Below are 144,179 nucleotides of genomic sequence, written 5' to 3'. Positions count from 1 at the left end.
TCCATGTTCCGAGTAAAATCTGAAGTCCTTTTCATGAGCTATTAGACTTTACATGATCTAGTCACCAACCATTTCTTTGCCTCATTTCATACATTCTCACTTGTTACTTAGTTTGCTCTAGCCTTGCTGTTCCTTGAATACCAAGAGCAAGGAAGTTTCATGGAAACAGGAACCTGTTTATAGTCCTTCTCCCCTCACCCACTTACTAGAATGTAAGCTGCATGAGTTTGCATCCTTAAGACCTAGAACAGTGCTTAGTATACAATAGGACCTCAAAAAATATTACTTTAATGAATGAATAAATAAATTATTGAACACTTGATAGTTTTTTCAGGGCTGTACAACCATAGCCCTGGGAAGACAGAGACAACAAAAAAAGGAGGTCAATGAAAGAAAAAGGTAAGAGCAGGAAAAGATGAGTCACAGAATAAATGTTGATCAAGACTTAAGTTAGGCATAGAATTCAAAGATGCTTTGATAAATTTGAATTAGGAATAATAAATAAATAATGAAGTTCAATGCCTTAATTTTACAATATTAATTCAATAATAAGCACTACATGCTGTAAGATAGCAAGAAATAATACCAATGATAATAATAGCAGTACTAGTAGCAGCCGGCATTCACTTATTTTGCCTGATACTGTGCTGAACATTTTATGTATGTTATATCATTTTATTCACTTTACATTATTTTTTCCTCAGAAAAGTACTATAGGAAGATATTATTATTCCCATTTTACACATGAGGAAACTGAAGCTTAGAGAGGTTAATAATTTGCTCAAGGCCATACAGCTAAGAAAGGCTAAGAATAACACCAAGCTCTGTCAGCCTTCAGAGTTCAGGTGTTTAAGCCTTGCACAATATTCTTTTACAGCCCTGGAAGAACTGGAAATCTAATCACGAGAGAAAGAAAAAATGAGAGAACATGGAATAATCAATGAACAATACCCCGACACATAAAACAGTAGCATGGTGATAACCAGCCTATCTAGACCACAATCCAGACAATCAATTTTTTAAAATTATACATATTCAGGAAGTTGAGCACACCTAATGACACTTTTAAGAGAAGAAACTTGCTTGTAACCTCAAAAGGCAGGGGTTTGTCCTGTAACTGAATAGAATGAAAGTTACCAAGAGATTAATCATTAATTTTAAAAGCTATTCGTGAGTTTTCTCCTTATATCCATTGATTCTTATTCTCTATCTCCCCCGGGGGATATTCTTCTTCCTCTTTGCCTCTCCTGTCAAGATACCACCTGTCATTCAGAGCTTAGCACTTGATGCCTCTCAATTTTTCAGAGAGCTCATTCATTCAGCTCTCATTACTAGGCAGATAGATCTCATGCTTGACTCAATGTGACTGTCTTCAAGAGAGAATAGAGGAGAAACTAAGATGGTGGCTAGGTGAGACAGGGCAAAAAACACCTCCGTGAAAAACACTAGATAAAAACCAGAAAGTGACCCAGAATACTGGTTACAGAGATGTGCCAGCTGGAAGAGGTCTCCTAGTTCCACAGGAGCCATATACTTGGTGAAACCGGGAGTCTGCATTCTGAAATGAGTGAGTAAGCTGGCTGGAAGACCCACAGCCACATGGCGGTCTGAGGAAGCCAGGGTTTGGCGTTTGGAGACTGACGGGCTCTTTTAAAAAAAAAAAAAAAAAAAAAGGGGAAAAACCCAGGAGCGGCTGCAGCTGCAATAGTGGGAACCACGCAGTAAAACACAGCAAGAGGGGGCTGGGCCTGCCTCTCGGTGTCTGACCTGGAAGACAGCCTGCTGCAGATACCCTTGGGGCCGGGGGAATGGAGGGGAGAGCCGGAAGCAGGAAGAAACCCCGCGGCTAGTAGCTGGCTCCCTGGAGGGCAGGATAAACTCCTGCTCAGGGCTGTGCCCACAACCCAGAGCCCCACCAGTTGTCCTGGAGCTGGGAAGGAGGAACTGTGCATTCGGCCATCTTTGCATCAGGCTGAAAGAGCCCCAGCATGGCCCGGCGGCTGGGGGCTTCCCTTGAGGGACGGCGTGCACTGGTGACATAGCATGGCATTCCCTTGGCAGAGGTCCTGGAGGATCATGGCTGGGCAGGGGGACCCGCTCGGAGAACCCAGGGACACTACGCCAAGTCCGGTGGTTTGTGGGACAGTGAGAGAGAGGGTCTGGGGCTGAAATGAAATGAAGGCTTAGATGCTTGTGGCGGCCTTGAATCTCTGGGAACATGGGGGACTTGAATATTAAAGCTGTCCTTTCTCCCTGGCCACCGGTACACATGCCCCACATTCAGGGCAGACAGCTCCAGCAACACACCCAAACTGAGTTCCCCAACTGAACCACACAAGAATCATTTCCCCACACACTGTGGGGACAAGGTGGAGAATTGACTTGAGGGGTATAGGTGACTCACAGACGCCATCTGCTAGTTAGTTAGAGAAAGTGTATGCCACTAAACTGTGTTTCTGAAAAATTAGATAGGTATTTTTTTTTTTTTTTAACACTTGAAACAACCCTATCAAGCAAAGCAAATGCCAAGAGGCCAAAAACAACAGAAAATCTTACTGCATATGATAAAACCAGACGATATGGAGAATCCAACTCCAAACACACAAATCAAGATATTGGAAGAGACACGGTACCTTGCACAATTAATCAAAGAACTACAATCGAGGAACAAAAACATGGCAAAGGATTTCAAGGACATCAAGAAGACCATGGCCTAGGATATAAGCGACATAAAGAAGACCCTAGAAGAGCATAAAGAAGAAATTGCAAGAGTAAATAAAAAAATAGAAGATCTTATGGAAATAAAAGAAACTGTTGGCCAAATTAAAAAGACTCTGGATATTCACAATATAAGACTAGAGGAAGCTGAACAATGTCTCAGTGTCCTAGAAGCCCACAGAACAGAAAATGAAAGAACAAAAGAAAGAATGGAGAAAAAAATAAAAAAAATCGAAATGGATCTCAGGGATACAACAGATAAAATAAAATGTCCAAACTTAAGACTCATTGGTGTCCCAGAAGGGGAAGAGAAGGGTAAAGGTCTAGAAAGAGTATTCAAAGAAATTCTTGGGGAAAACTTCCCAAACCTTCTACACAATTTAAATACACAAAGCATAAATGCCCAGCGAACTCCAAATAGAATAAATCCAAATAAACCCACTCTGAGACATATTCTGATCAGACTCTCAAATACCGAAGAGAAGGAGCAAGTTCTGAAAGCAGCAAGAGAAAAGCAATTCACCACATACAAAGGAAACAACATAAGACTAAGTTGTGACTACTCAGTGGCCACTATGGAGGTGAGAAGGCAGTGGCATGACATATTTAAAATTCTGAGAGAGAAAAATTTCCAACCAAGAATACTTTATCCAGCAAAACTCTCCTTCAAATTTGAGGGAGAGCTTAAATTTTTCACAGACAAACAAGTGCCGAGAGAGTTTGCCAATAAAAGACCTGCCCTACTTCAGATACTAAAGGGAGCCCTACCAACAGAGACACAAAGAAAGGAGGAAGAGATAAAGAGAATTTTAACAGACATACACAGTACCTTACATCCCAAATCACCAGGACACTCATTTTTCTCCAGTGATCACGGATCTTTCTCCAGAAAGGAACATAAGCTTGGACATAAAACTAGCCTCAAGAAATTAAAAAAAAAAAACAAAAAAAAAAAAACTTGAATATACTCAAAGCACATTCTCCCACCACAATGGAATACAAATAGATGTCAATAATTTTTGAACTGTAACTCCACTATTTACTTCCTACATGATATAAAATACACAAACTCTAATGAAAAATCAGTGGTTTTGAACTCAATGTAAAATATGCAATTTTAGACAACTATATAAAGGTAGGGGAATGGAGGAGTATAGGAAAATAGTTTATGTGTCCTATTGAAGTGAAGGTGGTATCAAAGAAAAACAAGACTGATATGGATTTAAGAGGTTAATTTTAAGCCCCACAGTAAACACAAAGAAATTATCAGAGAATATAACCATAGAGATGAAAAGTAGAGTTTGGGTTAAGAGAAATGGGGGAAGGGCCAACGGGGAGTTAAGAAATGAGTGTAGGGTTGCTGTTTGAGGTGAAGGGAAATTTCTAGTAATGGATGGTGGGAAAGAGCATTACAACATTCTAAATGTGATTAATCCCACTAATGGAAGGCTAGGGAGGGGATGGAATGGGAAGATTTAGGCTGTATATATGTTTCCACAATTGAAAAAACAAAAAAGACAGTCTAAATAGATGACAATTAAATGCCAAGGATGAACTTGAATGGGATTGGAGGGTAGAGGACAGGTGGCTCAAAGGGACACAGTTGAGACATAAGGAAAAGGAAACATAGAACGTAAACTTCGTATCATTGTTGAATCTCTTGTACTTCTTAGCTGCGCTTAATGGGATTGAACTAAAGAATGTTCTTGTTCATGGGAAGTGTATACGTGAATTATAGTGTATCTTCAAGAATGTGTGCAGCTAGCTCTCATATTTTCAGAAGACAGAGCAATAGATGATGGATGATAGATACGGAGGGAGGGGAAGAAATAGTGATGTGACAGCATGTTAAAGTTGGTGGATTGAGCTATTGGGGGAGGGGGGTCAGGGTATGATGGAATTCTGTGTATGGGGCTAGTATTATTTTTGCAACTGCTTCTATAACTTTGAATTTATTACAAAATAAAAAAAAAGAGAGAATAAGATTTTTTTTTCTTGAACATGACATTGTAGTTACTATCGTCTTCCTATATTTCTTAATTTTTCCTCTTTCCCCTTTATTTTTCATCCTAACTAACCCCTGATAACCTCTGTCTCACTGAACTTTGCTATTCTTTACTCCAGAGACTGCTTATCTGGAGAAAACATGGGCGAATACAAGAGTCCTTTCACTTATGCTTTCATATACCATGTAGTCCAGTTTCCTTGATTCCATTCAGCCAGACTCTGAACTTAGTTTGGAATGATTTTCCTTGACCATTGTTCTAGTTTGCTAATGCTGCCGGAATGCAAAATACCAGAGATGGATCAGCTTGTAAAAAAGGGGGTTTATTTGGTTACACAATTACAGTCTTAAGGCCATAAAGTGTCCAAGGTAACACATCAGCAATCGGGTACCTTCACTGGAGGATGGCCAATGGTGTCCGGAAAATCTCTGTCAGCTGGGAAGGCACGTGGCTGGTGTCTGCTCCAAAGTTCTAGTTTCAAAATGGCTTTCTCCCAGGATGTTCCTCTCTAGGCTTCAGCTTCTCTCCAAAATGTCACTCTCAGTTGCTCTTGGGGCGTTCGTCCTCTCTTAGCTTCTCCAGAGCAAAAGTCTGCTTTCAAAGGCCGTCTCCAAAATGCCTCTGTAAGCTGAAGCTCCTCTCTCAGTTCCAGTGCATTCTTCAAAGTGTCCCTCTTGGCCGTAGCTCCTCTTCAAAACATCACTCACAGCTGCACTGAGTTCCTTCTGTTATGTCAGCTCATTTATATGACTCCACTGATCAACTTAGACCCACCCTGAATGGGCAGAGCAACACCTCCATGGAAATTATCCAATCAGAGTCATCACCCACAGCTGGGTGGGGTGCATTCCAAAGAAACACTCAAAGAATTACAATCTAATCAACACTGATAATGTCTGCCCACACAAGATTACATCAAAGATAACGGCGTTTGGGGGACACAATATATTCAAACTGGCACAACCATTCTTCCATCTTCCATCTGCAACTGCTAAAAGACCATGTGCTCTCTGTCATCTATCTTCACCAGAGTTTATCAGCTTAGTTTTCCTGTGCACTCTTGTATTTTGTCTAACAACACTTCAAGTCAGTTGAAAAAGAACATATTCCATTTTACTCTGCTCTTATCCTTGCTCTGTGTTGAAGATTGCTGCACCCGGATTCTGGCTAATGGAACTCTCGGGGGAAACTGCAATCTTAAGAGAACTAGTTCTTCTAAATTTAATTACTGGTACTAAATATTGATTTTATTGTTTTGTATAGTTTTAACCACTGGAAGGAAAAGGATGGAGATGTTTCTAAGCAACAGTCTCATTTTTACATAGTAAATTATTTATGCATTTTGTGGGTGGAAAAGTTACTTAAAGCTAAGAATTGAAGACTGGGCACAGTATCTTGCTTCTCTTTTACTTTCAGCAAATACCCAAATTTCTGGTTTTCATCCACTAATATCACAGCTGTGGAGTAAGTATTCATTATGCACACTGAACATGAAGTAGTGGCACATGATTAAAACAGGCTTTTAAACTTCAAATTGCAAACTTTTCAGCAAAAACAATGGGAAAGGAAACATGTATAGGTATCAGCATCAGGCTTTGCTACTTGAAGTACTTATCTACTAAAAGCTACTATTCTAAGAATGACTAAAATGGATACAATCAAAAGTGAAAAGATAGTAGCACCTCTCCTTGAAGTGAAAAAAAAAGTCCCTTGGTCCAACTAAGGAGCGCTGACTTGGAAAAAGTGGTAGCTTGACACTGTGGAAGAAATAAAATTGTCATGAACAAAGGTGAAGATGGATTATATTTGTCAAGATGAGACTCCTGGATGAACTGTCTGAGGGCTGTGGCATGTCACATCTTGTCTTGGAGAGTTAATGACTGGTAATGTTGGAGGAATAGGTCTTTTGTCAGACCATTACAGCAGTCCTAGTTACAACTGCCTCAAGATGTAATGATGGGTGCAGATAAGGGGCCAAAATCCTTCTTGTGAAAAAAGATTCAATCCAATCATCCTTTTCCCCTCACCCCAATTAGGAGAAAGAAGACAAGGAAGTTTTACCTATAAAGTACTGAGGGTGAGTCTTAGGGCAAGAACACAGAGCTGCTTTTTGTTCTCAGGAAATCAGGGCTGAAGAGTTTGCTTGGAGTAGATTATACTTTGCTCAGCCCTGCTCTACCATGAACATAGTTGATTTTGAATTTATTCTTCTTATTTAGGCATCCTAGAAGAATGGGGGGAAAATATAAACTGGTGAACTGAATGAGGCTACATGGACATTTTTATTGCTCCTGAACTACAATGAAATCTTTTGTGATCCTTGGAATAAAAGATGAGGTCTTACACAGTTTAGGTACCTCAAAAATGTTAAACAGACAATAAGAACATCACCTCTTTCAAAGAGTGCCAGAGGTCAAATTTAATGCCCGGGTACACTGAAGGAGCATTTGTTTTTTTCACCTAGTACTGCATCCCAGTTATTAAAGTGTGTCTAGTGCTCACTAATTTTAATCTGGGGAGGACACAGAAAGGCTCCTGCTGAAATAAAAAAACAAAAAAACAAAAAATCAACAAACCAAGGGGCATCATTAGATGGAAAATAAACATTCTTTAAAACTGTATTTTTTAACAGTTAGTTTTAAAAATATTTTTCACCGATTTAAAATACCTCATAAAAGTTTAAAATGTGAAAGTGCCTAACTCACTACCCACTACCCCTTGAAAGGAAGTGACATATTTTATTTCAATTATAAAGCAAGTTTATTATAGCAATTTTGGAAAATTGTAAAAAGTATGAAGAAGAAAATGAATCATGTTATGAGTCAACTATCAAAGATAAACACTTAATATCTTGCATATTTATTATCTTAACAATATTCCAAATACTGCAAAAATCATCAAGCAAATTTCTCTTTATTCCATCAATAATAGATTTTAGAACTAGCAATGATTCAGTAAAGAAATATGTATCTACTAGTAAATTATTTTAGAAAGTTATATGTGCAAACTGGTGGAAGTCACTTTAACACCTAGATTCATCAGATACTATGTAAGCGGGGGCATTCTAGTAGAGAGGTTATAAGCATGATCTTTAAACATCCACTTCTGGTAATAAGAGAGCAGCTCCTATTGAGCAAACCCTTCCACGGATAACAATGATGATAAAATACAGCCAAAATATCAAAAACAACTATCTGAAGGCATGGGAGTATAACCAAAAGCAAGCAAAAACTGGAGGGGCATGAATACTTAGATGAAATTAATGACACTGTGTGAGCTTCCAGTTTTTTAAGTTTTAGTTTTTTTGCCAGCTGGTACCTTGTTGGGTGACTAAAAACTTGATGAAAACCTACAGTCTTACTGGCTTAACAAACTAGAGGACAGTTTGGGGCAACCACAGATGCTATGGTGTGTGTGTGTGTGTGTGTGTGTGTGTGTGTGTGTGTGAGAGAGAGAGAGAGAGAGAGAGAGAGAGAGAGAGAGAGAGAGAGAGAGAGAGAGAGACAATGAATCCTGAAGAGAAGACAGCTAGAGAGGAAAAGTCTAAAATTGTACATATTAACTCTTCCAATATTTTGGTTGACTCCTGAACTACAAACATGCAGGCCAGACTTTAAGAGGCCCAGATAAATGTAAAAGAATACAAAAAAGTTTCAGTCACTGTCCAGGGCAGGAAAGACAAAGTTTTGAGTTTGAGCCTAGTTAATTGCCTACTAAAACAAACAATCAAACAAATAGACAAACACACTGACAGACAAACAAACAAAACACAGTCATTAGAAGAACAAAATACAGTCTCTGGAGCATATATCACAATGTATAGGATACAATCCAAAATTACTAGACTTATCAAAAACAAAAACAAAAACTCTATATCCAAGAGAAAATACAACAAATGGAGATCATTACTAAGATGACCCTGATGCTGGAATTAGTAAACAAAGATTTAAGTGCAACTATTATATGTATGATCAAGAGAAAAAAAGAAAATATGATCATAATGGATAAACAAATAAGAAATCTTAGCAGAGAAACAAATTATAAAAGGGAAAAAAATGGAAATTTTAGAACTGAAAGATATAATAGTAAAGTTAAAATTCATTAGGTTGCTTAGTTAGTAGACTGTAAATAATGGAAATCACAGTGAAATTGAAGATAGATCAATAGAAATTGCATAACATGAAGAAAATGAAAATAAAAGGTATTTTAAAAATTAAAGTGTTGGTGATCTGTAGGACAACATCAAAATATTTAATGTGTTAGAATCCCAGATAAAAGGAGAGGTAAAATTGACCATAAAAATACTTGAATAAATAATGGCTGAAAATTTCCTAAATTTCGTGAAAAACATAAATGTATAGATATCAGAAGCTCAATGAACCACAAACATAATAAATATTAAAAAAGGCACACCTAGGTACAACGTGGTCAAACTGCTTCAAACCAAAGAAGAAAAATCGTAAAAAAAACAGTCAGAGACAAAATGAAACCTTACAGATAGGGGAGTCAACAATAAAAATTAAAGCTGACTTCTTTTCAGAAACAATGGAATTCAGAAAATAGAATAAAATCTTTAAAATAATGAAAGAAAAATACCTGTCAAACCATATATAGTTGTATGGTTCCTTAAACGAAGTGGCACATGTTAATTCTAAGTAGAATATAAAAGGTCAATGATGCATATTACAATGCCTAAAGCAGTCATTAACAACAATGCAAAAAGGTATAACTAAATCCAATAGATAAATCAAAATGAAATTCTAACAAATATTAACCTAACAATTGCAGATAAGTAGAAACAGAGAAACACAAATCCAATGGGACAAATAGAAAATAAATAACTTCGTAGAATTAAAAACAATCAGAAAACAGTTTCATCAAATGTAAATTGGTTAAACACTCCAGTTAAAAGGCAGAAAATTTCAGAATGGATAAAAAAGCAAAACATAACTACATGCTGTCTAAAAGAGATTCACTTTAAATATAAAGATATAGATAGATTAAAAGTAAAAAGATGGAAACTGATATAAAATATGCAAATAGTAATCAAAAGAAGGCTGGAGAGGCGGGGCAAGACGGCAGACTGATGAGCTGTAAGTTTTAGTTACTCCTCCAGGAAAGTAGGTAGAAAGCCAGGAACTGCGTGGACTGAACACCACAGAGCAATCTGTCTTTGGGCATACTTCATACAACACTCATGAAAATGTCGAACTGCTGAGATCAGCGAAATCTGTAAGTTTTTGCGGCCAGGGGACCCGCGCCCCTCCCTGCCAGGCTCAGTCCCCTGGGAGGAGGGGCTGCCAGCTCCGGGAAGGAGAAGGGAGAACTGCAGTGGCAGCCCTTATCGGAAACTCATTTTACTGATCCATACTCCAACCATAGATAGACTGAGACCAGACACCAGAGAATCTGAGAGCTGCCAGCCCAGCAGAGAGGAGACAGGCATAGAAAAAAAAAAACAACACGAAAAACTCCAAAATAAAAGCAGAGGATTTTTGGAGTTCTGGTGAACACAGAAAGGGGAAGGGTAGAGCTCAGGCCTTGAGGCGCATATGCAAATCCCGAAGAAAAGCTGATCTCTCTGCCCTGTGTACCTTTCCTTAATGGCCCTGGTTGCTTTGTCTATTAGCATTTCAGTAACCCATTAGATCTCTGAGGAGGGCCCTTTTTTTTTAATCCTTTTTTCTTTTTCTAAAACAATTACTCTAAGAAGCCCAATACAGAAAGCTTCAAAGAATTGCAATTTGGGCACGTCAAGTCAAGAGCAGAACTAAGAGAGCTCTGAGACAAAAGGCAATAATCCAATGCTTGAGAAAATTCACTAAACACCACAACTTCCCAAGAAAAGGGGGGTGTCAGCTCACAGCCACCATCCTGGTGGACAGGAAACACTCCTACCCATCGCCAGCCCCATAGCCCACAGCTGCCCCAGACAACCCAGTGTGACGGAAGTGCTTCAAATAACAGGCACACACCACAAAACTGGGTGTGGACATTAGCCTTCCCTGCAACCTCAGCTGATTGTCCCAGAGTTGGGAAGGTAGAGCAGTGTGAATTAACAAAGCCCCATTCAGCCATCATTTGAGCAGACTGGGAGCCTCCCTACACAGCCCAGCAGCCCAGAACTGCCCTGGGGGGACGGCACTCACCTGTGACATAGCACAGTCATCCCTCAACAGAGGACCCAGGGTGCACAGCCTGGAAGAGGGGCCCACTTGCAAGTCTCAGGAGCCATACGCCAATACCAAGGACTTGTGGGTCAGTGGCAGAGACAAACTGTGGCAGGACTGAACTGAAGGATTAGACTATTGCAGCAGCTTTAAAACTCTAGGATCATCAGGGAGATTTGATTGTTAGGGCCACCCCCGCCTCCCCGACTGCCCAGAAACACGCCCCACATACAGGGCAGGCAACACCAACTACACACTCAAGCTTGGTACGCCAATTGGGCCCTACAAGACTCACTCCCCCACTCACCAAAAAGGCTAAGCAGGGGAGAACTGGCTTGTGGAGAACAGGTGGCTCGTGGACGCCACCTGCTGGTTAGTTAGAGAAAGTGTACTCCACGAAGCTGTAGATCTGATAAATTAGAGATAAGGACTTCAATAGGTCTACAAACCCTAAAAGAACCCTATCAAGTTCAGCAAATGCCACGAGGCCAAAAACAACAGAAAATTATAAAGCATATGAAAAAACCAGACGATATGGATAACCCAAGCCCAAGCACCGAAATCAAAAGACCAGAAGAGACACAGCACCTAGAGCAGCTACTCAAAGAACTAAAGATGAACAATGAGACCATAGTACGGGATATAAAGGAAATCAAGAAGACTCTAGAAGAGCATAAAGAAGACGTTGCAACACTAAATAAAAAAATGGATGGTCTTATGGAAATTAAAGAAACTGTTGACCAAATTAAAAAGACTCTGGACACTCATAGTACAAGACTAGAGGAAGGTGAACAACGAATCAGTGACCTCGAAGATGACAGAATGGAAAATGAAAGCATAAAAGAAAGAATGGGGAAAAAAATTGAAAAAATCGAAATGGACCTCAGGGATATGATAGATAATATGAAACGTCCAAATATAAGACTCATTGGTGTCCCACAAGGGGAAGAAAAGGGTAAAGGTCTAGGAAGAGTATTCAAAGAAATTGTTGGGGAAAACTTCCCAAATCTTCTAAACAACATAAATACACAAATCATAAATGCTCAGCGAACTCCAAATAGAATAAATCCAAATAAACCCACTCCGAGACATATACTGATCACACTGTCAAACACAGAAGAGAAGGAGCAAGTTCTGAAAGCAGCAAGAGAAAAGCAATTCACCACATACAAAGGAAACAGCATAAGACTAAGTAGTGACTACTCAGCAGCCACCATGGAGGCAAGAAGGCAGTGACACGATATATTTAAAATTCTGAGTGAGAAAAATTTCCAGCCAAGAATACTTTATCCAGCAAAGCTCTCCTTCAAATTTGAGGGAGAGCTTAAATTTTTCACAGACAAACAAATGCTGAGAGAATTTGCTAACAAGAGACCTGCCCTACTGGAGATACTAAAGGGAGCCCTACAGACAGAGAAACAAAGACAGGACAGAGAGACTTGGAGAAAGGTTCAGTACTAAAGAGATTCAGTATGGGTACAATAAAGGATATTAATAGAGAGAGGGAAAAATATGGCAAACATAAACCAAAGGATAAGATGGCCGATTCAAGAAATGCCTTCACGGTTATAACGTTGAATGTAAATGGATTAAACTCCCCAATTAAAAGATATAGATTCGCAGAATGGATCAAAAAAAATGAACCATCAATATGTTGCATACAAGAGACTCATCTTAGACACAGGGACACAAAGAAACTGAAAGTGAAAGGATGGAAAAAAATATTTCATGCAAGCTACAGCCAAAAGAAAGCAGGTGTAGCAATATTAATCTCAGGTAAAATAGACTTCAAATGCAGGGTTGTTTTGAGAGACAAAGAAGGCCACTACATACTAATAAAAGGGGCAATTCAGCAAGAAGAAATAACATTCGTAAATGTCTATGCACCCAATCAAGGTGCCACAAAATACATGAGAGAAACACTGGCAAACCTAAAGGAAGCAATTGATGTTTCCACAATAATTGTGGGAGACTTCAACACATCACTCTCTCCTATAGATAGATCAACCAGACAGAAGACCAATAAGGAAATTGAAAACCTAAACAATCTGATAAATGAATTAGATTTAACAGACATATACAGGACATTACATCCCAAATCACCAGGATACACATACTTTTCTAGTGCTCATGGAACTTTCTCCAGAATAGATCATATGCTGGGACATAAAACAAGCCTCAATAAATTTAAAAAGATTGAAATTATTCAAAGCACATTCTCTGACCACAATGGAATACAATTAGAAGTCAATAACCATCAGAGACTTAGAGAATTCACAAATACCTGGAGGTTAAACAACACACTCCTAAACAATCAGTGGGTTAAAGAAGAAATAGCAAGAGAAATTGCTAAATATATAGAGACAAATGAAAATGAGAACACAACATACCAAAACCTATGGGATGCAGCAAAAGCAGTGCTAAGGGGGAAATTTATAGCACTAAACGCATATATTAAAAAGGAAGAAAGAGCCAAAATCAAAGAACTAATGGATCAACTGAAGAAGCTAGAAAATGAACAGCAAACCAATCCTAAACCAAGTAGAAGAAAAGAAATAACAAGGATTAAAGCAGAAATAAATGACATAGAGAACAAAAAAACAATAGAGAGGATAAATATCACCAAAAGTTGGTTCTTTGAGAAGATCAACAAGATTGACAAGCCCCTAGCTAGACTGACAAAATCAAAAAGAAAGAAGACCCATATAAACAAAATAATGAATGAAAAAGGTGACATAACTGCAGATCCTGAAGAAATTAAAAAATTATAAGAGGATATTATGAACAACTGTATGGCAAGAAACTGGATAATGTAGAAGAAATGGACAATTTCCTGGAAACATATGAACAACCTAGGCTGACCAGAGAAGAAATAGAAGACCTCAACCAACCCATCACAAGCAAAGAGATCCAATCAGTCATCAAAAATCTTCCCACAAATAAATGCCCAGGGCCAGATGGCTTCACAGGGGAATTCTACCAAACTTTCCAGAAAGAACTGACACCAATCTTACTCAAACTCTTTCAAAACATTGAAAAAAATGGAACACTACCTAACTCATTTTATGAAGCTAACATCAACCTAATACCAAAACCAGGCAAAGATGCTACAAAAAAGGAAAACTACCAGCCAATCTCCCTAATGAATATAGATGCAAAAATCCTCAACAAAATACTTGCAAATCGAATCCAAAGACACATTAAAAAAATCATACACCATGACCAAGTGGGGTTCATTCCAGGCATGCAAGGATGGTTCAATATAAGAAAAACAATCAATGTATTACAACACATTAAAAACTCGAAAGGGAAAAATCAATTGATCATCTCAATAGATGCTGAAAAAGCATTTAACAAAATCCAACATCCGTTTTTGATAAAAACACTTCAAAAGGTAGGAATTGAAGGAAACTTCCTCAACATGATAAAGAGCATATATGAAAAACCCACAGCCAGCATAGTACTCAATGGTGAGAGACTGAAAGCCTTCCCTCTAAGATCAGGAACAAGACAAGGATGCCCGCTTTCACCACTGTTATTCAACATTGTGCTGGAAGTGCTAGCCAGGGCAATCCGGCAAGACAAAGAAATAAAAGGCATCCAAATTGGAAAAGAAGAAGTAAAACTGTCATTGTTTGCAGATGATATGATCTTATATCTAGAAAACCCTGAGAAATCCACTATACAGCTACTAGAGCTAATAAACAAATTTAGCAAAGTAGCGGGATACAAGATTAATGCACATAAGTCAGTAATGTTTCTATATGCTAGAAATGAACAAACTGAAGAGACACTCAAGAAAAAGATACCATTTTCAATAGCAACTAAGAAAATCAAGTACCTAGGAATAAACTTAACCAAAGATGTAAAAGACCTATACAAAGAAAACTACATAACTCTACTAAAAGAAATAGAAGGGGACCTTAAAAGATGGAAAAATATTCCAAGTTCATGGATAGGAAGGCTAAATGTCATTAAGATGTCAATTCTACCCAAACTCATCTACAGATTCAATGCAATCCCAATCAAAATTCCAACAACCTACTTTGCAGACTTGGAAAAGCTAGTTATCAAATTTACAAATTTATCTGGAAAGGGAAGATGCCTCGAATTGCTAAAGACACTCTAAAAAAGAAAAACGAAGTGGGAGGACTTACACTCCCTGACTTTGAAGCTTATTATAAAGCCACAGTTGCCAAAACAGCATGGTACTGGCACAAAGATAGACATATAGATCAATGGAATCGAATTGAGAATTCAGAGATAGACCCTCAGATCTATGGCCGACTGATCTTTGATAAGGCCCCCAAAGTCACTGAACTGAGTCACAATGGTCTTTTCAACAAATGGGGCTGGGAGAGTTGGATATCCATATCCAAAAGAATGAAACAGGACCCCTACCTCACCCCCTACACAAAAATTAACTCAAAATGGACCAAAGATCTCAATATAAAAGAAAGTACCATAAAACTCCTAGAAGATAATGTAGGAAAACATCTTCAAGACCTTGTATTAGGCGGCCACTTCCTAGACTTTACACCCAAAGCACAAGCAACAAAAGAGAAAATAGATAAATGGGAACTCCTCAAGCTTAGAAGTTTCTGCACCTCAAAGGAATTTCTCAAAAAGGTAAAGAGGCAGCCAACTCAATGGGAAAAAATTTTTGGAAACCATGTATCTGACAAAAGACTGATATCTTGCATATATAAAGAAATCCTACAACTCAATGACAATAGTACAGACAGCCCAATTATAAAATGGGCAAAAGATATGAAAAGACAGTTCTCTGAAGAGGAAATACAAATGGCCAAGAAACACATGAAAAAATGTTCAGCTTCACTAGCTATTAAAGAGATGCAAATTAAGACCACAATGAGATACCATCTAACACCGGTTAGAATGGCTGCCATTAAACAAACAGGAAACTACAAATGCTGGAGGGGATGTGGAGAAATTGGAACTCTTATTCATTGTTGGTGGGACTGTATAATGGTTTAGCCACTCTGGAAGTCAGTCTGGCAGTTCCTTAGAAAACTAGATATAGAGCTACCATTCGATCCAGCGATTGCACTTCTCGGTATATACCCGGAAGATCAGAAAGCAGTGACACGAACAGATATCTGCACGCCAATGTTCACAGCAGCATTATTCACAATTGCCAAGAGATGGAAACAACCCAAATGTCCTTCAACAGATGAGTGGATAAATAAAATGTGGTATATACACACGATGGAATACTACGCGGCAGTAAGAAGGAACGATCTCGTGAAACATATGACAACATGGATGAACCTTGAAGACATAATGCTGAGCGAAATAAGCCAGGCACAAAAAGAGAAATATTATATGCTACCACTAATGTGAACTTTGAAAAATGTAAAACAAATGGTTTATAATGTAGAATGTAGGGGAACTAGCAGTAGAGAGCAATTAAGGAAGGGGGAACAATAATCCAAGAAGAACAGATATGCTATTTAACGTTCTGGGGATGCCCAGAAATGACTATGGTCTGTTAATTTCTGATGGATATAGTAGGAACAAGTTCACAGAAATGTTGCTATATTATGTAACTTTCTTGGGGTAAAGTAGGAACATGTTGGAAGTTAAGCAGTTATCTTAGGTTAGTTGTCTTTTTCTTACTCCCTTGTTATGGTCTCTTTGAAATGTTCTTTTATTCTATGTTTGTTTTCTTTTTAACTTTTTTTTTCATACAGTTGATTTAAAAAAGAAGGGAAAGTTAAAAAAAAAAAGAAAAGAAAAACAAGGAAAAAAAAAAGATGTAGTGCCCCGTTGAGGAGCCTGTGGAGAATGCAGGGGTATTCGCCTACCCCACCTCCATGGTTGCTAACATGACCACAGACATAGGGGACTGGTGGTTTGATGGGTTGAGCCCTCTACCATAAGTTTTACCCTTGGGAAGACGGTTGCTGCGGAGGAGAGGCTAGGCCTCCCTATGTGTGTGCCTAAGAGTCTCCTCCTGAATGCCTCTTTGTTGCTCAGATGTGGCCCTCTCTCTCTGGCTAAGCCAACTTGAAAGGTGAAATCACTGCCCTCCCCCCTATGTGGGATCAGACACCCAGGGGAGTGAATCTCCCTGGCAACGTGGAATATGACTCCCGGGGAGGAATGTAGACCCGGCATCGTGGGACGGAGAACATCTTCTTGACCAAAAGGGGGATGTGAAAGGAAATGAAATAAGCTTCAGTGGCAGAGAGATTCCAAAACGAGCCGAGAGGTCACTCTGGTGGGCACTGTTACGCACACTTTAGACAACCCTTTTTAGGTTCTAAAAAATTGGTGTAGCTGGTGGTGGATACCTAAAACTATCAAACTACAACCCAGAACCCATGAATCTCGAAGACAGTTGTATAAGAATGTAGCTTATGAGGGGTGACAATGGGATTGGGAAAGCCATAAGGACCACACTCCACTTTGTCTAGTTTATGGATGGATGTGTAGAAAAATAGGGGAAGGAAAGAAACAGACAAAGGTACCCAGTGTTCTTTTTTACTTCAATTGCTCTTTTTCACTCTAATTATTATTCTTGTTATTTTTGTGTGTGTGCTAATGACGGTGTCAGGGATTGATTTAGGTGATGAAGGTACAACTATGTAACGGTACTGTAAACAATCGAAAATACGATTTGTTTTGTATGACTGCGTGTATGTGAATATATCTCAATAAAATGATGATTTAAAAAAAAAAAAAAAAAAAAGAAGGCTGGAGTGGTTATATTAATATCAGATGAGAGAACCTAAGATGGCAGCTAGGAGAAACAGGGCAAAAAGAACACCTCCGTGAAAAATACTAGATAAAAGCCAGAAAAATGACCCCGAACACCAGCTCCAGTGATGCACCAGCTGGACAAGTACTGCTAAATCCACAGGGACTGTGCAATTGGTGAAACCAGTAGTCTGCATTCTGAAATGAGTGAGTAAGCTGGCTGCGGTGAGGGGAAACTGTGGGTTGGCATTTGGAGGCAGACTAGTTCTTTTTTAAAAAACCCAAAAGCAGCTGCAGATACGGCAGTGAGAACCGCACAGTGAAGTGTGGCAGGAATGGGCTGTGTGAACGCCTCAATATCTGGTGTGGAAGATAGCCTTTTGCACACCTGCTGCTAATTGTCTCAGAGTGAGGCAGGCAGAGGTGAGCCAAAAGGGAAAACAACCATGCCCCTTGCAGCCATCTGCCCGGCGGGCTGGGAATGCTCCTGCCCAGTGCCGGAGCCACAGCCCAGAGCTGGCCAAAAAAACCCAGTGCGATGGGAAGTGATTCCAGCATCACATGCACATGCCACAATATCAGGCGTGGACATTAGCCTTTTTGTCCTGGAGCTGGGAAGGTGGAGCTGTGTGAAAACGGAGAGATTAATGTGCCCCATACAGCCATCCTTACAGCAGGCTGGGAACACACCTACATGGCCCGGTGGCCCAGAACTTCCCTTGAGGGATGGTGAGCACTTTTGATGTAGCACAACATTCCCTCAGCAGAGGCCTTGGGAGGGCACAGCCTGGAAGAGGGACCCACGTGGAAATCCCAGAGACCATACACCAATACCAAGGACTTGTGGGTTAGTGGCAGATATGATCTGTGGCGAAACTGAAATGAAGGGTTAGACTCTTGCAATAGCCTTAAATCTCCAGGAACACCTGGGAGGCTTGATTATTAAAGCTTCCCTCCCTCCCTAACTGCTCAGACACACACCCCACATTCAGGACGGACAGCACCAACAACACACCCAAACTTGGTGCACCAATTGGACCCCACAAGAATCAGACCCCCACACACCACAAAGACAAAGTTGGGGAGAACTGACTTGAGGAGAATAGGTGACTCAAGAACGCCATCTGCTGGTTAGTTAGAAAAAGTGTACGCCACCAAGTTGCAGATCTGACAAATTAGATTAGGCTTTGAATAATCCTACATATCCTAAAAGAACCCTATCAAGTAAAGCAAATTCCAAGGGGCCAAAAACAACAGAAAATTTTAAGCATATGAAAAAACCAGACAATATGGATAACCCAAACCCAAACACCCAAATCAAAAGATCAGAGGAGACACAGTACTTGGAGCAATTAATCAAAGAACTAAAGACAAACAATGAGAGCATGGCACAGGATATAAAGGACATGAAGAAGAGCATGGCACAGGATATAAATCATGTAAAGAAGGCTCTAGAAGAGCATAAAGAAGAAATTGCAAGAGTAAATTAAAAAATAGATGATCTTATGGAAATAAAAGAAATTGTTGACCAAATTAAAAAGATTCTGGATACTCATAGTACAAGACTAGAGGAAGCTGAACAATGAATCAGTGACCTCAAGGGCCACAGAACTGAAAATGAAAGAACAAAAGGAAGAATGGGGAAAAAATCGAAAAAATCGAAATGGACCTCATGGATATGATAGATAAAATAAAACGTCCAAATATAAGACTCATTGGTGTCCCAGAAGGGGAAGAGAAGGGTAAAGGTCTAGAAAGAGTATTCAGAGAAATTGTTGGGGAAAACTTCCCAAACCTTCTACACAATATAAATATACAAAGCATAAATGCCCAGCAAACTCCAAATAGAGTAAATCCAAATAAACCCACTCCAAGACATGTTCTGATCAGACTGTCAAATACTGAGGAGAAGTAGCAAGTTCTGAAAGCAGCAAAAGAAAAGCAATTCACCACATAAAAAGGAAACAACATAAGACTAAGTAGTGACTACTCAGCAGCCACCATGGAGGTGAGAAGGCAGTGGCATGACACACTTAAAATTCTCAGAGAGAAAAATTTCCAACCAAGAATACTTTATCCAGCAAAGCTCTCCTTCAAATTTGAGGGAGAGCTTAAATTTTTCACAGACAAACAAATGCTGAGAGAGTTTGCCAATAAAAGACCTGCCCTACTTCAGATACTAAAGGGAGCCCTACTGACAGAGAAACAAAGAAAGGAGAGAGAGATATGGAGAAAGGTTCAGTACTAAAGAGATTCAATATTGGTTCATTAAAGGACATTAAGAGAGAGAGGGAGAAAATATATCTGACAAACATAAACCAAAGGATAGGATGGCTAATTCAAGAAATGCCTTCACGGTTATAACATTGGCTGTAAATGGATTAAACTCCCCAATTAAAAGATACAGATTCGCAGAATGGATTAAAAAATATGAAACATCAATATGTTGCATACAAGAGACTCATCTTAGATGCAGCAACAGAAAGAAATTGAAAGTGAGAAGATGGAAAAAAATACTTTATGCAAGCTAAAGTCAAAAGAAAGCAGGTGTAGCAATATTAATCTCAGATAAAATAGACTTTAAATACAAGGATGTTATGAGAGACAAAGAAGGCCACCACATACTAATAAAAGGGGCAATTCAACAAGAAGAAATAATAGTCATCAATGTTTATGCACCCAATCATGGTGCCACAAAATACATGAGACAAACACTGGCAAAACTAAAAGAAGCAATGATGTTTCCACAATAATTGTGGGAGACTTCAACACATCACTCTCTCCTACAGATAGATCAACCAGACAGAAGACCAATAAGGAAATTGAAAACTTGAACAATCGGATAAATGAATTTGATTTAACAGACATATATAGAACATTACATCCCAAATCACCAGGATACACATTCTTCTCTAATGATCACGGAACTTTCTCCAGAATAGACCATATGCTGGGACATAAAACAAGCCTCAATAAATTTTAAAAAGATTGAAATTATTCAAAGCACATTCTCTGACCACAATGGAATACAATTAGAAGTCAATAACCACCAGAGACTTAGAAAATTCAGAAATATCTGGAGGTTAAACAACACACTCCTAAAATAAATGATTTATAGTGTAGAATGTAGAACTAGCGATAAAGAGCAATTGGTACAGGAGGAACGATAACCCAATAAGAACAGATAAGCTATCATGAGTGAGCTTAATGTTCTGGGAATGCCCAGGAATGACTATGGCTTGTTAATTTCTGGTGGGTACAGTGGGAACAAGTTCACAGAAATGTTGCTATATTGGGTTATTTTCTTGGGTTAGAGTAGAAACATGTTGGACTCCCTTGTTATGGTTTGTTTGAAATGTTTTTTTTATTGTATTTTTTTTTTAATATATAGTTGATTTTAAAAAAAAAGAGTTAATTGAAAAAATAAGAAAACAATGAAAAAAATATGCAGAGCCCCCTTGAGAAGCTGGTGGAGAACGCAGGGGTGTTGGGCTCCCCCACCTCGATGGTCGCTAATGTGCTCACAGACATAAGGGATAAGGGACTGGTGGTTTGATGGGTTGAGCCCTCTACTACAGGACTTACCCTTGGGAAGACTGTTGATGCAAAGAGAAGCTAGGCCTCCCTAAAATTGTGCCTAGGAGCCTCCTTCTGAATGCCTCTTTGTTGCTCAGATGTGGCCCTCTCTCTAGCTAAGCCAACTTGGCAGGTGAAATCACTGCCCTCCCCCCTACATGGGATCTGACACCCAGGGGAGTGAATCCCCCTGGAAATGTGGAATATGACTCCCGGAGAGGAATCAAGACCTGGCATCATGGGATGGAGAGTAACTTCTTGAACAAAAGGGGGATGTGAAAGGAAATGAAATAAGCTTCAGTGGCAGAGAGATTCCAAAAGGAGCTGAGAGATCACTCTGGTGGACAGTCTTACGCACAATATAGACAACATTTTTTTAGGTTCTAATGAATTGGAATGGCTAGCAGTAAATACCTGAAACTATCAAACTACAACCCAGAACTCATGAATCTTGAAGATGATTGTATAAAAATGTAGCTTATGAGGGGTGACAATGTGATTGAAAGGACCACACTCCCCTTTGTCTCGTTTATGGATGGATGAGTAGAAAAATGGGGGAAGAAAAAAAAAAAAGGAGAAAAAGGCACCGTGTTCTTTTTTACTTTAATTGTTCTTTTTCACTTTAATTTTTACTCTTACTATTTTTGCATGTGTGGTAATGAAAATTTCAAAAATTAATTTTGGTGATGAATGCACAACTATATAATGGTACAGTAAACAATTGAATGTATGCTTTGTTTTGTATGACTGCATGGTATGTGACTATATCTCAATAAATATGAATAAAAAGTATATATATCAGATGAAACAGACTTCAAGACAACATAAATTAACAGAGATAGTGAGAGATAATTCATGATAATAAAAGGGTCAATTCATCAAGAAGACATAATAATAGGTATGTATACACCTAGTAATAAACATTCAAAACACATGAAATAAAACTTGACAATTATATGCAGAAACAGACAAATCTACAATCATCCTGTCTTAGTTTTCCAGGCTGCTATGATTAATACCATACAAGGAGTTGGCTTAACAATAACAATCTACTGGCTCACAGTTTTAGAGGCCAAAAGTCCCAAATCAATACATATGTAGGGCCATGCTTTCTTCCAGAATCAATAGCATTCTGGTGATGACTTGCTGTGATCCTTGGGGTTCCTTGGCTTGCATCTCTGCCTCCCGCCACATGGTGATCTCTCTCTCCTTGTGTCTACTCTTCTGATTTTCATTGACTTTGGGCTTTTTCTTAATTGGATGTCTCTGACTTACTGTGTCTTAATGTCTTCTGCTAATAAAGGACTTCAGTAATGAGGATTAGGGCCCACCCTGACTTAACCGGGCCACCTCCTAATCAAAAATAACATCTTCAACAGGTCCTAGTTACATATGAGTTCACACCCACAGGAATGTTTACTAAAAACACGTCTTTCTCTGGAGTACATAATTTGACCTACCACAATCCCTTTCTCAGCAACTGATAGAACTAAAAAAAAAAATTAGTAAGGTAGAAGATCTGAACAACATTATCAACTGCTTGACCTAACTGACATTTATAGAACACTACACAGCAATACAGGAATTTTTCTTTTCATGTATACCTGGTATGCTACTGTGAGACATTTTAGGCTAAGCCATAAAACAAGACTTAACACATTTAAAAAGACTGAAGTCTTGCAAAGTATGTTCTCTGATCACAGTGACATTAAATTAAAAATCAATAATAATATCTTTCAAAAAACTCAAATATTTGAAATTAACATTATACTCAAAAAAGGAATCATGATGGAAATTAGAAAATATCTCAAGATGAATGAAAATGAAAATACATGTAAAAATTTATGGGATGCAGCTAATGGAGCACTTAAAGGAAAATTTATAGCCTTAAATGCTTTTATTAGAAAACAAGAAAGTTATAAAAATAATTATCTGTTTCCAAGTTAAGAAGCTAGAAAAAGAGCAAAGTAAACCCAAAATAAGTAGAAAGAAGGAAATGAGAAAGATAAGAGTAGAGAGCAATAAAGTGGAGAACAGAGAAAATTAATGCCAAAAGTTGGTTCTTTGCAAGGATAAATAAAAGTGAGAAAGTCATAGACTGATCAAGAAAAAAAAGAGACACCACAATTGATCAATGTCAGTAAAAAAAAGGGTATCACTACAGATTCTAAAGACATTAAATAGATAATAAGGAAAGATTATGAACATTTTTATAAATTCAACAACTTGGATGACATGGACAAATTCTTTGAAAAATAAAACTTACCATATTGACACAAAATGGAAACAGAAAATCTAAATTGCGAAAGAAGGGAGCTTGCTCCGTCTCTGTGTTCCTGCAAAAGAAAGTTTTATTCTACTAATTTCTACAGGTTTTTATAGCATACAAGGTAGTCCTCTACGTGACTGTTTTCAGGTATTTTAGGGAGGATACATTTTTTCTAAAGCCATAAGGTGTGTTTACATGTCTTTAATCTCAAGGGACAATTTCTTTGGGTCTAGAAGGGAAACAGCAGGAGCAGGAGACAGGAGCACAGAAGGAGCCCAGCAAGCAGCCCAGTGACTATTCCCTTATCTAAATCACTGCCTGCCTTCAGGCACGCAATGCTTTGGCCTTTTCCCAGCCTGGTGCCCGCCTTCAGGTTTCCAGAGTTTGGGAAGTGGCCCCACTGTATAGTCTATCTAGCCAGGGAAACTTCTGTGTCTCCACACTAAATAGCCTAATCTATTAAAGAAATCAAATGTTTGATGAAAAACCTGTCCACAAGGAAAACTCTTGGCCCAGATTGTTTCATTGATGAATTCTATCAAATAAAGAAGAAATAACCCTTATTGTACACAGTCTGTCAGGAAATACAGGAGGAGGGAATACTTCTCAATAAATAAAATACAAGGTAGCTATTTTAAAATCAGTACAATATAATTCTAAACTGAGAAAACAATAGAGTCTGTAACAAAGCAGATAGCATTGGGGTGGCCATGGACATTTTGGGGACCTGGCAGTTGAGTTGAGGAATTCCTTAAGTTTGGGTTTACGGGTATATATTTAGATAGTTCAAATGTAATGATTTTTAGGCTACTAAACTTTAAGCAATAGGTAGATGCGCTGGTTTGAATGTATTATGTCCCCCAGAAAAAGCCATATTCTTTAATGCAATCTTATGGGGCAGACATATTAGTGGGGATTAAGTTGGAACCTTTGGATTAGGTTGTTTGCATGGAAATGCGCCCCATCCAACTGTAGGTGATAACTCAGATGAGATAATTTTCATGGAGGCGTGGCCCCAACCATTCAGGGTGGGCCTTGATCAGTGGAGCCATATAAATGAGCTGACAAACAGAAGGAACTCAGTGCAGCAGAGAGTGACATTTGAAGAGGAGCTACAGCCAAAAGGAACACTTTGAAGAAAGCACAGGAGCTGCAGATGAGAGACATTTCAAAGATGGCCTCTGAAAGCAGACTTGCTCCGGAGAAGCTAAGAGAGTGACACTTTTGAGGAACTGCAACCTAGAGAGGAACATCCTGGGAGAAAGCCATTTTGAAACCAAAACTCTGGGGCAGATGACAGCCACATGTCTTCCCAGTTAACAGAGGTTTTCCAGACACCATTAGCCATCCTCCAGTGAAGGTACCCGATTGCTGACGTGGTACCTTGTGCACTTTATTGGCCTTAAGATTGTAACTGTGTAACCAAATAAACCCCATTTTATAAAAGCCAGTCCATCTCTGGTGTTTTGCATTCCAGCAGCATTAGAAACTAGAACAGTAGATTACTGGAACAGACCATAAACAAACAATGTTAATAAGATATATCAATTGCTACCATCTTCTTCTGGGTCAATCCTTACCAATAATATTGCTTCCCAGACCCAGTTTGCCATTTCCAAGCTTTCTCTCCATCTATCCTGACAACTGCTGAGTTTCTTGCATGCCTCACAGGTGAGCCTGCACAAGATTTTGCTGTAGCAAATAATTTGTATTAAACTAGAGATGAATTTTTGGGGGACATTTTTTTATTAAAACAAATAAATACATAACTGATGTAATTATGCACATTGGTTTTGGTTGATTTTTAATGCAAATTTTATTGAGATATATTCACAAATGAACAGGTAAGCAATTTGTTCATTAATTAATGAATTTTGGGAAGACAGGACACATATTTTACCAGATGTAAGCTCCCCAATGACAGAAAACTTAAATTTTTGTACTACCCTCAAATGGTTCTGCATATACTAATCATGAATATGGTCAGAAAAAAAAAAAAAACAACAACTAATGGCCAGGATATTTAAGAAAGGGAAGTTGCTATTACATATTAGGCATGACAAGGGAATGAACCTTCTCTTTTGTCTGAGTGCTGCTGTTATTCTATGTCAGCATGTTAACATACCTTTTTCTTCTTCTATTATGGATGACCAGAGCAGCAGATGAAAATATTCCACTTCTTTCTCTTTCTCCTCATAGTCATCAAACATTGAAATAACTATTTCCTATGGCCAGAGATTTTCATCTAGCCTCTCCACAAATGCAGTCTGTGCTCTTCCAAACTTTTCTCTTCACAGCATCCCCACAATCAAATCAGAGCTTCCAGGAGCTAGTGACACATCTTGGTCTCAGTTGTTTTTGAAATTCACTTTCAGGAAAAGGATTTGATAGAGAATTCACTTTTTCCACAGTAACTGCTTTAAGGAATTATCTTTTAAAATGCAAACAAGTAAATTTCTGGTGATGGAATTTTAAAGTCCAACAAATTGGTATAGGGGAGGAGGTAGGAATTTTAGTCTGGTAGCATTCTCTCTAACTTTTCCTCTGCTCCTATAACTATAACACCTGATCTACTTTCCAGTAAATCTAGTTGTATCTCCAACAGACCACAAAGTACAGCTATCTGATCTGCCCTTAGTCCCATGTAACTTTGATCTATTTTCTTTCAGGGTATCTCGTTTTTAAAAAGCCAGAAAGAACTGGAAGAGTTGAAAAGAGTTCTCTCTCCCTCTTTTTTTTTTTTTTTTACCCCCTCAGACTGAAATGACCTAAGTTGCAAGGACCAGGAGATCTCAATTTCTCTGGGAAGTACAGAGTTGTTCACAATTGGTAATAAACAAAGAACAGAACGGATCATTGGCGACACTTAACCAAAAAATAACCCTTCAGTTTAAGACTTAAAGCTCAAATTAATGGCAGCTTACAGGGTTCCTGTCTATAGGTGGGGAGCCTGAATATAATAAAATACCAGCAGTCACAGCTTCTGTAAAAAGTATTAGCAGCAAAACAAGGTCCTACCCTTGCTGCCTTTGCACTAAGCGTGAGCAACACTTCCACTATCTGTTGAATAAGAGGTAACACCTTTTCAAAAGTTTATAATATATGGTGCTTAAAAATTACAAATCTGCAGCTTTAACATTTTAAAGTCAGTGCCTCAGAGTGTGGAAGTCCAATAGCCCAAAGAGGTCAATAACATTATATAATGTTAATATGTTGTCATTATTTGAAGCTCAAATCAAGATTAATGAGGGAGACTTAAAAGTAATTAATGCAGAAAACTGATGAGAAATGATGAGTTCCACTTTTTTTGGTGCCTAAGCTGTGCTCTAGTGAAATGTTGGTATAGAAATATTTGAGGTTATTTAGACATAACTTAATACAAATTCTAATCCTTTGGTTTCTTTGTATAAATAGTAAATTACCAAATAATTACCAGTGATATGGGGTTAACATTAGTATCCCTATGCTAAGTCAAAATTGGAAAGCACAAAGACATAAAAACTCTCTCCCTCAATTTGTGTCTTTGAAAAAGCCTCTTGTTTTTTACACAGACAGTTGAAATTCAGTATCTATTCCAGTTTTCTAATGCTGCCGTTTTGCAAAATACCAGAAATGGACTGGCTTTTCTAAAGGGGGTTTATTTGGTTACAAAGTTACAGTCTTAAGGCCATAAAGTGTCCAAGGTAAGGGCATCAACAAGAGGGTACCTTCACTGAAGGATGGTCATTGATGTCCAGAAAACCTCCATTAGCTTGGAAGGCACATGGCTGGCATCTGCTTGCTCTCAGGTTGTATTTCAAAATGGCATACTCCAAAATGTTGCTCCTGGGGTGTTTTGTCCTCTCTTAGCTGCAGCTTCAAAATGTCACTCTCAGTTGCTCTGAGTTTCTTCTGTCTGTCAGCTCTTTATATGGCTCCAGTGATTTAATTCAGACCCACCCTGAATTGGTGGGGTAACACCAAGATGGAAATTATCCAATCAAAGTCATCACCCACAGTTGGGTAGGTCATATCTCCCTGGTAACATCCACTCAGAAGGTCACACCCTAATCAATCTGCCCCCACAAGACTGCATCAAAGAACATGGCTTTTTTCTGGGGGACATAATATATACAAAGTGGCACAGTACCTATGAGGAAAGAATGAACTTATCCAAGGTATTGTGGCCATGGCCCAATGAATTAGCATGACAAAATAACTAATAATAATCATATAGTATCTGGCATATATAATACTATGTGTCAGGAATTGCTCTATGCCCTTACTGGATATTAACTCACTTAATTCTTGCAAAACCCTATAACATAAGTATCATTCCCAATTTACAGAAGACAAATCTGAGAAACAAGGTAAAGCCATTCCTAACACTGCACAGTTAGGAAATGCCAGAGTTTGAACCTAGACAATCTAGCACTCAATCAATAGTCAAAACCATTGAGATCATTCAGTTAGGCAATCAGTTATTCATTCTTTCACTAAATATTTATCAAATATGTATACTATGTTCTCAGCAATATGGTAGGCTCCAGGTCATACACAGATGTGTTAAAACAGACATGGCACCTGCTCTCGTAGAATGTAGGTTCTAGCAGTAAACAGAAACATTAATCAAATAATCACACAAATAAATGCAAACTTGCAATGTGACAGCTGCACAGAGGAGGAAGGTATGATGCTATGAAAGCCAATTATTGAGACTGGGGAAAAAACATATATATATATATACATATACATATATATATATACATATATATATATACTAGGTATGAAGGATGGGTTGCCTTAAACTAGACAAAGAGAAAAAGGAAGAAATTTCAAGGCAGAGGAAAAACCACACACAAATCTTCTGTGGTCACTGGGAACACAAAGGGGTACTGGCAATTGAAGGAAGCCAATGAGGTGGGATCAAAGACAGTGAGAGGCGGTGATGAAGAGAAGTGGACAGGACCGAGCTATATTAGGCAGAAAAATCAATCTGACTCTTTCACAAATTGGTTTAAGCCAATTTGGTAAGGCCAATTTGTTCTTTTGGGCAGATTAAAGTAGCCACACATTGTTAAAAATCAGTGGAGGGGATGGTTACTTAACTACAGTTTTGCCATGAGGTTACAATGAAAGCAAGTTTCAAACCAAATCCTATCATACAGACAGACTTCTTTTTTTAATGAACAGTTACTGGCAAGGAGGTATAAAACCATTCATACAGTCTCTTCTGTAAGCTCAGTTAAGTTCCAACTCTCTGTCCTTTTCTGCATAACAAATTACCCCAGAACTTAATGGTTTAAAACAATCACAACATATATTTACCTCACAGCTTCTATGGGTCAGGGATTAAGGAGCATCTTGGCTGGGTGGTAATCATTCAGGGTTTCTCATGAGTCAAGGTGTTAGTTGGGGTTGTTGTCAACTGAAGGCTTGACGAGAGTTGGAGGACCTGCTTCTAAGACAGCTCACTCATATGAGCTGGAAAGTTAGTATTGACTATTGGCAGGAGACCTCAGTTTCTCCCTATGTGGATCTCTCCATAAGACTGCTTGAGTAGCCTCACATGACAGTGGGTCTTCCTCCAGAACTGGTAGTCCAAGAGAGAACAAATTGAAGTCTGCAATGTCTTTTATGACTTAGCCTCAGAGGTGACATATCTTCATTTCCAGAACAGCTTAGAGGTTACACAGATCAGCACTACTTTATGTTGGGCATGGGGGCTACACAAGGGAATGAATAAGAACCATCCTTGGTATTGAGGATCACTGAGGGTTGACTTGAAGTCTCCTTAACAACATATGACTACATTTCACTTAAGGCAGGATTTAGAGGCAGATTTCAGGTGAGCAGAATCCACTGAATCAATAGCTAGATACAAGATGTTTTAGGAATCAGACCTTGGGTTTCATTCCTATGGATACAAATTATGATGCTTGCTAGATTTTATACCCTATTCTGCAAAGGTGGCATGTTTGAAATATATTAGCCAATCTACCTTTTTTTAAACACTACTAACTTCACCCATGAAAACATATTCCTTATATTCATTATGATAACTAGAAGAGTTCTGGTATTTGTTCAAGTATGGCTATAGCCCTTACCATAGCTGCCTCTTGAGTGTGTGGCCTTTTGATTAAATAATAGCTGACTATACCTGGGAGTGTGACTCCCTAATTATAGCAAGCAATAGCACTTAAGATGCAGCCTAAGTTAATACAATATGCATCCATATGTAATATTACATTATCTATGCTCAATTATTTTAAAGAAAATTACAAACATCATAATGCCATCCATGATTTAGAAGGTGCAAACCATAAAAAAAAAACTATTCTGGCCAATGACTGTCACCAAATGGGGATGCTCAAACACACAACAGAAATTACTGAATGGTTCTTAGCAAAGCATTTTTGCAATTGGGGTGTGTTGCAGAAAGCACTTCTACTGATTTTAATGTTTGAGGACAAAGCAGTTACAATTACATTATAGGGCATTTTGAGAATTAAATGACTTAATACCTCCCATGCCCTTCAAGACTGAAGGACTCCTTCCCCCAGCTGCTGAGAATGTTGTTGGCTGACAAGATGTCAGCTTCAACCAGGAATTGACTTCAGCCTTACAAAAGGTCACATCTACTTCCCGAGGGCAGCTTCCACCCAGAGTGGTCTCTGATGGGTGGGTATACAAAGGCCTGGCCCCCTTGCCTCAACTTGGGACACCTCTGAAGGGTCACCCCAGCTTCAGAGCCACCTACAGGGTAGGCTTAAGTTCTGTTGTGACTATACCAGGGTCCCACTTTCTTCTTCTATCCAAGCCTGTCTTTCACTATGTGTTAATTCCCGGAGCACTCTCTAATAAATTTTCCTGCATTCAAAACTCAATGATCTCAGAGTCTGCTTCCCAGGGAACATGACTTGAAACAATATTGTTTAGTAAAATAGAAAACTGCATAAATAAATGTATCCTTTTTTATTGACTGGTAACAACACAAAGTTTGAGTTAAAGGTATATATAATTAAAAATATCCCAGCTCATTTAAATTTGAAATTTGAGATCCTGAGTTGGTGTTATCGACTAATAGAGCAAATTCTTAATTCAAATGTTTATCATATTAAATACTTTCTTATTGGAAAAAACCTGGCAATGTAAGTAAATGTAACTGCTCATCTGATGTACGGAAAGCACAAAAGGTCATGAAAACTTTTAACATTCACAATGTTAATAAGCAAATTCTGTCAGAATAGGCTAAGGAATGCTGTGGTAGTAAAATCTCAGAGATTTATCACACAGAAGTTTTCTTTCTTAGGTTTTAAGCTTTAGCCAAATCTGCTGAGGGTCCAGGAGGTTCTCCAGGGTTAACACTTCATATAGCAGTTCAACATTCCAGATTGTTTTCTTCCTCTGTTATCATTATTTCCATCTCAATGTTGATGCCTAAGGTTCTTTGTGCGAGGAAAAAGAGAATGGTGAATTAGGCACTGACGCTTAAATGCTTTGGCCTGGAAATGACATATCACTGATCATTGCCCATTAGCAGAGCTAGTCACTTGGTCCTGCTCAATTTGCAAACCTAGGAAACAGCTTTTATCATATCTAGAAAGGGGAGGAGAAATGAAAATATTGGTGAACACTGGCAATGTCCGCCATAGGGATAGTCTTACACTGTCCAAGGAAGGCTAATATTTTAGCATCCATAGGATCATTTTATAAGAGTTTCATCTTTGAGACAAACCCTCTGAATAAATCTTATCTTAGGAAAGGAATTAATTTTAAGCTCTTGTGTTTATTATGTAATCTGAGTGAAAGTAAATTTAATTAAATATGAACAAAGAGAATCAGCAACTAAAAGAGAACCTGGCAGAGCATGTAGTTTCTTCAATCATAAGATAAATAGGAAAAAATGGACCAGATTTGAATGAGTTGTGAAAATGTATGTAAAAATCTTTTTCCAGAGGTTTCCTTGAAAAGATGATTATGAAATTTAAAAACAAGAATAAAATATTTAAAAGGTGACCTTTGCCTTAATTTTTCACATTTTATAATTTACTCCTTTAAAGAGAAGTAAAATTATCTTATCATGTAATTACTCTATTCATCCTTATTTCTACGGCATTCTTCAACAAGACAAGTGTTTCATATGAAAAATATTCAATATTCTTATTTACAAGGCAATTCATAGCTAAGCATTAAAAGAGACAATGAAAAAAAGAAGTGAATGAAGATATAAATTTCCTTGCTTTCCATAGTGTTGAAAACATATATATATTTGATATACAGTTCTATGAAATTTTACCATATATATAGATTCATGTGTAACCATCACCACAATCAGGGCACAGAACTATTCAATCACCCCCAAAAAACTCCTTCATGCTACCCTTTTATAGTCAGAACCCCCGGTACCACTGATCTGTTCTCCATCACTATAATTTCGTCATTTTTAGAATGCTATATAAATGGAATCATACAATATATAACCCTTTGAGGTGGATTTTTATTATTCAACATAATGACCCTGCAATCCATGCAAGTTGATACCTGTATCAATAGTATGTCCCTTTTATACTGCTGAGTAGTATTACAGGATAGGGATGTACCAGTTTGTTTATTCATTCACCCAAAGAAGGACATCTGGGTTGTTTCCAGTGTTTGGCTACTACAAATAAAGCTGATATGAACATTTAAGTACAGGTTTTTGTGTGGACATAAGTTTTAATTTCTCTAGAGCAAATATCCAGGAATTGGATTACTGGGTCATACAGTAAGTATATGTTTAACTTAGAAGAAACTGTCAAACTGTTTTCTAGAGTGGCTGCACCATTTAACATTTCCATCAACAAAGTATGGGAGATCCAGTTGCTCTGCATTTTTGTCAGCACTTGGTATCATCAGTATTTTTAAATTTTATTCATTCTAACAGGTGTGTAGTGGTATCTCATCATGGTGCTGACTTGCATTTCCCTAATGGTCAATGATGCGAAACTATAATGATGTTTAACAATTTCATAGTGTTTTGCAATTTCATAAAGAATTTTTTAAACAGCTCAGTTAATTCTCAGAGGTGAAATCTGATGTATTTCAAGTGATGAAGAAACAATGTCATATAAATCTGGAAAACACAGCCCAGTGGAATTATACCAATGCAGGTAAAAAACTTTAAAGCTCAAAAGAAAAATGGAGAACATTTTGTCAGACTTCTCCATTTCATAGAAGCTGAGTCCCAGTGAAGTTAAATGACTTCTCACACAGCTGGAATTGTACCCCAAATCACACGTTTGATGCTTGGAATCTCTTCTATAATGTCCCATCAAGCAAGTGCTTGAATCTTTCAGGTGACTTGGAATCCCCTTATTTTTTGCACTGTTCTGTTAGGAAGTATTTCCTGACATTGAGCTAAAATGGCCTATATCCAAATTTAAGTGCTTTGACATTGAGATGAAATGGCTTACAGTAGCTTCTGCCAATGGGTCTAGTTTCATCCTCTGAGAGCTTCTAGAGGAAGCAGACTTCCATGGGGCTGTACTTCAGATTCCCCTTGTAAATGAGAATACATCAGATACTTGAAGATAGCCATCATGCTCTCACACATCCAATCTAGTCTAAATATTCCCACTTTCCTTCAAATGTTCTTCCTATGATGATGTTCTTCAACATGTTTGCTTTTATGTGAACCAGACTAGATTTCCTAGGGTATATAATACTGAACAAAAAATTTATACTAATACTACCAGAGTTGATACATTTTCTAATGATACATATTTAGTGTGTTAAATAATGAAAAGCAAAAAGAAAAATGTCAATAATGCATAATCCCACTTACCAGAGAAAACATTTTTATGCTTATTTTTTAGTCAAGATTATACTGCATGAGCAATTTTTATCTTGAGTTTCATGAAATACATTATGAATATTTTCTCACATCATTAAAAATATTTATAAATGCATTTTTTAGATTTTAAGCTGAATATTTTATATTTATATTTTGGATGTGTAACATATACATGTAGAAATTCAAAAAATGCAAGAGGATTTACAGTGAAATGTTATGATCCTCAAACTTCTAGTTGTCCTTTACATAGAAACCACAATTATGTTTCCATTTGTTTTCCCAGAGATTGTCTATGAATACAAAATAACATATTTCAGACACATCATTTTTTCAGACACATCATTTTATTTATGAAATTCTATCACATGGTTGTACCACATCTTTTTTAAAAAAATAGCTTATTTTGAAATAATTTCAAATGTATAAGACAGTTACAAAAATAATACAAATCCCATATGCATATCCCTACCCACCTCAGATACCCAGATCTGTCGATTTTAACATTTTGCCACATTTGCCGTATCATTTTGTCGATCAATCTCCCTGTTTATTTATCAATCCATTTTCTGAACACTTTAGTGTAGGTTGTATATTCATGCTTCTTAAACACTCATTATGTACACTATCTAACGAGGATATTCACTTATGTAGTCGCCTTAAGTGCAGTTATCAAGTTCAAGAAATTTAACATTGATAAGAAACTTACAGTCTATACTCCATTTTTTCATATGTCCCAGTAATGTCTATTTTAGTTTCCCAGTTGATAAAACAAATAACACGCAATAAGATGGCTTAACAACAGGAATTTATTGGTTCATAGTTTCAGAGGGTACATGGCTTGCTTCCTCCTGGGATCAGTATCTTCTGGGTAGCTGGTAACCTTTGGGGTTCCTTGGCTTTTCCATCACATGGCAATGCACATGGCAGCATCTTCTCCTTTCTCTTCAGAGTTCCTTTGACTTGCATCATCTTCCTTCCTGTGGCTTTCCCCTCACTCTCCGTTCAATTTCTTTGCATATAAGAACTTCAGCTATATTGGATTAAGGCCCACCCTCATTCAGTTCAGGCACACCTAACTAATGCCATCTTCAAAGGTCCATTTGGAAATACAAATGGGTTCATAGTCACATGCTCAGGGGTTGGGATCCGAACAAGCCTTTCAAGGGGGATGGGGGTTGGGGGCAAGATCAATTCCCAACAGTCCACCCTCTGGACCCCAAAAAAGACATGTTCTTCTGCAAAAAACAAAAACAAAAAAGAAGGAAAAAACAAAAACACCTTTCTCAGTATTTGCAGACAGACCTATGCAAATGCTCTCTTTAAAGCCTTATCCATACAATGACTTTAAGGAATAGCTCTAGTCCAAAGCGTAGAGGCCTCCCCGATCCTATCTCCATATGCATCTTGTCTTGGACATTCACATGTGGCCCTGGAAAAGCCGCAATTAGGGTTCCAAATGTCCAATCTTCTCTAGGAAACAGTTCCATGCACTACACTATATGTTCTAAAGTAAGCAACCCCTTGCCCCAGGTAGCACTAATGTACAGTGGCGAAGCAGAAGGGAGTGGAGTTCACCAAGCATTGCACGGGTCACTGGAAACTGACTCTCAGAGACCAAAACATAAAGGATGTTACAGGCTAACAAATAAATGCAGAGATTCAAGGCTGTGGATCTTCGGGAAATACCCATCTGAATAAGAGGAAACAAAGTGAGCTCCCGTTGCAAAGAGCGGAACATTGTAGTGTCACTACAGGAAAGAACATGTGATCTCTTTCTCCGTGGAACCTAATAAAACTCTTGTATATTAACTAATAAGTTGACAAAATGTGATGTATAAAATCTTGAATTCTAATTTGTAAAACAGTAAATGGAATTGCATAACAAACAAACAAAAAAACTCAACACAGCTCAAACTTAGTGTTCTGTAGGAGAGCTTGGTGAGCCACCTTGTACACACAGGACAAGTTCTGTGACAGCAAGTCCCTCAGGACACCACCAGACAAACTGGGCCAGACATACATACTCCAGTATGTGCACAAGGGTTACGCTGCTCCCTCTGAAATCAGGACCAGGGATCCACACTGGGACCATCTTGCTGGTTCAAAGATTCTGTGGGGGACTCGAGCTCTGAAGCATCTCACTCTGCCCTCTTGTTCAAGTAGGGCACTTGTACCCTTTTTAATTATTCATCTTAAATTGTTTTGTTTTTTTTTTCCTATTCTAAATAATGCTGTTATGAATTTCCTTATACATAATATAAATTTTCTGCATATATTTCATTATTTCTTAAAGTTGAATCCTAGAAGAAAATTGCTGCATCAAGTAGTATGATTTGTACATAATTTTCCACAAAATGATCATTTTGTGTTTATACCAGCAGTATGTAAATGTCCTTCTTATCACATCATTGCAAACATAGACTATTTATTGAATCTTTTCAATTTATCTTGATTTGTACTTCTTTGCTTATTCATTGGCTATTTAAATTCTCATTTGGGTGCTTAAGTCCTTGTCAGTTAAAAAAATCAACTTGTTTGAGCTATTTTAAAATAAAAATATTAAATTATTGCCATGTTTGTGGCAAATATTATTTTTCCAGCTTATTAAACATCTAAAGTTGTTTCACCCATGCTAGTGCCATTGCATCCCATACAATTAACTGCAGTTAATCATTTTTAAATGTTTACTAAATGTAAGACCTTAAAATTTACATTTATGCTGCAATATATTTAAACCCTTGCAAGTCTGCTTCATTCACCAGACTGTAAACTACAGCAGTCCAAGGACCATGCCTTAATCATCTTTCTAAAGCTCAACATAGACATTGACATTCTGACATTTAAATGAGTGAATAAATTTAAAAATCCCTATTTTGTTGTACTCTGCTTATGTGGTTACAAGGGCTCAAAATTTTATTAATTCTATTTATGACCATTTAGAATCTGCCCAGAGTCAACATCAAGCTATTATAAAATTTTGTAAAACATCCTACCCTTCCCAACTTTGAATTAGGTGAAAATTATAATTATGGGTACTATGTCTTCATTCAGGTCAAGGAAACACAGTGTTGACCCAGATGGGGACTGTGGATCTACTCTAGAAACCTCTGGAGAGGCTGACTGCAATCCAGGAGTTAGCACCCTTTGGGTGTTTAAGTCACTCAATCATTTGCCAGGAATGAGTTCCACAAAGACACTATCATTTAGCCCTTTTCCCCCCAAACTTATTCACAAATATATGATGAGAAATGTCAATAAATGTATTGATAGCCCAGATAAATATTGTCTACTGTAATTTATTGATGTATTAGTCAAGAACCCTATTATTAGGAAGGAAATAAAATTAGATTTAAATAAATTTCTTGTTGATAAAGCCATACTATATTTGAATGACTACAGCTTTCTTCCAGCACATTCTTTTAATAATTTCTTTTAGATTCTTTCCTAGGATCAATGTAGTTTAGGGGGTAGAGGTGGTTAGAGGTGTTGGAGAAACTCAACTAGATTTAAAAAAAAAAAAAAGAAGTCCCAATCAAGTAATGGTTGTTGGGAACAAAGATTCCCATTCCATATCACTGTAACCTTTTTAGTTGCCTATAACCTTATCTCTATTTCTCAGGGTATGTGACTGGCCAGGAATATTGAAAAAATACTTTTACCCATGTGTAGTTTGAAAAGTATTGAATAAAGTAGATACAGAGAGCTGTTACTCCTGCTATAGATTGAGGCAGTGGGGGTGGGAAGCATTTGTCAATCAATGGTGTTTCTCTCTGATCACATAGAGTACTCTTTGGGTATTGGCTTGGCTGCTACATGGCTTCCTAGCTTTGGTAATGCATGTAACTCTGTCGGGTCTCTTTCAAACCCTGACCATCGCTGTTAAAGCAGAGACCATAGAGTCTATATAATTTGCTAATTCCACTTTGGTTCACATAGTCCCTCCAAGGAGTTCATAGAATTTTCTTACCCTCCACCATTCACCATCATCCCCTATTCCCTCCAAACCAGGAAAACCTAATCTCCTAGAGATCTTCATGGACTCTCTTTAAATTCCTATTTCTGTAGGCCTGCTGTAACAAATTACCACAAACTGTGTGGCTTAAAACACAACCCAAATTTATTTTCTCACAGTTCTGAAGCCAGAAGTCTGAAATTAAGGTGTCAGCAGGGCTGTTCTTCCTCTGGAGGGTCTAGCAGAGAATACATTCTTGGCTCTTCCAGCTTCTGGTGGTTGTTGGCATTCCTTGATTTGTGACCATATTACTCCAAACTCTGCCTCTATAGTCCCATTGCCTCCTCTACATCTCTGTTTTACAAGAATAATTGTCATTGGATAATCCAGAATGATCTTATCCCAAATTTCTTAATAAAGTAACACTCACAGATTTCAGGGTATGGTATTAGAATGTGGCATATTTTAGGAAAGACACCAATTCAATCTACTACATCTTGCTTAAGGATATACTTTTTTCCTTTTTTCAAGTTTTGGCTTCTGAAACTTTGAAGAAATTCAAGAAACTTGTTTTTTCTTCGTCATCTGAGGTTTCAAGACTTGTGTCTCCTACCTTCTTTGGAAAAACTCATAACATTGTTTCAGTTGCTTTTTTTGGGATTCTCTCTTCCCTGGGGCAAATGAATGGGGAGGAAAGCCACTGAAACAAAAAGGAAATAATTTAGGATTTAGTATCTCCACTTTTCACCTTGCATGTAGACATTTGCCCCAGTTTAGTGTTCTAGCACCTCTTCTGTTCCCTACAATTCCTCAATTAGAGGACAGTTGTTCTCAGATCTCATTTGTACACTTTTCACCCAAAGTCTGTACTGTAAACTATTCATATCAGACAATACAATCTAAATTAGAACTATTATGTACTCAACTTAGAATTTCTTCCTTCTATTGGGAATAGTGTTACTTCCTGTCAATATTTATACTAATTAATAATTTGACATTTATTAAGTCACTACCATGAGTCTGGCTCATTTGCTTTGGATATGTTTCTTCCATTACTCAGAACAACCTCTATGAGAAAAATACAGATGAGGCCCAGAGCAATACAGCGAATTAAAACCAGGTCTGCCTTACTCCCAAACCCATGTTTCTTCTACTACATCAAACTACTTCTCATGTTTCCTTTGTAGAGAATGAAGCAAAATAGTAGATGGGAAGTTCTGTTTTCTCTGTCAGCTCTAACCTTATGCCAGAAGCTGCAAAAGGGACTTTCCCTTTCTATCACCTCGGGCTCTGAAAAGAATTTAAAAGTTCGATTCTTTGTCTTCTCTTAGCTTTTTTTTTTTTTTTTAGCAAGTGTCACTTCATTTCGGAGTTTTGGGTTCCTTGACACTATCCTTTAGACATGTTACCTTCTTATAATTATCCTTGGTATGTGGTTTCTTTCTCCCAAGGCTTCTGCCACTTCCAATTAGTCAAGCAATTCCTCCTTGTTGGTAGGAATTAGGTTCCCCCAGTTGTTCCTGCTACCCGCTGGGACATTAAATCACGAAAAAGGCAAATCAAAAACTTGTCAGATGTTTTCCTTTAAACCCAATGAAACTTTCAGGAAGTGTTCAGCTATTCGAATTTTGTTTTCCTTTTTTGACTGCTGTCTTGCTATAGGTACTGACAAACAGTATACTGTAGGGCACTGCGGTATGAATAATGAATTCTTTTATGAGGAATTGCATGTGGCAGTATGTGTCTGGACCCAGTTTTAAACCCCTCACATAAAGCCTTCTGAAGCAGTTTTGAGCTTTACACTGGATATATGTGTACCTGATCATTCTAACACATTCTCCTTCCTTGTCCCACATGCACATGCAAGTCCACTTCATAGAGAAGTATCCAGAACTAATTAATCTGTGAATCTCATTTTTAACTGTAATCCTAAACTAGAAAGTGGAGGTTGGGAGGAGTCATGACCTCTCTCCAGTAAAACACACATTACAAATTCTATGAATTAAGGTCATAGAGCAGGGGTTCTGTGCATGTGGATGCAAAAGAGATTACATCTTATTTTTTACTAACTTCTAAGTGAAATTTAGCATTTCCTTCAATTGTGAGTATATGCAATAAGTCATATTGTTATTAGCAGTACTGGTGACTCTTCAGGAATAAAAATCACAAATATTTTCTTATCACATTACTATAGTTACAGATATATCAAAATGAAATTTATGTTTACTACATAAGAGTCCATCAATAAAGAAGTATACATGTATGGCTCACATTTGTTAAATATTTTGATTACTGCATTTTAGTACAACTGTTTTATTTATAATCTTATGCATTTTATTTTATGCATTATAAACACTACCCTGAAGAAGTTCACCAGCCTGTTAAAGGAAACTGTGGCACAAAAAAATGATTATGAATGTCAACTATGGACTTGAGCATTGTGTTTAAGAGCGTATAGCTCTGTTGTCACACTGCATGCATTTAAATTCTGCTCTGGCACTTATGGTATATCTCTGATTAAGTTAGGACTTTTGGTACAGATTCTTCATCTGTAAAATGGACATAATAATACTTATCTAAAAGTCTGGCTATGAAGATGAAGTAAAATAATATTTGTAAAGAGCTTAGCACAATGCCTGGCACATGGTATGTTATTTATCTCCACATCCACCCAGATGATAAGGGCTTCATTTAGATCTTATTTACATTTATCCTATATACAGGATTTTTTTTTTTTTACTGTGTTGTCACAGTATTCATTTAAAAATTGTATTATTAAATATTGACTACATTTCAAATGAATATTTATAAAATTCATGTGTGGTATAAAGAAAATGATACAATGAAGACCCTTATATCCTCATTCCAGTTTAAGGGGAAAAAAAGTTACTTTAAAAAGAATGAACATATAATTTATTATTGAAACCAAAACACTTTTGAGAGTGAAAGAGGGTGTTATTAATCATTACACCAGGAAAATACACAAACTAAGACTGCCCCAGTCAAACCAACATGTATAATCACCATATTTTTAAGTCTCCTGTGCCCCTTATTTCATTCTCTTCCCTTTGTAGCTATAGAAAATTACTATCTTGAATTCTGTGGTTATCATTATTTGCTTTTACTCATATAGATTTACTTCTTACATTTGTATCCTTAAACAAGATATTGTTTACTCTAGCTGGTTCTTTAATTTCTAGAAATGGAATCCTACCATAATATTCTTGTTTGAATCACTTTTTTTGCTGAACATTTTGTTTATGAGATTCATCCATGTCCATGGACATGTAATTAACTTTTCCCCACTGCTGTATTCTACTATATGAGTATGCACAATGTATTTATGCACTTTACTACTGATGGACAGCCAGGTTGTTTCCAATTTTTACTGCTACAAATAACACTGCTAAGAACCTTCCTTATTCATGTCTCCTAGGGCACACTTCTCCTGGGTCATCGAAGATGCACATCTTCATTTACTAGATAACGCCAAATTGTTTTTCAGATTGATTACTGATAATGAATTTGGAATTGTAGCTCCAGCCAGCAACTGTGTAAGTGTTCTGGTGATACTGTCAAACTTTTAAATGTTTGCTTATCCGGTGAGTGTGAAATATTTCCTTGTGGTTGAACCTTCAAGTTTCTTCGGATTTCCTCCTTTATGAATTGCCTGTTTGGGATGGGGTTTGGGAGCACAAATCTTTATTTTTATTGCACTGTGGTAGTTCTTTACACAGCCTGAATACTAATTCTTTGCTAGCACTATGTGTAGTAAAGATCTTCTCCCAGTTTGTGACCTGTCTTCTTTTTTACTTTTTATTACGGAAAATGTGAAAACAATTAGGAAGGTATGCAGAATAGAATAATGAGCTTCCATTTACCTATTACCAGCTTTAAGAACTACCAACTTATAACCAATCTTGTTTGATTTATACTACCACCCACTTTCCCCATCTTTTTATTATTTCGAAGTATATCCCAGATATTATATGATTCATTTCTAAATATTTAGTATGTATCTCTACAAGAAATCTTAAGAAAAATAGAATAATTTACAATTCTGTTATCAAACATTCAGTAAGCAAATTTCCAATTATCATAAATGTGACTTTTTTTCATAGTATTTCTGAATCATGATCCAGCTAAAATCCTGTGGTAGCCAGCCTTAAGATGGCATCAAATGACCCCTACCTCCTGGTATTCACACATTTGTGTAATCCCCTCCCATAAAAGACATGGTGCTTTATGCCTATCTTTGTCTTTCTCTCTCTTCTTCTTCTTAATTAGAGAAGTTGTGAGTTTACAAAGCAATAGTGCATAAAATACAGGATTTCCATATACCACCATACCACCACCACCTTGCACTGGTGTGGAACATTTGTTACAACTGATGACAGCACTTTTTTTCTTTTTTAATAATTATACTCTTTTTTTCAAACAGTAGTTACCCTTGTCACAATTGATGAAAGATTAAAATAGCTCTATCATCCATTATTTACATTAGGTGTATTTGTCCCCATATACCACCCTATTATTACCACCTTGCATCAGTATTGCATATTTGTTATAATTCATGAAAGAAAATTCTTATACTTGTACTATTAACTATAGTCCGTCATCTAAAATAGGGTTCACTGTGTTGTAGTCTCATGTTTAACCTCTAATTTTTATTCTAGCAATATATCCATTCTATAGTTTTCTCTTTTAACCACTTTCACCTACATAGTTCAGTGCTGTTGATTACTCTCACAATAATGTGCTATCACCACCATGCATTTCTAAACCATTAGCCTAAATAGAGATTCTGTACAAGTTAAGCGTCAACTCCCCATTTTCTAACCCTAAACTGTCTCCTGGTAACTTATACTCTAGATTTTAACTCCATGAGTTTTTTCATTATAATCAGTTCATATTAGTGCAACCACACAATATTTGACATTTTGTATCTGGTTTATTTCACTCAACATAATGTCCTCAAGGCTCAACCATGCTGTTGCATGCATCAGGACTCATTCCTTTTTTATGACTAAATAATATTCCATTACATGTATATACCACATTTTGTTTATCCATTCATTGGTTGATGAGGCACTTGAGTTGCTTCCATCTTTTAACAATTGTGAATAATGCTGCTATGAACATCAGTATGCAAATATCTGTTCGAGTCACTGCTTTCAGTTCTTCTAGGTATATACCTAGTATCAGGATTGCTGGATCATATGGTAATCCTATACTTAACTTCTTAAGGAACTGCCAAACTGTCTTCCACAATGGCTGCACCATTTCACATTCCCACTAGTAATGAAAGAATGTTCCTATGTCTCCACAATCTCAACACTGGTAGATTTGTTTTTAAATAGTGGCCACTCTAGTAGGTGTGAAATGTTATTTCATTGTGGTTTTGATTACCATTTCCCTAATAGCTAGTGATGATGAGCATCTTTTCATGTGCTTTTTAGCCATTTGTATTTCCTCTGCAGAAATGTCTATTGAAGTCTTTTGCCCAGTATTGAATTGAGTTGTCTTTTTATTGTTGAGTTGTAAGATTTCTTTATCAATTTTGGCTATTAAGTCCTTATTGGATATGTGGTTTCCAGGAAAACATGAAGTTGAGAGTGTAGTTGCAGTCTTTTGCTAAGACCCTAGAAAAATCCATGATTATGCCTCAAAGTATTTTCACTTAGCCATAGAAGGTATGCCTCTTAGAACTTCTCAAATCACAGAGCTTTTAAGAAGTTTAAAGATGTTGCACATTAGCAGAAGCCCAACATACAGAAGGATTTATATTGAAGAGATTTATGGTGTTGCTCTTGTCTAAAGGAGTGAACTCCTAATAAGATTCACTGGAGACACATACAATTTTAAAAGAATTGTATCAGTAGGAACATTGCCAGTGTGTCCCGAAAGGGACAGAGAATATCAGATGAAAAGAAGCACTCAGTCAACCAAGTTTCTATAAGCAGAAAGCAGAAAGAGAAAACTAAACAGATATAAAGATGGAAAATGAAGGATGACTCAGGGTTGGATCCAGAAGGCAGTGCTGATTTATGGAGAATTATATACAGGAATTTCCAACCTGTGCCTGGCTGGAGTTCAGCATTTCTGTGATAACTCTGTGCCTCTAGTTTCCCCCCACCCCCTTTTTAATACAAATATATATAGTGTTTTTTCCTATTCATTTTCTATTGGGTGTGGGGCATATAGAAAATATATAGCTTTAGTTTACAGGTCTTCAGATTAAAAGAAACTACATTTGAGGAGACATATTTAAGGAACTACATCTGAGGAGCCTCAGTCACACTTGGACTTGATTTAGGTGATGAAATTCTAGACTTTGAGTTAATGCTGTAATGGGATGGGATTTTTGGTAGCTTTGGGAGGGGATGAGTGTATTTTGAATAGGGAAGGAACGTGAATCATTAACTTGTTAGCCAGCCTCCCAAAATAGCTCCTAATGATTCCTACTGTTAGGTATTCATGCTCTGTGCTGTCGCCTTCCACATGTATCTGTGAGATTAATAGAAAACAGCAGAAATGATGGTATGTCACTTTGAGTGGCTTCTGCCTCTCCCATGGATCACTTGCTTGGGAGAAGCCAGCTGCTGCGTTGGGAGGATACTTGGGCAGCACTCTGGGGAGGACATTGTGGCAAGGAACTGAGGACTATGCCAATAGCCATCTTAGTGAGCCATTTTGGAAGTGGATCCTCTAGCACTGTCAAGCCTTCAGAAGACTGCAGTTCAGCCAACAGCTTGACTGCCAACTCATGAGAAAACCTGAGCCAGGACTACCTAGTTAATTCACTCCTGGATTCCTGACCCTCAGAAACTGTGTGAGATAAACATTTTTAGTTTTAAGCTGTTGAGCATTGGGATAAGCTGTTACATAGCCATAGACAACTAATACAAGTTCATATATCACAACTGTTTAATATGTCTTTTAAATGTCTCCTTTAATTTACAGTTTCCTCCTCTAATATCTCTTTCTCTCTCTACCTCTTACATATTTGTTGAAATTAATTTGTCTCACAGTTTTCCATACATTGGATTTTGCTGATTGCAGAGCTGTGGTGTTTAACATGTTTTCTATATTTCCTGTAAATTGATACACGGATTTAAAGCCTCTATGAGTAACAGGTTCAAATTTTCTTGGCAAGACTTTTTAACAGGTGGTGGTATGTTTCTCCGTTAAGACGCATCTAATGGTTCCTTCTGTCATGTTAGAAGCTATTGATGTACAATGACTAAATTCACTTATTCATTAGGAATTTCAAAATGACTATTATCTAATTCTATCATTCATTCTTCATTAGCTGGAAAATATGTATAAAAAGAATCTCTTCCTCATCCTCTATTTGGTTATCCAGTGGGGATCATGAAGGAAAGGCAGGATAAAAGTTTGATTACTTACCTTTTTTCCATTTTTACTGGCTTTTAAAATAATGGATTCCATAGCATCTTCCAATGTTGGTCAACTAGATGTTTTTGTTTGTTTTACTATCATTATTAACTCACAAATTTCAAGACTTTTGATAGGTTTCAATTCATGGCAGTTACTGTCTTTAGTCATACTCAAATTGTCCCATTTTTCTTGCCAGAGGGAGGCTTTACAGTTGTCTCCTGAGTCTATTTGACAAGAACCTAATAGTCTATAATAGCTTCCTTGCTATCTTCTACAAAAAAATGTTCCAGGATTATCTTGTACATTTCCTGTGTCTGGCTGAAACCAGTCAATACTCAAAGGATTTATGGTATCTTTTGATGAACAGAGGTTTTAAAACTTAATGTCTTTGACTATATAAATGTTTATAAAGTTCTCATTTCCCTACCACATGGTCATAAAGATATTTTACTATGTTATCTTCTAAAAGTTTAATAGGTTTTCCTTTAGTGTTTAAATCATTAATTCACCTGGAACTGATTTTTCAGAAAGGTTTGTTAAGTAGGGAGGTGCAATTTCATTTTTTTCCATATGAATATCCAGCATCATCTACTGAAATGCTCTAGCTTTTCTTACTGTCTGCAATGCCATTTCTGTCTTAAATCAAGATTTCTTATAAGAGTTGTCTATTTTTAGGCTTGCTATTCCAGCACAAATTTTTCCATCCCTAAATAAGCCAATACCGTATTATCCTAATTACCACAGCTTTTAAAAAGTTTTATTGAGATGTAATTCACATGCCATAAAATCCACCTTTCTACAGTTACAATTCAATGGTCTTTAGTATATTAGATATGTTCATCCATATCATAGTCAATATGAGAACATTTCATCACCTCAAAAAGAAACCCTGAATTCTATTGTCCCACCCACATCCCTCCACCATCACTAAGCAACTACTAATCTACTCTCTACTTGTAGATTTCCCTATTCTGCATATGAATGAAATTATATGGTCTTTTGTGACAAGCTTCTTTCACTTAGCAGAAGAATGCTTTCAAGAGTTATCCATGTTGCATGCTATCATTCTTTTTTTATGGTTGATTAATATTGTATTGTACGGCTATACCATATTTTGTTTATCCATTTGTCGGTTGCACATTGGGTTGTTTCCACACTTGGCTATTATGAATATGTAATAGCTATAGTTTTATAATAATTCTTAATATCTAAAAAGTCAATTCTCTCCATCTTCTACCTTCTGCTTCCGAAGTATCTTGAATTTTCTTGACCCATTGCTCTTTCACATAGACTTCAGAATCAGTTTATCAAATTCTTTGAAAAACTCCTGTGGGATTTTTATTGCAATCACTTTCATTGCTAAGTGAAATGAAAGAAGGCAATTCTTAGCTCTAGAGTCTTTTTATATTTGAACATGATATATTTCTTTTTATTAGATATTAACAATTTTAATAAAGTTTTATGATTTTTTCCATAAAGATCTTCTGTATCTTTTGTTAACTTACTCCTAGATAGTTACATTTTTAAAATGATAAAGTAAACGGTACTTTTAACAAAAGCATTTTCTAACAGTCAATTTCTGCTGCAGAGAAATGCAATTCATATTTGTATGATGATATACCTAGAAACCCTTCAAAACTCTTCATTTTAATAATATATCTGTAGATTCTTAAGTTATGGCTCTTCATTTCCAGTCTTTATATTTTTTATTTCTTTTTCTTGCCTTATGATGTTGGCTAGTATTCCCAATATAGCATTTGTTCCCAATTTTAAGAAACTGCTTCAAACATTTCACCTTTAAGTATATTTGCTTTACGCTTATTTCTAAAGGAAGTTCTGCACAATTCTAATTTACCAGAAGACTATATCCATGTCTATGTTGATTTTTCAAAGGCTATTCTTTTTTCCTTTTTTTCTCTATTGGGATAACCATGTAACTAGAAACTATAAAACAGAACCAAGGAATAATGCTTGAACTAACAACCAAAAAGAAAATACCAAATAATGCTTCAACAGATATGTTTAACAAGATAATAGAGATCATCAAAAAGAAAACAGTGAACTGAAAGATAGCTGAGAACTACTATCCAGAATGAAGCACAGGGAGATAAATGGATAGAAACATAAGAGACACAGTGAAAAGATCTAACACATATGTAAGTGGTGTCCCAGAAGGAAAGGAAAGGTGCGAGACTGGGGTAGAAGCAAAAGCTGATGAGATAACAGCTGAGAATTTTCCAAAACAGACTAAGGATATGAGATCCTAGATTCAAGAAGCATTACAAGCCTCAAAAAGAAAGCACATCACCATAAACTGCTTCAAACTGAAGAAAAAAAAAAGTCTTAAAAGCAGTCAAATTAAAAAGAGAGACTTGCAAAGGAGCAAAAATAAAACGGACATTATTTCCCTGAAGAAATAACAGAAGCCAGAAGCAATGGAATATATCTTCAAAATGATTAAAGAAAACAGCTGCCAATTTAGCAAACATGTCCCTTGAAAATGAAGGTGAAATGAAGACAGTTCCAGGACACAAAAACTGACAGAATTTGTCACCAGAAGACATTCACAAAAAGGACCTACTAAATTATCTCCTTCAGGAAAAAGAAATATAACCCCAGATGGAAGCTTAGAGATTCATGGAGTTATGAAGAGCAACAGAAAAAGTAAATGTTTGGGTGTATGTAAATGCACACTAACTGTATAAAAATAACGTCTTGATTTAAAATATATATATATATATACACACACATACACACACACACACACACAGAGTATACAATGTCTATAACATGGGGTCGCACAGTAAATGAAGTTGATGTGAGGGCCCAGGGCCCAGGGCCCTGCCCCGTCCTCCATTATGAGATACAGGCAGTTGCCTACACAATCAGACAACAGGTCCCTCCCCTCCCAAGGGGGTAAAGGATTAAAACTTCCCTCCCCTAACCACTGTTAGTAAACAAATCTCGGGAAATCTTGTAACCAAATCTCATGAGAAACTCCACTGTCACATACCTGTATAAGCCACCCCCTTGGCACTCCCCTTTCTCTGAATGAAACAGCAGAATGCTAACTTCACTTTCCCAACTTACCACCACTGGAAAAAATCATCTCCTGTTTTGTAAGTCCCTAATTAAACTCATAGGTAACTCTGTGCCAGGCATGTTCTTTGCTCTTGGGGCTAATCTGGGTTGGAACATTTGTGTCTTTTTGTCCAGGAAGAGGTACAATACCAAAATATTTTAGAATTATATAAACCAAGGTTCCATGTTGTAATACCTGAGGTAAACACTAAAAACAATACTAAAAGGATATATAGTCACGCTTCTTAGGTGGAAGATATAGAGCAATTAAAAACAATCAATCTAAAAGGCAAGAAAGAAGAAAAAGTGAACATAGCAGTGGTGGGATAAATAAAAAGCAAACCATATGAAAGATTTAAATGCAAATATTTGAGTAATTATGTTACATGTAAGTACACTAAATCTTTAATTTAAAAAACAGTATCAGTCTGGGCTTTAAAAATACATTATTTCTTACCACTCCTCAAGTTAAAATGTTCTATTTTTTTTTTTTTCCTTGTGCTTAGAATAAAATCCAAACCATTTCCCTGGTTTTCAAAGCCAACGTGATGTAGCCCTTTCCTACCTATCTGTGCCAGTTTGGATATATTATGTCCCCCAAAACACCATGTTCTTTCATTCAATCTTGTGGAGTCAGACGTATTAGTGTTGATTAGATTGGAATTGTTTGATTGAGTGTTCTATGGAGATGTAACTCAATCAACTGTGAGTGAAAGGTTTGACTGGATAATTTCCATGGAGGTGTTACCCCACCCATTTGGGTGTTAACTGGATCACTGGAGTCATATAAAGGAGTTCATAGACTCAAGGACCTCAGAGTAACTGAGAGTGACATTTTGAAGAGGAGCTGCAGCTAAGACAGACATTTTGGAAGATGGCCATCGAAAGCTGACATTTTGGAGAGCAACTGAGAGAGACATTTTGGAGACGGCCATTGAAAGCAGACTTATGCTAGCCCAGAGTTTGCTCCAGAGAAGCTAAGACGGGACAAAATGCCCCAAGAGTAACATTTTGAAGAATGCACAGGAACTGAGAGAAGAGCTGGAACATAACCCAGGATCAGCAGACACCAGTCACAAGCCTTCCCAGATAACAGAGGTTTTCCGGGTGCCATTGGCCTTCCTTCAGTGAAGGTATACTGTGTTGATACCTTAATTTGGACATTTTCATGGACTTCAGACTACAGCTTTGTAACCAAATAAACCCCCTTTATAAAAGCCAATCTATTTCTGGTATTTTGCATTCTAGCAGCATTAGCAAACCGGAACATTGTCCAAACTTATTCTTCTCTTAATCACTATGTTCCAACTATTCAGGCCCTCTTTTGATACCTGAAATACTCCAAGTTAGTTCATGCCTTACTGTTTTGCACTACTGCCCCCCCTGCATGTAACTGTTTCCCCAATTTTTACAAAGCTGGATTCTTTTGTCATTCAAATAGCAGTTTAAATGACACCTTCATAGAGGCTTCCCTGTACCACCTAATCTCAAAGTCATCTATTTTAATTTCCTGCATAGCACTTCACACTATCTTGTATTGTCTCATCTATCTATCTATCTATCTATCTATCTATCTATCTATCTATCTATCTATCTATATTACCACCAAAATGTAAATTCCCTGATAATAGGGATCATGTCTACTTTATTTACCACTGTTTCTCCAGAATCTAGCAGAGTGACTGATACATAATAGATATTAAATCTCAACAAACATCGAATTAACAAATGAAACTAATTTAGATTTTAAATAGATCATTCCAGCTGTGGTACCGAAATCAAACTGAAAGGTGAAGCTATTAAACATGAAGCTTTTACCTTAAACTCCTAAACCTAATGGGATTACAAGAGAATCTGGCAGTTTGGTAGTCTTATTCAAATCCTCCCATCTTTTTAGGTTCAATTTACCTAAGATTAACACCGAATCTGCTGGAATCACCATATAGATTTTCAAAACTTGTTGGTAGCTACTTTCTGTAGAAAAATGCAAAACACAAAGGAAAGCAAAGTCAAGTTGGCTAAAAGTGAAAAATTAATTCTAGTTCCTTCCCTTTTCTTTCTTCATGGGCCTAACATACATGATTGAAGAAGTTTCTTTACTATAATTGTATAGAGATGTTAAATTCATAATTAGGGTCCTTTCAGTGTTTTGCTTTAGGGCCCAAATTTCTAATTCATAAAATTTTAGCTTAGGTTTGTGTGATAAGAAAATTGAACACAAATCTAGTTACTAAAAAATGCAATGAAACTAAGTACAATTTCTTTTACCATAATTATTTAGTAATTCTTGAGAATAGAAGACATGGATAGAATTTTGTTAAATAGTTTTCTATTCCTCACTGTCAAATTTTACCCCTGAGAATAACAAAAATTGTAGTTAAAGAAATACAAAAAAAAAAAAAAAAAAAAAAAAAAAAAACACAACTAGTACATTGTCAAACAGACTTTCAGTACAATTAAAATATTTGAAACCTTAAACCACATGTGCCAGCTTTCAAAAGTTCAGGTGCTTATAGCTTTGGTTATCTCAGAAGGAGGAGTCAACTTTTTTGTGGTTGCTTCCTGAGGCAACCACACTTAAGAATAACTGGTTAAATAAATGTTGATAGCAGCAAGTAAGATTTCTGTTCCATTATTAGCTAGTTATTTATCAAGTCTTATATTGCTACCAATAATATAAACTAGAAAGCCAAACACTCTCTTTCTAAAAAGCTTTGTGGTTAAACCCTTGTAAGAAAATTTTATAGAAGACTATAAACTTTCAGTAACATTCTTGAAGTAGTTTTCCAGGATATGATCTGGGCTTGAATGATCACTCAGATACTCAGTTTGCATGACAAAAAGCAGCAAAATGACATAGGCATTATCATATAATAAAGCTGAATTTCTCACTCTCTTGCAACAAAGGGGCAACTCAAAAAGGCAAGCAATCACTAGCATATTAACTGTTTGCTTTCCAATTATATATAGTACAATAATAAAACAAACCTGAATCATTTCCAGTACTCAAGTCATCTTAAAGCAACATTCTGTTCAAGAAAGGAAAATACTAAGGAATTCAAAGTGTAAAAAAAAAAAAAGTATATGCATATTATATGTATGATATACATATATAATAGAAACCTAACAATAAACAATTCTATGAAAAGACAGGCTTTAGCAAAGAGGAAAGAAAACAGAAATACATTATGATTCATTTATTTTAAGGCTTTTACTTGAGCAAGCAAACCTAGTCAAATGGGAGAATTGTAATATAAGATTAAAATGGGTGAATTAGCATTTGCAATATCAGTTAAGAAATATTTTACTATTGTCACACACTAAGTTGGATGGAAAAAAAGTTTCAATTGAAACCATCACAAAACTAGTTCCAAACATAAAGAAGTGATTCTGAGGGAGGGGAAAAAGAAACCAATGTTATGAATGAAAGGCTTGGCCTTTTCAATGACCAGAGGAACTTGTAAATCATAATGGGACTATCACAAAGTACATCAAGTCTTTGAGAAACAGTGTTCTAACTCTATAGGTGAGGGCAGGGAGGCATCCGACAGGTTTAGTTTCGTAACAGTTTTGTTTACTGCTCTTGGTGGTAATGGTGGCTTAAAGGTTTTCCTGATATCAAAATGTGAAATAAAGTTATATCAAGATCCGATTATGTATGTTAACGGTTCTTGAAAATATGTATTGTACAATATGTGTAAAATGTGCACAGGTTATTTCACCATATAATCAGGTGTGGTGTAGTCCTACATACAAATATAGTAAGCAATATGTAAATAAAGGAAAAGGTCCAGAAGCGGGCTACTGAATTATTAAAGGATTGCAATAGCATCTGAAGAACATGTTTTTCTTCAAATTAGAAAAGAGAGTAATATAAGTGGATGTTAAAAAGCCTAATTTTGAAAAAAGCTCCTGCCATGCATCCTTTACCTAAGCAAAAGAAAATAAATTTAAAAAATAAATCCCCCCTTTAGAGGAAAAGCTGGGAAATATTATATATAGAATTACTATTCTTGGCATCGCCGATCTTTTACATTTTTGTTACTTCCCTTTTAATCTTTGTTCTATGCTTAGGATTCTTCTTTTTATGTCAAAGTGATAGTACTGGACATGATTTTGCATCCTGCTCTTTAAACTTAGAAAAAGGAACATTTCCATTAAAAGAACTAGCCTAATGACTTTTAAATATAGCTAGGTAATACTCCACTAAGTATATATGGCAGAATTTGACCATTCTTTCATTTTTGTACATAAGAATGTTCCTAATTTTTCACTATTACAATATTGCTACAACTAACATCTTTGTCCATAAAGCATCTCAAGGGTAACTGAAGCGATCTTCTCCACAACATTTACTTAAACGGTACTTCTGGAGCAGGGGTGGGGGTGGGGATGGAGGGAGGCAACACAAAAATAAGGTCCCAGCTATCCTGGCATTCATAGTCAAATTTTGAAAACAATATATACAAGAAAAAACAATTACAAAAACACTATAATATAAGAAAGCATATAATCATACACATTAAAGGTTAAAAAAAAGTACTGGAAACTTCTTAGAGAAGGAGCTAATCAGAAAAACATTTTGTAAAAAATACAGAGCCGTTTTTTATTCTTATTTTTATTCTTTCTGGTGTAAGGAAAATGTTCAAAAATTGATTGGGGTGATCAATGCACAACTATATGATGATACTGTGAACAGTTGATTGTACTCCATTGATGATTGTATGGTATATGAATATATCTCAAAAAAACTGAATTTAAAAAAAAGCCAACAACAAAAAAAAAAGGAGCTGGACTTTTGAAAAAGTGATAAGTCTTAATGGTCAGAAGTTTTCCAGACCAGCATGGGTGCTGATGAGGTAACATTCTGTTGGCGTTTGTATTTGAGTATAATTCTCATTCAACTCATTCCAAAGTCCTCATGTTAAACAACCAGGACTTTTTGCAAAGATTAGATTCCTTTGTCAAAACTACTGAATTCCTTTTTCATCTCCATCCCTTTTGCAATTCTCCTGTCTTCTCTCTCAACTATCAAAATGTGCCATTGCCAAAGACCTCCATCTATTATAAATAATTGAATAGGCAAATCCCTCTACTGGCATGCAACTAATACAAAACCTTATAATTATTCTATGGAATTAAAAGAGACTGAGAGACACTGCCTTAAAACATATACTGTATGCATTTTAATTTTTTAAAAACATAACTTGTACAGCAGATTTTTCACACTGTAACAGAGAGAACTGTGTGAAATAGGAACATTAAAGCTTATTAACCAAGCGGTTATTTATCAATTTGCCATGCACCAAATTAGTAACAGTCATAATCTATTAAAACTGATAAGCAGATAAGGAATATTGACTATAGTTTCCTCTACTCTGCCAGGAATTCTACCCTGTTAATTCCAACCTTACTGTCACACAGGAGACACTTTAGGAACCTCAATGAGGCTGCGAGTTTAGGACAGATTTAAGAATCACAGTGTTAAAAATGGAAAAGTAAGATATTACAGGACACATTTTTACTGACAGACTGATAGTCATTTTCCATCTACTTTTCTTCCTGAAGAATAGCAGATGCATCCCACAGATAACCAGCAGACAACCACAATCCCTGGCTCCCACATTTACCATATGCACAAGTCCAAGGGGTTGTCTATTTACAACCTTGTCCAACAGAGCAAAAGAGGAACTCACAGGGAAGTTGTAGACTCATCCTTAACAGGATCTGGTTCACAACTTATTCCCCAGCCCCACCCCACCTGTTTCTTATCTCAGTTCTTATGATTCCTATTTCTTCTCTTAGAGCCACACTATTCATCCTTCCACAAATATTTCAAGTAAAAACAACATAACTCATAAAGCCAGTTTCTAGCCCCCTTTCCAATACAGAGTAACTGCCCTAAGCATGCTTCTTTTGGGTGTCTCAGAAATCTGATTCCCCAGTCTTTGGGCCATTTAGAGCTTGGCTGTCAGGCTCTGCAGTTACTTTGATAAGGATGGTGAGACGTAATACTGTTGTTACATCTGCCTCCCCAATCTTCCTTAATTACTTTTGAAGCTTCCTAGCGTCCCTCCCCAATTCCAGCTTTATGTCAAAACTAGACACTATGGCAAAAGAGATCTCATGGTTGAAACTGCTGACACTGCAAAGACTTAAGCAAGGATTCTCAAACTGTGAGATTTCTGGGTTGAAGATGCCCTGTAAACCCACTGTAAGCCTGCCTTCAGTACTCATTTGGGCAAATAAAAAGGCAAAAAGAATTGACGCGCAGATTTCGGAAAAAACAACACAGATTAAGACGTATATGGATGTTTCGCTTCTTCCCATCCGGTGCTGTCTTTTTTTTTTTTTTTTTTTTTTTTAAAACCGTCCATCCTGGAATGTATTAAATGGGCAGAAGTCTCTTCCTGGTTTCTCCACTCTTGGTAGATATCATTCTAGCTTCAGTTGGTTATCTGTGAATAGTGAAGAAACTTCTCACATCAGATTCCACTGCTCTGGGGGAGGGTAGAGCAGGAGGACCCACTAAGGAGGGAGCAGACACGTCAGAGGGGCAGATCGGAGGAGATGAGGAAGGACTCAAAAGATCCGAGTCAAGAAAACAGGGTAAAAAGAAGGGCATGGCTGAAATGAAGCAAATACAGTGTTGTCTCAAGCACGAATACGGTCTTCGCGTTTCCTGAATCCGCTGGGTCTGGGGTTTGCTGCCACCCTAGTCAGCAACCTATACCTCCATCGCCTCCCACAGAGAAGATGCAATCCTGTCGAAACCACCCAACCTACCTCTGAATTCTCGTAGGAGCTGCGAAAGCACGCCCGCCCACCCACCTACCTGTGCTGCGCCTGCGCCTCTCCTGCGCACTCTCAAGGTCAGCACCGCCCCCAGCCCTGACCAAGCGCCCACGGAACTCGCTTTAGAGGACGTCCTACGTCTTCTCACCTCTGCGTGGCGTGGGGTCGTCAGCGTTCGAGAAGGAGGAGGGACTTCCTGTCCCGCGCGGACAGAATTTCCGGCAGAGCCGGAAGATCTTTTCCTTCGCGGCTGCTGGCTGCCTCGCTGGGAGGGGAGTTACGGGACGGTACCAGTGATTCCAGGGCGTTTGGTCCACCACCTGTCCTTGAAGCTATGGTGAGTCCTCCTGTAAGGGCTGGGATAACAACAGTGGGAAGGAAGGGGCTAGGAGGTCAGTCTTGTGAAGGGAGCTGGGCGGGCGGGAGCGCTGCGATGAGTCGCAGGGCAGGACACACTACCTGCCCCGGAGTACTCGGGTCCTTGAGGAAACAGCATCTGTACCGTCTTACTGTGGAACACCGGTGGGTCCGGTATTACGGGGAACTTGTCTGGGAGTACCGAGTAGATAGTGGGGTGTTTATTGACCGTTCACTGTGTGTGGCCTGTGGCGCAAGGTGGTCCGAGAGTTGACCTTCCCTGGCTGATGACCTCCTCTTCCTCTTCCCCACTACCTTTCGCAGCCTTAGGCCAGTAGCCAGGAACTCCACATCTTAGAAACGCCTTTAATCTCTCTAAGTGGGCACAATGGGTCCTCTTCTTGTAGAGGATCGACATCTGTCCTTAAAGGAACGGCAGAGTGAGCTCACCTTGCAAACCCAGCCACTTGGTCACTGGAAAGGTTATGTCAAGTAAAAAACAAATCCCGACTTAATAAGGAGAGACTTCATCGAAAGGATTGTTGCAAGAATGGGGAGGACTACTGCAATAGGGAGACTCTGACAATAAGATTTGTTCGCCTCAAAGTTTACTAAAAGGGTTTTTTCTTTTATAGGGAGGAATAATCAAGGCTAGAAGAAACCACCTGTGGGGAAGTGGGATGAAAAAGTGGTTGATATTACAGTAGAGGCAGCCTTTTCTCTAAAGGGGCTGTTAAGGAGGGCTTGTATGCTGGCTCTGGCTGAGGGTGGACCTGGGTGGAGAGAGTCTTAACCAAAATTTATTTAGAAGCATTTTGTTCTATTGATCTGTGGGGACATACAGTTCAACTGATCATTTATGAGGCAAAGAATGGGAAATTGGAGGATTTGTGTCTGGGCTTGTCATGGGTAAACATGGGGTGGGGGTGTCTTTTGTGAGTCCTATGTAAGTAACATGGGGAAAGATGGTATTTTGCAGTAAGCCTTTTCCTGGAATACAGAAGGGCAGGAGGATTCCCAGGATCACAGGGCTGGGTATTCAACATTGTCACTTGAGGTTTCAAGTCTTCAACTGCAGGGTCTTCCCTCTTGGAATTTAGCTTCAGTTTGCTATACTTTTTCAGGGTCATGTTACAAGTGTTCAGTTATTGTGTGACTTTTAAATAACTTTTTGAGGCTTAACTGTGCGAAACCAAAGAACTTCAAAGTAACATGGTATATGGTTCCTGGTGCATTCTACCAGATAACCTACTTCTCTTTGAACTTAATGATTGTTTGAACCTCAGTAAATAATATGGTTTATGTTCTTTAAGGGTTGTTTTTTTTTTTTTTTCTTTTTTGTCAATGGAATTAAACACAGATAGGAAACAGTAGAAGTGGAATGAACCAAAGATAATTAGCTTCGTCCTTCCTTGCCCCTCAACACACCCCCACCCCCCCACCCCCCAGTTTTACATGAGGAAGACTATGAGGTCTGGAAATAGGCAGTGATTTACCTAAAGTATCACTTGTTTGGCACAGCCTGTATTAAAACTTAGATCTTCAGTTCTTAAATTTAAGCTCAATTTTTTACTTCTTGGTCTGAAAATTTGGAAATAGAGTGTAATTTATATCCTTAAATTCGTAACAGTCACAGAGGAGCTGAATGTGAGCTTGTTCCTAGTATTCTGGAATACTAGAAGTATAACCCTTCTTCCCCTATCAGCTCAAAAGAGGTAGTTATGTTTTAACATAATGTGAAGTTATGCTGTTTCTCAGAATGTCACTTAAGTACTACCTGGGACCAGATAGTTGATTCTGTTCACTGTGGCATTTCTCATATTTCTGGATTAGTTACTTAACTCAGCTATATCTTTCCAGATATGAAACTAATAATATCTTTTTGTTTGTGTATGCAAGTATGGTCAGTGCTTTGAATCCTTCAAAAGAAAGCGTAACCATTAAATGAAGTGAGCCTAGGCTGAATTTGCTAAGGGATTCAGCTTGATGGAATTGAGAACTACTTTTGCACTGCATGGACCTCATGATATAATGAAAAGAACTTGAACTCAGAAGGCTCAAATTCTGACTATTATTAGTTATATGAATTTGCCAAAGTCACAAAGCAGTGTCTTTCCTCCTAGATAAGAGAAGTGGGACTTGATGGAGATCAGTCTTTTACATTTATGATTCTTTGACTTCATTCAGGACTTTTTTCAGAATAGGTTCATATTTCTGATTAAATAAAAGTTATCCTGATTTCCACAGTTTTTCCTTGCCTTTTTTATTTCTCAAAGTTCACTTCTTTTATCATTTCCTTTTTCATTTTTTATATAACATGTACTTGGAACTATTACCCATATGTTTAGCCAAGTATTACACTGTTTTCTTAAATATTACTCCAGGTTGGAAAGCAACTCTTGGGACTCTTGATTTTTATTTACATTTTAATCAGTTGTAAACTCATTCTGCTCTCTCATTCTCTGACACATTATGTAGACCCAAACTCAATAGTTACCTGTACATGTAATAGGCAGAATTGTGACCTGGACTAAAATTATGAATATTCACTAGTTTTTCTGATTTCAGCTTGTGAAAATGGATAGTCTGTAGAAAATTTACCAAAGGAACAAAACTGTTTCTTCTAGTGTATTTTTCTTTTCAAAAATTATAGAACAACTTTAATCAAATAGAAATCTTTCCACCATTCAGGGTGACTTGTGGGAGAAAGGTTAATTAGAGCAAGCAACTTGTACTGCAGTTGTCTTGACCTATTATGTCTACGTAGCTCCTGTAGAAATTTTTACTGCTGGGATTAAACTGCTCTGTTGGAAAAGTTACACACTTCTGCCTTAGTTAATTGGCATCAGTGAGAAAGTTTTATTTTTGGGGGATGCAGAAAGAGAAGACATAAGGTAAATGTCATAAGAAATACAGGCATACTTCAGAGATATGGGTTTGATTCCAGGCCACCACAATAAAGCAAGTCACACCAATTTTTTGGTTCCCTAGTGCATGTAACAGTTATGCTTACACTATGCTGTAGTCTATTAAGTGTGCATTAGCATTGTGTCTAGAAAAACAATGTATATACCTTAATTAAAAAATACTTTATTGCTAAAAAATGCCAAACATCTGAGCCTTCAAGGAATCATAAACTTTTTACTGGTGGAGGATCTTGCCTCAGTGTTGATCATGGCTACTGACTGATCAGGGTGAACATAATGATTGTTGAAGGTTGGGAGGTTGGGGTGGCTATGGCATTTTCTTAAACTAAGACAACAATGAAATTTTCTACATTGGTTGACTCTTCTTTTCATGGAAGATTTCTCTGTGGCATGTGAGCTGTCTGGTAGCATTGTACCCACGGTAGAACTTTCATAATTGGAGTTAATTCTTTCAAACCCTGCTCAGCTTTTTCAACTAAGTTTTATGTAATATTCTAAATTTTTTGTTGTCATTTCAGCAATGTTCACAGCGTCTTCACCAGGAGTTAGATTTCGTCTCAAGAAATCACTTTCTTTTTTCATCCATAAGAAGCAACTCCACATCCATTCAAATTTTATCGTGAGATCGTAGCAATTCTGTCACATCTTCAGGCTTCACTTATAGTTCCAGTTCTCTTGCTGTTTCTATCACATCTGTAGTTATTTCCTCCACTGAAATCTTGAACCCCTCAAAGTCATCCATGAGGGTTGGAATCAACTTCTTCCAAACTCCTGGTCATTTTGACCTCATGAATCACAAATATTCTTACTGGCATCTAGAATGGTGATTCCTTACCTACCATAAGTTTTTCAGTTTACTTTGCCCAGATCCATCCGAGGAATCACTCTCTATGGCAGCTATAGCCTTACAAAATGCCTTTCTTAAATAATAAGACTTGAAAGTCAAAATGACTCCTTGATCCTTGGGCTGCAGAATGGATATTGTGTTAGCAGGCATGAAAACAACATATCTTATTGTGTGTCTCCGTAAGAACTCTTGGGTGAACGGGTACTGTCAAGAGCAGTAATACTTTGAAAGAAATCTGTTTCTGAGCAGTAGGTCTCAACAGTAGGTTTAAAATATTCAGTAAACCTTGTTGTAAATATATGTGCTGTCATCCAGGCTTTGTTGTTTCATTTAGAGAGCACAGGCATAGATTTAGCATAATTCTTAAGGACCTTAGGATTTTTGGAGTGGTATATGAACATTGGCTTCAACTTAAGTCACCAGCTGCATTATCCCATAACAAGAGGATCAGCCTGTCCTTTGAAGCTTCAAAGCCAGGTATTGACTTCTCTCTGCTATGAAAGTCCTAAGAAGGCTGTTTTGGCTACATTGAAAATCTGTTCTTTAGTAGCCACCTTCATCCATGATCTTAACTACATCTTCTGGATAACTTGCTGCTGCTTCTGCATTGGTACTTGCTGCTTCACCTTGTAGTTTGATGTTATGGAGATGGCTTTTTTCCTTAAACCTTTTGAATCAACCTCTGCTAGCTTCACACTTTTCTTCTGCAGATTCCTCACTTCTCAGTCTTCATAGAATTGATCTGGTTAGGCTTTTAGCTTAAGGGAATGTTGTGACTGGTTTGATCTTCTCTCCATACCACTCAAACTTTCCCATATCAGCAGTAAGGCTGTTTCACTTTCTTATTCATGTGTTCACGGATTAGCACTTTTAATTTCCTTCAATAACTTTTCCTTTGCATTTACAACTTGTGTAACTCTTTGGTGCAAGAGGCATAGCTTTCAGTCTATCTCCGCTTTTGACATGCCTTCTTACTATGCTTAATCATTTCTAGCTTTTGACTTTAGGTGAGACGCGTGCTATTCTTCCTTTCACTTGACCACTTAGAGGCCATTGTAGGGTTATTAATTGGCCTAATTTCAATATTCTTGTGTCTCAGGGAATAGGGAGTCCTGAGGAGAAGGAGAGAGATGGAGAAATAGCAGTTGGTGGACTAGTCAGGGCACGCACAACTTTTATCGATTAAATTCACCATCTTATATGGGTACAGTTTGTAGCACTCTAAAACAGTTTCAATGGTAACATCAAAGATCATGGATTGCAGATCACTATAACAGAAAAAAAATAATGAAAAAGTGTGGAATAGTTTGAGAATTACCAAAATGTGACACAGGGACATGAAGTGAGCATATGCTATTGGAAAAATGGCACTGATATACTTGCTTGATGCCAGGTTGCCACAGATCTTAAGTTTGTGAAAAACACAGCTCTGAGGAACCCTGCATTAGAGAATTTGGTGGACAGAATTGAGGCTTCTCATGTGTGGTGGCTTGAAGTTGTGTACCCCAGAAAAAACATGTCCTTAATCCATTCCTATGGGTGTGAACTCGTAAAAAAGACGTTTTGATGAGGTTACTTCAGTTAAAGTGTGGCTCAGCTGAATCAGGATAGTTCTTAATCCTGTTACTGGAGAAGACCACAGAGAGAGTAATCAGGAGGAATGAGCCAGAAGCAGGAAGTCAATGGAACCCAGAGGAAAAAGGAGAAGACATCATCATGTGCATTGATTGCCATGTGACAGAAAAGCCAAGGACTAAGGATTGCTGGCTGTCAGTCCTAGAATGCCACAGTCTTCAGGGAGAAAACATCGCCTTGTTGATGGTACAGTTTTGGACTTCTCCTTGCCTCAAAACTGTGAACTAATAAATTCCTGTTTTTAAACCACCCCATTGTGTGGTGTTTGATTTAGCAGCTAGGAAACAGAAACATTGTGCTAGCTGAGTTATAATCAGATATTAAGTTTGAAGGATGGATTCCGGTCAGGTTTCATCATTTAACAAAAAAGTGGTGGACATGTGGGTTTCTTCCCAGTTCTCTGACTTTTTTCCCTCTAATTTCTCTTCTTCACTACTTCTTTCCTAAAAGGATTTAGTTGCAGTGAGATGAAAAACTTCTCTTTTGGCTAACATTTGGTTGATTTAAGGTCCGTTCTTAAGACTGTGGCTTATTCTTGGGGGTTTGGTTCATTAAAAAAAAATTGGTTGATTTTTTTCATTGTTTTTTTTTGCTCTTGAGTGAAAGCTTAAAGCTTAAATTCATATTAAAATGATTTTAAAAAGTAAGAAAATATCCTGAAGCCTTCATTTCTAAGAGAGAACTAATTCTTTTTTCAAGGTCTTGTCATGGTTTTGCCCATGTTAAGAATGAACACAACTTTTCCGAAAGGAACTTTCTTGAAATGAAATGCCTTCCTACTCTTTCTATACAAGCTATTCTTCAATTATAGAAATAAATCATTCTTAAAGTTCTCGTGAAAGGAGTATTCTTAGTTTTGATTGAAGTGATTGTAATTTTTGTTTCACTAGACAAACATTTTAAAATTTGTACTCTTATCTCATTCATTCACTTACTGTTAAGTACCATCTATATGCCAGGTACTATTGGCAACAGGAATATAACTGTTTACAAAATAGAGACAGTCCTTGTCCATGGAGCTTATGTTTTATTGGAAAAGTTTGATGAATAATCAGATAGATATTCTGATACATAAATGGATACATAAGTTGTCAGTAGTGGTAAATGCAGCATAGAAAGTTAAAACAGAGTAAGGAAAATGGTAAAAGAAAATGATTGAAGTGATACTTCACATAGGGCATTTGGGGAAAGCCTCAATGAGGAGGTAACATTGGAACAGATTTGAAATCATATATATATATGTGTGTGTGTGAGTGCTCAGCCAATATGCCTGGTAATAATGAGTATGTATTTATGGATTGCACTCTAAAAAATTATGGTAGTATCTAGAAAAGCAGCACAAAGCTCATGTTTCTAAATTATGTATAAATCATTTAATGAACTTGTATATTGTCACTAAACAGTGAACAGAAAAATAGTAAAATGTATTAAAAAAATCATATATAGTAATATTAAATTTTATTTAATAGATTGCATTTTATGCCAGATATTTAAATCATTACAGTTGAGAGAATGCAACTTATTTACTCAAAATATCCTGATTTTGCATCCATGTATTTTACATATATAAAATAGACAGTAATTTTGTTGTTAAATATCTTTTAAATGCCTTTTGTGCTTTAGCCATAAGCTATAAGATTTAGAAAAAGTCCTGAAATATTTTTAGCTTTTGTGGTACTTGGATGTTGGTACTCAGGAACTTAAATCTGATTATAATGTGTTTTTTTAAATCTTTGATCTATATATTACTAAAATCAATCTGCTCATACCTGTGTATCTAAAAATGACTTTGGGAAAAGTACAAATAAGCACACGGCATTGAAAGTCTAATAAAACTAGAACTAGATGACCTCTATGGTTTGACTCTTTAAGAGTCTGTGATTATGAATAAATAAATTTGTGACTATTTTAAGTATAGTAGACTTTAGTTTATTTGAGAAACATTTATTGTGGACTTATGTTCCAAGCTTTAAGTAAGGCACTAAGGATTAAAAAACCTAAGTAAGATACTGTTTCCTTTGCCTTCAATGAACTCAGTCTAGGAGGAGAAATAGATATGTAAATAAAATATAGTACATTTAGTTGAATGCACATTGGGGCACAAAGGATGGAATATTCAATTTGTATGGCGTTCAGGAAGGGTTTTGCAAAGAAGGGTTGGTTGGGTTGGATATTTGAGGGCGTAGGTAGAAGTTTGTAAGCTGAATAAAAAATTAATTTTTAACTTTCCCTCAATAACAATAATAGCTACATGTATTGAGTGGTTATATTTATCAGAGTTCCAAACTCAACCTTTATTAACTCACTTAAATATTTATGAAGTATTTAAATCCTGTGAAGTAGGGTTTTTGTTGGTTGGTTGGTTGTTTTACCTCCATTTTACGGATGTAGAAATGGAGGCACATCTTGATTAAAGTAACTTGTCTGACCACGCAACTAGTGGTTGTGTTGACTTCTAACCCATGCTCTTTGGCCACTGTGTATTGTGCTACTCTGATTGTTGCTTATCTCTGATAAGTTTCAATGTATGAAAGGATTGAATTTCAAAAGTTTAATCCAGTGTTTTAAATTCAAAAACACATTTTCTGTAGAAATCTTGATTATATTTCTAAGAAATCTTCTCAAACCTATATAATGCCTAATATAACATCTCCTATTGTATTGGAGAAATTAATTCTTACTGTCATGCATAACAGTTATTATTGACATTTCTAACTCACACGCCAAATACATCTGCTACCGCTGTAGTCAGTCATAATAAAGATTCTTAATATCCCTTCCACCTTAAGTGCATCTAGTTAAGGCATCCCTCCACACCAAAAGCATTAGTATCCCTTAGGCCTGGGGATAGAGCTATATGATGAGGTGAGGAGCAATTAGAGAAATGGGGATGAGGAACTGTGGAGAATTGGAATTTCTTATTGAGTGTGTCACTGTTTTTCTAAGCCTGTCTCACAGTAATCCCATTCTTTTTCCTCCCTTCCTTTCCACTTGGACTACCTGTTGCTTACAAATAGATCTTTGTTTTCCCTCTGAGTTGTAAGGAAGAATGTAATCTTGTGGAGTACCTTGTCTTCCCTTACATATGTTCCACAGATATAGTTTAAGATTTTCACTGCAAGGAACACTGGGCAAAAGTTGTTTTCCCATGTTACCATGTTATTTCCTCCCATCCATCAACTGTCCTATCTGTCTTTCTACCCACCCACTCATCTATCTATTTTTATTTGTTTATTTCAATAAGGATCCTTTGGGGGGAAATAGAAGTTTTGAATCCTTCAATAAAAATTCTTGAAAAGCAGAGAGGTTTATATTGTGAAGAAGACATGAGGTGGAAATTCAAACAGGCATTGGAGAATGGGAGGCTTTTCTCTACTATTAGTCATCACTTATGAAGAAGGAACTTCAGGCTATTCTGCTCCGTATTATGAATATGTCATTGTAGACAGCCTACAGTTAATGCCACAAATACTTGGCACTGTTAGTCTAAGGCTGTTTTTTTTAAGTAAGCTTGATATTTTTATCTTTGTGATAAGTAACAGAAGTCTTTTGAAATATTAATGTTAATTGCTTTTTTTTTTTTTTTTTTATGTAGTTATCCGTGTCTACGTTTTACACAGTGTTTAGCTGATTTTTGTTATCTTTTACTTGGTGATTGCCACTGTTCGCCCCAGTGCAATGATCCACTTAGAAAAAGCAAAGTCACGGCTTCCTGCTTTCTTTTACGAAGGTCATACTGGAGGATTTTGTTCCACCAAAGCCAAAACCTCATTAATTTGAATGTTTATTAAGTATTTTTGTGATTTTCAGAAGATTTTGGCCATTTTTCTGATAAGGATAAATGATGAGAAAGTAATTCTAATTCATTATAGTTTGTATGGATGTGTATTTAAGTACACCATAACTAGAATCATTTGTTCCTGGATTAAGAGAAACCATGACATTTTTCCTCAAAAATTTTGCTTTTATTAGAATTTAAATTCATTAGTAAAATTTTACTTGTTTAAATTGATGCTTACTGACTCTCCCCTCCCCTTTCCAGTATTAGATTAATTAGCATTAAGACCATGGAGCCTCCGTTTTACAATATATTCCTGTATAGTTTAGGTGTCTGGGTAGATCTGAGGTTTCATATCGAATATGCCAATCTTGTCTTGTTACAGTCTTTCTTTAGGACAAAAGTAAGTAAAAAAGAATCTGGATAACTGGAATTAGAATTAATTGCCAATAAGATAATGTTTTCTAGTCAGTGGGGACAGATAAGAAAGCTTTGGAATCATTCATTGTAATGCAGGTCATAATTTTAATTGAGACATTTAATTCTTTAAGACTAAAACTATTTCCTAATTTGATTTCAACTAATATTTATTGAATGCTTATTCTTGATTTTTATAGTGGGCTCCCCAATTAATTGTTCATAGCAGAGGTGTTTAGGATCATCATAGCTGTTTCTCTTGATAATCAAGACACAAAAAGGAAAAAGTTTCAGATCATAAAGAGAATGAATAATTTAAGAGGAGAAGATTGCTAGGTATCTGAAATAGATTTTAAACACTGTAGGACTCTTGGCACCAAAATTCTTTGCTGAGAGAAGTTTCCACAAACCACTAATCAAGGTGAGTATGCCAGGTAGTTGTTAGGTCTACTCCTTTACAGTAAGTTGAAACTTACTGTACTCCTTTCAGGTCTCTTATATTAGCTCATTTAGTCCTTATGGGAAAAGGATTATTATTCATTCCCATTAGCAATAACTACACATATAGACTTTGATGGTGGTTTAGAAATGGTAAATCTGTGAATGCCAAGGATCTATTGTATATTTAATTAAAATAATGGAATAATAGATAAGGTCTGCCCAAGATTTTAGAGATCATTTGCCAACTCTTGTCATTTTGTAGGTAAGAATGAGTCCCAGGAAGGGCTGTATAATTGCTGTGTAGGCTACTTAGTGACAGAACTACTTAGATCCTAGTGTGTTTAATTATTTAACCCATTCACAATGAGTGCATTTATCTAACACAGTTTATGTTAACATTAGAGGTGCACATTACATTTTCTTGGCTTTTGTATATAGCTTAGAATTTAGAGTTAAACTGAAATTTTTATTTTAAATTTGTTTAATGAAACTTTATTATTATACTTACCAGAGTTATACTTTTTAAAAGAAAGCGTTTGTAACACCAGATACCTATTGCATTAAATTGAGAGGATTATCTTTTAAAAATTAGTATTATAGAAAGCACAATTTATTTCTTTTGATTTTAAAGCAAAATAGTTTTCTTCTTTATGCTAAAGTTCAATGCTTGACACAGAGTAGGAATCTGAATATAGTCAAGAACAGTGGACAAACTTAACATTTCATCGAAAGGGAAATATTTATTCAACTTGTATTGAAAACTTATCATGCTAGGCACTTTCCTGGACTGAAGGTATGACTGAAGAAATGATATGAAATGTAATTTTAGTGGGGAAGATAGCCTTAAATAAGTGGTCATACGTGAGGGTGTTATAGCCTGTTTGGGAGTTATATGTTTTTTAGTAGAAGTCAAGGAAGGTTTCAAAGAGGAGTCATTGTTGGAAGAATGAGTAGTAATTTGTCTGAACAAGATGATTTGTAAATTTCAAATCTGTGTTTTAATTTGTTAATTTTGGCTAATACCTCCTTTATTATCTCAGTGGGAATATTTTCTGCAATGTTAGAAAATACTCCTACAGTTAGGTAATTGGCAGAATTTAGGGATGCCTCATACCATTGAACTTTTTGTTTGTTCCTTATCTGTACTTACAATGAAACATTTATGGATGTCTTGGCTAGAGATGAAGTGGCTTGTTAACATCTTTAAAAATATTTCATTCTTCGTCAGCATTTTAATAACTATGGTATTGCTTTATCTGAAATATTCCATAATTTATTCAACATACTACAATTATGGGAAATTATCTTTTAAAATAAACAATTTAATTTCAGCACCAATATATTAAAATAGTTTTTGAAGTATATTTAATCGAATGCTCTCCATTCTTCTAAGTTTATTTCTAAATTTAATCACATTCTGAAAAATGGCTATACTGTCATATTAACCAGAAAAGTCTGGAGTTGCTCTTTTGAATATATTTGTGTCAAGTTCATGCCTTCTAATATGTTGTAGGTCTAATCCTTAAGAAATTCAGGATGTAATTAGGTGTTTTATTTAGGGTTTTTGCTTTTTGACTTTAGTTTTAAAATACATTAAATTTCATATTTTTCCTTAGGTGGAAATTAGTGAAAATTCCTCCTTGTGCTCTTTTCTTTAAAGAAATTAAGAACATTTTGTACTTACAAACATTGATGATGGCAAACTAAACTAATTCTATAAACAAATGTGAAAACCCATATGCTTGAGTTCAAATTATAATTGATAACTGTTTTATAGGTCCGTTTTTCTCACTTTCCTTTCTTTACATATAATTCTATTTTTAGTATTATGTCAAACTTTATGAAATTGCCAGTTTTGTAGTTCAAAACAGATAAAGTTTTTTCTTATGGAAATTTTTTTCTTATGCCTATGATCTCGTCCCTTTCTGATCCTTAAGTGACCGAGTTCCTACATTTCACTCCTTTCTAGAATATTCAGCACCCCCCGACACTATTTACTTGCCTTTTGCCTTAAGCATGTATACATTTTTCTCTAAAATATGTTGTTATATTTGAAGCATTCCAGTAGCCATCAAATTTTTCTCGTACTGCTTCATTTCTCCAAGGCATAATTATATCCATTATTACCATTTTTTCTTTATATAATCTTCTGGTTTTTATCCTTATCTATTGAAACTTCCCTTGCAGAGATAATTACTAATCTCATGCCTAATTCCTTTTTTTAAAATCCCTAAATATCCTTTTAATTCTCTTTGATTTTGCTCTTGTTTTTGAAGTTGTTTTTGTTCAGGCTCTTGCGGTTGTTGCTTGGACTTTCAGTGGATTTCTAATTTAGCTCCTTGTTTCCAATTACTTTTACCGCTCCAATTTATTTTTCCACTATAGTGTCCAAAATATATATATTCCAAAATATATTCTGGTTATTCCAGACTTGAGATCCTGGTGTTATTTCTAAGCACCTGCAGAAAAGTCTATTGTTTGCATCCATTTCAAGGTCTATAGCCTTGTGAAGCTTTTCTTATTTCTGGTTCATGCCATTTGTTCTCCTTGTACAGGTACATATATCTGCCTGAACTTCTTTTCCTTTCTTGTTCTGACAGAGGGATTGTTTTTAACCTTGTAAGACTAGTTCAAATGTCACCTCTGTGGACTGGTCTTTCCCATGTAGGTTTAATCATTCCCTTGGAGTGCTCCCATAACACTGGGCACTGACCTCTACCATACCACATGTCACATTTTATTTGTACCTGGCAGTGGGGTTTGGCTAACAGTTTGAGAGTTTGATAAAATCAACACATGATGGAAGAAATAAATTATATCCTCTTACCTTGAACTTAGATATAGATTGGTTCCAAGGCCTAAGGTAGACTAGATTGTAGCTAAATCAGTGATATTTGCATGCCAAAAATAAAGAATAATTTTTAGATAACTTTTATCTAGAGAAAGGGTGTTCCAACCCAGCTTAGCCCCAAGACCAAAAAATACACCAGGCACGGAGTTAGATATGAGTTTAATAGGACTTACTGACAGGAGGTAATTCTTCTCAGTGGTGGCCAGCCAAGGAAAAATGGAAGTTAGTGCCCCGCAAAGAGTGGGGAGTGACAGGGAGTGGTTAATAAGGGTTAGGACAAGGACATTCCATAGGGTGTGAGAACAGTTTCAGCAGTCCTGGTTAAGTAGGTGGCTGCATGAAATAACTCGCTGTCACTATGGAGGGGAGGGGGCCAGGGCACTGGGTCCCTATAAAGGTTATATCAATAAGAAGGTAGTTTTATCGGTTGAAAGCCTAGAAAAACAGTTTAAATAGCCAGAATTGAATTTATTTATCCCGAACTATTTAGAATTGAAAGTATTTTACATTCTAGATTGGTATTCTGTGTATTTCCTCAGATTTAAGGACTGCCTGAATGAAGTATTCCTTAGTGATATTCGCTGCTTTTTACTCAAAATTGCTTACTCTTGTGCAGCCTACTTTATAATGTGGCTTCCAGTGTAGCATTAAGACGGTAATCAAATGGGACACTTAGTGAACCTGAGCCATCAGATCCATGCAGCAGATTCATGTGGTAGATGTTTCACTATAAATTAATTGATAAAACTCATACAAACTTGATTATTGTGAGTCTGTCCCTGTAGATTGATCGTCCTTACTGTACAAGCAAAAACATGTTTATGTATTCTGAAAAGCTGAGAATGCAGTGCTGTCCTTGGGATACCTTTCTGAGGCTTGTAGCCCTCTTCCTTGGGTTGCCTTCAATCTACAATTTGCCTGTTAGTGTTTCCGGTAGTCCCCAATCACCAGAATTAAAATACCTTGAATGACCTGACACGTTCCTCAGTTTTATTCTGCAGTTGTTATCTTTCATTTTCAGTCACACTCAAAGTTTTATTAGTATACTGCTCCCAATTTCATTATCCTTATTTGTTACTTGCATATTTCATTCCTCTTAACCCTGCCTACTTAGAAGGCGGCTTCCAAGGTGACTTTTTTTTTTTCATTCTGTCTTCATCTTATTTCTCACAATTCCTTGCCATATTCTGAATTCAGTCTGCTTTAGTTGAGCCAGTCTTTTCACTGACCCATGCGTTCTCTATGCCCACATCTGTCATTTAGCCTGGAATTCCCTTCTGTTTACTCTTCAACTGTGTAATTTCATTTCCCATCTTAGATCTCATCTGCCCTATGAAACTTTCATATCCATTTTTAAAATTTTTTCTATAACCCTTATTCAATGTACTGTGCAAATTTGTACTCAATTAAATGTTGTCGTAATATATTTGTTGTTTCTAAATATGTTAATTAACAAGTATTAAGTGCCCTACTATTAGCCTGAACTATTCTAAATGGCACTGCTGTGTTTGTAGTGCAGCAGTGAAACAGCTAAAAATCCTTGTGCCAAACTCCTGAAAATAGCCAGCAAGAAACAGATGCATATTAGGTAGACAGCATTATTTGTTAATTGAAATTTCATTTGCTTTTCTTATTTATAGCCATCAATTTCTATACTGATGTGATTTGGATTTACAGTGATTTTTTTTTTAAACATTGTTTGAGACCCTAATTCATTTGTCACATAATGTATGTTAATATGATTCTTATAACCAAAGTAAGATAGGCTGCAGCCCTATACCTTGTAGTACTGCTCTACTATCTTTAATACAGGTTCTCTTCATCCTACCTGAGCTATTGTTTTAGTGCCCCTGGGCTGTCCCTCACCCACTTTTTTTTTTTAAATGCAATTTTATTGAGATATAGTCACATACCATACAATCATCCAAGAGTACAATCACTTGTTCACAGTATCATCATATAGTTGTGTATACATCACCACAGTTTTTTAATATTTTCATTACTCCAGGAAAAAAAAAAGGATAAAAATAGTAAAAAAAGTAAAAAAGAATACCTTAAACATCCCATACCTCCTACCCCCCTTTTATTCATTTACTGTTTTTAAATTATTTTTTTCCAATTCACGTTTATTGAGGTATACTCATATACCCTACAGTCATTCAGTGTACAATCAGTTGTTCACAGTATCATCATATAGTTGTGCAAGCATCACCACAATCAATTTTTGAACATTTTCATTACTCCAAAAATATTAAAGTAAGAATAAAAATAAAAGTAAAAAGTAAGAGTAAAAAGAACATCCAAAACATCCCATACCCCCATTTCCCCCTTATATTCATTAATTTTTTTTAACTTTTTTTATTGTTTTTTTTCCCAAATTCAATATTATTGAGATATATTCACATAGCCTACAAATCACTCACAGCCTACAATCAGTTGTTCACAGTACCATCATATAGTTGTACATTCATCACCACAGTCAATTTTTGGAACATTTTCATTACTCCAAGAAAAAGAAAAATAAAAATAAAAATACAAGTAAAGAACACCCAAAACATTCCATTCCCCCCCCCCCATTATCATTTAAGTTTTGTTCCCATTTTTCTACTCATCTGTCCATATACTGGATAAAGGGAGTGTGAGCCGCAAGGTTTTCACAATCACATGGTCACACCATGTAAGCTATATCCTTTTATACTCGTCTTCAAGAAACAACGTTACTGGGTTGCAGTTCAGCAGTTACAGGTATTTCCTTCTAGCTATTCCAATGCACTAAAAACTAAAAAGGGATATCTATGTAATGTGTAAGAATACCATCCAGAATGACCTCTTGACTCCATTTAAAATCTCTCAGCCCCTGAAACTTGGCTTCCCCCTTTTGGTCAAGAAGGCATTGTCAGTCCCACAATGCCAGATCCAGTCTCATCCCTGGGAGTCATATCCCATGTTGCCAGGGAGATTTACACCTTTAGGAGTCATGTCCCGTGTAGTGGGGAAGGCAGTAAGTTTACCTGCCAAATGGGCTTAGAGAGAGAGAGAGGGCCACATCTGAGCAACAGAAGAGTTTCTCTGGGAGAGACTTAGCCTGTCCTTTGCAGTAACAAGTTTCATAAGGGCAAGCCCCAAGATCGAGGGTTCGGCCTTCTGAATTGGTAGTCCCCAATGCTTGTCTCACCCACTCTTTACATTGCCTCAGGAGTGATTTTTTCTGAAATACTGATCTGTTGTGCAGTGTGTCTTGAGTCATGTTTACCTTCCAAAATGCCCTTTCCCAGCTGTTTGCCCTCAAAGCTTTCTCTCTTTTTGCTGTGTTCACAGAATCCGCTTTCTGTTCTCTTCATCAGTTTGTATGTATTATAATGGTTTGTTTACATGCCTAGTGGACTGGCAGCACATTGATGGCAGAGACTATACTCTTTCTGCCCATTGCTACTGGAGTATAATGCCTGGCACATGAAGCTTGTTGCTTAATAAATTTTTACTGAATGCACAGAATAGAGTTAGTGGGAAAAGCATTAGGTTGGAAATTGGGGGTCTGGGTCCCAGAAAAATCTGTAACTTGATTGTTTGGACCCTGATTTCCTTATTTGTAAATTATTCAGAGATGATTCGTTTAAGTGCTCGAAGTATGGATTCTAAGATTTATGTAACCTGTATTGAAATAATGAAAAGTTTAAGTCTTCTTTTGGAGTGTCAGTTGTTTGAGCATATCTAAGAAGTCTGTCTCAACATGTCGAGCTATCACTAAAACATCTAAACAGTTAAGAAACAAAAAATAGGAAGGTCATTGGTAATAGCCTCTTTCCTTTTTCTCCCTTCTGCTTATTCAGGGAGATGATAATTGAAACCATTCAGGGTGGTCTGAGTCCCAAGTACATATGCAAATATGCCTTCCACTGGTAAACAACCTATTCTTTGTTTCAATCTGTTTGTCAGCAGGAGAGCTAGTTTAATGAAACATAACAAAATATCAACTCCGCTTAGGTTGAGACAACATCCAAAGTTTGAATTTTAAAATTGCAGCATGTTTCTATTAGTATTTTGGGTGTTTTATTTTCAGTATGACAAGGAAGATAAAATATTGTTAGTTGGTGTATTTTATTTCTTGGAGAATTGGTTTAATTTTCCTTGGTAAGAAATTTTTTAAACCCATCCAGAAAACTATTACTGGCAAAAATTGAAATGATCACTCTTCTAGAGACCAAAGGCAAATAACTTTTTCTTGCTCTTCATGGCCTTAGGTTAATAGATGTGGAAAGGTTGAAACCTAAGTTGCCCCAGTGTTTCACCCTTCTTGGGTGCTTATGAGCTGTTTCATAAACACCTTTCCTCAATTCCAGTTATCAAGAGAATCAGGGCCTAAGGGCAGTGAATCAGACAGAAACCATCTCTTTGACCAAGTTATTGTTTTGAAGCGTTAATAAAACCATTAAGACTACTTGAATCAGTGACCCATATGGTTGTGTTTGAGACTTCAGCCCTGATGGACTTCGGTAGCTTCACTGCATCTCTGCCCAGTTTAAGTTTTCTTTTGTGAAATTTATGTTAAGGTTTTCAGTTAAATTAATTTAAGCATTTCCCTTAATTAGATAGGAATAATTGAAAAATATCCAGGAAATTTGATTTTTGAAATTAAACAGTTCAGAATTCTGCTTTTGTATAAACTTAGATATGTGTAGATGCTCAGTTGTGCACCAAAGACAGGATATTCGAATTGTTTGGTTTGGATGCTAAATGATTGTGCTTCTTATTAGTGAAGTTGAGGCTTTCTATTTTAATATGTTAACCCCTGGCATGTACATTGTCAGTTGTGTGGTAATGTCTTAAAATTTGATCTAACTATTAATAATGTATTAAATTGATAATATGTAATTCTAGAATATTATTGCCATTTGAAAATATATTGCAAGGACTCTCTCCTAATCATTTATGAAAAAGAATAACTTTGATGAAATAGTTTTCACATAACTTTAAAATTACCTCTTCTAAAGATCATGTAGATTCCTGTTTTAGGATAAAGTAGCATATTTTCTTTCAGTACGTATATAGTTATTTTTCACCTAACAGCAGATACATTCCATAAATGATTTATTGAATTCTGTTAGAAAGTTGGAAGAAGACTTCTATTATGTAATAATTTTTTGGCTTAGTGTATAGATGAGATTGGGGAAAGTATTTTAAGCTTTATTTAAATAGAGACATGGCACAGTGATATAATGGAACAGAATGAAATTAACTTTTGCATTGAACAGTTTTTGGTCAACCATTTATGACAACAACTAGAAGGTGCCAGTTACACTATGGTGTTTGCCTTTCTTAGGGTTGGTATCTTTACCTCCTCCTTTGCCTCCTTATTTGTTCAGTCTCTGAATTCTACAACAGTATCTCTAGCACTCATTTCTCTCTTGAGTACCAGAGGTATCACTGCAATTTAGAACTTCATTATTTATGGCCTAGATTATTACAGAAACCTAGCTAGTGTTCTTAGTTCTCATCAGACCAGTATGTAGTTTTATTTTTTATTTGTTTGTTTCTGCCTTCACATGGTTTATATCCTCAATCGTTAATGCTTAGTGATTTGGAAGAAGGGGAGAGAGTTGGGCAGGGTGTTCCCCTCCCCCAGTGTATCACCTGCTATCATAGATACCTTTCAGATCAGTTTTTCTGAAATACCATTTAATAGTTGTGACATTTATTAGATGTGATTAAGATAGATTTCTGCTGTTAAGGAGCTTACACTCGATATGTTTGTGAGAGATTGCAACTCTGATACTATCACTTATCGTAGCACTTATATCTTTCAAGGCTAGGTTGAGGTTCACTTTGTCTACAGAACTTCCCCTGCCTAAAATCTAATCTTTGCTTTTAAGTCTATAATCTCAAATAGATCAACCTTCTAACATACTTGCTAATGTATTTCTTGGCCTTGTTCTGTCTGAAAGAGATCTCTGTAATGACATTCATTGTATGGAGATTGAAGAACTTCTAATACAAACTACACAGAAAATAGGATAGTAAAATCAAATGGTAGGGAATGTGTAAGAAAAAGGTACAAATGTGATCTTTGTTATTAGGTTAATATAAAAAATGGACTGAATCTTAACCAATTGGTAAGAGTTTAAGGCATTAAATATCCACAGATAAAACCATGACTGAGGCAGGTTTGGTAGATAATTTAGACAGTCCTGTTAAAGGGCTGTTTAAGACATTTTTAGATGGGGTATTTTTGTTTGTTTGTTTGTTTTTTTGTTTTTTTTTTTTAGACCACATGTCTGTACCTATTTTTTCCCCTTAACTAGGCAGTTGATCTTTTACTAATTGATTTGTAGAAACTATCTCTGTGTACTATGTAACAAGTAAATTATCCCTTTGTAATGTGAATTACAAATATCTTTTTCTCAGCCTTTTGACTTTGTTTATGTTGGTTTTCCATGCAGAATTTTTTTTTGCAACTTTTTTCCAGTCTTCTTTTACGACATGAGATTGATATCATTTTTAGAAAGGGCTCCTCTATTTTTGAAATTATACTAAAAAATATCTTTTAGTAGTAGTGATAATAGCAATGACAGAAACAACAACTAATACTAACATTTAGTGACTGTTTACTCTCAATTCCTAATCGCCGTTTGGTGAGATAGGTGGAATTATTACTTCCTTTTTATGGAAGAGGAAATCGTGGTATAGAGTGGTTAAATAACCTGTCCAAAATCATACAGCTAGTAGATGGCAGAGACCAGATTCTGACCTATGCAGTTTGGGTCCACAGTATATGCTCTTAAACCAATATGCTGTACTGCTGGTTTTTTTGTTTTGTTTTGTTTTGTTTTAATTTTTGTATATTTTTGATGTGCTTTTTTGGTATGTTAGGTTTGAAGTAGGAATCCATCTTTACTTTTGGACTGCTTGGATGGAGGAGGAGCCAGGAGAAGGGACCATGAAAGATTGATCATCAAGGTGGAAGTAAAGCAGGGGAGAGTGGTTGATCATTTGGAATACTGCTGAGATTGAAGATGAAGACAGATAATTTGGTAACCTGGAGTGATTTTGATATTTCAGTGGAATAGGCTGGAGCAGAAGTCAGATGGGAGCTAGGTAGGGATATGAGAAAATAAAAGCAGTGAAAACAAGTCTTTTGAAAAGTGGCTGTGATTATGAGGGAGAAAGGACTGTAGAAAAAGGGAAAAATTATTCTTGTTTTTTAGAAAGATGAAAGAGACTTTTGTAGTTACAATGCTGACAGATTTAAATAGAGAAGGGTTTGAAAAAGATGCAGGAAAGAGGTTATTTAATGGTTAAGATTCTTAAACATCAAAGAGAGGATGGGCTCTTAGGCATAGGTATAGGGATTTGCTTTATAAAGAAGATGCTCTTTTATTTCAGAGGGTGTGGAAAAAGATGGATGCAGGTGCAAGTGACTGAATTTGGTTATGGTGAGTGAGGGAGTTCCCAATGATGGTATCTGTTTTCTCTGTAAGTAGATGATGATATCATCTACTGAGTGGAGACTTGGAAGTTTGAGGAGAGTTGGAGGTGTAAGGTGAGGAGAGGAGGTTTAAATTAGCCATCATGGAGAGTAGGGAAGGAGATTAGTGAAAGAAGACAGAGGATTGTTGGACATTGTTGAAAGCCTACTAGAAGTGGGTAATAACAGCGTGAGTCAAATATTCTTTTCTAGCGGCTTTTAGGATTATTCTGCCATCACACTTAATATAGTTAATGCTCTTTAATCATTCACTACCAGGCTAGAATTAAAATATAGGCATACTACTTTTAAAGCTTGCCAAGCTAGTGTTTTAAGTGTGTTGAGTAAAATTGGAGGAAGATGAAGAAATTACTACTTTTCAATTCGTTTTGTTGCTCTTAACTTATCCAGAATATTTCTTTGGGAATAGCTTTTGAATGTGTATGCTAATCTGTTGAACTTGTACTCACATGGATGTGACCCTTGGATAATTTGTAGAGGGTATTAAGACAATACAAAATATTTTAAGTTCAAATTTAAGATAGTTTAGATCTTGATTACCTAAATGTCAGAACAATAATTTTTAATAATAAACGCATTTTCATTTCTCTTAAAACGTAATTTTCAAAATGTATAGAAAGTTTACAACAGTGTCCCAAATCCAAATGTATTCATTATTGAACCTTTTATTTTTAATACAGGGTGTAATAGGTATACAGCTGGTTGTTACCATGGTGATGGCCAGTATCATGCAGAAGATTATACCTCACTACTCTCTTGCTCGATGGCTGCTCTGTAATGGCAGGTAAGGCAAGGATAGTCTAATTGTGACTAAGACAAATCTCTATTTAGTTTACCAGGCTGATTAACTTCCTAGAAGTCAGGGAAGTTAAGTGCTAATTCGTATTTCGAAAAGTATGACAAAAGAAAGGTATGAAAAAACTAACTTTCTTATTTCTCTTCTTTGAGAAATTAGTAGTTTATTTGTTTAACACAAAGGCAGATAGGAAAATGGTCAGGAATTTAGTCTCCTTCCCTCCCTCCAACTTTGTTCTGTCCATGGCCACAGATCTTTTGTAGTTACCTTTAAAAAAATTTGGTCAGCATGATTGTCCTTTAAACCCACAACTTCTCTAATTAAAAAAAGAAAAAAAGTTGATCAACAAGGGGTTGACAGATTATAAATTGAAGTGCTGAAATATTTTTTATCATTTTTGAAAAAAGTGGCTCAAAGCATATTCCTATTGTTGGTGACTCATTTGAGAGCTTATATTAAAGTTGGGGGTTTGTTTTACTGTAAAGAATTTTAAGCTGTTTAATTTAGCAAAGAGTAGACAAAGTTTTTTTGTGGGATTTTTTTTTTTTTTCTGGTCTATTGCACTGTAATCTTGCTTCCACAAAGGAGCTAAATTGTTTTGTTGAAATATATATTATAATAATAAAAGTAAAGCAGTTAAATATAGGTGAGATAGTGAGGCAAAAGCAGGAAAATTCTGTGCTCAGAAATGTATGCCAAAAGAACTTGAGATTATGAAACATAAGTGAGAAATTTGGTACTATGAGTACAATTTTACCCCAGTTATTTTTCTTCAATAATTAACCGAATTCTCTTTGTGCTTTATATGTCTATTTTCTTTGTTTAGACCTTCTGAAGATAGAGAAAATGGATAGCTCTCATACTACTGATTTCATATACTGTAAGATGAATAAGCCTTTAATTCAGGGCTATTCCAGCCACAAAACTTAAATCTCTTTCATAGGATCTATTTTCAAGTTTTAATTATTTATATTCTTCTCTAGGCTTTTATACTTTTTCCATATTGATGTTTAAATATAGAAAAATATTACTTACTCAGCCTGCTTTAAAATTATTTTAGAACATGGTGATACGTACGAACATTTATATATACACACATTCATATGTACACATGAATTTATATATGAACGTGTGCAGGAAGAGTTGTTTAAAAATATTTAATAGCAAAAAATAAAGTGTTAACATGTCCTGTGTAATCTGGTTTATTTATATTGCCTAGCAAAACCCTTTTCATTGATTACTAAAGGGTAAACATCAGCTGGGCATGCTATTATTAATTCTAAATAAATGGAATCTGAATTAATAAAACTGGACATAATACATAAAAGTGCAAGTTATTTTCTAGTGAGAATTGCACATTTCTAAACTTTATGCTTATAATCCAGAGAGAGTTGCAAATCTCTTTTGGCTGCAAAGATCTTGGCATCGTCCCATTTTAGTTTATATGCATTTCCATTTTCTTACATACTCTGCATTTGGTTCTATAAAACTTACATTTTCCAGTAAAAACTAAAACTTTAGCAATTGAAAACCTGATTTTCTTCCCTTTGCTAATATTGCAATAATGTATTATGCTTAAAATCTTTACTTTTTTGAGAAGAGTGTGTCATAAGTATATGTCTTAGTTTGCTGGGGCTGCTGTAACGAAGTCCCACAGACTAGTTGGCTTAAACAACAGAATTTTACTGTCTTACAGTTTTGGAGGCTAGAAGTCCAAAATCAAGATGTCAGTATGATCATGCTTTCTCTGAAGTCTGTCATTGTGGTGGTGGCTTGCTGGCAATCCATAACTCAATCTCTGCATCTTGACATTGCTGTCTCCCTGTCTGTCTCCTCACTGTGTCCAAATTCCTCTGCTTATAAGGACTCCAGTTATACTGGATTAAAGCCCATCCGGATTCAGTTTGGCCTCATCTTAATAGGATCTTGAAAGATTCTGTTTATGAATGGGTTCACATCCATAGCAGGGGGTTAGGACTTGACCATGTCTTTGTGGGGCATATGATTCAATCCATAACAGTATACTTATCTAATAATTAGAGTGAGAGCTCAGCCTTTAAAAATAAACATGGATTTGATTTTCTTTGTGATCTTGACTTGCTTTTGTAAGCAGATTAATTTTAGTGTTAGTTACTGCTATCTTTAATGCCAAATGAGGGCCCAAGTTTGCCAATCAAGAATTTGTAGAATTGGTTACGCTCCTTCTATTGTTAATTTCATTTCCTCCCAGTTTTATTTTATTTTATTTTAGTAAAGAAGATCAGATATCTTTATTTAATGTTAGTCCTGGAGATTTTAGGTCATGGAAACCAAATTGCTGAGTGTTGTCACCTAAATCAGTGGACTAAGATAATTCATTTTACCCTTTGGGGATAATTTATTGTTTACCAACTTTTTGTGTTAGAAAATGATACTGTTTTAATATTGAAAAATCTAAAATCCCTTCTAAATTGCTCATCTAAAAATACTGTTGATCAGAAATGACAGTTTGCATTTTGGACTGAAGGGAGAGAAAGATCTGAGGGCATTCTTTAAGGTCTTTAAAATACTTAAGGGGAGAGAGAGGCTTGTTCTAGTTTGCTAATGCTGCTGGAATGCAAAACATCAGAAATGGATTGGCTTTTATAAAAGGGGGTTTATTTGGTTACAAAGTTACAGTCTTAAGGCCATAAAATGTCCATGAACAAAGGGTACCTTCACTGGAGGATGGCCAATGGTGTCTGAAAAACCTCTGTTAGCTGGGAAGGCATGTGGCTGGCATCTGCTCCCAAGTTCCGGGTTCAAAATGGCTTTCTCCCAGGACGTTCCCCTCTAGGCTGCAGTTCTTCAAAAATGTCACTCTTAGTTGCACTTGGGACATTTGTCCTCTCTTAGCTTCTCCAGAGCAAGAGTCTGCTTTCAACAGCCTTTTTTAAAATGTCTCTCATCTGCAGCTCCTGTGCTTTGTTCAAAGTGTCTCTCTTTGCTGTAGCTCCTCTTCAAAACATCGCTCACAGCTGCGCTGAGTTCCCTCTGCCTGTCAGCTCATTTATATGACTCCACTGATCAAGGCCCACCCTAAATAGGTGAGCCATGCCTCCGTGGAAATATATTGCATCAGAGTTATCACCTACAGTTGGGTGGCATGCATTTCCATGCAAATCTAATCAGCACCAAAACGTCTGCCCCACAAGACTGCATCAAAGAATATGGCTTTTTCTGGGGGACATAATACATTCAAACTGGCAAAAGGCTCATGAGGACTATCAATAGTATAGTATAGTTAGGGAGTAACTATATTGAGTAGAACTATTCAGAAGAACTATACAAGTGAATACATGTAGATACTGCAGTATGTTAATAGTGAGTTTGGCAGAAGAAATTTGTTTTTAGTTTCTGTTGTATTGCCTTACTGTTTATTCATTCCACTGGTGGTATAACTTCAAAATGTACATTAGCATTCATATTTTTGTTACAAGTTATGGCTTCTCTTTTTATGACATGCTAGTTATCTCTGTCCCTATTATTCATCACCCTCTGTCTCTTTTGGAATGGAGGGTTTGAGGTGGCACCTCATTCTAGTTTGTTGACTTAATGAGTAGGCCTGCCATTTTTCTGAATTAATAAGCATTTTTTGCATCTAAGTTAATAAGCATTTTTTGCATCTAAGTTAGCACCCTATTGACTTTATATTTGAGTTTATATTTAATATAAAAATTAATTTCCTATTGACTTTATATTTGAGTTTATATTTAATATAAAAATTAATTTCCTAGCTCGTATTAAATAACATTTATATATTGCTGTTAGTACTGTAGAGTTCTTGTTTTTAAAAAAACTTTAAAAAAAAAACTATATAGTCTTTAGCCTGATTTAATTCCTTTATATTTGTATAAACTTTATAGTGATACAGTCTTTATATCTGTTATCTCATTTTGATCTGTAGACTGTGAGCTAGGTAGGATAAGGGATGTGTTTGGTATATGTTATAACCTCAAAAAAGTCTCAGTGTCTGAATTTAATAAAAGTTTCTCACTCTGTTTCTATCAGACTTGTATGAGGGTCAAATGGGGGACACAATCAAATGGTGGTTGGACAGTTCTCCAGGGAGGGCCTTCATAAAGTGTAATTCAAGGATTCAGCTATCCTTCAAGTTGGACGACTCAGGGAATCTAGGCTTCTTCCAGCTTGTGACTCCTCTGTTCCTCCTGCTAGCTTGGAAGTCCTCTATGAGATGTTGTCCCAGTTTGCAAGTGAAGAAAGGGTGGACTGCGGATCTTTCAGGAGATTCTAGGGGCCAAGATTAGAACGTATCATTTCTGCCCACATTATATAGGCTGAGGGCATGTGACTAGTTCTGGCCAAAGTGCATGTGAGGCTGGAAATGTGATTTTCATTGTACCTAGTGTTATGGTGCCCGCGAGTTAAAGTTCGAGACAGCCAATTAGAATTTTAAAAAGCCTTTATTAGCCGGCCGGTGACTGCTCACCATTACTCCGCGCAGGAAATTCAGTGAGCAGCCCCGACGTGTGTGCTGGTGCCTTATATAGACAGAAACCATATCCTGGAAACACAAGCAAGCTATTTTAACAGAAGCAGAGTTGGCAGTTAGCTATTGGTTACAAAAGACAATTTCACAAAGAGTTTCACTTGGAACTGGTGCAGTTATTGATTGTTAAAGAGTTACAAAAAGTTTCACTTGGAACTGGTGCAGTTATTGATTGTTAAGGGGTTATGCTTGGCTGATGCGTGCAACCGCAGTTTCGCCTCCCCTGAATGATGAAGTTTCGCTTCCTTTAACTGGTACAGTCTCACTCCTTCCTCCTCATGGTCTAATGCCGTTTACACAACATTTTTGCTTTGCAGATGTTATAGTATTAAGGGGAAAGGGGGCCCCACTTCACTAGGAAGTAAAGGCAGAATTGGTGAGTGTCTAGTCCTTCTTTGCCATACATGATATTATCTCCATTTTTACAAATGAGAAAACAAGTTTTGAGTGATTTACTCAAGTTCACATACTGAGAAATAAAATAGATCAAGAAGGGCTTTTACCCTGGAAGTCTGATTGATAGTCTAGTATTTATTTGATTATGGCTGTTCATCAACTCCAGACCTTGCCCTGAAACTCATACTTGAACAGGGTTTTGAATTTGGTGGGGGAGACAAGTGTAAATTTCCACAACTACTGTGATTTCTGTCAGAGCTTACAGAGTAATTTAATTAAGATTATTTTCTTATTTGTGTCGTTTTATTCCTAGCTATACTTTACCTTTTAGAAGATAACTTCTTAAGGTTATAGGTAGTATATGGTTTCTCTTCACTTACTGTATTCTCATGGACTCTGTATGATCAGATAGCTGCCTTTTATTCTAAACTAAATTAAAGGCACATCAGCATTGATTTTTGATTGTCAAAAGCATGCTAAATATGAAGTATCATTTATTGTTCAGAGTATACCTCTCACCTCCCATTTGAAATGAAATTTATTCCACATTATTAAATTATACATATTTTGTGTTCCATTTTTTCAGTTTTTTTAATGGAAAAATATTCTTCTAAAAAGTGTTCTTAATCTTACATGCATTCTAATATGATCATGCCTCTTTAACAAGAACTTGAGTGGTAAGATCTCTTCTGCTCTTAACCCATGAGAATGTATTATTAAGCTAGAAAAACTCAAGTATGAAGAGCCCTAGGGCTCTCAGAAGGTTCCATTCCTCCTCTCCTTCCCCAAAGGAAGGAAATCCTGGGACTTTGCTTTCTCTGTACCTTTAGTGTGAACTGCTTTCCCTAATATAGGAGACTCTTTCTAACAGTTGTTCACTTCACCTAAAGATGTTTGTTCTTTATCATGTCAGCATACCACTAATTTGTAGCCAAAGTATTCTCTGCTTTCTATTGTAATTAAAGTTCCTTTTTGTTTTGAAGTTTGCTTGGCCCCTCTTTTCATGGAGAGGTAAGTGATAGGCTGCATTCTTTGTACATTTGAATAGTGGGTTTTGCATGAGAAGTAGGATACTGCTTTTTGTACTTAATAGCTTCCTTGCTGAACCCATTTTCCTGATTATTCAGCTCTAACTTCATGCATTTTTCTCTGCCCCTTTATCTCCCTAGGCTCCCCACTTTGGTATGCTACTTCCCTTCATATGTCCCTCGTCAAAAAAATGTTATGAGATTTAATGATTTTGTCTCATCCCATATTGGGTAAAGAGGATGTTACAACACCTTCCTGTTCAATTGCTCTACTTCTTTTTGCCTGTTCTCTTTTGCATGTTGCCTGATCCAAGAATCTGCAAGTTCCCTTTGGTGAGAGAAACCTGCTATTCAAATGCACAGTAGGTGGGACTTATGACCCAAGGGAAAGGTTTAAACCTTCAGCTATTACCCATACGGAATGCCTGAGTCCTTGCTCTCCTTGCCTCAGCTATCTTAACTTCCAGTTCCAGAATGTTTATGATATTCTATTAAAACTTCCAACAAATAACAGGAGAATGCATCTGTATAACAATTTTGTAGCTAATTATGCTGAACAAATTTTTCTAGGATTTGAAGGATTTGTTTTTTCTAAGTTTTTTTTTTTTTAGTTGGTTTTTTTTTTTTAGTTGGTTTTTTTAATGGTCAGAATTGTAAAAATTTAGAATGTAGACTTAAGCTGCCTCTAATGTCCCTTGTTGTATACCCTGAGACAGAGTTTTGTATGATTATTTATGTGTTAAATTTTTAGCTTGCTTTATCAATTCTAAGCTTTTCTATATTTGTTCATTTTCAGATTTCCATTTTAAATTTATGAAATTTTTGTTTCCAAAAACTTTTTAAGTGGCTTGTTTTAAATGACATTGCTTCTTAAAATCTAAAGTAAGGTCTAGATCAATACATTCTATATTCTATATTTTCTGATACATCATTTTCAGGACTATTGAACTCTGGTGGTGGTCTGAGATGATTTTATGTAAGAGCTTTATACAAGAAAATTATTGAATATTATTTTAATAATTTAGAGAATTACAACACCAGATTGACTTTATTATATAAACCATTGCTGACAATCTGAACATATGTGAAAAAAGCCACTGAATAGCCAAGATATGTGTCATAAAGTACACTGAAATTAATATATTTAACTTAAATTCAAAAGGCTTAATTGTTCAGTCAGATTCTATTACTTTATTTTTTAAGTTTATTATTTTTTATTACAAAAGCAAGACATGCCTATGATACAGAAAAAGATGATAAATTAATAAAAAGGAAAATAGGAGGTGGTGGACTTTATTCCCATTACCCAGAGATAATCACTGTGTAAATTTTGTTGTGTTGCTTTCTAATCTTTTGTATTCGTATTTCCCCACTTGATTGTGATTTGACTGTATTGAAATTTTACATTGTGTTCCTTTTGCTTAACATATTAACATAAAGCATTTTTATTCTATTTTTGACTGTTAACTGCTACATAGAATCTAAATCTAATACTTTTATATCTATCTTTCAAGCCGATATCAGAAAGTCATGGTGCAGTTGTTGCAAGCAAGCAGTCATTTTGCTGAGATAGACATATCAACTAACAGCAAAGGAAAATACTAAAAACTGAAGCCAGTACTCATAAAGTGTATCAGGTAGAACCATTTGATATGGAATCAAACTGTATACAAAGTACTGACTGTTGAAGAAAATCGTGCGACATAATTCTAAGTTTTATGTTGTGTTCATGATCTCAGACCTTAGTTGGCCACTCCATACTACCTGGCACTCTTCGTATGCTCCACTTTACAGACAACTTTTTCAACAAGAATCTTTTCTCCTCACCCTCCCACCTGACTGTCTCTGCCTCACTCTAAGCTGCTAAAACCAGAGCCCATCACTGTCATCTTCATACCACCAAATCCACAATCCTAGGTACATGTGCAACCCCTCTTCTTTATTTTTTATGTATTTTGATTTTGGCCTGTGGAGGAGGTGTCCCGCCTGTCACAGCTCAGTTCCTGCGTTTGTGCTCTGGACCCTTCCCTATCACCTTCATCAAGACTTTGCTTCTTTGGCCATTCGTTCTCTCTTCCATGTCATCACTTGCTCCATTTCTATTGGATTACTCATGTTAGCATGCACACTTTTTGTTTTGTTTTGTGTTTTTAAAGATCTCCCACTAAAAGTAACATCAAATTAAGGGTAGTCACAACCCTGTCCCCAAACTACTTTCTCATACCCCATTAACTGTTCAGCTTTCTACCATATTTTATTTTCTCCTTAGGTAATCTTATTAATTCCAATGGACTTAAATACCACAATTATGTAATGACTCCAAATTATCTCTGAGCTCCAGATTCTGATATGCAGTTGCCCTCTTGACATTTTCATTTGATTTCTCATGGGAACTTCAAATGCATCATGTTTAAATTCTTGATTTCTTCCTGTTCTCCTTCATCTCAGAAAATGTTCCACTATCTTTTTTCACTCCCTGCCTTTAGTCCATTAGCAAGATTTTGATGTCCAAAATATGTCCCTGTTATTCTTGCTTTCCTCTCATGCACAGAGCAGCAAAAGGCATCTTAAAATATGAATTGATTTCTTTCTCTCTCTGCTTTGAAACCATTAAATTTTAGCATACAATCTAAACACTATTCCATGACCGGTGAGGCTTTGCATGATATGTTCCTTGCTTTATCTCTTCAGCCTCCCTTCATGTGTTTCTCCTTGCACATGTTGCTGTTGCCTCATTGGCTTTTTAGTAACTGGGCTATTCTATACTCTTTCATGTCTCTTTGCTTTGGGCTTGCTGCTCTCTGCCTGGAATGCTCCTGCCTTCCATTCTTCTCATCCTTTAGGTTGCTGCTTAAGTATTATTTCAGAGAGGATTTTCTCACTTAATAACCTGAGAATTGTGTCTCTTCTCATTCTCACGAATTGTTTGATTCTTTTGTATGGTGTCACAATATATAATTTTTTTTGTCTTTACTTTTTTTCTCTTTAAATGGTTAAATTCTGCCCCCAAACTGGAAAATAAGTATAAAAAAGGAAGGAACTTTGGCTTCACTTTGTGTGATTATATATCTCCATTGACTAGCAGAGTATAAAGAATTCTTCACAAATGTTTGTTAAATCAATAAATGGATAAATAGTTGAGTCACAGACTAAAAGCAAGTAGCCCTAAGAGCATTCTTAGATTTGGAGCTTTGAGCCATAATTGTTGTCAATCAAGATAAACCTGAGGTATCCAGTCAGTGGTATAATAAATGTAGTCCATTGTATAAAAAAAAATGGGTCCACAAAATAAGATTAAACAAGCTTGAATGTATTTAAAAAGGAAATGCTTTCTAGAAAATTTGAAGGTCTTTATTATAGGACTGTTAATAACCTAAGTTTTCCTACACTAAAAGAGTTCTTTCACTGGTTATGTACTATTTCTGAAAGCTAAACAACAAATTTATCTTTATAAATGTTATTAAGTGCTCTTCTAAATATAATAAGTTAAAATTCTGGACTTCAGTCAAAATTTGAGGAAGGTGCTTCCTCATCCATGCTGGTTGTAGCTTTAGAGACTTTTTCATTTATCTTAGGATATATATTTTATTTTAAAACTGTTAAACTAAGAGGAGATCTGAATTAATTTTGGTTCAGTAGTCCTTTTTGAGCCTTACTATATGCCAATAACTGTACTATTTTTGAAGTATACAAAAGCTATGTAAGTCAAAAAACCTTCACTTTTTCAATTAGTGGAGACTACCGTAAAAACAATAAAAGATAAATTAAAATTTTGCTAGGTAGGGACATAGGTGTTTAAAAACAGAGAGAATATATGCAAAAGCACCAAGGCATAAAAGAATTTATGAAGAATGGAACATTGTTTATTCTGCTAGAATGTCACATTCAAAGGGGGAATGGTTGGAGGTGAATCTGAAGAGGTAGGCAGTGGTCAGATCTTGAAAGGCTCTGGAAACAAGTCATGAGGCTTATAGACATTTAGGCCCTGTGTGTGTATTTTAACTTTTTTAATGGAAATTTTGAAATAAATATAATATGTAGCCAATAATCTAATGAATTATTTAATTCACATTTAATAGCTCATGGTCAAATTGTTTCATCTATACTCCTTCACCTTGCTCAACATGCTATTTTACATGAAATCTAAGACACTCTATTATTTCATTCATAAATATTTTGATATCTCTAAAAGATAAGAGCTTTCCAAAGAATTACCATAGTCTATTATCATAGCTAAAATTTTTTTAAACAAATATCTTCAAATAGCCATCAATATTCAAATTATCAGTGCTGTAGTGTTTTTTAAGACAGCAAATGAGTTGCTAACATTTTTTTAAATTGGAAATTTCATATTCAAAATCCAGATTTTTGTAGTTGAAAAAGTGAAAGGTCTAGCAATACTGAGTCTGTCTCCCTTTATAACATTGTGTTTTTTGGAGCCCTCACCTAGAGCTTTACTCATTGCTTTACCCTGTAAGGAGCCTTGGAGAGGACTTAAACAAGCATATTCCATGATAAGATTTGCATTATGGGAAGATAATTAAGGGTGGGATGAAGAATGGATGTTATGAGGAAAGCGTCCAGGGGAGGTCAGGGAGACAAGTGAGAGTTTTGCAGTGGTCAGTTAGAGAAAAGATATGCAGAATTAAAGTAATTGCAGTAGAACAGGCAGAGTTTAAAATTTTAAGGGTTAAAGAAACAGAATTGATGACAAGATGCAGAGAGGGTGCATTGAAGATAAGACCCAAATGTCAAATTTAAGTTTCCTAGTAGACAGCAATACCACCAAGTGATACAGGAAATTTGGAATGAGCAGATCAGTGCTTGAGAGCAATGTTTGAATGTTTTGACTGTGTGGTGGAGCTGAATACCTAGTTGTTGGACCCATTACTTATGAGGATTAAACATAGTCAACGTAAAGGGTTTTGTAATTTGTAATACTTATGCACATAAGGTTTGAGACCTCTCAAACTAAATTTAAAGAAGAAAGGAAATGAAAGGCTTACTGTAGTTGTGAGGATACTCAGACAAGTCTGTTTTTAAGATATTCTTTCAGAACAAATAAAGGATGAGTGGAGAATTTTAATGTGTTCCCACCAGCTTGCCTGCAGAGTTTACTCCATTTTCTTTTATTACCAAACCAGTGTAATCTTAATATATATGAATATATTCCCAGTTGTAAGAAATGTATATGCAAACAGTATTATAGGGTCTGGCATCTAGTAAGTGCTTAGTGTTTGCAGGATTTGAACCTAAATCCTTTTAAGTTAGCTTAAGCAGTGGTATCTGTTTCAGATTCAAGTTTTTCACCTGACATTTCCCAGCAGTTTCTTCACAAACTGGAAACTTGATAAATATTTGTAGACTAAATAGTGATTCTCGTGATTTTAATTGCTTTATTCAAGAGGATTTTCTTTTTCTTAGTCTGAGATGGTATCAACATCCTACAAAAGAAGAATTACGAATTCTTGCAGGGAAGCAGCAAAAAGGAAAAAATAGAAAAGACAGGTAAGTTAATTTTGTTGAGCTTGTAAAGTGTTAATATTTAATACAGTGTTTATAAATATATTTTTGTGCTTTGGTGAAAGGTACATTTATTGATTATGGATAAACAATTGAGAAATTTGAGATCAAAACCCATGATTTAAAATAATACTGAATCACCCTTTAAAAAACCTGATATATATAAATCTAAATATATAAGCACAAAACAGTGATTATTTTACTCCAGAATAAATAACTTTATTTAAATTGTGAAGATAATATAGCTATCATATTTAGGAAAAATTTTGTAGGGGATTTAATGGGGGAAGTACCTATTACCCATGTCTTTACCCTACAATTCATTTAAAGATGTCATTTGGTTTGGGTTCTTTTCCAGATTTTGCTATTACTTAGAATTGTGATGTTGTTACAGTGACCTGCTTTTGACCTTAGTTTCCTTGTCTTTAAAATGAAAGGAGTGGGATAGTATAATTTGTTAAGTCCCTTTAAACTCTTTGGTATTATATTCATGTTTTCAGTTTATAAAGAAAACTGCCTGTTAATTAACCTCACTGAATGGACATGGTAGCATCATCTGTGAAATATAGGGACTGGACATAGGCTTTTTGAAGGACCCTTCTAGCTTCAAAATTTCATTATCTATTTAAATGGAATTCTTGGGAAACCTACACATTAATTAGACTTTCTGAATGGGAACCAGTTTCCTCAACTGGAGATCGAGAAGAGCTTTTTAGGGTCATTTTTGACTGGATTCATGATTTTAGTGCATTATAAAAATGTCATTGACAAAAAATTACCACAAATTTCTCATGAATGTACTAAAAAGTCTAGCCTAATGCATTTGTAGATATTAAAAAAATTCTTTAACATTAACAATTATTTGGTTCTATATTCGAAATTTGAAAAGATTGTATTTTCTGATCACAATACCATCCTTTTTGTGACTTAGCATTACAAATACACCTGGAAGCGCTTTGGAATATTTATCGTAAACCCTCCTACTTTTTATTCCAATAGTTATATTCTTTAATAAAATATTCCTGCCTGGTAGTAGTATATAGTTTCCAAAACACTTTACACACAGTTTTACTTAGTCCACACAATTCTGAGTAATAACTAGTAATACAATTTTCATTTATTCCACTTCTACCGATCCGTAGCTACCATGTTCAACATATGTAAAATTTAGTTACATACTATGGTATTCATGTTACAGAGATATAAATTTTGACTATTTGCTTTGTATTCAGTAATTTTGTCATTTCATAGTGGTAAAATTTTATATATTGAACACGGTTTATATATACAAAAAGGTCAACTGATGACACTGTTCATACTGCTGGTAGCAATATTTGTTTGAATTATTAAAATAATTCTTTACTAAGGTTCTCCCAGTTTATATTTATTCAAGAATAAATGCGAAATTGTTTTCTAGTATTGTAATTAATGTTATTGAAACTTAGTTTTACTTTCTATATGTTTGATTATCTTAAAAAAATTAAATTCTGAAAGATACATATACACCTGAAGAATTCTTCTCTTGCTTTCCTCAATCTGTGATTCTAATCAAAGAAACTGAGTTAGCCTTTCATGTTTCTGAAATTCTCATGCACATAAATCTTAATATATTGTTCAGCTCTGACTTGTATATAATTACAGGTCTGTTTATATGTGTGTGTGTGTGTGCGTATGTATATATAATTTCAAAGACCGATACACTTTTTCATTTGCTTTTATTGTTGTGCTTGAATAAAGTTTCCATGAGGTGTTAGGTTTTCTTTAAATCTCACAGAAGAGCGAATAGAAGAAATGGGTGTGAAACTCTAAGGTAGCAACCAAGATTTTGTTCCTGTGACTAACTTAGGTGACTCTTTCCCTGGAGCTCTTTATAGCCACATAATCATCTATGTCCACATTTCGTACCCCCTTTTAAAAAACTACTTTTGACTACCTTACCTCCTTTTTGGTGAAATATTAAAAATTATGCTTCTCTTTTTCTCTGTGAAATTTTAAATTAGTAATTACCTTATACAAGCACTTGGATGACAGTGTAGGTAACTTGTTTTTTGTGTCACTTGTCTGATTTTTGTAGGAAATATAATGGTCACATTGAAAGTAAGCCATTAACCATTCCAAAGGATATTGACCTTCATCTAGAAACAAAGTCAGTTACAGAAGTGGATACTTTAGGTAAGGGAACTCTTGGTAAAGAGTTCTGTAACTCTCAGTTTTATATTATGCTAGTGAAAGTACTTAGATTTTATATATTGTGGCTAGTTTTTTTGTTTTTGTTTTTCTAAATCATTAAGTCCACTATACAGAACATATATGGAATCTTTCTAAGAACTTAGGAACTCAAAATGACTTCAATTAAATTTTTTTAAAAAAATTTCTGTTCACCTAACTGGTATTAAGCATGTATTAAGCATTATTTTCCCCAATTTTCAGAAGAGACTGACTTACACAAATTTGTTATATAGCTTCTGTCTAAATAAGTTTGGGGCATAGTCAGTTTTTATTGTCTTGAATTCTAGACTTCTTGCTATGCCGGTCTACTTTTATAATGTGGTTTGCAAAAATGCATTTGTATATTTGTATTGAATTACCTATATTTATAATAATTCAATTTTATGTTCACATTTGGTGGAAAGGAAAGTGATTTTAGAGTAATGAACTAGATTAGAAGTAAGAAAACTTCACTTATTCAAGATTCATTTTACCCGTTGGGTATATCTCAATAAGCCATTTAATTTTCCCCTTGTATCTCAGTTTCTATAATTGTATGATGAGTATAATGGTTTTAAGTTTAAAATGAAATCTATATGAAATTATTCAAATCCTAGAAAGGAAAATAGTCTAATGTGATATTATTTTAAATAGTATTTTTCAAACCTGGCTGTATATCATAATCACTTTTGAGGAGTTCTTTAAAAATAAAGATTTTCCAGTTCCTCCCTTAGAGATTCAGGAAATCTAAAGTGGATTCTAGGAATTTGTATTTTTAAAAGTGCTGCATGTGATTCTGACATATGAGCAGGCTTGAGAACCACTGATTTACATGATAAATGAGGAAATAAAATAACATGTGTTCTTTATAATTTTGATAATGTAGTATAAAGGATCATTATTTAATTTGGCCCTTCTTGGATTAAATCACACCACCCTCAAAAACAACTTACAGATTTTCTAGTTTTTCATATAGAATTATTTTGTGATATAAAGTGGCTTTAATGTATTTGAAAGTTGATTCTGTATCTGGAAAGATTGCATGTATATGGAAAGGGTGTTCTAGAACCCAAAAATGTCAGTGAGAAATAATATCAATCAATTGTCTAGTATCAGTCAGATTTTTAAGACTGGTTATGTCATCTTTTTTTTTCTTTTTAACTATGTTTTATGCAAAATTTAAAACATTTAAAAGCACTTAGACTTTTTGATTACTAGTTGTCACCTTTGTTTTACTAATATTATATGAATGTGTAAAATGTTCACAGATGTGTAAACTCAGGAATGTATATATATCTGTGTGTTCTGTTTGAATTTTGTAAAGTTTTTGTCATTTTTACTAATAGCTAGTGTCTATAGAGTATTTATCAGACCTTGCTATAAGTGTTTTACCTGTATATACTTATCCTTACAATTTATTAGGAAGATCCAAGACCCTTTTTTTTTTTTTTAACTCATTAGAAATCTGAAGCAAAGAGAAGTTATATTAAACTTGGGCAAGATGTTACACACCTAATAGGGTAAAAGCTATTTAATGAGAAGTAGGCTATTTTGTTGACCTTAAAAATTTGAAATTAAGGTCATGGAAACCTTAAGTAGCTTCAGCATACAGTTTATTCAGTATTTGATTTTACTTGTAAGATTTTGGGAGCTAGTTGCAAATGGTACTAGTTAAACAACTGGTCTTATAATTTCAAGAGCATTCCAGTTAACCAGAATAACAGAGAGACATTTTATCTTGAGGTCTAATTTGCTGTGTAATTTGTTATGTTGTAATTTGTGAATGGATGTGTGTGTGTGTGTGTTCAGGTAAAAGTAGAGGGTTTTTTGAATGAATTTTGGGTACCTCTGGGAGCTTAAGGGAAAACATTTGGGCTAGATGAGCTCTCAAATTTCTTTTGTCTCCAATATTATATAAAAAGACACATGTATAATTATATTATTAAATACCCAAAAAGAAGAATGTAATTGCCAAGAATATATATAATTTGAACTTTTGTTCTAATATATCTATTTTGTTCTAATATATCTATTATTGATACTCCAGTAACTGTCTCACAAGTCTTTCTCAATTTGTATAAGTTATCTATTGTAAGAACCTCTTAAAAAGCATAGAAGTATTGGAATGTCCCTTGGCTGTTTGCTGAAGTTCCTGGAGGAAGCCTGTGTGTGTGTGGCAGCATGAAGAATCAGAATGTTTACACTGATTGTTTTTAATAACACTTGAAAACCTTTAGATAAATGGATATTTGACTATTTCTTCCACCCATTTCCCTGTCCTTCTAGAAAGTTATTCAGAGGTCTCAAAGTGGGTGGTGTTTGGGATGGGGGTTGGGGGTGGCAGAATCCTGCAAACAGGATAAATTTTTCAGACTTGTGTTCAGAAGCTGTTAGGCCTGTCACATCAAAAAAGCTAAAGCAGTTAAAATAACTTGAGGCAAATGAAAAACTTACCCAATTACAAAAGGATTTAGGATTTTAGAAATCTTGCTGTTATCTCATGCAGATGAAGTAAGTTTTGGTTAGTTTGTTTAGATATTTTAAGTTTCCAAAGGATTGTAGATCATTTGGTTTTATGCCAGTGTGTACATAGGAATTTATATATATATAAATATATATAAATGTGATTTACTTTTACATTTATAGAAGGCCTTCCACAAAATGATGTTGATATTTTGGACAATACTCTGGCAGAAGTAAATGAGAATATCTCTATACCTTGTAAGAAGTTTAAAACAATTGTGAGATGCAGAAGAAGGTGGAATTATATTTACTTTCAGAGGATGCTAATTTTAATGTAAACTCCTAAGGATGGAATAGTTCGTTGAAGGGGTGTGGTTTTATATAAAATAGGCATTGCATCAGCTTTTCTTTCAGAACAGAAGAGGGAATGAAAACTAATTCTTTTAGTCTGCAGTTACTCACAAAATTACTAGTTTTCCATTAGTGCAGTTAAAAACTAAGATAAAGTTCAATTCTCATATCACAGAATGAAAGGTAAGAAGTAAATCCATTTTATCCTAGACCTAGTATTCCGAAGTTAAGATATCATAGCTTAGACTCTTAAATGGAAACAAACAAAAAACTTGATTTATAATCAGTTAAGAAATTACCAACACATTTCATAATCACGTATTTTAACATAAATTTAAATGTACTTCTTGTAATCCTTTTAGGTTTATTTGAATTTTTTAATTCATGAGGTATTAAAATTTTGTTTGGGATGCTGACAGTTTTGATCCATTTTCTGCATTTTTAGATATTCTCATATTTGCAGACCTTACATTGCAAATCAGCAAACAGAATAAAGTCTAGTGTATTTAAAGTTATTTATATGGATAAATCCTCATAAGCTAAAGTTTAAGAAAAACTTTTTTTTTTAAACCTTTATTTTTCAGCATTGCATTACTTTCCAGAATACCAGTGGCTGGTGGATTTCACAGTGGCTGCCACAGTCGTATATCTAGTAACTGAAGTCTACTACAGTTTTATGAAGCCTACACAGGAAATGAATATCAGCCTAGTCTGGTGCCTGCTTGTTTTGTCTTTTGCAGTGTATCCTTCAAAACATCATTAAGATTAATTTATGAAAGTGCTTTCCTTTTGCAGCTAACACCATGAGAACCCATTTCTGATTTGAAAAAGATTTCAGGTCTTACTGAATTTTTCTTTGTTTAAACTTTTCTATTTACTTGAAAAATTTTTCAAAGTAATACAGGTAAATGGTTTTCAAAGTGAAATATAAGGAAACATGTCTGTCTCTTGCCCTTTTTTACCTACCCTTAAGTCTCATGTCACAGAGGCAGCTACTTTTACCTTTTTTACTTATTTCTTTTGAGATTTCCTTCCATGTTTTTAATTATTATGTGATCCTGCTATTTTAATTTTAGATGTTATTGCACCTTTTCCCTTCCCTTACCTTTCTTTCCTTTCTTTTCCCTTTTCTTCCTCCTTTCTCCCAAAACAGTTATGAGACAGTTTTTTAATTAAATCAGTAGTCAGCTTTACCTTGTTATGCCTATGAAAATACTGTTCACAACTGAGCACAGTAGTGTCGTTAACATTTGTTTCCTTGACAAATCTTTTTTGTTGTTGTTGTTACATAGAAACTAACTCTTCCATAGAAATCTAAACCTCAGTAGTTCAAATGCATAATTTCTATTTTGTTTTCCCATGGAAATGCCCTTCTAGAGTCAGTTCCTAAACTTCCTTCATTAACAGTATCCTGCAACTTTCTTCATTATCTTCTCCGGAATTCCCTGTGTCTCTTTCTGAATCCTGTGATATCCTCTTTTTTGGTTTACTCTCCTTTTGGCAGAGTGTATTCTCCTGCAATGCTCGTAGAAAGGGTGGGAAATTTCTTTTGAAATCTTGCATGCCTAAAAATACCTTTGTTCTCCCCTCATACTTGATTGATAATGTGACTCAGAAAATTCTAACAAGGAGATAGTTTTTCTTCAGAATTTTGAAGGTTCTCAAGAAATCGGACACTCTTTTGTCCTTGGTATGTGTGTATCCTTTCCCCTTTAAACACACCCTCCATAAGCTTTTTCTGTTTTCCCTTTTGATATTTTGAAATTTCACAATAACTTGAACAATTTTTGTCATTTATTGTGATAAGTTCTAGATAGACCCTTTAAATTTGGAACATATCCTTCACTACTGTGTAATATTTTTGTTTCTTTCTCTTTATTTTTTAAAAAACTAATCGTATTCCCTCACTATCTCCCCAGCTTCTACCTCTCCACAGGCAACTTCTTCGAACACCTCAGTTTGGTATTTACCATATGCTTATAACACCACTGCTCAATTTTACTTTTAGGCATCAATTATTGCCATTTCACTCTGGAAGTGAGGATTTATCCTATCTCCCTGTGCTGTCACCTACCATTGATCATTTCACATTCATCTGTTCTTCCACATACAGTGATATTTTTTTAGAGGAATATTCAATGTTTATGTTATAACAATGTAACATTGTTTTTCTTTTTATACATTAATTCAACCCCAAACTCTTCTGGTTATATAAATCTCTGTATGTTCAGAGGCATTAGGTACTATGTCCATTTTATTTCCTTGTAGGGCATTCTCCTGGAGTCCTCAGATGGGCCCCTTTCTGATTTGGTTGACCTTCCCACTTTAGGCACATCTGTCCCCTTGGGATCATCCGTTATCATCTTCCTGGGGATTCTCTTCACATATCTCTTGAATTGGAGCACCTTTTTCTTATATTCCATGTCTTCTTCCTGAGGAGCATATCCTCAAGGTAAACAGAAAGGTTGCAGGGTAAGTACATTTCTTGTTACCATGCATGTCTGAAAGTATTTTTATTCTACCCTGAAATTTTATTGATTCATTAACCAAGAAGGGAATTTCAGGTTGGAATGCATTTCTCCAATCATTCTGAAGGCAATTAGTTTGTTGTTTTCTAAGTTCAATTCTTGCTATTAAGAATTCTAGTTGCCATTCTGATTTCTGGCTTTTCATGTGTTCTATTTTTTTCTCCATGGAATCTGTGCTGTCTTTTCTTCAGCCATCTACCTGGGTGAAATTTTATGCTGATGTGTCTTAGAGAATGTTTTCATAAATTTTGCTGTGATGTCATCAATTCAAAAACTCATGTTCTGAGTTCTAGAAAATTTTTGTGAATTGTTTTATTGGTGTTATCTTCTCCAGTTTCTCTTCTCTCAGCTTCTGGAATGCTTATTGCTCAGATTGGCTTTCCCTGTATTGGATCTCTTTACAATCTTCACTCAAATATATGTTTATGTTTGTATTTTTCAGTTTTCTAACCAAAACCCACCAAACTTAGGTTTCTTAAACTTTCCAACCCTTTGGGTTTTTAATTTCTGCTATAATTTTTTAATTTTCAAGGGCTTTCATTTTCAATTTTTTTAAATGGTATGCTTCTTGTTTTGTGATTGCATTATCTTATGTCTATTTGAGATTTTGATAATAGCTTTCATTAAAATTTTTTTTCTGCAGTATCTTTTGCTACAAGTTTGATTTTTTTGCTATCTTTCATGTTGAAGGCTTTTCACAGAGAGATCTATTGGTCCATGTTTGCCTGCTTATATTTAAATGTGAGGCACTAAAAAGAAACACATGGTGAAGCAAGTTGACCATGACTTTGTAGAATTGTCTGGTTGGGTTAGTGATCATCTTTTTTACCCTCTCCAAAGCATAAATCTCCAGACTTCTGTGAGGATTGGTTGGGGGTGGGGAGCTGGGGTTACCTCATAAAAGTTTAGCTGATGAAAGTACTGTTTACCTCATAAAAGTACTTCTTTTACATAAAAATAGTTTACCTCATAAAAGTACTTCTTTTGAGTACTTTTTGGTACTTCTAAGTGTGTACCTCACCACACACATTGATACTTTCACTCCAATGTAGAGAATTATCGGGAATCTGATGGGTTCCTCATCCTTTCTGGGAGTTCTACAGTATAAATCAGATTGCTTTTCAGCTTTTCCCACAGCTGGCTTAGGATTCTAATTCCTCATTCTGTTTAGTCAGTTACCACTTATATATCTGCTTTCTAGCTTCCAAACTTGTATTGCTTTTTCTCTTCTCTCATTCTCTATATTTATGTGTTTAGAAAAAATCCCTCTTCCATGATTTTGTTTGGGTTTAGGGAGAGACAAAAAGTGAGTGGGTGTGCTCAATCTGCTATTTTTATCCAGAAATTTAACATTGTTTCTTTGGTAGGATCCTCTGTTTTCTAACAATCTTTTTTCAGAAAACCCCTGTTGGTAAGATGTTTGGTCTCCTTGAATGATTTATTTTTATCCCTGAGGATATTAATATTTTTTAAGATTTAATTTACTCCTTGCATTGTTTTATTTTCTGAGTTCTTTTCCCTCCTTTTTGCCTCAAAATTGTTCTGTTAGAAATTGTTCTCAAAAATCTAGTGATCATTGAATATGTTTATGTTCAAGACGGAGTCACTAAAAAATTGGAAGTTTTGTATAGGTGATTGAAGCTTGTTGGCTGGTGGAACTTTTTGTGGATAATTCAGTGGGGACCTGGCAGTATATTTGGGGGATCCTCTAAATATCAGGGTCTGCTGGTTATTGGGTCTGTTATTTTCTCCAGAGAGGAAATGCCCGTTCTCCCATCTGTGAGGTGTAAGTCTAACAGCCAGCATTCTGGTAGCTGGTTGGGAAAGAGGTCTCAGAGTCTCAACATTTAAGGTGTAGACATTTATTTAATCCCTACTGTTTTCAGCTGCTCATTGTCACTCTCAGTTCTGCATGATGCCTCAAAATCCCATCTTCTCTGGTTCACGTCTTCAGATAGTATTTCTGGGATCTGTCCGAGTTGGGGAAGGGCCCTTACTAATCTGCATGATTAGGTAAGACAGAAAATTTGAGAAGTCTAGTTATTACTAGTACAGACTTTCAACCAGTCTTCCTATTTTCATCCATCTTGCAGTCCTGATTTCAGAGGTGTCTGGTGTCTTCAATTCCTGACTTTTCCAGGGCTTCTGGTGAATGGCTTTACATTCTTATTTAGTTCATCTCTTTGCAGACACTATATAGCAGAGAATGCTGAAATGTGAATCAATCAGTCCTTGTCCGTCCACTTACTCTCTTCTAAAATTTTGTTGACATCTCTTCTTTTTCTGCTCTGCTCTCTTTTCCTATTCTTTTTTTTTTTTTTTTTTTTTTTTTTGAGGGTTTTTACTTTCCTTCTTTTATGGTTTATTTAGTTAAATTTGGGGAATTAGCAATAAATGTTTGTCTTACACTGTATGTATTTAACTGGAAACCACTGAATGGTCTTTTAAAACTGTAAGTGGGGATACCGTTTTAAATGTATGATATTGTTTGACCATTTTAACACCTCTGTGCTACATTTCTGTTGACTCTTTTTAAGAGCTGTAGGTATAATTTATTCCAGATGGGCCAGAACAAAGCCTTAAAAGTTATCATCTTCACAAAGTATAAACTGTACTGGGTAGAAACACTGATAATGTGTGTCAGTTGAAAATAATCCCCAGATAACCAGTGTTGTACTACTTTCAAGACAGATTAATTTCAAGCATTTAAAATATTACTAGTTAATTCTATAGTATTAAATTTGTGAAAATCCCATTCAATCAGAATAAGGACACATTGCTAGACAGCAAGTCATATAAAACACTAAAAATATTTTAATTTGATAATTAGCACTAGTTGACTGAATGTCATGTTATTGTTTTGATACTTGAATGATTTCTCATGTTCTCTGAAAAATTGTTCATTATGGAATATATTATACTTGTCTTCTTTTTTCATTTTTTTCATGGTTTATATGTTAAAATATTATTTATGGTGTTTATGTAGGAATGTATATTCTTTATATGCAGTTGTATTTAATGTGATACAGACCTTCATACTTACCTACTAAGAGACATTAAAATTAGAAAAATATACCCAGTAGCAACTGAAATCATTGTTTATATTAATAAATTTTATCTTTCATTTCACTCGGCGATGCCTAATAATGTGAGAACAAAGGTCCCATGCAACCTTCAGCACTAAATTTTCTCTGCTTAGTTTTAAGTAGTACACTCGTGAAAGTCACTAAACAAGAGAATCCCTGCAGGAATCTGGTAGCTGGCTGTCTCTCTATCCCAGAGAGGACAGAAAATGCTGGCTTTAGAATACAAGTTATTTTTTGCCAGCTTTGTCCCTCCATGAGGGGGGAGAAAGGAACAATAAGGGAAGTAAAATTTCATGTCTGTTTGGATACATGATTTTCCTTTGAACCTATAGCATGTGAGAAAATGACTTACTTCCTTCAATGCGTGCAGGATACTAGAATTGAATGTCACATATCCAGATGAACACCAAGAAGGAGCCTGTTTACTGCCTGTCTTTATTTTAGTTATAACATATCTGGAATGGCTTTCACACCCTATGAACAGAATCTAGCTGAAGTGACCTCTGGCTTCTTTTTTCTTATTGTATGTGCCTACTTACCAAACACACGTCTCCACTGATTACATGGGACAATAGCTCCACTTAATTCCAGAGTCACCCATAGATCAGTTGAATCAGAAATTCTCAGTAATCATTACTGATGAAATGTCCTTTGTTAAAGTCGTCCCCAAATTAGTTATATATAACTTAAAGTGAGGGAGAATGTTGTTTTTCCGTGGTTCATTTTGTTCTACCCACCCCCACCCCCAGTCAATTATATTTGACTTACTAATATAGAATCAGCAATTACAATTTCTACAGAATTTTGAAAGTTCTAAAAGCATGAGAAGGACTTTTTAAAATATATGACACTAAAACCTTGAACCCTGAAACTTAAGACTGAGCTGTCTCTTGTCATCAGCTGGTTTCTGCTTCGACTGAGTTGTATGTTCATCTCAGTTATCACACGTCTTCTAATCTCACTCCTAAACCCAAACTAATTCTCACCTTTATTCCTTTCTCCATTTGTAATTCTAACCACCACCTATAAACAAAGTCTGCAGGTCTGTTGATGCCAAGTTACATGGCATGGGGAAAGTAGAGGGTGAAGAAAGCCTTGCATTAAGTACTAAACAGTTTTCATTATTGTCTTTCCTTTATCCGTGAAGAATCACTGGAGAAATGCCTACTGATTTTATGAGTATGAAGCATATCATTTTCATTTATAAATAAAGGAAAAGTAAAAAGTTAAAAATGACATAGCAAAAATCCAGAGATCCTTTGATAGAAGTAGTAAAACTTTTAAATATTAAAATGCTCTAAGATTATAGATTTTTTTTTCAAAGAACCTTTTTGTATGAATAAGCTGTAGCATAGGGTGTAATATTGAGTCAACTACATGAATTTGAGTGAGAAGAAAGCTATTCTACAAAGAATGATAAAGCTTCTCAGTATTCTTTTATATTTGGTTAAAGGACTGGATCGTTGGTCACATTTCCACAGTGCTTGTATTTTACAATGTGGATGGTTTAATGTACAAAACCCTATTATGTATGTTTTCATGGCTATGTTTTAAATTTTAATTTGCCTTGGTTGCCAATATGCAAATTATATACAAAGCAGAAAACAATGCCTGGTTTAAATTGAAATAAATTCTAAGGTTTTGGGGGTTTAATACTGAGTTCTATATGTCGATTTAGATTAAAGGTCTACACATTAAGTCCTGCATTTGTTGTAGGAAATAGACAACTATAGCAAACTATCACAACTTAGTCACCATTTCTGAATTCCATAAAAGACTAAATCACTACATTCTCACTTTACAAATATGTTCTGCTTTAGATTAATAAGAAAAAAAATCCCCTCTAAACCCTCAAGTAGATTGCATAAGATAACAAGTATCCCAGTGAAAGAGACAAGACTCAGACTACTGAATCTGAAACAAGGTGTTTGTTTTGTCTTGAAAATATTTATATGGCATGTTGTTTGTGAAAGCCTGTTTCCTTTGTAAACTTTTGGAGATCTTTTATATTAATGCTGCTAAATTACCTAGCTCTTAGGTCAGAAGCCTAGAGTTATACAGGGATCTTACTTGGTAATAGGAACTTATTTCTGTTTATTAACTTATAATTGAGTCTGTTTTCTTTTAGTTAGGAGGTGATAATTAATTTTCCTGTGAATAAAAAATTTAGGGGCAGCCTTCTTTGTTTTATTTTAATCCAGAAGATTAGTTAATCGAGTTTCTGGGGTTTGGTTTTTCTGTTTTATAAAGCTTGTGTTTTAAGCTTTCAAAAACTGTGATTATTGCTTTCCTCCTTAGTCTGGTTAGGTTGAAGCTGGCTATAGTATTTTGTTGTGGGATGGAAGTTTAAACATGCCTAATTAGTTGTTTGCTCATATCTGAGAAAATTTTAGATTCTTTTTTTCTTTAAGTAATTGAAACTTCATACCTAAGAAAATGTGAAAAAATGCTTTAGTTTAAAATCATCCAGTTTTGTGTGTGTGTGTGTGTTTAGCTTGTATGACAGGATCAGATTATTTTTTAAAGGGATTTTGCTTGATAGGTCATAAGACTAATGTACTTATTGTAAGGTTTCAGTGTGTACATTTTAGTAGATTCTTGTTATAGTTCCTAGATTTGTTTGCATTGTAAAATGCAAAGTGTAATGCAAAGTGTAATGTGTTTTGAGCATGTCATTGCCTTTCTTTTGGAAAAATAGATGTGGGTGGTTTAACTATTTAAGTTGAAAAAAAATTACTAGGACTTCTTTTTTAATTGTTATTTCAAAAACAAGATTTGTCCTATAAAAATGACTTGATTCAGTAGAAATGTGATCTATTTTAAAAAGATAATCATGGATGCCTGCCCTGATCAAGATGGCGGAGACATTTCAAGACTCCATCCCTTCCAGATACTTTGATCAACTAGCAAGAACTGGCAGAAACATCTTTCTCAAAGCTCCAGCTAAAGCATTGGGGGCCAGTGCAGGGGGCGAGTGTAGAATCAAGAAAAAGGCTCCTTAAAAGCAGTAGAATCTCATGGCACTCTGGCTGACTTCTCCCACACCCCTCACCAACACAGTGCGGAGCCAACCCACCCTCCCAATTCACATCTCTGGTCCCAGTTCTAGAGTAAGCAGGGTAGCCCTCATGCACATACTGGTCTAATCTGCCTGGTAGTGGCCTGAGGGACTCAACTGTCCTAGAACTTGCCCTGTGTATAGAAGGCTCACTGAGTGCTCCTACAGAACACTATGGGAGAACAGTCGACTTGTGCTGCTTGGGGCTAGGGATTGATGACTGTAAGATGTACAGTGCAGGACCTTCCACTGTGAGGAACTTAGATGGGGGAATTTCCAGGGCATATGTGCATGCCCAAGACAAGACACATGCACATGCTTTGGTCTGGGGCTATTCTCTAAACTCTTGGATAATCCTGAAGGAGAGTACTGTCACAGGTCAATCTGCAAGGACTGATAAAGGTATTCTCTTTTTCTTTCTTTTTTATTAGCACCTGACATTCAAGGAAGGCTCGGTCATAACACTAGCTAGATATTAGCTTAAGGAACAGATACCTCAAGAGTCTAAATTCCAGCAGTAATACATTAAAATAGCAAAATGTTTAGGTTTAAACAAACAGTTACAAAACATATGAAGCATCAAGAAGCAATTTTCCAGGCAGAAGATTAAAGCATTAGAAACCATCAATGAGGAGGACCAGGCCTGGGGCATACCAACCAAAGAGTTAAAAAAAAAATGGTCCTAAATATGCTCGAAGAGCTAAAGGAAAACATGGACAAAGAACTAAAGGAAATCAGAAAAATGTTAGGTAAACACAAAGACTACCAGTAAAGACATGGGAATTATGAAAAGGAATCAAACAGCTGAAGATCACAAGAACAAATATTAAATATTCCATAAAGGGATTCAACAGCAGATTGGAGTTGGCAGAAAAATCAGAGAACTTGAAGATAAGACTTTTGAAATTATTCAGTCTGAGGAGCAGAAAGAAGAAAGAATGTAGAAAAGTGAACAGAACTTGAGGAACCTGTGGGACATCTTCAGGCATACCAATGTATGCGTCATGGGAGTCCCAGAAGGAGAAGAAAGGGTCTGAGAGAATAATCAAAGAAATAATGGCTGAGAACTCTTCAAATTTAACAAAAGACGTGCATATACACATGTAAGACATTCAGACTTCAAACAGGATGAACCCAAATAGGCCCACACTGTGACATATTTTAATCAAACTGTTGAATGCTGACGGTAAAGAGAATTCTGAAAGCTGCAAGAGAGAAGCAATGTGTCACATACAAGGAAACCTCCATAAAATTAAAAGTGCCCATTTCTCATTGGATACCATGGAGGCAAGAAGGCAGTGAGAGGACTTAATTCAAGTGCTAAAGCAGAAAACTGCCAACCAAAAATTCTATGTCTGGCAAAACTGTCTTTCAGAAATGAGGGAGAGATAATATAATACATTCCTAGATAAAACAGAAGGTGAGGGAGTTTGTCTCCAGTAGACTGCCCTTAAAAGAGATGCTAAAAAGAGTTCTGCAGGTTGAAAGGAAAGGACAATAGACAGTAGGTGGAGACCACATGAAGATAATGATAGAGGTAAATATAAAGGTCATTACTGTTGAATTTTTTGCTTTGTAACTTCACGTTTTACTTCCTACAGGATCTGAAAGAGGCAAATGCTTAAAATGTAATGAGCAATCAGTGGTTTTAGACTAACAATACATAAACATTTTATTTGTGACAAGAACTACATAAAGGTGGAAGTACAGAGGCATGTAGGAACATAATTTGTGTATACCATTGATGTTAAATTGGTATCAAAGCAAACAAGATTATTATCGATTTAGGGTGTTAGATTTAATCCCTATGGTAACTCTAAAGAAAATAACAGAGACTATGCAAGCTCATAACGACAGAAATTATTAAAGAACAAGTTGCCAGGGGCGTGAGTCTAGGGAAATGGGGAGTTAATGCATAATGGGCTTAAGGTTCTGTTTCGGGAGAAAGTAGTTTTGGTAATGGAAGGTGGTGAGGGTACCACAATATTATAAATGATTAATCCCATTGAATGGTATGCTTGGGAGTCACTGAGGTGGGAAAGTTTGTGCTGTATATATGTTCCCATGATTAAAGAAAAAAAGAGCAATTAAAGAGACAATGACAATTAAATGCAATACATGATCCTATATGGGATCTGGTAATGGAGGAGTAAAGGCTCAGAGGGACTTCATTGGAACTTATGAGAAAATGGAATATAGATTGTAAGCTGTATTTCACTGTTAAATTTCTTGAACTTGATAACTGCACTTAATGGATATAGAAGTGAATATCTTTATTTTTAGGATGTTGTACACTCAAGTCTTCAGAAAATGGATAAATACAAACATAGATATGGCAAATGTGACAAAACCTTAAAATTGGTGGATTTGGGTATCTGGTCGGGGTGTGGGGGGTGTTGGAGTATGTTGGAATTCTCTGTATGGGTGTTTGAGTTTTAGTTTTATAACTGCCTTGCAGGTTTGAAAGTATTTAAATATAAAAAGTTTAAAAACGACAACAAAAACAACATAAGCGTAAATTTTGTGAAAAACTTTTATGAAATGGCAAAAACTTCTGTTTTTTCCTTAGGGTATCTTTCTGATTTGTGTTTTGGCAACAAAATATTTCTTCTTAGAATATAATCTTTTTTTTCTGTTTCTTTTCTTCCCAAAACAAGCATTGGGTGAATCTTCTCTGAACAATTTCAGGATAAGTTAGGCCATTAAAGCAATGTGAATACAAACAAGCAAGTTGAAACATAGTAGTACCTTGATAAGCATATGTTAAGTAAGTTGTTATTCTGATCTGAAAGTTTTTCATTTTAGAACTAAAAATTGAGCCTGTTTGCCATTTGAAAGCTTCTTATCTTCGTCTTGAAGGTAAACATATTTAAAATATTTCCTACCTGTTCTGGATTTTCTTTCCTATAATTTTTCTATTTGCATCTATAAATTAGAGGTTAATTCCAATTGAGAAAAATGTTTACGTTAAATTAGTACTTAAAAAATATCAGCCACATGGCTGAAAAAATTTTTAACCCTCTTCTAACATTGTCTTTGTTTCAAGGGTTGATATTTTGAAATATAAAGCAAATTAAATTAGCACTTTTAAATAGGTGTTCCATAGTAACTAGTACTGGTTAAAAAGAAAATGACTGTGTCAGTAGTTATTCATATGCAGTTTTGAATATTTATTAATAATAGTGTTCTTTAAATTACTGAATGATCTGAAAATAATAAGGGCATAGAAGTGGGGAGAATTTACTCATGCTGAAGATAACTTGAGTATTATTGTTTTCATTGTTTATGCCATAAACGAATAAATAAATGCCATGATTTTAACTAGTTAGTATTTTTTTTTATTGGCCATGTCCGTAAATATAGAAGCCTAGTTTCTGCATTATAATGTTATTTCCATTATTAGGTTGTCTTTCTGTACAAAAGGGCAAAAAATAGCACATTTAACTTACTTGGAAATTCTGGACAATTTATGAAGAAAGAACTGTTTTAAAGGAAATAACTTACTGAAGTTTAATTCTAAAAAGGGTCCTGTAGTATTTACACGTAGTTTATGATTTATTTTTCTATGTGAATAACTTGTTAATAAGTATATTCATAGGATGAGAGCATATAAGGATTTTTCTTCCTTATTTCAGAATAATTTTTTTATAGGTATTAATTTGATAAATAACAGGAAACTTTGTTACTGCCTTAGCTGGTACAGCAATTCTCTATTAATGATCTCAAAATACAGTTACCACAGTTGTCAGTAAGAAATTCTATCTTCTAGGTCTTTTAAAAAAGCAGAAGCCAAGTTTATATTCTGATATATCTAATGCTAACAGTAGTCTGTCTTTTTAAGATGTTTTTGTTTGGTCTACTGCCATTACTACTACTTTGGCTTATTAAATATTAAGTGGAATATACATTGCTCTAAAGTTTTGATAGAGCAAGCAGTTGAAGCATGATGAAGATTTTACAAAATAGAATCTCTTCCATTGGAATTTTACTTCCTATATTTATGGAATCCTGGAGTAGACTTTAATTGGTTCATCATATCTCTTAGTAACTCTTTTTGGCGAGGAACACTTAGGCACTGGGATCATTGCTGGAAAATACTCAAGTTTTCTTTTTTTTTTTCTGTTGGAGGGAGAGTATAAACTTTAGAAAAGCTGCCTGTTTATATCTCTGTAAAAGAGATTTAATACTTATTTTCTTGTGTGTGTGTGTGTGTATGTGTATATATACATATCAGAACTTTGCTGTGAAGGACTAGGTTGTATTGAAATTTTAAGATTTTATGGTGATACTATTTCATACCCATAGGAAAGACTTCTAACAGTGGGATAATATGAATTAATCAATATGAGCTTTTCAGTACGTTTTAACTCATTGGGGCTAGAACTAATCTCATACATGAGATCCCAGAATTTAATAGAACATACATATGTGCCTTACACTGTGGATTTTTGTTAGGTTCTGTACATCTCCATGATATAATATACTTATCTTTCAAGTGGGGGTAAATTATAGATCAAGATTTTATTAAAATCTAGATAGATTTTTCTGAAATGTTGTTTATCAAATAATACGTATACATAGTTTGTAAAGTCAAAAAGTATTAAAAACATTGTAATAAAAACCAAGAGTCCCCTTCCCCACACCCTTGATTCTTCTATTGCTCTTTCAGCTCTTCTTGCTTTTAAATATCTTCTTATTTCTAAATATTATGCTTATGCTACTAGCTCTTTAATTCATAAATTATGGTAGTGATTATTTTCCTCTCTTAAACTACGCCATCCCCTCTGCTTCTTCTCATGTTGTTAGTATAGTTACTTTTCAATTTTTGGTGAGATCAGTTTTCAGTAATTAATTATTATGCCTCTAAAATATTCCTAGGTGAGCATTATCAGGCACTTAATTGTTTCGCATATCTCATAATCATTGATTGTTTTTTAAAAATTTCCTTTTTCTCTGTGCTTACTATTTTGGCTTTCAGTACAGTTTTCTACAAGGTCACTTATAACTTCTATCAGTTCCCTTTTCTTTCCTCCATGGAGACCCCCTTCCTGGAGATCTCCTTTCTCTGGCTTTTATCTGGCCTGGTTGCTTTTCAGGCCTATTGCGCAGCTGTCGTCCTGGGCTTTCCGGTCAGTCAGCCTAGGAATTCCCTTTGCCTTTCTCCTAAGTTTAATATCGTATAGCCGAGATTCAGTGGTTTCCTCTTTCTTGGTTTGTTCGTATGATTTGGTGGCACTTTTTTCCAAAGTATGCATGGGAGGTAAATGTTTTTAGACTTTGCAGTTTTTACCATGTCATTATTCTATACTGTTACTTATTTGGTTGCTATTTTGGTTGGATATAGAATTCTACATTGTAAATACTTTTCTTTGTTATTTTGAAAATATTGCTCCGTTGTTCTCAACCTACAAAATTACCTGTAAGAAGCACAAAGTCATGATATTTAATCTTGTATATATATATATGACTTGTTTTGTTTTTCTTCTCAGGAAGCTTTTACAATCTTCGTTTTTAGTCTGGTTTGTGAAAATTCCTGATGATGTACCTTGTTGGGAATCTTTTTTTGCTCCTTGTGCTGGGCTTTTGGCTTTAAGTGTAGAAACATAAGTTCTTTAATTTTGGAAGATTTTGTTTTCTTATGTCTTTGATGATTTCTTCCCCTTTGTTTTTGTTTTGTTTTTTTTTTTTCTGTTCACTTGCTCTCTCATGCTCTTTCTTCTTTAGAACTTGTTAGATATTGTACCTCCTGGATTGGTCCTCTCATTTTGTCAACCTTTCTCCTGTTTCTCATCTTTATGTTTTTTGTTCTGCATTATGGAATTTTTCCTCAACTTGATCTTCTAAACCTATTTGATTTTGTCTATCCTATTTCTAGTTTTTCTGAGCTGCTTTTTTTAATTAGTTCAGTTTTATTGAAATATATTCACATGTACAATCAGCTGTTCACACTACCATCATATAGTTACGCATTCATCACCCCAATCTATTTTTGAACATCTTCCTTATATCAGAAAGAATCAGAATAAGAATAAAAATTAAAAGTAAAAAAGAACACCCAAACCTTACCATCATATAGTTACGCATTCATCACCCCAATCTATTTTTGAACATCTTCCTTATATCAGAAAGAATCAGAATAAGAATAAAAATTAAAAGTAAAAAAGAACACCCAAACCTTCCCCCCATCCCACCCTATTTTCCATTTAGTTTTTGTCCCCATTTTTCTACTCATCCATCCATTCACTAGATAAAGGGACTGTGATCCACAAGGTTTTCGCAATCACACTGTCACCCTTGTGATCTGCATTGTTATACAATTGTCTTCAGGAGTCCAGACTACTCGGTTGGAGTTTGATAGTTTCGGGTATTTATTTCTAGCTATTCTGATACATTAAAACCTAAGAGGTGTTATTTATATAGTGCATAAGAATGTCCACCAGAGTGACCTCTCGACTCCATTTGAAATGTCTCAGCCACTGAAATTTTATTTCGTTTCATATTGCATCCCCTTTTTGGTCAAGAAGATATTCTCAATCCCATGGTACCTGGTCCAGTTTCATCCCCGGGAGTCATATCCTGCGTTGCCAGGGAGATTTACACCCCTGGGAGTCAGTTCCCACATAGGGGGGAGGGCAATGAGTTCACCTGCTGAGGTGGCTTAGAGAGAGGGAGAGGCCCACATCTGAGCAACAAAGAGGTACTTGGGGAGACTCTTAGGCACAATTACATGCAAGTTTAGCCTCTCCTTTGCAGTAATGAGCTTCATAAGGGCAAGTCCCCTGATAGAGGGCTCACCATATCAAACCACCAGTCTTAATGTTTATGACAACATCAGCAACAATCCAGGTGAGGAAGTCCAACACCTCCGCATTTTCGCCTAGCTCCTCAGGGGTACCTGTAGATATATTTTTATTCTCTGCCCAAATTAATTTGGGATGTGTTACTATTTCACTCTAACCTATACTAACCTACCATATCTCACTTCCTATTCAAAGTTCCATTAATTGTGGTGTTTGAACAAACTGACTGTAGAGTTATACTGTTTAGAAAATATAGATCCTGCACCAAATAGGCATCTCTTCCCTTGGTCTCACATGAAAGTTGAAATTTTAAAACACAGTCAGTTTCGACCTTCACCCTTTGGCCTGGTTTGCCCCGGTCTTAACCAGATCTGCTTCATTCATATCACTAATTGAAGTCTGGGCTCTTTTTCACCATTTTTTTTTTGTTTTTTAAACAGTTGCTGTATGCGCTAACTGACATTCATATCTGCCACGCTCTAGCTCTGAGTTTCAGGTACAGAGATACCCAATGTTCCAGAGACCAATCAGGTTATATATTAAGGGATCAGCATCTCAAAGTTTGGAGATAGCCATTACAATTCAGGAATAGATTTGACTGCTGTAAGAGCTTACAATCCAGGGACCAGTACAATAATCGTTCCCCTCTTAGACTGTGTTCTAAGATTCAGTTCTGAGTTTACACATTGTAGTTAGTCCATATTGGTGAGGCATCATAGTGTTTGCCTTTATTTCTGGTGTACTTCACTCAAAATGCTGTGTACAGGATCCATTCACCTCGTTGCGTGTCTCACAGCTTCACCCCTTCTTGTAGTTGCTTTCTCAGCTTATTTTGATATCTATTCGTTTCTCATAGCATTTATCTTTGCTTAGCTTTATGAGATACAGATATATTTCATACATGTTGATATTTATGTGTGAAAACATCTTTTTATATATATATGTATTTAAAAAAAAATTTGTTATGCTTGTATCATCACTTCTCTTTTCCCCAGGTTTTTTTTCCCCTGTTGTTAATTTTCATCTTTTGTCTTTTTTATGAAGTGTTACACTTTAATACAGGGGTTTACAAACTATAGGCTGCTGTATCTGGGCTGCAGCCTGTTTCTGTAGAGCTCTTGAGATAAGACTAGTTTAACATTTTTTATAGGGTTGTAAAAAAAAAATGTACACACAAAAAACAGGCATTAGAATATGCTAGAGAGACCATATATGGCACAGAAAGCCTGAAATATTTTTCTGACCCTTCCTCTGATGTCGGGATTATTGACTTTCCTTTCATATTTAAGAGTGAGACACTGAAAGCAAATTGGAAACTCTGTATGTAGGTAGGGCTTTGTTGGCCTCACTAAAGATTAACTGTGTAATACCGAAACTGGTTTTGTTTTAGGTAGTCCATAATGTCATTATCTGCCAGTCTTTTCTTTGGGGGCCTTTTAGTTTCTCTAGAGGAGAATCTTTAATCTCCTGCCTGGAGTGTATAAGCATGCTGTACATGTTTCAGAGGTAAGTACATCTTTGAGTATAGAGACATTTACTTAATCATCCTGTTTTCAGTGCAGCTGTCTTAATCTAGAATCTGCTGTGCCTTGGGTTCAGTTTCTCTAGAGGCTAAAATCTCTCGTCTTCTGCTGTGGTCAGAGTTGGATTATTTTACCTGGCTGCACAGACAGTAATGGGGATTTGGGGCTTCAATTACTGCTTAGATATAGGTCAATCTGTACCTTTATTTTCACCTCTCACCACACTGCTGAGTTTTGTGGAAACTTGCACCTCCTAGATTCAGTTTTAATAGAAAAGCTTAAAAGGTTTAAACATAATGAGGCGACTACTGAATGAAAGCTTGAACATGTGGGCATAGCCAGATCATAGTATTACATATCAGAATATTATATATGTATTTTACACTGTAGGTTATGGGAAGATTTTGTTTTAATAGAGTAGATGGCTTTAAGATTTATGTGATATTCAATATGAATTGAGGATTAGGGATTATAACATTTTAGGCCTTTCTAATGTAGGATTATATTAGAATAAGGTATTAATGGTGTAAGCAAGATAATGCTTCATTCGTGGACCATGGTGCATCTTTTTATCTTTAATGTTGACATATTTGGTCATTTACTTAGTTATTATGGGATTACAGAGTTTGACAGTAGGCATAACCTTTGGGAAATCTAATTTTTGGTCATTTGATACAACTTTTGGCCAGAGATGTTTTGCTCTGCAGTGTAGGTGAAGGAGCTGAAAATTTTTCTCTAGATTCTAGTACACATTTTCAGTAAAAATGAAGTATTGTTTTCCAGCCTGGGTCTAGGGCACTCAGACAGTGAGAAAGAGCATAGTTACAGAACAAAAATGTTCACTTGTAGTTTTGGAGTTTTTATATTTCACTTTTAAATCTTAAACCTTTTACCTCATTTTCTTAAAACGTGTAAGCTCTTCCTCATAATGTCAAGAAAGATTGGCCTATGAAGGTACTAGTGAAATCAACCACTGGCTTGCTTGCTTTTGTTTTGTTTTATAGAAGAGAATAAATGGAATACAAAACACTGGAGGGAAAAGTTTCAGTATCTGTATTCTAGGTACAGATTCTGTATCTGTTCTCTTAAACAGAATTTTATATGTCAGAAAAAAATCTCTTAAATATTGAAGGTTAAACTTTGTTTTTTTCCCTTCCATATACTACCCTATTGTTAACAACTTGAATTAGATTCATGTGGTATATTTGTTACAATTGCTGAAAGAACATTTTTATAATTGTACTATTGACACAGTCCATTGTTTACAATAGGGTACACTCTTTGTGTTGTACAACAGTTTTGTTTTTTTTGTTTTTTTTGTTTTTTAGTAAGTATCTCAAGAGCTGTATAGCTTTTTATGACCTAGCTTTGGAAGTCATACAGTATCTCTTCCACCTCATTCTCTTTTGTACAACAGTTTTTAAGACTTGTAAAATTGTTCCTAATTTGCTTCCTTCAAAGAAGAAGCTTTATTAACTCTATTTATTAAGAATCAGATTCTTTCTTTGTGATTCGCTTTGTGATTTCCACACTTAACCAGGTCTTCAGCTCTGTTAAAGTGATTAATAGCACTTGCTGATCATAAATAAATATAGTGATGTTATGCTTTAAAAATTTCATAATTTAAAAACTAATTGTGTAATAGACTCTTCTGTGTATAACATTTTGTTTTCTCCTGTGAGAAGTTAGAAAGTTTAAGCAGTGAAACCTTAATTTCATAGTTTTTCTTTATTAATTGAACTACTAAAAAAATCATATTATTAATTTAAACTACAGTGTGGTTATAAATTACTTTGGTTAATTATAAAACAGTTCCAAGAGCTCAGATTATGCAGAATGGTTTAGATAATGATTTTTAATCCTTATTTTTTTTTGCTTATACACACTGCTGACTCTTATCAGAAATACCTTTCCTTAGAAACAATATTTTTACCTATGTTAAGGGGATGGTTTGCATTGATGGTGGGTAGATCTTCCCTATATTTTTCTTAGCTGGAGACCTAATTACTATTAGAGCCCTAATCTCTTAGTCTTCCTAATTTTTTTCTTTGTAAAGTGTTTTTTACTTAAAGCAATTATAGACTACCAATTGGAACATAAATGCAAAACCCCTCTGAAATGAATGGTATTTTTAACTTAGCTTTATAAGGAACTGCCAAACTGTTTTCCACCATGGCCACACCATTTTACATTCCCACCAATAGTGCGAAGTGGTACCAGTTTCTCCACATCCGCTCCAGTGCTTATTTTCTATTTTTTTAAATAATAGCCATTCTGGTGGGTGTGAAGTGGTATCTCGTTGTGGTTTTGAATGTATTCCCTAACAAAGTTTGGCTCTTTTTGAATACTCAACTGGAATTTGTTTTCTCTGGAGTTTTTCTCTTAATCATACTGGGAAGTGATGATCCCAGACACCTACTTTTTGTACCACAGATCACCAGTGGCTTTTAGTCTCAAATTTTAAATTGTTATAAGATTGTAAATTTGTGTTTGTGTGTAGAATTCTAGATGTAAGTAGTTCAACAGGCATATACAATAAAAATAATTCCCTAAAATAATCCTTACCTTGCTTTCCATGTCACTGAGAACATGTTGCATAAAATTACTGTAGTAAATTCTCACTAAAATTTAAGTTAGATAAACTGGAAATGTTTTTTTTCCCTAATTACAACTTAACATGTGTGCACTTTTCATTAATCTAAAAATGTTATAAACTCCATTTAGATTTGCTCTGCTTTTATGTCCTATACCCTGGAAAACTTTCTGTTTTTCACTTCCTTCCAAAGGGTTCCTGGGGATACCCTTCTGTAGATAAATGTGTTTTAGAATAAAAGCAAATGTTAATTAAATTTTATTGTTCAGGTCCTGTAAAGATGGCTGTGTTTAACTCCCACAAAGTTATTTGTGGTTTTTCCTGAACCTTTCCTTCTGCAGCAAAGTTCTATTTTCATTAACTACACACTATTTTAAAGTAGAAGATGGTGGTGAAAGATCAGTCTGTGTCACCTTTGGATTTTTTTTCTTTGTCAAAGCAATGGCAGTTTTGATTGTAACAGAAAACTATCTGGAATTTGGACTTGAAACAGGTAATGATTTCATACAGCTTTAAAAAGTTTTGCTTTATCTAGTGTTAATATTTTTTACTTCAATATTTTAGGTATGCTTTATGTCTGATACATTTTTAAATGAGGTTTGAGGTATATGTTATGCAGTGCTGTAAATTATTACCTTCCATAATTCCTAAATAAGATCTTCCTAAATTGTTGTAACTAAGTATTTGGTTTACCTTTTTCAAAAAATACTGCCTGCCTCATTTTTCTTACAGTTAAGTGTTTCTGTAATGCTGAAGTTTACTTAAATAGTTAAAGAATTAATGCAAATTTTATTCACACTCATGGAATGTACAAATATCAAAGGGATGTTTTCAAAGACTATTCCTGTTAATAACCAAATTTTATTGAATTGTGAATACTAATTAGCACATGAAAGAGCTAAGCTGAGCTTCAAAATTTAAGATGCTGTGTTTTCTAGCATGTTATTTCCAAAGAAAGAGTCTGTATTTTACCCCTGTGATAAATGTAGTCTTTTTTTTTTTTTCTACAGGTTTTACAAATTTTTCAGACAGTGCAATGCAGTTTCTTGAAAAGCAAGGTTTAGAATCTCAGTAAGTTTTTGAAAAATTAAGCATTATTTAAATATCATAGGTGAAAATTTTAGGTTTTCCATTTTTAGTGAGGCAGCATTTACTGTAAGTTGATGTCTTTGTTTTTAATCAGTGACAAGTTCTTAAGTTAGACTGTAATTTCTAGAAACAATACTCAGAATTTTTTTGTCTATATAATGTCTTTTTATAGAATTCTTGTTTGTATTTGCTCCTATTTTCTTTAATTCCCTTTGCCTCCAAAGATCAAACTAAATTTATATCTGAGACATATCAATTCTGTTTTGAATATGTAGGTTGGGTTATTATGATTGTCACTGAAGAGACACCTGGTTTATTTAATATGGTGGTTTACAGTTCATCAACATCTATAATGGGTACTTGAATAAGAGCAGTCTTTTTGTAAAACTCTTACATTATTTGTATTATCATTATTGTAGTGCGCTTTGCTTTGTAAAGTGATTAGAAGAAAGGAAATACTTATAAAGTTAACTTTAAAATTTTATTGGCTTTTTTTTTTTAATTATTTTTTAGGGGTCCTGTTTCTAAGCTTACTTTCAAATTTTTCCTGGCTATTTTCTGTTCACTCATTGGGGCTTTTTTGACATTTCCTGGATTACGGCTGGCTCAAATGCATCTGGATGCCCTGAATTTGGCAACAGAAAAAGTTACACAGTAAGCGGAAAATGTGCATAAGCACATGCAGATAAATATATGTTTTCCATCTTAATGAAGGTATATTATTGTAATGAAATCATAAATTATTGTCTTGAAAATTAATAATCAAGTAGCATTTGATGTCACACTACTTTTTCTACTATAAGCAAGTTTTTAAATTCACATCTAAGTTTTAAGTCCTGTGTTTAAAAAAGTATATATTTTACTAAATTTCTCTTTTTACTTGTTAAAATTAAGACATCAACATTCATGTTAGTTTTTTTTTAATTCAGAGATCAATGTTTATGTTATTGCAATCTACAGCCGAACTGAGGATCTATGGGAATTTTCCTTAAAAAAATCAGAACATTTATTTTAAAATATTTTATTTACATAACTTAATCTGAATAATTTAATACCTTTTATTTAAAATATTTTAGTTAAAAACTTCTGAAACTAAAAGCTGTATACATAGGAAGTGTTTAAGTTATCAATCTGTTAGACTGTTGTTAAAGTAGTACATTATTTTATTATAAAATTATTTTTTTATTTTAATTGCTAATACTATTCAATGTTGTATATCATAGATTACTTTTAACTGCCAAATTCTGTTTTAATTCTCAAGTGGAGAAATATTAAATCTCTACATATATAGTTCAAAGCCTATTTACTGTATTCCTTTTGGTTGTCACAGATTTTTTTTGATGTAGACACATTGACAGAAAGGCAGGCTTATGTCTACTGTAACTCATATCCAGATCCAAGTTCCCATATTGTCTGTTTTTTTTACAGTGGAAGCTCATGTTGAAGTTAATCCATTTAATATATGTATTTATAATCATTAGGTTTCTTTGAGTAATCATATTTCCTAACATTCTGCTCTTTAAAACTCTGTTAATTATGCTGATTCTCGATGGTCTTTTCATAGACGGTTGATCATTCTTATCTCTTACCTGTGTCGTTTTCCTTGATTTTAATTTTGACATTCTTTTCATTTATTTCCCTACCTCCATTTTTCTTCATTTGCTTTGTGCATGTGTTTACTTACTCCCACCTCTCATTACACACTCCCTCATCCCTCTATTTTTTCCCTCCTTTTACTCGGCATGTTCTTGGCTACATCCTGCCTTTCTTTCACCACCCTTCTCTCTAATGGCTTCTTTTAAGACAAAACCTGGTCGTCATCTGCACCCCCCTCCCCACCCCACCCCACCCCCCACTGTACACACACTTCAGTCTGCTAACCCCAGTGTTAGGATTTAAATAAGCTGAAAAGGGTGGGTGGAGTGGAGCCCTCCACAAGCTACTGAAACCGCTGTGGGCTGCTCCTTGATACTAGAGTGTTCCCTAGCAACACTGCATACCTAATATTGCTTCTTTCTTCCCCCGCACCGGATGGTTTACCCAGGCTGTGGGATAAAAGAATCACTTTATAAGAACATTTAAAGCATTTGGACACCTTTTGATGTCCTTTTCAGCAAATGTGGTTTCTTTAAAGAATTATCTCTTTGGAGAGTTGGGATGTTGTTTTGTTTTCATTTATTGCAGTGTCCTGTCCCATCAGTCTGTCCCCCTCCACACACACACATTGTGTTGTAGCACTCTGCCTTGATTCAGAGGTGTGGGCAAGCTAATTCTGTTGTGAAAGTAGCCTAACTGGCACAAAGAGCAGTATTCACATCACCCACCCCCCCACCCCCCCGTGGCAGACACCAATATTTGTTTAAATGTTAGAAGCTGGAACCAGAATTCTACCTTTCCCTGTCAGGTGTTCATGGTTTTCTGACCCAGCCCCTTTTCCTCAAACAGATCACTATCATTTACATATGTAGTGTTATTTTAAAATGTGTGTGTGTATATATATTTCAAACCTGCCAGTTTAATCCTTCAGGATGGTTGATAATGAAAGCAGTACATGTGTAATAATATAACTATTCTGAAGAAATTGACGTTCTAAAATAAGAAAAATCATTATCAACCATCTATGCTTTCTAGGATAAAAGCTTGGAAAACAGTCTGTTGAGATCTGAAACCCTTTGCTTTACTGGGTTTATTGCCTTGTCAAGAATAATGTAAATTTCCTGGATATGTATAGGATAGAGAATTTAATTTCAGCTGTGTTTCAAGTAGTCCAGGAAGAAATAAAAATGTGTAAATCACTTATAATTTCAATAATGTAGTTTAAACATTATACGTGATTATTATATATGGAAAGTTTCCTTAGTTATAAGTTGTTTAAGTAGGTTCTGTCTACCATGTACCTTCTAGTATTCTGGACCTTGCTAATCACTATAACTTACAAATAGTGAGGAAGGTACTTCATTTCAGCTGCACTGAAAAGTATCAATACTGAAAAGTACCTATACTGAAATTTCATTGGTTCACTGATAGTTAGAGAATCTAGTACTAGTTTTGCCTCTAACTTGTACAGTTGTCATAAGCAAATCATTTAACCTTTCTGGATCTAAATGTTCTCATCTGAAAAATTAAGATAATGACTGTTGTGCTTAATATCATACAGTTTAGCAAGGGCTCGAATTAGTGTTTAGAGATGATAAAATAAAATGATGCAAATAAATTCCCACTTTCATCTTGTACAGAACTAGTTTCTGTAGTTTATTAGTATACTTTGTTTCTGGATTTTTATGTGTATTTCTGACATATTTTCAGAATGTTACTTCATATCAACTTCTTGGCACCTTTATTTATGGTTCTGCTCTGGGTAAAACCAATCACCAAAGACTACATTATGAACCCACCATTGGGTAAAGAAAGTGTCCCTTTGTAAGTATGGATATTTGAGGACTAGTTTTTGTTTTTGTTATCAAATCAAATGGTTTTCTTAAGTTTTTTTAAGTAAAAAACTGTATTCAGGTTTTTTAATGATAAATTAGGACACTTTTTCAATCATTAATAGAAATGTTAAGTGTTATTATATTGAATATATATCACCTTTTTGTGATTTTCATTAATGAATGTTGATAATTATCCTGCAATAATATGATCTTTGCATACTTGGAAGTTTTTCCTTTTCTTCACTTAATGTCCAGTTGTCATCTGTCATTTTTGTTGTCTTTGTGCCTGTTTATAGAAAACTTCTGCAGATCTTTTATTTTTTAATTATGAAAATTCAGAGGAAAAAAACAGTATAAATGAAAATTCATATACTTGGCCTCTGTATTTAACAGTTGTTAACATTATCCATATTTGCTTCATCCTTTTTTTTGTTTTTGTATTTGATGGCGTGCTTTTTCAAGTAAATTAAAGGCTTAATATTTTACCCCTAAATATTTTAGTAATCATCTCTAAAAACTAAAGACATTTCTCTACACTACAACTGTATTATCATCATACCTAACAAAATTTAAAATGATCCCCATATTTCCTTGGTTAGAACATTGCATTTTAGCAAAAGAAGAAGGTAAGGAAACATAGAAACAGTTTATTAAATGGTATTAATACCTGTACTTGATATGTTAACTGGTTAGCAGTGTGGAGCTGTGTTAGAATAGTAGAAAGATTCAGACAGAGCTGGTTCAAATCACAGCCCTACTCCTCACTAAATCTCACTTGAGGCTGGTTATTTAACTTTCCCCATCTGGAAAATAAAGATAATATCATCTACCTCACAAGATTATCAGAATTAAATGAAAGAGCTCATATAATGCAGACACCTGGAAGAAAGTAAGTGTTTAATAAATGTTCCTTTCATTTTACCTCATCAGAATTTAAATAAAAATACTTGACTAGTCATTGACTCCAGTGTACATTTTATATTATGTACTTCTTTTTGATCCTGGTACAGATTTATTCATCTTACAGTATATAATCAGTGATGACCATGGCAGTTTTTTTAGAGTTACTCCTGTTGTACCAGGGAAAATATCCACTGAGCTAGTATTTTTACCCTACACAAATAAGTCTTATAGGAATTTTAACTTGACATATTCACTAAGTATTTTTAAATCCTAAGGATTCGATGGGTTCTAAACAAAATCCCAGGGAACTTCTAATTCATGTCTTTGATACTGAAAGCATTCCCAATCTTTTCTTTAACTTTGGTCATAGGACATGGGATTTCATACTCCTGTAATTATATTCTCTGATTTTATGCTTGCGTTAGTTAAATTTGGAAAATACGAAGACTGCCATTTATGATATACCCATCATGCTCCAGTTACTATGCCAGCTGTCAATACTTTACATATTTTGACTTGGTCATCCTTATAGTAATACTCCGTATGTGGCTGCTGTTCTCATGTTAGATGAAATAACAAAGTCAGAAGTTACGTAATTTGGTTAAGGCTATTCAGCCAGGTTTAGTATCTTCAGACTCTGTGGTATTTCTTGGTCTGCTTACCCAAAGTTTTTGTTAGTGTGAAATATGCATTCAGGCATTTGATGTGTGACTAGTAAAATATATAATCATTTGATGGTTATACCAACATTGAATGTCCACTTTTAGCCTGACTAAACTATGTACAGATTTATTAATAGTGAATACTTTGCTTAAAGGAAATGAGAATAATGAACTTTTTCAAACCTTGGGTATATATGAAATTATAGGAAAAGTTTTGTGTATAGAAATCTAGGTTCCTCTTCCTTTAGCTCCTTTTCCTTTGTTTCCTTCCCATTGATGACTTATTTCATAAATAGTTCAAACAGAGCTACAATTTTAACGCTACTCCATCTGATTCTTAATTGTCAGACCATTGGATTAGGTGATTAGATAGAGATGGTTTTTAGTTTTTATTTAAAATTAAAATCCTATATGATTATAGTAACTTTAACTTAACACATTTACTGAGTATTTGGATTATGAAAGAATGGCGGCCATCAGTCTAAATGTGATGCGGGAGAAAGCAAATGACAGGATCTTCTGTGACATAGACAAAATAGTTTATGGAAAGTTCTTTATTTATAGACAGAAGCTTAAATGGTTATAATGTTGTTTCAACCCTGAAGTGTGTCTCATTCCATCTATGTGTTCATCCATAATTTGGCGTTGAAAAAATGAAATGTGTGTAAACAGACTCTTTATGTGTGTGGTATGATCTTGTAAGAAGAAAACCAGAAGAGAACATGTATATTAGAGCCCAGAATGACTTATGGAATTTGGGGGAATTTCGTTTGCCTGTTCTTCCTGAGTTACCCTACCAGATCAACTTTATTAAATCTTTATGAAGCTACTTAAATAATCTGAATTGAATGACAATTATTCTAAATCCTGAATCCCTCTGAAATTATACGGATAATTTTCTGATTAACTGCTTTTTTCTATTTGCTTTATTTCCATTTTTAGTCACTCTTACTGTCTGTGTAATAGCTGTCTTTAGGATGCTACCAGTCAGGCCTCCTTTTTGCCCAACTTCAGGTAGCACGGTAGTGTATATGGGCCCCCTGGAAAAGTTCATGAAGTTCATGGCCATGGATGGCCTTGCCTCTAGTGTACTGTCCCTCTTACATGACTGGTTTCCTAGTCTCATTGTTCATTATTGTGAAAATATGTTAATAAAAGGTTATAACTTTATTCTTCTTAGCCAACAATGTGTTCTGTTGGAATTTTGTGTTCATATTCACTCATGAACCTGTATAAAGAAAACCAGAGGAGAACACACAAAATAAAGCCTTTTTTCCATCCCCATTTCTGACCTCTGTTACATAAGCAGTTCAAACAAAACTGTACACTTTCATCTCTTCTCTGCCTTTTGTGTTTCCTGTACTGTTCTTAGACTTCATTTCCCTCAGGCAGTTTATCCTATATTGCAGTTTTGGTTTCTGTCTTGGGTTCTCACTATTGGACACAGAAGGAAAGGGTGATAATGGAACCTGTTTAAGGGAGCAGTGTTGTGGGGTTTTTATATTTTCCCATTTGTTCTTCTTGTATCCATCCATTGTATCCTCATGGTCTTAAGCATTTGAAGGACAACTGTGTTAAGTTGCACATCCTATCTGGGAGATCAGTCTGTTCATTTCAGCAGTCATTTATGAAGTGCTGGATAAGTTCTAGAGGTTAGATACTGTGGATGGTCAGGTCATTACTTTCAGATTACTCACAATATAGTCTTTTGTCCAAGCAGAAACCATGGTCCTTTAAAGATATCAACTGTCAAAAGAATATCAGAAATTATCTTTGCTTTCTGAAGTCCTTGAAGCAGCCTTCACCTTGGTCTTGTTCCTGAAAACCTGTCCCAAGAATACATCACCTTAGTTGGAATCCTAACTTGAGCCTTGAGGAATTGCTCAGAACTGAACCAGCTTCACACATGTAGTAGGTTAAGTGACTTACTGATACGGAGCCTAAGGTATCTAATCTCTTAATAATATATTAGAATGCTGGATTTTCTCTGGTCCTAATAGGAACTCAGCAGAGTGAAAGATCCTATCCAAATATCTATATAATCAGATAAAACTATAGCCAGTAATAGATGGGTTATTGACTTGATTAGTTCCACAGACACTTTTTTGAGGTTATCTCCTCCTAGTTTCCTTCTTTCTTTCCTCCAGTCTCCAGTTTAAGAGCACCCACCTTCTCTTTTCATCTCACAGCCAACTTTTCTTCCATGGAGAAGGGTAAATAGAAAAGACAGTCCCAAATATTGTTCTACATGTTTTTTCTGCTAGATGTCTGTTACTTCTTACACTCCCATGATACTTGTATCTGTTATCTATTATGCCAGAAAAAAATCCTGTATGGATAAGTATGGCAGAGTGGGATTCTTTAGTTTTATGTTTGCTTAAATATAGATTTTCTGTATCTTACATGGTGAACATTAATAAATATAATTAGCATGCTAGCATATTGTGGTCTTTGAGAGCACCATATCTAACTCTTTGATCCGTAGAATGACAGAAGCTACATTTGATACTCTGCGACTATGGTTAATAATCCTGCTGTGTGCTTTGCGGTTGGCCATGATGCGTAGTCATCTGCAAGCTTACTTAAACTTAGCCCAGAAATGTGTGGATCAGATGAAGAGAGAAGCAGGGCGAATAAGTACAGTTGAGCTACAGAAAATGGTAAGCTTTATACTGTAGTCAAAATGCAAAATAGCAAATACTATATTGTAAAAAACAAAAATCTGATTTCCTTTAATAGATAGTAATTTCATCCCCTAGTATTCTTAGTGTAAATAAATGAGACATCTTAAGCTGACAGATATCTGAGAGACCTTGATCTAATTTTGGTACTAAGTAAAGAAATTCCCTCTCTTCTTTCTGCCTTAAGTGCTTTAAGTGTCATACAGTTGGATGTGGTAAAGCTGTGGTGTATCTACAATTGCTAAATGGGACTTCCCTAATTGATTTGAAAGACATTACAATATATTGTCCAGACTTTATGGCTTAAATGATAAAGAATAGTTTTAATTGCTAAATTGCTTCCTTTTAATATTATTCCATGTATTTGAGCCTGAAACATAAGTATTTAACCTAAGGGGAATTCCAAAGAAGGAAAGTGTTAGGAATCCATCCTCCATTATAGTGGACCTATAATCTGGTGAAGTCTTTTTAAGATATTTGATCCCCTGTTTTTGACATTTAGATCTTCTCTCTTCTATAGTCAAGAGCATTAATCAAGATTCAAACAACTTTTTTATGTTTTTCCTTTCACAGATTTATACATTTTCCACAATTTGACTTCAATCCAGTATATTCTTACTGAATGGGGGGTCTAATGTTTTTATTTCTGAGACATTTATGTTCATGTATGACTCTGCCTGTTATTATTACTTAGTTTTATGTTTTAGATGGTCATCTTTAGATATTTAGCATTTTGTTTCATATTTGAAATGTACGTGAATATATGACATTTGAGTTTTGGGGGTTATTTTCTCCAATTTTTGCTAACCGTTTAAGAACTATTTTATCTTCAAAGTTAAGAAAATCTGAGCCTTTCTGAAGTCAGTTTATGGCATTTATAATGAAGTGAAACTTATTAACATTTAGCTTCCTTCCTGTGAAAGGATTACTTGTCGTTTAAGCAGTTCAGTTTGACTGACAATTACATGAAAGTTTAATTCACTCATAACTTGTCAGCCATATTAGACACTTAAGAATGTTTTTGGTTGCAGGTGGCTCGAGTCTTTTATTACCTTTGTGTTATTGCACTGCAGTATGTGGCACCTCTCGTAATGCTGCTTCACACAACTCTGCTTTTGAAAACACTAGGTAGGAATGCCCTGGCAACTGGGAAATGTGGTTTTGCTTTCTGCTTATAATTAATAATGCTTTTTGTTACCGACAAAGAAATACACATCTTGAAATGGTTTCTCTTTGAAAAATTTAAGAAGAAGCTAGGGAAACTGTTAGCTGCGAAAGGGGATGAATCATGCTTATTTCGAATATTGAGGCCCACACGGTTTTGTAATGTTATGCTTTACTTATAAGAATGGTTTACTAAAAAAGTTAGTTCCTAAATGAAAATTTACCAAGAAACTTTAGTGAGTACTATTGATCGTAGTTACTTTTTTGTTATAAGAGAATCACTTTCAAAACATGAGTGTTTTTCAGGTTTTGTTAGTATCTAAATTTAAATTAATACAGGATAGTTATAAACTTTTACTTTATGGACTCAGAATCTCCATTTGTAAACCCTCCTTTGGTGAGTTCAACCTTTTATGGTGAAAGGGTAAAGATTTCTCAGTGAAAGAACAAAGTTCTCCTACTAGTCTGTCCACCGAGTTATCAAGTCTCTGTGTGGTGTTTTTCGAGAGCTATCCATTATTGTATTGATCATTTCGCTTCACTTAGATTAGGCAGTCTGCAGAGGTATGGGGTTCAGAAGGACAAAGGATTATTTAGGTGGATTTTGTAGATACTATATTGCTAATAGGAGGTATAAATGTCCTTTAGGAATCTATGGAATGTAAAGCTTATTTGTAAATTATGTGACTCATATGCTACCAACATAGAAAAGTATATGAGGAAAAAATTTCTGGAAGCTATTAATAGTCTCTCACATTGAAATCATAGATAGTTTCTGAGAAAGAAATTTATCCTGATATTCTAGAAGTAAAAACGATTTCTAAGAAGTTGTTGAATCTTTCCCTGTTACACCAGTTAGGTAATTGATTCATGTCTTTTTACAAGGAAAAAATTGTTTTTATTATTTTACCAAATTTTAATGCTGTTAATTAAAAGTAATTCAGACTTTGGGTTTTATGTGTACCTTTACTGATGAGTCCAGAATGTAGAAAGTGAATTTTTTTTTACCAGGTATGTAGAAAGATGATTATTTTATTTTCAATATAAAATGATAAGTTGTGCCAGTAAACTTTTTATTCTTAATTGAAAATATGGGGTAAAGAATTTTTTTATTTTAATAAGAGGTTTTGGAATTAGTTATTCTATAAATTTCATTTATGTTTTGAATTTTCTAGGTAATCATTCCTGGGGGATTTATCCAGAATCTATCTCTGGCTTGCCAGTGGATAACAGTCTGCCCTACAACTCGATTTATTCTGAATTACCATCTGCTGATGGCAAGGTAAAAGTAACTGTCACACAAATAACAGTGGCACTGAGCAGCTTAAAAAACATTTTCACTCCTTTGCTTTTTCGAGGACTTCTGTCTTTTCTGACCTGGTGGATTGCTGCTTGCCTCTTTTCTACAAGCCTTTTTGGGCTTTTTTATCATCAGTACCTGACTGTGGCATGAACCTCAGTTAACAAAAAAGGATATCGAAGTCACATTTTAAATTCAAATATTTGTTGCCCTTGAAGGGCAGAAGAAAACCAGAAGAAAGCAAAAACTCAAAAGAAAAAAAAAAACATATCAGAATATCTTGTTTTAAATGCTTCCTCTGTATTCTCAGGGTGAATTAATGTTATAATATTTAAAATCACAGAGTATATTGTGAACTGTTAATACTGTGGCATTGGAATTTTAACTCCTTGTATTAACTGATGTGAGGGCTATCTACATGGGTAATACTTCTGATTACCTTGGTTTACAGAACCCTCCCCACCCCCCAGACTCTGCAGTTTCTTATATGACTCCAGTTATTGATTGATAGCTCTGAATGGTATTAAGGTACTGTTAATACTCATAATGGCTGCCTATAGAACAGTCTTCAAACTGAGCCATGATTTGGGGGAGAGAAAGGAGCAAAAATCACTTCTGTTGGTAATGTATTAGTTATTCTTCAAACAGCAACAAAAAGTCCAACAGAAAGGAAGAAATGCTACTGTATATTACAGTAAAGAAAGCTGCATAGTTATTTTAAAATTAATGGAGATATACATGCTTAATATCTACAACTACTGCTGCTTGAGAATAGCAAGAGTATTGTTTTAAAATGTGTTCTATCCAACTTGAGAGTCCTTTTATAATTATTGGTCATATGAACATTTGTAATCTTATAGTTATGTTTGGGCCAACCATATTTTGTTTTATTCTGTGAACCTAAATAGCTCCTTTTAATAGTCTAAAAATATTTATCAATACTGATGAAACATAAAAAAATTACTTTGTAATCCTACTGACTACATGTATGTATTGTGTATATATATATATATATTATATATTAAATATATAATATATTGAAATTATAAAAATTGAAAATATTGGATCCTTATAGTATTTTAAGTTGCTGAATGTATGTTAAAAAGTGATTGAATGAGATGTGTTTGTATCTGGTAATTTTCTTTCTTTTTGGAATGAAATTAAAATAATGTTTTGAAAGTTGAGCAGAAGAAGCAGTTCATTTGTGTTACCTGTGTGTGAGGGTACTTCAATTTTTATGATGATTTAGGTGAATTTTCCTAAATTACAGTTCTTTTTTGGTCATTAAAAAATCAAAACCTTTTCCTCTAAACAAATCTACAGATATCATTTAAACCCTTGTTAAATAGGATTTGTTTTAAATCTGTCGTTTCTGGTATTAGAAATTTTTAATTTTACAGGTTGGCAATTTATAGGTACATGGTGGAAAAAAAGGGTAAAATCAGTTTGTAGCTTTTTACATCTAAAACCCAAAATTAAGCGTTATGGTTATGATATAACAGGATATTTTTTAAAACAAACTCTAGAATTTATAAATAAATGTTGTTCTTCCACATAACTGTTTTGGGAGGCTTTATATTATGTTTCATTTATGCTGCCATTGAAAGCATTGTTAAAACTCTTCCTTTGGAATTACTTTTAAGATTTGTGGGTTATTTGAATAATTTCAGTATAACAAATTCATGTCTTTGTGGTTAGATTTAAATATTTTTTTGGAAAAAGCTGGTATCTTAAAAGACTACTGAGTAACAAGGTAAGGATTTAAGCTAGGTAAATTCCTTGGTCAAAATTAATTGTGAGTATAGCCTAATGGTGCTGCATGTATATTTCCAAAAGAAACTTTCCAAATATATCTTGAGATCTATCAGCATCACCATAGTAAGTGTGTATCTTGTAACAAGATGACAGCAAAGGATGACATTTATTTTTGTATTGAAAATTCTCACATTTGACTCAAGAATAATCTCACCTCATATTTATAGTCATTCTCTTTAAAGAGCTGAATTCCTCAAATTATAATTAAAGTTGTTATTTTGAGATTTAAAGATTGTACAGTGGAATAAATTTGGAAAAAAGAGAATTTACTGCATTTTTGGGTGCAAAAACATATTTCTGAAATTCTTTTGATTATTTTTAAACTTGGTTTCCCTCTAAGTATCCTATGAACTTGGCACAAACTGCACATTATTTTAAGTAATTGGTTTGATTATAGTTCTTTTTCAGCCTTTCAAAACAAATTTTTAGAGAATGATGGCTATAACTACTAACTGGCTGATTTAAGCATCTTGTGTTGGTACCAACATTATGTTCTTTAAGTCTGGAAGGAGTTGTACTTCAATGTAAATCCAATAATATTTTAGTATCTACAAATTAAAACAGTATTGTTCTCTTATATTTTTATATTAGACTAGTCAATAAAATACGCTTCAAAAGTCAGTTATTTCTATTATATGTGATTGCTACAGTAGCTAGGAACTCTTATAATCTTGCTTTGTATGATTTGTGGAATTTTATTTGATAATGTTAGACCCCGTATCCCCACCCTCTTTGCACTGTAAAAATCAGAGCTCTATTCTCTCTTCTCTTGATTTGAGTGAAATGAAAAGTGTATAATTTTATCTTAATATCTGTGTACATTTTTGTCTTTGGTAATTTCCCCCACAATTCCAGTTTCTATGCATAAAATGACCAGTGCCTCTAAGCAGAATGCACTCATTGTCTTACTTCTGATATAAATATCATTGGTAAAATAGTGGCATTGCTTCTTGAATTATGATTCACAAGAGATATTCATCTATTAATGGAATTGATAGGTCCAGGAAGCAATAAGCACAATTCATTATGAAATCTATAATTGGAACTTCACTGGATAGATTCTTTCAAAACAAAGATTAAATTCTCAGTACTGCAAAGCATAGGGTCTCAGCATTCTCTGAATTCATACAGACTTTCTGAGCCATCTCATAATTGAAAATGGTCTGTCATGGTATGTGGCTCTATTCAGTAGAGTAAAACTAAGTGATTTTTGAATATGGATCATTCTGTGTCTTCACAGAGCTTTAGGTAGCTTAAGGAATCAAATTTAAACACTCTGAAGATCCTAGAGCTTGAACCCAGTGTCTCAAATAGTCATACAGGATCATCTTTTAACTCACTCATCTCGTTATGTCTATACCCTGGTTTTATAGCTGAGCTGGTTATATGCCATTAAAACTATGACATGGACAGCAAGAATAGTTATAAAGCTGATGTCAACCTTTCCCTTCCTCAAAATGGTGAACATCTTCATGTATTTTTGTTTTCTTCTTAAAAAAAAAAAAAAAGGAAGCACAGCCAAGTATAGCCTTTTGATATGTTTAGCTTCTGTTTCTATTGAACTCCTTTTGAGCTACAAACTAAGTTGGATGGGCCTATCTTTAAAGGATCAGAGAGTATATTTTTCCATCCCATTGCTCCCCACCCCCCACCCCCCTTTACTTCCTTAATGTGTTTACTCCACTCCTTTCCCCCATTTGGCAAAAGGCAATACATTTTCCTAAGTAACATCATGATTTTGTGGAAAGAATACTAATTTAAGAATCGGGAAACATTTCATCCCATTTCTGCCTCTAACTAGCTGTTTTTTGCTTTATTAGACATTCAACCCATACTAATTAAATGGAACTGAATTGTCACCATCATTGTTAACATCAGTTTTATCATCTGTAAGATGAAAAGTTTAGATTAAATATGTTGTTCTATATTTCTATATCCAGTAATAGATTTCTTTTTTGTTAAGTATGAGAAAATTGTGGAGCTCTTTTCCCCTTCAGAATGCATTATAAGTCATATGAGTTAGAGGTTATTTGTTTATTCATTAGTTGAAAATGACTTCACAAAGGGAATTTGCTCCGTGAATATTTTGGTCTATACTATATTTATTCAGTAAATAATTGCTGAGTGCCTATAATGTACTGGCAACTATTCTGTGTGCCCTAGTGAATAAAACAGCCAAATCCTTGCCTACAGAAGCTTAGAGTCTAGTGGGGGGTGCAGATATTAAGCAAGATGGATGAATCAAATATAGGACATTTTTGATAGTGATGAAAACTAATGAATGGAGAATAAAAGAAGGGGGAGAATATAAAATTGGAGGTAAAGTTAAAATTTTAAATAGGGTGTCCAGAGAAAGCTTAACCGAAAAGGTGGATTTCTGATTAAGACTTGGGAAATGAGGATCCTCATAGTGTTTATTTTTTCTTCTATCGCTGTGGAACACCTTGATTGCTGGGACTTGGGCAACAATGAAGTCACTAAAGAAAAATTCTTAAAAATGGACATTATATACTCCTGTTTTCAATTGGTGTGTTGTACAGGAAGGGTAATAGTAATTGAAATAAATACTGAGTGCTAATAAACAGTAAAGCATACAATTTCCTGAGTTCACTTTTTTACAATTTGTCAACCGCCTTTTGACTTAATTTGCATTTTATTACAGTAGAACTCAGTCTTTATTTCAGTAAAGATCCAAAGAGTTGTAAAGACTGAAGTTGTAGGACCCTAGAACAATATAATGTGACCAACTGGCAGAATAACTTTAACCACAGTTCTTTTAATCTGTCAGGTAATCTCTTACACAGAGGTAATTAAGTACACAATAGCCGAGGACAAATTTGGATTAATACACTTTATCACAATTTTAAGTTAAAAAAAAATTTAAAATTTATAACACACTTTGGTAATATTGTACCATTGTTGGAAATGTTAAAAATAAGACAGGTATTTTTAAAAAGAATAAAATTAGCCTTGACATTTTATTTGGAATGCATTTCTGTAATTCTATATGAAATGACTTACATGTACTTAGGAATAAGTATTTTTAAAAGGCTAAAAATGAAACCATGATTCTAGAATTATTTAAATAGGTAGCTATAATAAATTATAGGAATTCTTGTCAGTGGGTTTCTGTGTATTTATTTGAATATGTTTTCCTTCCAAAAGTTAGCATTGATTGTCATTTGTCCTAGTTACCTTTTATCAAAACTTAATGGCTTAAAGCAACAGCATTTTGTTATATATTGATTTTCTGGGTGAGGAATTCAGATAAGGTAAAATTTTTATTCCTCTTTTCTACAAGGTGTGTACTATAATTAGTAAGTGGTATTCAGCAGGCTTAGTCTGGAGGATCCACAATGGTTCCACTTATATGCCTGGCACCTTAGTGGAGAGGATTGGAAAGCTGTGCTCAGACCCACCCCCTACTCCATTTCTAAGGTCCTTTTCATGTGATCACTCCAGTCAGGCTAGCCAAGTGGTACAGGGCTCCTGGAAGCAAAGGTAGGACCCGCAAGTCCTTTTAATGGGTAGCCTTGTATTTGGTACCGTACTCTATTGGTCAAGATAGTGAAACACTAGCCCCTATTTAAAAGCAGGGGAAATAGACTCCATCTCTAAAGGGAAGAAATGTCAGTGAATTTGGTGGCCATCTTTAGTCACCCACATTTCAATGGGTCTTAATAATTAATTAATAAATAATACAATAATAGTATTGTAATATAGAAGCCACAGTTTGCTAAGAGGCATTTGTGTGTTGTTCTTGTTTTCTAAAGCTGCCATTACTCAAAATATCAGAAATGGATTGGCTTTTGTAAAGGGTATTTATTAGGTTACAAATTTACAGTTCTAAGGCCATGAAAGTGTCCCAGCTAAGGCATCAACAAGAGGATACCTTCACTGAAGAAAAGCCGATGGTGTCTGGAACACTTCTGTCAGCTGGGAAGGCATGTGGCTTGTCTGCTGGTCCTTTGCTCCTGGGTAATGGTTTCGAAATTGCTTTCTCCAAAATGTCTCGGCCTCTGTCTCTCAGCTCCTGGGCATTCTTGCTTGTTCTCCCAGGGCATGTCTCTCTAAGCATCTGGGTGTCCTCTTCAGCTTCTCTGGGGCGAAATCTGGGCTTCATCTCTTAGCTTAGCATCTCCAAACATCTTTCTGTCTGCATCTCCTAGCGTCTCTCTGCATTTGGGTCTGTGTGGGCTCTCGGCTCTCCTAAGGACTCCAGTGATCTAATTAAATAGACCTACCCTGAATGGGCAGGGTCACATCTCCATGGAAATAATCTAATCAGAGATCCCACCCAGCAAGATTGGAATAAAAAGACATGGCTTTCCAGGGTCCGTAACAGCTCCAAATCACATATGTCATAAAGAAAAGGCTACCATATTGTTAGGGGAGATAAAGAATATTTCATCATCAAAGAAAGTTCTATTGGATAGTGCTTTGTTTACACCCAAATAATGTACAATAATTGATTGGTGGTTCTTTCCTCAAAAGATCAAGGTAGAAATTAGTTTTATTATATAAAAACTTGTAATACTTAGGAAACACTTACTGGACTCATTAAAGATCTATGTGTTGAAAATTGTGACAGTTTTTTACTTTGACCAGTTTTCCATGATGCAGCTTGACAGTTGAGCACAATTGGGCACTTGTGTTAATTTGTTTTTTTAATAACTGGTAGACCTTTTTTTTTTTTGTCAGCATAATTTATCACCTTAACGTTTAAAAACAATGAGTTAATATCCTCTTGCTCAATGAAAATGTTTTAAATAAACATACATAGGGAACTTTGTAATATGGTGGTGAGACGACAATACTAATCTTAAGAGATTTTGAAGGCCACACATAACAGTTTTGAAAATCTGCTTTGACAATTGAGTCAGGCCCCTTTTATCAACACATATTTTCATCCTAAAAGTTTCAAGAGGTGGGGTTCTTTTTCTCCCATTGTTTCAATGTTTTATTTTGTTTGTTTTTCCATGCTTGTTTTTATTGTATAATTCATCTACCTGTGCACTGGGTAAAAGGAGTATCAGTCCCAAGGTTTTTATAGTCACAGTCACAGGATGAAAGCTGTATAGTACACAATCATTATCAAAGATCAGGGCTCCTGGATTACAGTTCAGCAATTTCAGGTATTTCCTTCTGGCTATTCTAATACACTAGAAACTAAAAAGAAATATCTATATAAATGAGTCAATAGTCATAATCATTTGTTAAATCCTAATTTCTCAGTTACAACTCCTCCCTCTCATTTGATCATTTACTCAACCTTCAGAGATAATCTGGGCAGTGACCATTCTAACTACTTCATGCTGAAAAGGGGTGTCAACATTATGGGGTAGAAGCATGAAACTGGTTGATGTTCTTGGAAAGACTGGTACCTCTGGGTTTCAGGGTTTGTCTAGCTAATAGGTAACACTTTTATAGAGTCTTAGCGCCCAGGATATTCTTTAGGGTTTTTAGAAATACTGTTGGTTGGGGCTTGGCAAACTGGGGCAGTTTGCAAAATCTGGCTGAAGCTTGCATAAAAATAACTTCCAGAATGACCTCTCAACTCTTATTTGAAATCTCTTAGCCACTAAAACTTTATTTTGTTTCATTTCTCTTTCCCCATTTGGTCAAGAAGGCATTGTCAATCCACAATGCCAGGGAGGGCCAGGCTCATCCCCGGTAGTCATGTCCCACATTGCCAGGGAGAATTACACCCCTGGGAGTCATGTTCCACATAGAAGGGAGAGGAGTGAGTTTATTTGTAGAGTTTGGCTTAGAGAGGCCACATCTGAACAACAAAAGAGGTTCTCTGGGGGTGACTCTTAGGCATAATTTTAAGTGAGTTTAGCTTCAGCATTGCAGAAATAAATTTCGTAAGGGCAAGCCTCAAGATTGAGGGCTTGGCTTATTAAATTGACAGTCCTTAATGCTTGAGAGAATATCAGGAATTCCCCAGGTGGGGAAATTTAATAGTTCCACATTTTTCTTCCAGTCCCTCAAGAGACTTTGCAAATACTTTTTTGTTTTCTGCCCCAAATACTCTGGAATGTATTGGGGGTATTTACTTTAATCTGCACAGAATAACAAGATCTCATTCCCTATTCCAGGTTTTATGTAATTCGGTTGTTTAAATAAACTGACTAAACTGGTTAAATTAGATAGTGTACTACAGAAAATTTAAATTTGGATGAAATGAACATTGCTTCTTTTGATCTCACACAGAAGTTGAAGTTTTAAAATACAATATCATCCTTCACCCTGTATTCTGATTTACCCTAGTCCTAACCAGATCAGCTTCATTCATATCTCTAATTGAATTCTGATCTCTTTTTCAGCTTAACAGTTGCTGCATGGAGTGATGCTACTTCCAGAGTTGTAGAACTCTTAATTCTGAGTTGCAGGTGTCCCATAGATACCCAAAGTTCCAGGGAACTACCAAGTTATACACACAGAGCACAGCATCTCAGAATTTAGAGATAATGGTTAAAACTCAGAAATAAATGTTACTGCTGTAAGAGCTTATGACCTAGGAACCTTTACAATAAGCCTTATGGAACATTTTGTACTTCTTAGTCATTGATTGCCCAATCTCTGCACGCTTTCTATCTCCTTACAACCTATACTCTTGAATTTAATTCTTTAATTATAATTTATTTTTTAAAAGAAATTAAAATTAAAATTATCTCACCTTAGCAAAATATGCAGAATGTTGGTCGAAGGTTGCAACATTTTGAGATGTACCCCTAACGGTAGAACAGAGCTCTGTAGTTAAGTATGTTCTAACCTGTGGTTATGGCTGGAATGGATGCCTAGGTTACTTTTTTCAAAATTATCTGCATTGAACTATAGTGAAATGGTTATCAGACTTTTAACATTCACAGATATAAAAATAAATCTTTGCTTAAGGAGTATCTGTGGATGTTCTCTTTGATTTTTACCTATCAGAACAAGCTATAGACTTGAAAACAATATCAGCATAATGTAAATGTTAGTCTCCTTTCTCCCTGCCCTATTAAAATTTCAGTACCAGTGATACTACTAAAAAGATAATATTGAGTAAAATTCAAGATTTCTTTATATTTTGTGTGCATATCTGCTTCTTTTTGTTGTCTTTAGAATAAAGATAGCACACCAAGAATATACAGTTACCAAATGGACTTGAAATGAACATTTCTTTTTTTCTTTCCCTCTTTCTAGTTTTCCATTTTGAGCTTTGGCATTTTAATTTTTATTTTGAGCATGTAAAGACATTTACATGGTTCAAAAGACAAGATTATACAGAATTCAGAAAAGACTCAGGAAACATTTTTAAAAAATTCTTAGTGTATTATGAGTCTGCTTTGTGATAGGATAACACGTAATTGTGTACTAACAGAATGGGAGCATGGTTAATTCATTACTGTACATCTTGTCTTATTGTTCTAAATGTATTTAGGTAAATGTTTTGAATGTCATTTAAAAAAATTAACCATGAGTCTCTGGATAGGCTGTATTTGTCTGTGGCATACCAGTGATCCCACTGTAACTGACAGAAATAGGCAAATCCATTACCAAAATATATATATATATATATATTTTAAAAGCATAAACACCTATAGAAGATACAAGAACTAGATGAACAAATTCTAGAAAGGGAGAATATTCCAAGATGACCAGACAGTTACCAGCTGGTTTATTTCTTTACCTTGGGTGTATTTCTGGGCATGAGTTTGGCTCAGACTGAGGGGGCCTTTCTAGGGGAGAAAAAACTGAAAATTTTAGCAGCCATGTTGCACTCTAGTGACAAATTGGAAACTTAGTATCAAATGCAGGTTTTTCTCTCAGAACATTTGCTGAGTTCTGGGGCTGTGCACAATTCTCAGGAGTGAAGCCAAAAGTTTCTAAAGGATTTGAGTGAAATCTCTCAAGCTATGGTGCTTGGCAAACATCTACCTAACAGGGAGGAGCCCTATCAAAAGGAGCAACCTGGTCTCTCTTCTAGAGATTTGTCAGGTTTTGAAACTAGTTGGGAAGCTGGAGGGTAAGCCTCAGAAGGACAAGGCTTTTTTTCCCACTCTCAGGAATGAGGAGACAAAACTCATCAGGATGAGTCAAATCAAAGCCCAGGATAAAATGGCTTAAGAGCAGGAGTAGTCAAGATAGCTGGAAAACAAACTTTAACTCAATCCTGACCAGCTGAAACTACGATTGGATTTAGGTGATAAACTCCTTATTTTGCCTACTAGAATATCATCCTTATAAACACAGTATTTGGTATACAATAAAAATTACTAGACATGTTGAAGAGGCCAGAATTGAGAAACATAAGTAGAAGTAGACAAGAACTTTAACATAACCATGATTACTGTAGGAAATGGGTAGGGAGGCAGAGATGGACAAAATATAGGAAAGAATGGAGAAATTCACAAGAAGATTATTTCCAAGATTAAAGTGGATAACAAACTGAAAAATGCACTGTCTGAAATTAAAAATTCAGTGAATTAATGTAACAATAGGTTGGACACACCAGGCAATAGAATTAGTGCACTAGAAAGGTTAAGTCAATAAATACCCAATCTGAAGCACAGAAAATAAATAATGGAAAAATAAAAAGCCAGGTTAGAGTGAGAGACATATGGGATGTGCTCCGAACATTGGAATTCAAGGGGAGGAGAGAGAATAGGACAGAAAAATGGACAAAAATTTTATAAAATTGGTTCAAGAAGAAGAGTAAATTCCATGCAGGATAACTATAAAGAAAGGGTCACCTAGACACATCATGGTAAAATTGCAGAAAGCCAAAGATTAAGAGACTATCTCTTAAAAACAATTCAAGAGAACAAAATGCACGTTGTCTTCAAGGAGTAGCAATAAGATGGGCAGCTAACTTTTCAACGGAAATGATGGAAATCAAAAGACAGTAGAATTACATCTTAAGTATGTTGAGAGACAATAACTGGCAATATAAGATTTGGTGCCCTTTATAACAGTGAGAGAGTTTGTTGTCAGCAAGACTGCACTAAAATATATTATGGAGTTTGGCAGAATGTAGGAAAAGGATCCTAGAGGAAAACATGGAAATGCAAAAGCGAATGAAAGACTATAAATATGTGACCAAATGTTGATTGTATAAAAAGAATAATTGTATGTCTTACGGGTCTTATAAATTCAATAGAACTAAAAGTTCATGACAACACAATGCAAAGAAGATAAATGAAGTTACCAAGCAATGAGGAAAGCAGTGAAAGTAATATTTTCTATTTGTAATTTAAAAAAAAAGAATGCACATTAAAGTCTCTGGCTAATCAGTAAAAGAATCTAATAAGTAAATATTGGAAAATGTTAATTCAAAATAGGAAAATGAACATGGAACAAGTGGGATAATGTAATATCAAAAATTGTAGAAATAATCACAACTATGTCAGTAATTAAATGTAAATGGATTAAATACTCCAAATGTGTAAATGGGTTAAGAAAAACAACTATACATGCAGGTAATTTTTTAAGAGGCAAATCTAAAGTAAAAAGACAAAAGGCTGGAAGTACGAGGATAAAAATGTGCTGTGAAAACACTAGCTACACTAATATTAGAATAAAATCTACATTAAGGCAAGAAGCATTACTGAGGAGATATATTTCATAATGATAAAAAAAAAAGTCATTCCAACTGGAACACATCAAAATTCTAACCTATGTACTCCAAACAAAATTAAAGTAAGAGGAAGAATTGACAGAAGTAAGAGAAGTAGAAAATTTCACAATCATACTTAAAAGCTTTATCAACTTATAGCTGATAGAACAACAAAAAAATCAGTGAGATTTGAAATTTTAAACAACGTGAATAAGTTTTACCAGTATATATCTCTGCACCAAATAACGACAGACACATCCTTTTCATGATGACATGAAATTTTACCAACTTGACCTCCATATCTTGGACCAGAAGAAAAGCCTCAAGAGATGTCAAAAGATTGGAAACATTCTGAGTATGTTTTCTGACCGCAATGGAACTAAGCCAGAGACCAATAAAATAAACAATCAAAAATCTCAACTGCCCTGAATTTTAGCATTACACTTCTAAATAATAAAGTTTCCTTCTGAAACAAATAGAACCATTCAAACCTATGGAGAATAGGAAAAAGAAATAAAGAGCAGAAACCTATTAAGTAGAAATAAGTGTACAATAGTGAAGATTAAAGCTAAAAGTTGGTTCTTTCAAAATACTGGTGAAATTGATTAAACCCTTAGCAAAACTGATAAACTTCTAATGAGAATTCAGAAAAGACCACACAGAAAGAAGCTGGAAGTAAAGAAGGTGGAAACCAGAAGAACAGACACAAGGAGGAAAAATAAATACATATTGAACTCTAGTTAATGATATGCATGCCAAAGTTTTTCAGGGAAATTTACTTTGAAATGACCCCTCTCACACAGTTTAAGATAGAATGCTGAACAGAGTGATGGAAATGTGGATATTTATGTAATAAAACAAGTATTAAACATTAACAGTAGAATCCAAGTGTAGAGTACATGTGTGTTCACTAAAATTCTATCAACCTTGGTGTATACTTGAAATTTTTTATAACAGAGTGTTGAAAAAATTGTAAGATTATATTATGAGCAGCCTTGTATAAATTTGACAATTTAGATGGACAATTTATTGAAAAAGGCAACACACCTAAACAGAAGAAAAATTAGAGTCTGATAGTGATTGAGGAAATTAAATACATTATTAAATCTTTTCCCCAAAGAAAACTCTCTCAGATGGCTTCATCAGTGAATTTTGCCCAGAGTTAAAGAAATAACTCCAGTCTTGACACAAACAGTTGCAGAGAACAGGAAAAAAGGTGATCATTTCCTAACTTCTTTATAAGGCAGAATAATCATTCTTGTCTCCAGAACTTAGAGATATTACAAGAAGGGAATATTGAAAACCAATCTCTGTCATCACAGATGCAAATATCCTTAGTATGAATATTAGCATATCAAATCCAAAAATATATAATAGAATAATGCATCACAAATAATTGGGGGTTTAATCTGTGTTTGCAAGGGGAGTTTGATATCTGAAAAGCAATCAACATACTTATCAAATTAGAAGGATGAAAGTGGGAGGCTAAATTTGATTCAGGCAAAGCATTTGACAAGATTTAACAACCGTTCTTAGTAAAACATTATGGAAAATTAGGAATAGAGGAGAGTATTCTTAATTGGGTGAGGACTGTCTACAAAAAAACCGACAGCCACTCATAATCATGAAGCACAGTAATGAAAACTTTCCTATTATGCTCAGAAATGAGACAAAGATTCCTGCTAAAATCACTTCCATTCAGTCTTTTACTGGTGGTCCTACTCAGCAGACAAAAAGACATTAGATAAGACCAAAAAAAGTCATCAAGATGGGAAAAGACTAATAAAGCTCTCATTTGATGATATGGTTGTGTACTTAAAATATCTGAAAGAATCCACCATCAAAATGTTAGAGTTAGAAAGTGAATTTAGCAAGGTGGCTGGGTGTAAAAGCAATTTTTTAAAAATCGGTTGTATTTTTAAAAAACAACAACCAGCAAAATGAGAACAAATATTTTTAAATGCTGTCATTGACAATAGCATTAAAAACCTTCAAATACTTAGAAATAAATCTAATGACAGATGTGCCTCTACACTAAAAGCCATAAGACATTACGAGGAATTGAAAGAATTTCTAAATAAATGGAGAGACATAGCATGTTCACGAGTTGGAAGACCTAATGTAAATATGTTGATTCTCTTTAAAACTAATTTCAATAAAATCCCAGTCAAAATCCCAGGAGATTTTTTTTGTGTGTGCAAATTAACAAGTTGTTTCAAAAGCCATATGAAAGTGCAAAGGGCCAAGAATTGTCAATGCCATCTAGAGAATTTGCAGTATCAGACACGCCAATCTATTCTAAAGCTCTGTGAGTTAAGTATGTTGTTGGTAAAAGGTTAAAAGAAAATGTAACCAATGCAACAGACAAGAGAGTCCAGAAACTGACACTGTCAGTTTGATATCCATAGGGGAAAAAAAAAAAAAACCTTGACCCTTTCCTCAAACCATACACAAAAATCAATTCCAGAAAGATTAGAGATCTAATCTATATGGGCTTTTGATTGACTGAAGATTGATTAAATTGGACACAAAATGTGCTAATAATGAAAGTAAATTGGTGAAGGGTGGTTCAACAGAAGGAAATCAATTAATATACCACATTAACAAATCAAACAGAAAAAACGTGATCATCTCGATGCAGAAAAGGCATTTGACAAAATTCAGAATCCTTTCTTAATAAAAAAAAAAATTGAAGGAAACTCCTGAACATGATAAAGGGTAGATATGAAAAACTCATAGCTAACATACTCAATGGTGAGAGACTGAAAGCTTTCCCTGTAAAAATTGGGAAGAAGACAAGAATGCCCACCATCACCACTTACACAACATTGTGCTGGAATTCTAGCTAGGGCAATTAGACAAGAAAAATAAAAGGTATGCAAATTGGAAAGGAAGAAGTAAAACAAACTATTTACAGATGACATGATGCTATATTTAGAAAATCCCCCCCAAAAAACCACAACAAAGCTACTTGAAATAATAAACAAGTTTAAAGTAGTGGGATACAAGATTAACAAAAAGCAGTCGTGGTTTGATACACTAGTAATGAGCTATCTGAGGAGGTAATCAGTGAAAACAATTCCATTTACAATAGCAACTAAAAGAATAAAATATCTAGGAATAAACTTAACCAAGGGTGTAAAGATCCTCTACACAGAAAACTACAAAGCATTGCTAAAAGAAACCAAAGAAGACCTAAATAAATGATTGGAAAGCTAAATGTCGTTAAGATGTCAGTTCTACCCAAAGTGATCTACAAATTCATGGCAATCCCAATCAAAATTCCAACAGCCTACTTTGCAGTAATGGAAAAGTTAATTATCAACTTTATTTGGAAGGATGAGGGGCCTTGAATAGCCAAAAATAACTTGAAAAAGAATGAAGTGGGAGGACTCAGACTTCCTGACTTTAAAGCTTATTATAAAGCTGCAGTAGTCAAAATGGCATGATACTGTTGTAAAGACAGAGGTATCTTTATCCTCTAAAAGAATGAAAGAAGACTCCTATCTCACACCCTATACAAAATTAATTCAAAATGGATCAAACACCCAAATATAAGAACCAATACCATAAAGCTCCTAGAATAAAATGTAGGGAAATATCTTCAAGATCTTGTGATAGGTGGTAGTTTCTTAGACTTTACACCGAAAGCACAAGCAAAAAAAGAAAAAATAGATAAATGGGTCCTCTCAAAATTGCATACTTCTGTGCTTCAAAGAAATTTGTCAAGGGATGAAAAGGCAGCCAACTCAATGGGAGAAGATACTTGGAAACCACATATCTGATAAGAGTTTAATATCCACAATATATAAAGAAATCCTACAACTCAACTATAAAAAGAAAATCCAATTTAAAAATGGGCTAAAGACATGAATAGACATTTTTCCAAAGAAGAAATTCAAATAGCTGGAAAGCACATGAAAAGATACTCAGCTTCACTAGCTATTAGGGAAATACAAATCAAAACCACAATAAGATATTTCATACCTACTAGATCGGCTGTTATTAAACAAACTAGAAATGACAGTTGTTGGAGAGGATGTGGAAAAATAGGAACACTTATTCACTGCTGGTGGGGATGTAAAATGGTATGGCCACTGTGGAGAATGGTCTGGCAATTCCTAAGGAAGAAAAGTATCGAGTTTTCTTATGACCCGACAATCCCAGTACTCAGTATATACCCAGAATATCTGAAAGCAGGGATGCAAACAGACATTTGCACACCGATGTTCATAGCAGCATAATTCACACTTGCTAAAATATGGAAGCAACCCAAATGCCCATCAACAGGTGAATGGATAAACAAAATTGTATATATACATATGATGGGATATTATTCAGTAAGAAGGAATGAAGTTTCAAAGCACACGACAACATAGATGAGCCTTAAGTACATTATGCTAAGTGAAACACGTCAGACACAAAAGGATAAATATTGTATGATCTCCCTACTAATATGAACTAATAATATGTAAACTCATAGACACACTAGAAAATAGGTTACCAGGATATTGAATGAGGGTGGAGAATGGGGAGCGGTTGCTTAATGTGTGCAGAATTTTTAACTAGGTCAAACTTAAACATTCGGAAATGGTTAGAGGTGATGGTAGCACATTATTGTGAGTATAATTAACAGTGCTGAATTTTGGGTGAATGTGGTGGAAAGGGGAAGTTTGGAGTAATGTATGTCACCAGAAGGAAAGCTGGAGGTTTAAACATGGGAATGTATAACACAGTGAATCTTGTGGTAGATGATGACTGTGATTAACTTTACAAATATAAAAAAGTTCTTTCATGAACGAATGTATGGCACTACTACAAGGAGTTAATAATAGAGGGGTATATGGGGAAAATGTACCAATTGCAAACTACGGACTATAGTTTACAATAATATCTTAATATTCTTTCTTCAATGGTAACAAATGTACCACACAATTATTAGGGGTCAAAAATGGGAAGGAATAAGGGGTATGGGATGTTTGAGGTTTTCTTTTTTTATTTTTATTTTTCTGGAGTAATGAAAATGTTCTAAAATTGATCATGGTGATTAATGCACAACTATGTGATGATACTGTGAGCCACTGATTGTATAGCTTAGATGGATTGTATGCTGTGTGAATATGTCTCAATAAAATTGCATTTTTTTAAAAACTAAGTGGTAAATTGGACTACAGTAAAATTAAAAATCTGTGTTCATTAAAAATACCATTGAAAGACTAAAACAATAGCCCTCAGAATGGCATGAAGTATTTTCAGTAGATATTTCCAAAAAGATCCTATACCAAATAAACATCTCTTCCCTTGGTCTCACATGGAAGTTGACGTTTTAACACACAGTCAGTTTCCACCTTTACCTTTTGGCCCTATTTGCCCTAGTCTTAGAATACTTAGAATATATAAATTACATTTACATACTTAGAATATATAAAGTACATTTACAAATCAATTACTTATTTTTCAAAGACATTGGGAAATTGAAAATAGACATTTTACAAATCAAGATATACAAATGGCCAATAACATGAAAACATGTTCAACTTCATCAGGAAAATGAAAATTAATAGCACACTTCCACCAAAATAGCTAAAACTAAAAAGATGGAAAATACCAAGTATTGGCAAGAATGTGGAGTATTAGAATTCTCAAATAATATCAATGATGATTGTAAATTAGTACAACCTCTTTGAAAAACTATTCTGTAGTTTCTTGTAAGACTGAATATGTTTTCTTATGACATAGCAATTTCACTGTAATAACCCCCTGGATTCCATATAAACGTTCATCAAAAGATGAAGGTGGCCTAAGGGTACACCACCTGAGGAAAAGAATGGTGAACTGTGGTGTATGCATACAATGGAATATTGAGCAACTATGAGAAGGAGTGAAGCTGTGACACATGCAACAAGGTGAATGGATCCTATAGACAGCATTTTGAGTGAACTATGCCAGAAACAAAGGCAAAAACTATAATGCCTCACCAATATGGACTAACTACAATATGTAAACTCAGAATTGAATCTTAGAGCACAGCCTAACAGGGAGACAATTATTGTAATGGTCCCTAGATTGTAAGCTCTTACAGCAGTCAAATCTATTCCTGAACTATAATGCCTATCTCCAAACTCTGAGATGCTGATCCCTTTGTGTATAACCTGATTGGTCTCTGGAACATTGGGTATGTGTGTGACACCTGAAACTCAGAGCTAGAGCTCAGCAGATATGAATGTCAGTATTAATGCATACAGCAACTGTTAAAAAAACAAACAAACAAAAAAAGCTGAAAAAGAGCCCAGACTTCAATTAGAGAAATGAATGAAGCAGATCTGGTTAGGACTAGAGCAAATAGGGCCAAAGGGTAAAGGTTGAAATTTGACAGTGTGTGAAAACTTCAACTTCCATGTGAGACCAAGGGAAGAGATGTTTATTTGGTGCAGGCTCTGTATTTTCTAAGCAATATAACTTCTACAATCAGTTTGTTCAAACACCACAATTACATGGAACTTTGAATAGAAAATGAGATATGGTAAGTGTGTATAGGTTAGAGTAAAATAGCAAGACATCCCAAAGTAATTTGGGCAGAAAATAAAATATATGCACAGGGTCCCCCTGAGGAGCTGGGGGAAATTGTGGAAGTGTTGGACTTCCTACTGGATTGTTGCTGATGTTCTCACAAACATGCTGATGTTCTCAAAAGGACCAATGGCTTGGTATGCCGAGCCCTCTGTCTTGGGGCTTGCCCTTATGAAGCTTATTACTGCAAAGTAGAGGCTAAACCTGCTTATAATTGTGCCTAAACCTGCTTGTAATTGTGCCTAAGAGTCTCCCCGAGTGCCTTTTTGTTGCTCAGATGTGGCCCTCTCTCTAGCTAAGCCACCTGGGCAGGTGATCTCAATGCCCTCCCCCCTATGTGGGACCCGACTCCCAGGGGTGTAAATCTCCCTGGCAATGCAGAATATGACTCCTGGGGATGAATGTGGACCCAGCATCGTGGGACTGAGAGTATCTTCTTGACCAAAAGGGGGATGCAAAATGAGACGAAATAGTTTCAGTGGCTGAGAGATTTCAAGTGGAATCGAGAGGTCACTCTGGTGGACATTCTTATGCAGTATATAGGTAACCCTTTTTAGGTTTTAATGTATTGGAATAGCTAGAAGTAAATACCTGAAACTATCAAACTCCTACCCAGTAGCCTTGACTCTTGAAGACAATTGTATAACAATGTAGCTTACAAGGGGTGACAGTGTGATTGTGAAAGCCTTGTGGATCACACTCCCTTTATCCAGTGTATGGATGGATGAGTAGAAAAATGGAGACAAAAACTAAATGAAAAATAGGATAGGATGTGGGGGGGAAGATTTGGGTGTTCTTTTTTACTTTTATTTTTTATTCTTATTCTGATTCTTTCTGATGTAAGGAAAATGTTTAAAAATAGATTTGGAGTGGGAGGTTAAAGATAAGCAAGGGAGAAGACTAGAATGATCCATTTGATAATGGATTAGAGTAAGAGACAACATTAACCCATGTTTAGCTTAATATACAGAGGGCTACATAAAAATATGTTTATGTTGATAAACAGTGATTAATATGCACACATACATTTCCTTGCTCTGTTAGCTAAAAGATCCTAGAAGGAACAAACATACCAGTGGCAATGAGCACACCTACACACCTACCACCCAGGTCTTGGTTTCTAATACCATTCTAAAATAAATGTTACCAAGGCTTCTTGGAGAAATGGCTGATTCTAGGACAGGGGTAGGATACAGAAGATGAGCCTAGAGCACTTTTTTAGTACCAGGATATAAGGAAGTGCTCAAAACAAAACAAAATTAAAACTAATATAAACAAAGAGGGGAAAAAAAAATCAAAACAATGATGAACCTATATCGAAGGGACACAGGGCCAGTTGAAAGAACTTCCAACAGTTAAAATGAAATATTCTGAGCAACACAATAAATAAAGCAGTATTAGATTGTAACCCTAAATGTATTTTATACTGATATAAATAAATGATTGAATAAATAAATAGGGGTTCATACACAATTCTCCTGTGCGGAAGAATTTCATATAATTTATGTAGATACTCCAACTTTAAGTAGTGGAAGCAGAACTCTCCACTGCTTAAGTTTGGGCTGCACATAGCAAAGGAGAGGCTAGGCCTGCCTATAATTGTGCCTAAGAGCCTCCTCCCAAATGCCTTTTTGTTGCTCAGATGGGGCCCTCTCTCTCTAGCTAAGCCAACTTGGCAGGTAAAATCACTGTCCTCCCCACTACGTGGGATTAGACACCCAAGGGAGTGAATCTCCCTGGCAACGTGGAATATGACTCCCAGGGAGGAATCTAGACCCGGCATCGTGGGATGGAGAACATCTTGAGCAGAAGGGGGATGTGAAAGGAAATGAAATAAGTTTCAGTGGCTGAGAGACTCCAAAAGGAGCTGAGAGGTCACTCTGGTGGGCACTCTTATGCACTATATAGACAACTCATTTTAGGTTCTAATGAATTGGAATAGCTAGCAGTAAATACCTGAAACTATCAAACTACAACCCAGAACCCATGAATCTTGAAGATGACTGTATAAAAATGTAGCTTATGAGGGGTGACAGTGTGATTGGGAAAGCCATATGGACCACCATCCCCTTTGTCCTGTGTATGGATGAATGAGCAGAAAAATGGGGGGGGGGGGGCACCCAGTGTTTTTTTTTTTTACTTTATTTGTTCTTTTTCACTTTATTTTTTATTCTTACTATTTTTGTGTGTGTGGTAATGAAAATGTTCCAAAATTTATTTTGGTGATGAACACACAACTATATAATGGTACTGTGAATAATTGAATGTATGCTTTGTGTGACTGCATGGTATGTGAATATATCTCAATAAAAATGAATTAAAGGACGGGCAGGCAAGATGGTGGCATAGAGAGGAGTGGAAGCTAAGCAGTCCCCCTGGAACAACTACAAAAAACCAGAAACAACTAGTAAATAATCCAGAATAACTGCGGGGGGACAAACAAGACCATCCACTCATCACACACCAACCTGAATTGGGAGGAATGCCCGAGAACACAGCATAAAATCTGTAAGTAAAACCTGCGGAACCAGGTCGGAAGACCCCCTCCCCCATAGCCTGAGCTGCAAAGCCTCATGGTGCCAGAGAGAAGCTCTCTCCCAGCAAGCAAATATAGCTCAGCTGAGCTCCAACTGGGGTTTTAAGTAGCGAGTGTGAACTGCTCACTACAGGTACGCAGCCCCAAAAAACAGACAGAGGCTTTGGCTGACGACTGACCTGGGAGAGCTGGAGGGTCACCTTGGACTGGGTCTGAAGGGGACTGTTTCTTTTTTGGCTCAGTGGAGAAAGCCCCAGTCATTTTAAGTTTCCAGGGCTGTGACTCGGGGAAGGGCGGAGACA

General features: G+C 35.4%; 1 protein-coding gene across 4 annotated transcripts; it reads left to right on the top strand.

Moving 5' to 3' along the window:
• Positions 1-54,738: 54,738 nt before the first annotated feature.
• TMEM161B (transmembrane protein 161B) lies at positions 54,739-123,692 on the top strand. 4 transcript variants are annotated; one of them, XM_037801227.1, is made up of 12 exons: positions 54,739-54,842; positions 75,922-76,025; positions 87,414-87,497; positions 89,587-89,684; positions 93,119-93,275; positions 112,464-112,615; positions 113,133-113,193; positions 113,725-113,865; positions 116,518-116,631; positions 120,693-120,867; positions 121,920-122,016; positions 123,228-123,692. In XM_037801227.1, the coding sequence occupies exons 1-12, from the start codon at positions 54,840-54,842 to the stop codon at positions 123,503-123,505; spliced, it is 1,464 nt and encodes a 487-aa protein (XP_037657155.1). In that variant the 5' UTR covers positions 54,739-54,839; the 3' UTR covers positions 123,506-123,692. The 4 variants fall into 4 exon arrangements, with proteins under 4 accessions (XP_037657155.1, XP_037657154.1, XP_037657156.1 ...); XM_037801226.1 differs by lacking the exon at positions 54,739-54,842 and adding an exon at positions 74,672-74,786; XM_037801228.1 differs by lacking the exons at positions 54,739-54,842; positions 75,922-76,025; positions 89,587-89,684 and adding an exon at positions 83,572-83,626.
• The last annotated feature ends 20,487 nt before the right edge of the window (positions 123,693-144,179 follow it).

This window comes from Choloepus didactylus, chromosome 13, assembly GCF_015220235.1.
Source record: "Choloepus didactylus isolate mChoDid1 chromosome 13, mChoDid1.pri, whole genome shotgun sequence".
NCBI classification, from domain to species: Eukaryota; Metazoa; Chordata; class Mammalia; order Pilosa; family Megalonychidae; genus Choloepus; species Choloepus didactylus.
Note: the sequence above shows the minus strand (reverse complement) of the source record. Positions and strands in the feature narration are given on the sequence as shown.

Excerpts from the sequence above, each read along its gene's own strand:
- TMEM161B (XM_037801226.1), top strand. Across the intron at positions 76,026-87,413 it reads TGGCTGCTCTGTAATGGCAG|TCTGAGATGGTATCAACATC; the intron begins GTAAGGCAAGGA and ends TCTTTTTCTTAG. Across the intron at positions 120,868-121,919 it reads CAGTTGAGCTACAGAAAATG|GTGGCTCGAGTCTTTTATTA; the intron begins GTAAGCTTTATA and ends TTTTGGTTGCAG.